This window comes from Lissotriton vulgaris, chromosome 3_1 (genome assembly GCF_964263255.1).
Source record: "Lissotriton vulgaris chromosome 3_1, aLisVul1.2, whole genome shotgun sequence".
Classification (NCBI taxonomy): domain Eukaryota; kingdom Metazoa; phylum Chordata; class Amphibia; order Caudata; family Salamandridae; genus Lissotriton; species Lissotriton vulgaris.
In genome coordinates, this window is record NC_141689.1 from 61964526 (window position 1) to 62108704 (window position 144179).

Below are 144179 nucleotides of genomic sequence, written 5' to 3' on the forward strand. Positions count from 1 at the left end.
CGGGCAGGAGAAGACGCCGTGGGATAGGACGAGTGAGAAGGAATAGAGCTGCTGACCGCTGGAGCATAACAAAGTATGGTGAAATGAGTGATTGCCAGGGGCAAAATTGAAATACAGCAATAAGGGAAGGATGGATAGTGGTGAAGGGAGAAGACTAACCATCGGACGCGGAGAGGGTGGGGCTGCGGCCTGTTTGAGACTGCAGATGCCAAACTCTCACGTTGGTCAGATCCAAAAGGCAAGAGGAATACCAACTGCACCTAAAAGCTGCCAGAACATGCATTATAGATGGGCTGAGGCTAATACACGGCAGCAAGGGAGACATTGGTGTAGACTGGGGGTGAGACAAGCAGGAGTCTCCATCATAGCAGCAGCAGCAGGGGAAATCAAAGAAACCTGGTGCCAGCGCAGGGCACTGAAAGTGCACACCTTATCCTCCCCTGGGGTGTAAAGGGGCATGGAGACTGCAGTCTGAGCACGTGTAAAGTAGCAAGACGCCAGGCAGGGCAACAGAGGACGCCTTTCCCGCAGTTTGGTGGGGCCAGAAACTACGGGTCCCAGCTTTCCCTGCAGCTGCTGCTGTCCATGTGTTACAGCAGTGCCTGGAGACACTTAAAAGCCCGCCAGCACTTCAGCGCTGCGCCCATCAGAGCCCTGACGAGGCCGAGCTGGGCCACCCCTCTAACATTTGACTGATGTAAAGGTCATCAAGATGGTGAAAAAGAATGCCTCAAGCATGGGGAGGAGGAAAGCTGCCCACACCTCGATGGAGGTAAATCTATAATTCCCCTGTATACTATTTTAGCAAAGGCTTCATCTGCTATAGCCCTAGAGATAGATTGGGCTGAGGGGAGATTATCTCTGCGTGCTGACCGTGGCATAAACCGTTGTTTAAGTAATGCAGAGACGACAAAAAGATCGCGCTCACTGCGCTGCCTGAGTGATGGCAACACAACAAAACGGAGGCTGAGCACGAACGAATTCGTATTTTACAGAACCTCAGGCCCTCCTTTTGCCATTACTCAGGCAAAAACAAACCAACTCATGTTAATCTGAGTCGGAATCAACAATAATGTTCATAAAATCCTCTAGCTGTTGCTGCACCATCATCCTAATATTCTCTGTCTTTGGAGTTATGGATTGTGGAAAACATAAAGTAGCCAGTAGGCCACAAACTGCAGGACCACATTGAATACAAATGACAACAAGAGAATATGATGGCCAAAATTGCTCCAAGGAACTTTAGGATCTTCCATCCCCAAGTTGACAATATTCCCCAAAACCATCCCATAAAAGACCAATCCCCTTCGTCCTGATGAATCGACTCGGAGACGGTATGCAATCTGGAAATGGCCTGGTATATTTTCGGAGCATCATCTGGAATATAAATGCAGCAACTAGATCCGATCAATCTACAGACGCCTCCTCGGTCTGCTAAGATCACATCTAGCGCAATCCGATTCTGCAACGTCATAAGACGGTCAGCCTGAAGCTCTGCCGTAATATTACTTAGCGCACCTGCAGTAACATTGATGGTGGTCTCAACCACGTGAACCAATTGTCTGATGTGTCTGCTGTTGGCCATTGGACCCCAAAAGGGAAGGAATCCCTTAAGGAAGTCTCCTCCCTCTTGTTCTGCCATGTCTTTGGCCTCGAATATACCTCGGCTATATCTAATTCTGTGATGGTCTGACTGAGCCGTATATGTAAGGGGAAGGAGGTAAGCTATGTAACAGGTTCCAGAAAAGTTAGAAGGGAGCCACGTATAAGCTCTGTCATTACAGGCGAAATATGTTACTTGAGACGGAACCAACGGAGGGAAGTCAGGAGACGAGAAAATATAAGTGTACCGACAACTCTGTTTGCTGTCAGTCTTCTTGCCATTAACTTGAAGCCAAAAATTACCTTGATGGGGTATGATCCATACTGGGGAAGACCCACCCTTTCTAGTTTTGGCGCCAAGGCTAGAAACATAGTGGGTAACATTCCATCCCTCATAAGCTCTCTTCTCGTCTAATGGAATTTTGTTCTTCTCTACGATCTTAGCCATCACCACTATACCCTTAATTAAAGAGCTGTGGCTAAAATCCAATCCATTCCCAAAAGTTTTAACAGAACTTCTAAGTCTGTTGTGGTATGCGGCCAAAAACATAGCCAGATAGGCCCAAGCTGAACCCTCATATGAGAAAGGAAAAACCAGATATGGCATTCCCTTATGTGTATTGTGTGGCATGAGTCCGCACACCCAGCAATCAGTCATATTAATAGCCAACTGATGATGGTGAACAAACGTATTATTCATATATTCGGCTCTCCTTATCTGTTCATGCGGAGGTAGAGTATGCATTTTATGTAAAAGGACAGAAATATGAGAAGGCAAAGAAGTCGTACAATTAACAAAATTTTTCTGCTGCAGAATGTGTACAATCCAACCTGTGCAGGCTGATAAAATACACAAAAACATAAAAACACACAAAGTTACGCCAAAACGACTACGTAATAATTTACAATACTTCAATCTCATTTCCTGCTTCCTATTTTCCCTACCTACAGTTATTGTACCATCCATCTTTATCTAAAAAAAATGTCGCTCACGGCAATCTTCCTCAATCACTCATCTACTCACTTCTGTATATCCTGAGGCACTAGCCACTTACTAAAAGAACAAAAAACAGGTTACAGTCTGAGTCTCCTACCGTGACCCTGCGACGGAGACAGATGGCACATCTAATACTAAATGTTACGCAAGAAACAAGGGGGCAAAAAGGATCAAAAGGAAATGTCTTTGGGTAGAAAAAGAACAGAAAATATCCAAGTGTTTAGTTCCTCTGGTCAACTTTCGACCTCAGTTTGTAGCGTGTTTTGCTCGGCACTGCCAGGTCCGTAAACAATGTCTCTGGATTGGTAGTGTCTATTCGAAGATGCGCAGGCACAGCGGCTTTAAGAATGTCGTCATCAACCTTCTCAGACTGGGTTCCGTAAATTTGAGCGTCACTGAAAGGCACAAAGCAAGGAATCACTGCAGATTCAGATTCTCTTATGCCACTGCGGATCCACTGATCAAAGGGTAACGGCAGAGGCACTTTCTTACAGTGCATGCCATGCACCCAATTCTTCTTCCCGACCACTTTCACAGCTGTGCGCGTGACAAGCAGAACTTGTCTAGGCGCTGACCAGAGAGGCTCCAAGTTCTTAGTCCGCTAAAAATTCTTGATGCAGACCCAGTCACCGGGCAAGATGGTGTGACCTGGGTCTGTGGAGGCCTCCGGCAAAGCACTTTGCACCAGTTGGCGAATAACACCCAATTTAGCAGTCAAGTCATGCAGGTAGTCAATTAACAAAGGATATGGTATGTCTGAATATTTCCTGGGACGAGGGACACCCCAAACATTAGCTGGACGTCCGAATACCACTTCATATGGGCTAAGTCCCATACGAGAGTGCACAGTAGATCTGGTTGACAAAAGAGCTAGGGGCAAGGCATCAGGCCAGGCAAGACCTGTGCTAGCTTGAATCTTAGCTAGTTTAAGCTTGAGTGTACCATTATAACACTCAACCAAACCCGCTGACTGTGGATGGTTTGCCTCATGGAACCAGAACACACTTTTTGCATAATTTGACCCACAAATTCACTTCCATTGTCACTCCAGACAATTTGCGGCAAACCAAACCTGGGAAAGAACTCTTTCAGTAACACTTTAGCAGTGGACAGAGCAGTGCTATCTTTCAAGGGGTAGGCCTCTATCCAACGGGAAAAGGCACATACCACCACCAGAACTTACTTGAGGTTGTTGCATCGATCCATGTGAATGTAGTCAATCTGCAACACCTCAAAAGGATATGACGGGGGAGCAAAATGACCTGTCGGAGTTGGGGTACCCTTTCCTGGGTTATGCATTAAGCAAACAATACAATGCGTAACCACATTCTCGGCACATTTTGGAATTCCTTCATTCTGCCACACAGGAGCCAAGAGCTCCTGTGCCTTTCGCACTAATGTGAGCTGGAACATGAGCCATAGTCACAACCGGTAACACATAAGCGTCCGGTAATAACCATCGCTGATGTTCCGACAACTCCGTCCAACAACCCATCGAATCTAACATTCCCATACTTTCTTTCCACGTGCTCAATTCCCTCTCAGTGGCCTCTCCCTGAATCGTTTTCACACTTTCAATTGTGTCTTCACACATTCCAATTTCCCTAACCCAGTTCGCAGGACCTGCCACACACATTCGACTAGTAGTGTCTCTGGCTGTAGTTTTTGCTACCTCATCTGCAAACGCATTTCCACGACCAACATCATCTATTACTTTCTAATGTGCACTGCACTTTATGATCGCTATCTGTGTAGGTAAAGTAAGTGACTCAAGAAGATCGGTCACCAACTGACCATGCTGAATCTTTGTCCCGTGAGAGGTAAAGAATCCTCTCTCCCTCCATAATCTACCGAAACTATGTGCAACACCAAAAGCATACTGGCTATCAGTGTACACATTCACTCTCTTTCCCTTTGACAACACACACGCTCTAGTCAAGGCTATTAATTCAGCTGCTTGGGCTGAATTATGTCCGATATGTGCCGTTTCGACAATTGTGCATAATGTGGTGATAGCATAGGCAGAAGTAGTTTCCCCATTTGGAAGCTTGAAACAAGAACCGTCCACCCATAGAATTCCATCCGCGTCCTTGAGCGGAGTATCCTTCAAATCAATCCTACCCTTCGTTTCTTCTTCCGTACGAAGAAAACAATCATGTTTTTCCTGAACGTCTTTCTCATCTGGGAGTGGCAACAGTGTAGCTGGATTGAATGTATTACATCTTTTGATATGCACATGACTCGCTAAAAGTGTCAGCTCGTATCCAGACAAACAAGCGCTTGTGATATGCTGTGTTCTTTTTCTATTCAGCAGGGTATCCACTGTATGTGGAACCATCACAATGAGTGTGTTATCTAACACTAATCCAGCAGACTGTCTGATAGAAATTGCCGCAGCTGCAGTAGCTCTGAGACAACTGGGCAAAGCTTTAGCTACTGGCTCTAGTGTAGCGGAGAAGTAGGCGCATGGCCTCTGCTTATCCCCAAATTGCTGTGTCAAAACTGACAACGCGCAACCCTCTCTCTCGTGAACGTACAGTGTAAAGGACTTACTATAATCTGGGGTACCCAACACTGGAGCAAAACACAGAGCAGTACGTAAATCAACAAAACTTTCCTGACATTCATCCGTCCAAGGGAGCGGATGGGGCGTATCATTCAACGTAAGTGCCAACAATGGTTTAGCCAAAAGTGAAAAATTGTCTACAGTAGGAAGTGATACACAAAAAGGCACGCACTTCTCTCTGCGTGGTAGGTACAGACATCTGAGAAATAGTCTGAATTTGTTCTGGGGTCAATCGCCTTCCCTCCTTCGACAAGAGATGACCTAAATAGGTAACCTCTTGGCCGGCATATTGCAACTTAGAGGGCGACACCTTATGATTTAGAGCAGACAAATGATGCAACAACGCAACAGTCACACTCCTACACACATTTTCCGTATCAGCAGCCACCAACAAATCATCCAAATCATCCACATACTGAATGAGCGTAGCGCCTGGAGGCAAGGAGAAAGCATCAATTTGTGACTTAAGAGCCTTGCTATAGATAGAGGGACTTTCACAATAGCCTTGAGGTGCTCTTTTAAATCGAAAACTTCGGCCACCTAGAGAGAAACCAAAAAGATCGCTACTTTCTTCAGCAATAGGGATACTAAAGAAAGCATTCTTGAGGTCTATTACTGAAAACCAAGCTGCTGAAGCAGGAATCATCGTCAATAAGGCTGTAATGTCTGGAACAACAGGAAACTGTGGCACGACAATTTTATTGACTTCTCTAAGGTCAATAACAAATCGATAAACAGGGGGCTGTGAAGGATCCGTTCTCTTAAGAATTGGGAGAACAGGACTATTACAAACATTGCCTCTTGTTTCTTCGACCACGCCCCTCTGAATAAAATCATCAACAATAGCCAAAAGCGCTCTCTCACCATCGCTAGGAATACGGTACTGAGGAATGCGTGGCATTCTAACCTTTTCTTTAACTGTGACAACATACGGTGGGATCGCAAGACGACCCACATCATTTGGACCCGTAGCCCAAAGACTTTCAGGAAGAGAGAGCAACTCAGGTGGAAACTGATCTCGGGATAAATACATAGAAGATGTCAATTTCTTCCCTAACGTAAGATGCACGCCAGAAGGAGAACAATACAATGTTGCATGTAGTCTTTTCAACAAATCTAGACCCAACAAATTCTCACCACAACCAGTTGTCAGAATAAGTGAAGCATCCAATTCATAGGGACCAATCAAAACAGGCAAGGGACAAGAAACTGGATTCTGAACTGGGGCGCCAGAAAATCCTACAGAAGTATTTATTAAGCCAGACAAAGGTGCCCCAGGGAGTTTAGAATGAATAATAGAACTTCTAATCGCACTAGTATCCAAAAGAAACGGCTCTGAAACACCCATAGCATTGACAGTGACATACGGTCCTTTTTGATCTACTGGAATCGACACAACTCCCTTGCTTCGTCCTTGGCTGTCCTGTTCGGTATGAAAAGCTTCAATCCTATCTTCGACACAATAATCATCATTATAATACTGCGCAGACTGGACTCTCTGCTGATCAAAGAAATTCGCAGCGGATGGAGGAAAAGGACGCTGTTCCTGAGAGGATACACCTCGTCCTCTACCCCTAGATCCTGACTGAAAATTACCACGACCTCGTGGAGCAGATGTCCCATTATTACGCGCAATAAAACCGGACAATTATTCTTAAAATGTCCTTCTTCCTTACCATACGCACATTGATTGGAACCTACCAAAGGTTGAGGTGCAAAAGACTCAGGCTTCTGGAACACCTTCTGAAACTGTGGATGTTGAGAAAACTGCGACTGCGCAGGACGTGGAGGATAAGCCTGTTGTAAAAGAACCTTCGTTTTCAGGTCTTTATTTCTCTTCTCTTGTTTCTCTTTCTCCTCCTTATCTCTATTCTCATAATAATGTGCAGTAGCCAATATTTTAGCAGGGGAAGAAACAGCCCATGCACTTTCAGAACTCTTTAATTTATTCGATAATTCGGGAAGCAAATTATTTACAAACTTATCCACAAACAATCGCTGACCACCCTCTACACTCAGTTCCTGACCACTATGGTCAATAAACGTCTCTTCAAAACAAGTGAAGAAATCCGAGACGCTTTCGTCTTTCTTCTGCTTGCATGCGGCCAGCTTATCCCAATTTACTCACACCGCAGGCATTATTGTCTTCATTAATTCAATTATTCTGCCAGGTAGGGCAGTAATCAGATCATCGGGCTTCGCACCACCCACTTGACCTCTATCAGCGGCTCTAAGGGCGTTCCAATCACCACCAAATTCAGCAAAATGATTTTCTCTACGAATCCGTGCCCATAATGCTTGCGGAACAACATTCCCATATAACATATCAATATCAGCCAAATTCATGATACAAGCCTCAACTGTTTGAGACAATTCTTTATAATACCCAGCAGGATTTTTACGGGGGTCCGGAAGAGTTTGTTTGAGCGCCAATACTTCAGACCTTTTCCAGGGTTCGTGGACCCATATACGCTGGAAATGGGCAGGGATCTGTGGTGGACCAGCTACCGCTTCTCTCCATACGGGAGGTACTTCACGCATCGGGTAATTCTTAATACCCTGCCTATTAACAGAATCAGCCTCAGGAAGAGTCAGGGACAGAAACATAGCCCTAAACGCAATGAGTTTATTCACCGCGTCTCCAACTTTAAGGTCCTACAATAAAACCTTTATCGAAATCAGCTTGTAACTTCAGTAGCTCTGAAGGGACTGAATCTAGCTCCATATCTTCCCATCCTTTAATAAGAGTCTGACACATAACATTAAAAACATATCTTTGAGTGGGCTCCACCCATTGATGAAAAGAACTCATAATGTCCTCTGTATTATATTCTAGTCCTCTCTCAATCCATTTACGAGCAAGAGATCCCAAGACTACTTTCTCGTCCGTAAGAGGAAGTTAGCAATGAGATTGTCGTCTAGAAAAAGCTGGAGACATATTCAAAGACCCAAGGAAAGGGGAAAGGAAGTTCGAGACAGCATCTGCTATTCTCCTATGTGAGGTAGGAGAATTCTTCAAAAGAACAGGAGACATGACAGATGTAGAAGGCAACAGAGACTGAGACATAGCTGATTGAGAACCACGAGCAGGGGATTGTAGAGAAGGTGGGGACTGAATTACAGGATGTGAAGGCGGAGCAGAGACAAGCAAAGGAGCATTAGTGGGCTGAGCCGGCTGCTGAACAACCGGAAATGGAGCAACCACTGGTTGAGCAACAGGAGGGGGTAATGGGGGTACATTAGGGGTTTGGGCATAGGGAGGAGGTGAATTCAATAAACAAGACATTAGGGAATCTTCTTCCAGTTCCCTACTTTTGTCTGCAGGAGAAGTAGGCAACACCGAATAGCATCTATCTATCGCCATGAGATGTTGTCTCTCCAGTATCTCATTCCCACCACCTACTTCATTATATTTAAACTGCTGAGCAGCCTGTATAATTGACATGTCTTGTGCTTTCTTATCTTTCCTTGCTTGCTTCATTTCTTTCTGTTTGGCTTCCTTACGCCAAAGGCGAAAAGAGTCAAACATTGCCGGCCGGACATTCCTTTTAAACAGAATCGCTTCCAAATTATCTAATATGGCGGGGTCAAAACTACCATTTTGGGGCCATCTTAGAACTCCACTATTTTTCGTGTATCTGACCCATGTCTCATTAAAGGTAATGGGACCAATACCATGTTTTGAATAGAGCTCATAAGTGGGAGTTCCAACTGGAGGAATCGGACATGAATCCTCTAACTGGGAATCCCTAGTACACCCTAAGCAACAAATTCTTTTAAACTTACTCAGTCCAGGCATCGTTACTTCTCTAGAATGCTCGCAAACAACAAGGGGTATGAATCAGTGAAACAGCACAAACGTACTTACCCCTTGGCTTCAGGTATTGCAATAACTGAATAAAAACCCAAAAACAAAACAAAGTTTGTGGGAGCGACCCACCAAATACTTAACTAAGAATCGTCCTACACCAGCGAAGGTCCGTCTATCGTCTCGATTTACCAAACATCATCAAAGGGCCAAGGCAGGGCGACAGTCAGGGCAGCAGTCGTCAGTAGCCGTCAGAAAGGAGTAGACGCGCTGTAAAAAAACATCCGGTCCACTTTCAACATACAGGGGTCGATCTTGTGGTGCGCTTCCTTCGGGATTTTACTGCGTGGCTCCTCACGATCCTTGAGCTCAACTGCTACCGCTGAAATCGCCCCACGTTTGGGCGTCAATTGGAGAACCGCAGCCTTAAGGCTCGGCGGCGCAGGGTACGCCTGAAATCCCCTGGGTTCACCTGCCTTGTCAAACACAGAGACACGGACTCTTCGTCTGGCGTAGGAGATGGTATTTATTAGCTGCAGCTAGTACAGTGGTCTTAGAAGTTGTTAATGTAACGAGGTTCAAAAGTGACTGCCACTTAACTCCGTGGCGCACAGGCTTATATATGGTACAATACAATGCAAAATACAAACATACAAGAGCATGAGGTATAAGCAAATGTTATAGACAATGCTTTAAGTTTAAAGTAACTTAAGTTCCCAGCTATGTTTGTCACTCGACCCCTTGAGTAATTTTACAAATGAATCCGCACAATTCACTTTACGAGCAGGAAAAAACACAGTTGTGTGCTCTAGAAAGACAGTCGTGAAACAGGAGAATGCATGAGACGCTTAGCGAAGGACAGCAGATAAGATAACCCACAGGAAAGAATGGTGCGAACCAACAAATAGTCCTGACCGAGATTAATCAGCTCAGACAGGAATTAGTGTACTCGGCCAGACCCTGACACTCGTTAGCAAACAAAGGCAAGAAGACACCTGACACGTAAATGCAGAGATGACAAAAACACCGCGCTCACCGCGCTGCCTGAGTGAGGGCAACACAAACAAAATGGAGGCTGAGCACGAACAAATTCGTATTTTACAGAACCTCAGTAAGGTCACGGATCCTCTTAAGAAAGACACTCAGGGCTGTGTCAGAAGGATATTGGAACAGCTCCTGCAACGCATTACCTTTGCAATGCTGCTCTAACTGGCAAATTCTTTATTTTAACCGTTTTTCTACCGGTAAACTGGAGAAACAGGTGAGATAGTCAGGAGACAGCTATTATTGTTGATATTTCATCATTTTTGCTCATTACTTCTTTACCAATTGACTATTGAAGCTGGTTATGCATTTTGTTTTTTTATTACTGTGAAGACACCTTAAAGACATAATTGAAGGAAATTAAATATATACATATTTACATCCAAGTACTAGTTTACTTAAGTTGTGCATGGAACAAGGTGATCAGGAAGTTCAAGAAGTTGTACAAGTTATGGCACAACAAAGTTTCACCATTAGTCCTCCTCATCCATTTTGGGCAACAGGATCCCAACCTAGTATGAAATTGTTAGAATGGAAGGATTATTTTGTGAATTATATCAACGCTGATCAAATGAAAAGACTTTTACTCCATTCTCTAGGGCCAGTTGGATTAAAGACTTATACTTGAATGCCTAAAATTTCATCTCGTGAAGATAGTAATGTATTTGAATCAGCCTTGAAAGACCTAGACAAATACTTTGCCCCTAAACTATGCATTGGTGTGGTACGTCATACATTTTTCAAAAGGAAACAGAACAAAAATAAGAGGAACTTGTAGATGAGTGGGTGGATGATCTTAGAAAATTGGCCATTGACTGTAAATTCGGAAACGGATACATGACGACCTTATACATGACCAATTATTCATGCATAATAACAATTCTCCTATCCGAGATCGTTTATGGGTCAATGGAGATGATGTTTTAGCCATTATGAGGAAAGCTGAAATGTCTGGGAGATGCGCCACCGTAATTAAAGAATCTGAAAAAGATCCCTGTGGAGTCTTCAAAGTACAAAACACGAGCAGAAATCAATACCAACAAACCGCGGGGCGTGGGCAAAGTCAACCACAGAAGAACATGTGAAAGAGAGGAAACCAGAGGAAAGGAGATGCTACCACTGTGATAGCAAGGAACACTAGGCTTATAGCAAATATTTCCCTGCAGGAAGGAAGAAATGCAGGGGCAGATTTACAAGCCCCTTGCACCAATTTTGCGTCACTTTACCCACGTTAAAAGTGATGCAAAAGTGGTGCAAGGGGCTTGTAAATCTGCCCCGCAATATTTGCGGGTTTTACTGGTCATTTTAGTAAAATGTGCAGGAGTAGAAAAAGCAATGTTAAATATGTGTGTGAGGAAGAGGATTGTACTGATGGGGAAACAGAAAATGAAAGTATGTATGGAATTGTGTTAAAAGTTTGCAGGGAAACTTTGTGTTGAATGTTTTAGATAACTCAGTAAAAAGGAAGCCTGTATGTGAAATATCTATTGGAGGTGTATCAGTCAACATGTTTGCAGATTCAGGATCAACCTATACAATTATAAATGAGGAAATATAGAAAGAAAAATGTGTAAAGAAAATAGGACACCAGTTGTGCCCCCGGACGCTAACCTGATAAGTTTCACCGGTGAAAAAATCAATATGTTAGGTTTCAGATGGCTGACATTCCAATTTAAAGGGAGGTCAGCAAGGGGTAAATTGTATGTGGCAAAACTTGGTCCATCGGTTCTTGGTTGGATGGACCAGAAGAATTGACATATCATTCTAGACCCCAATAGTAAAGAGAAAGTACTGGTGGTCGATGAAGCCAGTAAGTTGGAAGGTGTCTTGATTAAACGATTCCCAGGAGTTTTGGGGGAAAATTTAGGAGCACTTAAAGGGTTTGACCACACCATAGTACTTAAAAAGGATGCAGAACCCAAAGTCCACAAAGCAAGGGCAGTTCCTATGTTACTAAGGGATGACGTTAATAAGGAGTTAGAAAGGTTTGATGGCTAGAGGTGTGATTGAAGAGGTGGAGAGTTCAGAATGGGTTTCTCCGGTGGTGATAGATTGCAAAAGCAATGGAAAAATCCGCCTATGCATTGACTTGCGCCACCTAAATAATAATATTGATTCAGAAAAGGGGGTGGTGATGAACAGAGTGTCTGAATTAAGCAGACCACTCTTACCCAGTCCAAAGATCAGGGCTTGATCCATCACCGTTATTTATCTCACTGCACCATCCCAGCTCAGAACCTAAATAATAATATTGTCATTGAAAAGTTTCCCCTACCTAAAATCAACTAAATGGTTTGAGCATCTTGGTTTTCCACTATAGATTTATCGGCGGCTTACCACCAGGTCATACTTACACCCGAGTCAAGGAAACTCACCGCTTTCATAACGCCATCTGGCTGTTACCAATTCAGGCGCATGCCATTCGATCTTGCCTCAGCTGCTGCAGTTTTCCAGCGGTTGATGCATAAGCTGTATGGTAAAATGAAGGGTGTATGTTTCTTTCAAGACAATATTTTGGTCTCTGCTGGGTGCAAAGATGAACATGATCGCATTTTGAATGAAGTTTTGGAAGTGTTACAAAGTGTGGGTTTGACTGTAGAATATAGGAAGTTTAAATTCACGCAAAGGAATGTATCGTACTTAGGACATATTATAAGTGAAGAAGGCCTGAAACCCAAAACCTCTTTAGTCAATACCATTGTAGGTGCACCTGCCCCATCTACTAAAGATGAGGTGAGATCCGTTTTTGGGCATGGCAGAATATTGCACCGAGTTCGTACCTAACTTTGCCAGCAAACTATTCAACATATGCTGTCTTCTTAGAAATAATGTAAGTGGTCTGCAGATTGCCAAGCTGAGTTTTCCCAAGTCAAATCTGACCTAGAAAAAGTTAATGCTTTGAGCAGTTTTGTCCCAAACTCAGAATGTTACTTGACAACTGATGCAAATGATAAAGGACTGGGTGCAGTGTTATTGCAAAAAAGAATTGAGGGTGGTGAGAATATAATCTTATTTGCATCCAGATCATTATCCCCAATTGAGAGTAAATACCCTATTATAAAAAAGGGAGGCCCTAGCATGTGCTTGGGCCTTGGAACACTTTTGTGCTTTTGTTTGGGGCAAACCGGCCACTATTCGCACTGATCATCGACCTTGAGTAAGAATTTTAACTACAGATGGAAGTATAGGAGCATCTGCAAGATTAGCTAGGATTTCCATGAGAATGAAAGAATATGTATGCAAACTCATTTACGTGCCGGGGATGGAGAATGTTGTGGCTAACTGTTTGTCGAGGTTGCCATTTCCATTGGAAGAGTTGTGGATGATCCTTGAAGAAATGTTAGTATCGCTTTTATTCATGACTCTGGTGCACCACTAAGGCAGAATGGATGGAGGAACAATTTAAAGACAAGAACTTACAGGCGGTGTCTGAACATATTTGGAAAGGTTGGCCTAAGAAAACAGCATAAGTGAAAAGTTGAAACCTTTTTGAGAGGTGAGAATGGAACTTTCTGTAGACAAAGAATTTGTCATGAGAGGTGACAGTCATTCCACCTAAAAACATGAGGAATAAAAAGTTACAACTGTGTCATGAAGGTCATTTCGGAGTGGTGAGGACCAAATTAGTGGTCAAAAGTATTTTTTGGTGGCCAGGAGTAGACAAGGAGATTGAGAGATTTGTTAGAGAATGTCCAGTTTGTTCTGCAGCTAAAACATCTTTAAAGACCTTCAGACCTCCTATGAGTGAGGGTTTAATTCCTAGTCTACCTTGGAAGGTGGTGGCTGTGGATATTTTTGGACGTGTCGGTGACTTCAAAGAATATGGTTTGGTTGCCACTGATCTATTCTCGAAATGGCCTATTGTGAATATTGTGGAAAAAGTTGGCACGAACAGTGTTCTGGAATTTTTACACAAACTGTTTGTTATGGAAGGCTTACCTGTTAGTATTTTAAGTGACAATGGGGTACAATTTACTTCAAGAAATGCAAAAAATTATTTCGAGAGAATTGGTGTTAAGCACAAGATCACTGCTCTGTATAACCCAGGTGGTAATGGTACTGTAGAATGGTTCAACCGTGTTTTGAAGGGTGTGATCCAAGCAGCCATGAGTAAAGAAATGGATTGGAAACAGGAAATACAAAAAGCTGTTTGGGCATACAGGGTAACCATTCACAGTGCCACGGGTTTATCGTTTTGATGAGGGGCAGGAAACCTAGATGTAAGTTTAGTCCTAGTTGGCTTTTGGAAGGTAAGGTGGAGCAATGCTCTCCTACTGATGTAACAAACTGTTTAGAGTTGGTGCATGAGAAAAGTAAGGGGTATTACGATAAAATTCATAGCACTAAAGATGTCCCAGTTAAGGTTGGTGATTGGGTTCGCATTAGAAGACCTACTAAAAATCAATATGAAGTGCCGCAAGAAGTGGTGAAAGTTCTTCGCAATGCTGTGACACTGAAAGATGGTAGAGTCTGGAACCTTAAAAGCATTGCTTTTGACTTGAGATATCACCGAAGTATTTTGTTTGGTAAAGCCCCACCCACTGACTGTCTTGTCTAAGATTGAGTGGGTGGAAGACTACTTTGATCGCAGAGCCATACAATCTGGGGTTCATGACTATGAACCAAGGGAGGTTAGCCAGAGCAACCCAGAATTTCGGCAGGTAGTCCAGGACGACACTGTCGCCCCAGAAGAAGCTAGTCTTGGTAGAAGTGAGGAGGGGCATTTGGGTGGAATTGAACCTTTTGGGGGATGTGAGGGTGCTGGGTGCTGGGGGAAGTATTGATGCTGGCGACAGTGGAAGAAGGAAAAGATCACTTCTGGGGTGGCTGAAAGAATATGTTATGTAATCTCATGTCTCTATTCGTTTTGTTTTCTCTCTGTTTAATTTTTAATGATCTCATTGTTCATTGCATTGTAAGGGGAGATATGTTGTATTGTACTATGAAAATTGTTTGGTTACTATTGCTTTGGAGCATGGCATGGAATGCACTTGCTGTTTCAATGTGTATTCCAGTCCAGGGCATGAGTTACTGCCGGTGTCCTGGAGTGGAATCCATGCTGCCTGGCTTTCGCCTGTATCATCTACTAGACTTCAATAAATACTTGGATCTACCACTGCGTGACACTTCGTCATGACAGTCAGCTACATCAATACCAGGTGCGATGGGAGGGTGCGTAATGCATAGATAGGAAGGCGATGGGGCTGTCGTTCCTTTTAATAATGGGTTCCGCTTGTTAACTTTCCATTCAAGGTATGCAATAGGTCACATGACTAACAGCAAAGTACCATGTGACCACATTCACAGTCCTTTTCAATGCGAACTGTCCCGACGCCCGTTTCACACCAACGGGTTTCCGGCTTCTGACTCTATCAGTTGCCCAATCCACAGGAAATTATCGGTGAGAGTCCTTTTTTTCCTCTTGTACTCATTCTTTCAAACTTCTGAATTGTAGATTACAAAGTACTTTGTCATTGTTCTCTCATTACAGACAAAGTCTGCAACTAAGAGCGAGTTGACTGGTATTCCTGCTGCGGCGTGCCTATTCACGCAATAAACAGTACACGCTGATGTTTTAAGCGTAAAAGGCCATTTATTAGGACCAGGCTGCACAACATATTCAATAACCAAATAACGACAAATAACCAATAACAAACCCCAACATCAACCTCTTCATCCAATCACTCCCTTCACCCTCTCCAAACTCATCTCTCATTCCACTCCATGAACTATTCTGTTCTTCATCCATTTCTTCACTTCTCTACTAGCATCCTCCCCTGTATCACCTCGCATTACACTCATGCCTCCAGCCCCCTCATCATACACTCTTCCCCTCCCCCCCAGGGATGGGTGCGCACGTCAGTGACTCTCCCACCCCTCCCAAGTACCGCTAACCAGGGAACGCCTTTTAGGACAGTTACCTGCCCCCCGCCCCCTGGGCCTCGCTATGCATCTTTCGCCCCACCTACTCAAGCATCCCTCTTACACCAAATTGCCTCGTTCTATAACTTTCTGACAACATCTCTCATCTCCATCAAATAGTATGCAATCCCCAGCCTCAAAAGATGCACACCGTCATCCCTGAACAGTAGAAGTAACTCCAGTCGCAGTCCAGTATGAGCAATCACTTTAATGTCTTTCTCCCCACAAAAAAACCCTCATTGCTCTGTTTAGCTTCCTCTGGGCTTTCTCAACAGTCCCATGTTTAATTTCCCACCTCCAGACTCTCCGAGGAACACATTCTATCCATGCAATGCAGGTTCCTGACATTCTTTGTTTCATTATCTCCAAATCTCTTTGCATCAGCTGTAAGAGTGTCAAACCCGACAGCCGAATCAGATCATTTTCTCCCAAATGCAGTATTAACAGATCCGGGCATCCTTTCTGAGGAAAAATCTTCGCGAGCTAGGGCAATAGTGCCCCCCATCACATCCCCCCTTTTCCCCACCAATGCACCTCATGATGTCGTCCTTTGAGTCCCAGGTTACGGCCGTACACCTGTTGCTCCGCATACATGGAGGCCCAATTCACAAACGAATGCCCAACGATCCACGTGACCGTCTTGGCCCACGGACACCCCACGCAACCTACGGTGAGAAAAAGGCATTAGTATTATGTCCTGACCCCCCATCACCCCCGTCAGGCAGTGCCCCAGTCCAAGTCCCCTGATATGGAAAGAATACTCCCAAAACATGCGCAAAACTGTCAATAACTGTGCAGCCATCACCTTTGCCCCCGACTCATGACAAAAAATGTCCCAACTTGTCGCCCTCATCGCCTGTAGAAAACTTTGCCATTCAGCCACCGGACACATTCCCTCGCAACCGCTCTCACAAAACTAAACCCATTTCCCTCGACCCAACTGATCCATCTTGGACTGCCCCGAACAAATCCCCAGGCGACCTTCCTCCAACCTGAACTCCCCATATCTCCTTCCGCCTACCCTTTTTGTCCCCAACAATTCAGACACCCTGAAAGCCCCTAAAAACATCCACACCATACATAACGAGAAAACTGCAACCTCAAAACTGTCATAACAACACAGAGGCAAGGCCTCAACCAGTCTGATCAGTAAGTCAAACTGACTTACTGATCAGACTGTTTGCCTCCCTTAACGCCTCTCTCCCCCCTCTCTCTCTGCCGGCAGCTTGGTCTTTAACTGATCTGCTCCTGATGTCAATCACCAGAACCATTGCAACTGCGAACGAGACAAAGCATCTGCAATGTCATTATTCGCCCCAGGACATGCTTAGCTCAAAACACCATATTCAATCTCAGACATTTCAGCTTGAAACTTCTTAGAAAATGCAGCACTCTCAAATCCCTTGCTCTTTGTCGGTTGACCAACTCGACCACAGTCATGTTATCCACATGGAACACTACCGACCAATTCCAAAATTCAGAACCCCACACCTCCAGTGCTACCAACAGGGGAAAAAATTCAAGAAACGCAATGCTCCTCCGCTGCTTCACCCAATGTGCCAGCCAGTCCTCAGCGTACCACCTGCCATCCCAGAAAACCCCAAAGCCCCCTGCCCCAGCCGCATCAGAGTAAATTTGCACTTGTCAAACCATCTTTTATTCCACAAAATCCAGTGACACCCCATTGAAATCAGTCAAGAAAGTCAGCCACGTCCTCAAATCCGCCCGGACCCCTTTGGAGATTCGAATCCTGTCATGTGGTAAGATTGCGCCCGACATGACCATGCAGAGCCATCTGCAGAACGTCCGTTCGTCCCTCACCACCCTGCATGCGAAGTTCAGGAAACCCAACAGTTGTTGCACCGCCCTCAATGCAATTCTCTTCTCCCCAATCGCCCACAACAGGCACTCCTTCATTTCTTTCACCTTCGCGTCAGGGAGCCGGCCCATCAACTGAACAGAGTCCAGTTCGATCCCCAAGAATATCAGTCTACAGCTGGGCCCAACCATTTTCTCAGGCGCCAACAGGACTCCAAAGAGCTGTGTCATCTCCTGAAACTGTGACAGCGCCCTGCCACAGTCCCCTGAACGTGCCCTACCCACATAAAGAAAGTCATTGAGGTAGTGAGAAACTTCCTGATGCCCACTGATCTGTGTAAAATCCCATTGTAAGAATGTACTAAAAATCTCAAACAGCGCACAGGAAATCGAACACCATTCACTGATACCGACGCCATAACATTTACGTGACAGATGAAGATAGGAGGCTTTTATTTCCCCAATGTTGGACTTGGCCCTCTCTGCAGGGTCATCCCTGGACTTTTTGCCTTCCTCCAATATTCTCTCTGACCTGTTTTTGTTGGTTTAATGACTCTGGGCACTTTACCACTGCTGACCAGTGCTAAAGTGCATATGCTCTCCCTATGAAAAGTGTATACATTGATTGGTGTCCATGATTGACTTATTTGGTTTACTGTTAGTCCCCAGAAAAGTGCACCAAGAGTGCCAGGGCTTGTAAATACAAATGCTGCTGGTGGGCTTGCAGCACTGGTTGTGCCACCCACAGAAGCGGCCTAGTAACATGTGTCTAGGGTCTGCCATTGCAGAACCTGCGTGCAGTCTGGTACTGTCATGCTGACTGCGCAAGTGAACCTACTTGCCAGTCCCTAAACCAGTGCTTAATTTGTGCCGGTGCTTTCCGGTGCTTAGCACCGGCACTTAATTGACAGTGTCGGGTCTACGCATCTCGCCCGTGCATCATTGATGTTTACACTTTCTTAAAATTTTATTTACCGTAAAGACCAGAATATTGTACTCAGCGTCAGCGTGTCAATCATCATCATGCAGGTCACAGTCAGGAACGCTGGAACGGACGATTAACAATGACTGTGTGGTACTGTTGCGGGCGGCGCAGCTGTGTGTGAGATCATGACTACTACTACTAACACACAACTTTTCTTCTTAATAAGCTCCCTGCCGCGCACCACACACGGTGCCGTCTGTGTCCAAGAGATAAATTATTGGTGGCGCGAGCGCGCTGGTGATCATCATGGCGGCCGCAGCCCTTCTTCTTGGTTACTTCTTAAATTCTTAATTCACACAACCACAGTGAGTGGGCCGTGCGCGTGAACTGCAGTGCACAATCCACAGAGTTGTTGACTAGTTGCTGTGAGTGTGCGTGCGCGGCGCACCTTGGCATGCTCGTTGCTTGAAGCTGGTGGGCGCGTGCAGGCCTTAGGACCAGTTCACGGGCAGCAGCACAGTTCTGTCTGTCTGACAGTTGGAACAACACACACGGATTTATTGGGGCGACAGGGGCCGACTGGAGGTTCTGACTGTTCTGATAGGGGGTAGGGGCAGGGGCTTTAGGGGCCGCTGTACGCGCAGCGCGTGCAGATTTTGCCACATGACCACGCGCGCCGCCACGCCCCAGCATAACCACCGTCCGCAACCCACTGCTAACCAGCTCAGGGGACAGTGTCTGGTCACAGTGGTTCAGGTTCTGGTAGCATTGTTGGGTACTGGACCGGTAGCAAAAAAACTAAGCAAAGCAAACAGCAGCAGCAGCGCACCAGGCCGGCCGCCTAAAATCAGTTATTCACTAAGGCGCGTGCCCACCTACCACGAGTAACTGTAAGAGATTAAAATAACAGTCAGTTTAGGTAAATGAGGTGAGCTAGGCTAAGTGGCTAAGCCAACTGCAGTACTAACTACTTGTCATTCCAGTACTGAATCGTGCAAAAACCAAAGCTGTATTTTTGTAGTGTCATCCTACTTGACTGAGGCCAGGGCAGGTCCGGTTGTAAGATTACGGGAGGGGAGGGAGGAGGGAGTGGGGGTGAAGAGGCAGTTCCATCCATAGTCCATTCTAATTAGAATAGGACGCTGAATCTGATCCGATGCAAATGCTGCAAACGGGGTTCTCAGGTTGCAGATAATACCTACGCCGGCTGCCAGCCTACTATGTCCACTCCACAAAGCAGAACTAGTGAGTGTAAAACTGTTTGTGCACCGCGCAAAAGTTGCCCTGCCCAAAAAAACGGCCCTCTTTCACGGTGGCTTTTGTAATTAAATGGAACAGCAGCTGCAGATAATACCTAAGCCAGCCTGCTATGCCCAGGAAGCAGAACAAGAGTAAACCAGAACCGGGTTGCAGCCTGACACCTGCGAATAATCCAAACAGTGCCATGATGAAGTGTAGATGAATGGTGCAGCAGAGCATGATTACAGGATAGAGGCTGAGCCAGTACACAGCGGGTGTTGAAAATTGGGCACACCGGAGGTAGAAGTGGGCTGCAGCCTCCTTGGCAGCATTTTCAGCCCCGGCACTTCATTTTTTACAAATTAAGAACTGCCCTAAACCTTCCCTTAACTTCATATTAGTCCCCCCTATGGTAGGCCCAAGGGCAGGGTACATTGTAAGCATAAGGTAGGACAAGCCCTGATGTGTGTGGCATGTCCTAATAGTGAATTACAGCCAATTTCGTTTTTCACTATTGTAAGGCTACCTGTTCTCATAGGCCAGAATGGGCTGCTGGAATTATTACACTCTATAATCCTAGCCAACTCAGAGAGCATGGTAGAAAGTCAAGTTTAGTATGCCTGAACTCAGAATAATAAAATACTTCTTTTAGTAAAGTTTATTTTAATATCCTGTGTTTGCAAATACTACTTTTAGAAAGTTAGTATTTGCTTGCCTAACAATTTCAGCCCGCCTCTGCTCTGATGAGTATCTGCTGTCTGGTTTCTGTGTGTGACAGGGCTGGGGAATTCTAAGGGACAGGCTTGGACTGACAGGTGGTGAATAGAAGGATTACACCAGGATGGGTGGAGGGAGTGCCCCTTGACTCTGAATAGGGCTGTGCTCTGCCACCGCAATGCTGGCTCCGCCCCCTGGGGAGCGACTGATGACTCTGCCCTGCACCAGGTCAAGAAAGAGGGAAGACTGTCAACAGAGTGCTCCTGGACCGTACTTGTCACCACAATGCTGGCTCCACCTCCTGCGGCACGTCTGATGTCCCTGCCCTGCACCCTGAAAGGAGAGACCAGAGTCTGCAAAAGAAAGTGCTCAGGGCCTGAACCGGATTAGGCAAAGGCCCCCCTGGCCTGAAATAACAAAGGATTTCATGTATAAAAGAAGGAGCCCTGCTCCTAAGAAACTAGATCCTGCTTGAGACCCAAGAAGAACTCTCTGCCCGAGGAGGAGGAACCAGGAAATCTGAAGGAGGAAGACTGTCCCTAGCCTGGGGGACTGGCCTGAAGTGGTTGCCTCGCTGTCAAAGGAGAGGGGGAAAGTCTGCAAGAACTTGCAACTTTGAAAGGACTTGCTTTATTTGCTGCTAGAAAAGAACTTGGACTCAAAAGCGATCTCCAAGGGCCTGGAAGTGAGCTGGCCCCCTGACCTGAGTCCCAGGGACATTGGACTCTGCCTGCCTGCACCTGAGCTGTGACGAAATTGCCTAACTCTTCCCCTGCTGCTGGAGCCGACCAGTGCGTTCTGTATCCCTGGACTGCCGCAAAGCCGTCCTGTGATCGCCCGCCCCGTGTGATCCGCTCTGACTTCGAATCGTACTCACACCGTGTCGCTGGGCTGCCCACACCCGCTTCGCCCTCCTCGGAAGGACGCCCTGTACTGCCTGCCGCATCCCCACTGGGGGGAAAACCCTTGAGGAGAATCGCATCACCGGAGACGCCTGGTACGCCGAAGCACACCATCTCCCTGACATCGCGCCCGCAAGGAAAGAGCATTTCCCCGCTCACACGGGCACCTCCCGAAGTACCCTGCGTACGCTAGAAGCGTACCAACCGGCACCGCCTTCTGGAACCCTGCGCGTCGTACTGCCTTGTTGCTATCAGCCAAGTACGCCTCGCACCACATCTGCCCAAGTGCCTTGAAGTACGCGTTGTACGCTAGAAGCGTACCACTTCGCACCGCCTGTGGAGCCGTACTGCTTTGATCGTCTGCCAAGTACGCCTCGCACCCCGTGCCTACCCAAAGTGAACCGAAGTACGCGTCGTACGCCTGAAGTGTACCACTTCGCACTGCACCTTGCCCCAAGACCGCGCCCCACAAAGGAGAGCCGCGCTGTACGCTGTGTACAGGCCGCCTGCGTGCCGCATTGCTGCCTGGGGGGAGATCGGACAACTGCCAGGAATGCCTATGCTTGCATCATCACGTCCCCTCAGCCACATAACCAAAGGTACTGTACAAATTGAATTCTGCCCTGTGCGCACCGGACCCGAGAGTCCGCCTGTGGCGTCGTCCCTTCTTTTGCTGCAATTTAATCCCGCCACGTCCGGCACATTGGAGAAGCGTGGCTCAATGGTTAGAGCGGCAGACCCTGATGCAGAGGTCTGGCCCGGGACAAGGGTTCAATTCCCACCTCGGCGGCTCTTGGACTCAATTTCCCCGGACTTGATAATTCTCACCTCGGTGCCTAGTCTAATCATGGGTCCCACTCTGTGACTCTGGACACTAGCTTGCTTAATCTCCACAACGGCCCCAGCAGCGCTTGGATGCCTGGCTTCACCTTGGGGGTGCCCAGGAGTGGACATCTCACGGGAAGGGTTCCACAGCGGTATAAATACAGCGCTACGAGACCACTGGGTAGAAGGCGCTATATAAATACAAACACATTACATTTACATTTACATTCAATACGACACGCGCGTGAGTTCAAAAGAGACGCTTGGTTATTAAGAAGAATAAACGCTCTCCAGTCCTTTTTCACCAGCAGAGGGGCATCCCAGTACCTGGGAGTTACGTAAACCATGGGCCTCATTTATGAAAAGTGACGCATCGCTGCGTGAAAACAGCGATGCGTCACTTTTAACTGCGCACTCCTTGCGACACCAATGATGCGTCATATTTAATGTATGACGCATCATGTCGCAAGGACTTACAGATACGTCAGTATTTCTGACGTATCTGTAAGCGCAAAAGTGACGCATTGCTGGAGTGTGTCACAAAAGTGACGCAACTCCAGCAATGCGTCCCTTCACATGGGGAAAGCCCCATGTGAAAGGGCTTGCGTCAGTCTTACGCCTGCTGTGAGGCAGGCGCAAGATTTTGATGCAACAGCATCCTAAAAGTGACGCAGTGAAATCTCATAGATTTCACTGCGTCACTATTACGAGGCTTTTTGCGGGGGAACGCCCCCTCTGCATACATTATACCTGACGCAGGTATAATGTGGCGCAGGGGTTTAAAAAGTGACGCATCTACCTAGATGCGTCACTTTTTAAATATGGCGCAACAAAGCGCATATTTTACGCCGCTGGTGCGTCACAAAAAGTGACGCACCGGCGGCGCAAAACTGACGCAAGGCCTCATAAATGAGGCTCCATGAACTTAAGTGTACTTACAAGAAAACTCGTTTTAAGATAACAGTATTGTGTGCATCAGAGATAACACGTGATTCATGATCTAGAGGTACTTTTTAAAGCACATACCCTTGCATAAAAGAAGTATTGGGAGCATTTGAAATGTTATGATAATGGTCTTGTAATTAAGCCTGCATAAGAATTTATATTTTAAATAAAAGCCACGTATTTTTATAAAGCACAGCCTGGGGTCCATTTGTGGTGTTTCATTCTAATTACTGTATGTGTTTTGCAAATGCTTAGCCTATGACGCCCTGAGATTACCCTTGTCTGCTTGCGCCACACTACCTAAAGGGTGAGCAGGGGTTATTTCAAAGGGTGATCCCCTTATCCTGACTAGAGAGAGGGTCCCTGCTTGTCACAAGTTCTTACCTGTGCCAACCAGAGACCCCCAAATCTAACACCCAGATTGCACGCTTATTGAAGGAGCCAGTATATGCCCTTCCGCACGTGCATCCATTTACTTAGAGCCGCTTTCGAGACTGCGAAATTATCATACGCAGACCGCACGCTCCCTGTGTTTAGAAACTACTGTGCTTCGCAGACAGAGTTACTTTGAAACTGTATGAACATAGCTCCCTGCATTTAAAGCCTAGCCATCCTAAAGTGTTTTTACAGTTGAAGATAGGAGGCTTTCACTACCCCAGATTACACACTTATTGAAGGAGCCAGTACATGCCCTCCCGCACGTGTATCCATTTTCTTAGAGCCGCACTCGAAACTGTGAATTTAACTTACGCAGACCGCGTGCTATCTGCGTTTAGAAACTACAGTGCTTCGCAGTCACAATAAAGAGAGATATCACAACGTAATAAGCAGCTATCGATTTCAATAACGGTATCATTGCCGTTTAACCTATCTGTCCAGAACCGTGATGAGACCGTCTAATTGCATTTTCTATAAAGAAAGACATATAAATTGTTTGGTGGTATTTTCCCGACGAAGGCACTTCCAGTGCCGAAATGCGCGTCGAAGAAGCCATCTCCACCAATATTAAAATTGTTGGTTATATTTTTTATGAATCTTATGACATGTACCAATGAAAGTTATTGATTAATGTTTTTAAACAAAAAATGTAATTTTTTACATAATTAAAACTTACTGTTTTTATTTTTAAAAAATTATTTCTTGAATTGTTTGCATTGCACTTGATAAATATTGCCTGGAATTCTCTGTTTTGCACTATATGTTTTACCCTGTCCCAGGAATTGAAATAATTTACAGGGGGTCCTTGTTATTTGCAATTTTCTATCTCCTGAAACTGTGACAGCGCCCTGCCACAGTCCCCTGAACATGCCCTACCACAAAAAGAAAGTCATTGCGGTAGGGAGAAACTTCCCGATGCCCACTGATCTGTGTAAAAGCCCATCGTAAGAATGTACTAAACAACTCGAACAGCACGCAGGAAATCGCACACCCCATGGGCACGTACATGGCACCCGCAAATTGCATGCTGAGGAGGGTGAAATCCGCAGTGTGTATGGGCAGCAGGCGGAAGGCCAACTTCACATCACACTTTGCCAGTTCCGCTCCCCGCCCACACACCTGTACTAGGCGAATCGCATCGTCCACTGAGGCATAGAGCACTCTCAAGTCCTGTTCCTTCTTAGGCACCACTCCCAGTGGAGAGATGATCAAGTCGTCAACCGGCCAGTCGACAAACAGCCCCGCTATCCTGCCTTCGTCCACCTCTTTCTGCAGCTTGGCCGCCACCACCCCCGCCAATTCCTTGGCTGATTTCAGGTTGTCCGCCCATCTCCTCTCTCTAGTGCCCTGATAGCCCACCCATAAGCCCACCGTGAAACCCCACTGAATCTTCATAGCTGCCTCCCTGTCCGGGTAACGTGAGAGCCACAGGGCCATCGCTCTTCTGCCCAGTCTGCCCCCTTCCTTTTGTGGCTCGCCACTGCTCAGAAGGCATGGCCAAGGTAAAACATTGGGTAAGTGCATGCCGTCGTCCACAGTTGGAGCAATAGCCCCTGTTGTAACTCCAACACGCACCCGTGGTGCTGGTGCCCAGCATGGAAGGTGGACCTGCACTCCCTGCACCTGCATTAGTCCCTCCCGCTCCACTATGGGCGGGACACGGCGGAAAGGACCAGTAAGTGACCGGCAGGCTGTTGGCTGTGTGAGTAGATGCCGACGATTGCGTGGATGACATCCACTGCATCCATAAACTCCTGATCCACCTCTCCCCAAGGCTTATCCGGGTTCACGCTAATCCTGGCCCGGAATTCCTCAGCCAGGCAAAACCTCCACAATGCATCTTGACTTTCCTAATGATATCCATATACTTCAAGAGTGCTATGGCCTTGTCCAGTTGTTTCTCGCAATAAATACTTGCATAAATGAGAAACGCTGATGTCCAGTTTTCCATGTTCACCGGAACCCTGGGCCGTCTCGTTAGCTCCCATTATTCTTCTTTGGAGCCCTCCTTTGCTTGTATCTCCTTGTTTAACAGCTTTTATTTTTTTTTGGTCCTCATTTACCACCATAGCTTCGGGTGTAGCCGCAGTCGGGAATACAACAATCTGTCACAGTTTAAAGGACTGGCAGGGCATGGGTGAGCAAAACTACCAATATCCCTCAGACATATTGTTCCCTCAGAGACGAACACCAAAGAAACCAGAAAGAGGGTAAACCACGATTGAGTAAGATACAGGTGGAAGTACAACCTTTGATCCCACCCTTCCAGATAGTTCAGGGCTTTGCAGGTTGAATGAGACCAAAGGTGTATAATCATTGGACCGGGGGAGGACCAGGAAGAGGATAACAATATTACGCCTTAACTGAAAGAGTACTTTGTTAAATATAACCAGCATCATTCCATACCCAACAAAATTCAAATGAAAAATGAGGACATTTTTAGCTTTTTCCCACCACCCACTCCTCCTCCTACCCCTGTGCCCTCCCCTCCTCCCTCCGCCCACCCCAAGAAAAACCCTTGCTCTATCTAACCGGAACAAGCCCAGTAGTTAGCACCCCTCCCCGAGCTCCCGCAAAAACCTCTCCATCGCTAACTCTCCATATAACATGTAGTGACCAAGTGTGCTGAAAAAAAAGACCCCACCAAGTATCTTCAAGGAGATATAGCAAGAGCCTAGACTCCCACTAGTAAAAATCTAATGGGATGGGGTGAGTAAAGCAGGTTTGGAGTCTATTTTCCTTTCTGTTATACATGTGTATTTTTTTCCTTTCTTTTCCTTTTTCCCTTTCCTTTCCTTCCTCCCCTTTCCTTCTTCTCCCTTTTCTATTTATTTAAACCTTTAATTCATTTATTTTTAGATTCATCTTCATATATATTTTTGTTTCTTTCTTTTCCCTTTTCCTTCCTTCCCTTCCACTTTTTTTCCTTTCTTTTATTTGGTTAAAAAACCTCAGCTCTTATACACTAGAACCGGAAGCAAAGACGTAGAAACCGAGCCAATGTTACCCAAATACAAGCCTACTCAGAAACCTTACTGCCAAGCTCCAACAATAACTCATCAGCCGCCTGCACTGATCTTATATTAAACATCTTGTTATTGTGCATGATTTTTGGGCAGCTGGAAACATAAGTTGTGCTGTAGCACCTAGCTTCCTAAAGGCATCTTAACGCCTCCCAAGCTCCCACTGCTTCTCTAAGGTGACCCTCGAGAGGTCAGACCTCATTTGGAAAGTAAAACCCTTCCCCGCCAAAGACCTCTGTTTCAGGGCCAAATTGAGGATGTGTTCTTTCAATGAGTATGTATGAAAGTTTGCCAGAATTTTACGTGGTTTAGACCTTTGGGGGTTACGTCTGAATGGGTCCCTATGAACCCGCTGGATATCCACAGCCAGTTCTTCCGCAGATTGATCCAGACACAGTGACTCCTTCAATAGATGGGTAATAAACTGCTTAATATCCGACCCCTCTGATCCTTCAGGAACATTAAGGATACGGATATTACTCCGTCTTGCGTTGTTCTCTAAGGTTTCCATCCTGTCGAACAAGTCCACATCCGCCTTTCTGAGCTTGGTGATATCTTTTTTAGCCTGATCCAAGTGGATAGATAGTACTGCTACTGTCTCCTTCAATTTCCCTGTTCTTGAGGTAAGACCGTCTATTTTGCTATCCAGGGATTCACAATAATTCCTGATCTCAATCTGGTTGGCAGAAGATTCGTCAAAGCCCTTTTTTATGTCAAGCGACAAGGAGGAAAACATTGCTTCCAGTGAGGCAACAGAAATGCCAGCTTCAAGAGGCTTAGAAACAGAACTAGAGGGCATAGTAAGCACCCCCTGTTGGCGCTCCTGTAAATCATCCCGCGCATCGGCCCCTTCCGGACCCCCTAAATCGCCCTCCAGCCCAACAATTGAAGTACCAACTGTGAGAAGTTGGCCTGGTATATGATGCTCACTAGTTCTAGTGATCACCTTGTACCATGCCAAGCAACCCTTATGGTGTGGGTTGTAAGTCAACCTTATTGGCCAGCTATCCTAGTGGTAGTGTGGACAAAGCAGTCTTAGGCTAAACTCTGTAAAGGCATGTGAAGCAAGCTGTTTTACCATATACACTCTCCTTGAATACCAAATGAAAGGACACCACACAGATATATATTGAAAATATATATATATATATATATATTTATTTACTAAAAGTACCCCCTATACTCTTTATGAGCACAGAAGAAAATTCATTAAAACAAGACAGTGTTTAAATATACAAAAGTTGCACAAATATGGATAGGACCTGGTGGCCGCTCAAACCATATACTAAAATAGTGGTATAAGAACCACTATTCTGAAAAGGAAAAGGCCTAGGGCCTGGGGAATCTCTGGGACTACAAGGAGGTAACCACAGTTAGTGACCAGGAGGCCCACGGAATGCGTGCGCAGTGCTGAAAGTTACACGCGGGCGCCCATAGACTTTCAATGGGTGCGTAAAAAGTACAAAGTTACTGCAAAGGGAGTCTTCCGGATGGACTAGAACCTAGCAATGGGAAACCTAGACACTAGAGATGTTTCTCTACACAGGAGCACCGGAGTGCCAGCGTTACCTCACCCACAGGAAGCGGGTGCATAGGTGTGAAAGTGCGTCGGGTTTTGTCGTGCAGTTCAATGGAGCCTGAAGATGAAGATGCTGCAGGCGGCCAGCTCAGAAGAGTTCCGGTGGATCCAAGGGTGGATCGAAAGAGGTGAAGACCTGAAAGCAGAGGGGACAATGTTCAAAGTCACTAGCCAGTGACCGGCGTGGAACCAGGAAGGAACCAGGCGATGTCGGGTGTCAACAGGTGAAGAAGTGAAGCTTTTCTCTGCAGCCACGTGGACACGAAGAGGTCAGCGACGTCCAGGAGTCGATCATGAGCTGTCCCACAAAAGGCTCTAGTTGATGGCGGTGTCGGCTTCTTGATTGGAGCATACAGGCCTTGGCTAATGCAAGCCACGCAGGAATCGAAGTGGGCTTCTTTCTCTAACCAGCAAGGTCAGAGGGGCTGCTTCTTTTCAGGAAAGCAATGGCCAGTCTGGAGCAACCAGACCAGCGGTGTTATTTCAAGTTTTTGTCGCCAAGATGGCCACTAGCCAACGGACCAGTGACCGGGATGACGCGTCAAGTGGCAAAATGCAAAAGGACCCACCCAGATCTCGTGGATGCAAGAAAGCTCAACTTCGGTGCAGATGCTGCTCGGTGGTGGGGCTTCTCAAACCCCTGAGAACAGCATTGAGGATGCCGCAGGTTCTCCGCAGTCAGCTTCTCGTGGATCTTCCAAGATGGCCGGTCCCACGTCTCTCGGTGCCTCCACAGGTCTCTTCTTTTCAGGGACTGTAGATCGGGCTCTGAGATGTCTGGGAATCCAGGTCTTGTCGGGCTTTGGGCTCGGGCTCCGGCGGGAGGCGGCGGCAAAGCAGACGTTGAGTTGCTGGGTGGTGCCTGTGTTCACAGGGTGGTCACTCCTTGGCCACAAGGGAGATTCTCTTCAGTCTTCTGTGCAGCAGAATGTCGAAGTCCAGTTTTCTTCTTAGTTGCAAGTCGAGTTCAGGATGATCTGCAGTCTATGGACACAGCTCCTACTCTTAAACCAAATCTAGGGGCCGGATCACCTGCTAGGTCCCTCCTCTGGGTGGGACCAGGAAGGGGGGTGGTTACACCCCCCTTTCCTTTGTCCAGTTTCGCGCCAGGACTGGGGCTGGAAAGCCCCAGCTCCGGTTTGAACTGGCATATGCGCAGGGACACCTTGTGTGCCCCAGGCATGTCTCAATCTATTCAGCCCTCCCTAACCCACTACACAAAATCCTGTCTGGGGTGGTGTGAGCACCTCCCCTGACAGGAAACCCTTTGTCCAAGCCTCCCAAGCTGGAAGGACTCCCAGCAGCAGGAGGTAAGACTCGTGTCTGTGGTGGCAGCATCCATTTTGTGATGCTGAGGCTCATGTTTAACTTTACCAGGGTTTCAGGTTAGGTATATGTCGTGTCGCTCTAGAAGGGTGGAATGCTACTCCCGTAGCCAGGATTGGCGAGGGGGTAGTATTCCAATTTGTATGACACCTTACTCGACATGTTTTGATGAAGCCAAACCAAAGATAGCATTTAAGCGCGAGGTTCATAATGCACTTAAGAGTATATGGTATGGCAATATCATGAAACAGCTAAAGGACGTAGTTCCGAAAGCTGCAGACAGGCTCAGCTCATGCCAGAGCACCATCTCACATGAAACCAAGCACTCTGCCTCCAGGATTGTTAAGGTCTGCCATAGGAGTGACTTATAGGTTACCATGTGTCCATATATAAAGTAGATATAGATATACTATACCTAAGTAAGAGGTGATTACACCAACTTACCCCAGATGAGTGATCAGCCAGTTGTGTCAAATATGGAGGCCAGGGGTGGCATAATACATGCTTCAGCCCCTGGTAGGCCTTGGATACACCTATGCCCTGGGTACCTAGTGTACACTGGTACAGGGACTAATAAGGTGACCCAGTTCCAATTGGTAATGCACCTAGAGTGCATTGGAGTCCATTTTAAGGAGAAAGCAATTAGACTGGGGCCCTGATTAGCAGGATCCCAGGCCGACTAAGTCAAAAACCAGCTAAACACTAGGCAAAAAGTTGGGGGCAACCATAGTCAGATATCCACTTTCCTACACCAACCGGCTGAGCAACGGTAACAGGTGGATCTGGCAATAACACAGCCTTTTCTAAGATGGTTGTTAAGGCTGGACCTGGTAAATCCAACAATGGCTCGACATTAGTACCATTATAACCAGAAGGAACAGAAGTAGAATGGAGGGCGGGGGAAAGGCCACTTACTGGGATTGACATTGCCCGATTCTCTGAAAGATCAAGAACCTGTGGAATACCTTTGAAGTAAGAGTGGAGAGAAGGAGTTATTTTAGACCCCAAACTCAGCACCACTTTGAGGTTCTTAGTAGGTTTAGATGATCTCGCCGTTTTTGACTTCACCTCATTAAATAAATATGATGAGGGCTTCTTCCTTACAGGTTTAGGGCTCTTAAGGTCTACAGAAGATTCTTTGGTTACAGTATCAGCCTTAACTAACACCTCTTTCTTTTTCCTCCCACTTTTGTTCTTTGGTTTAATTTGGTGCAGGGAGGGCTGGAATGGCTGGGGTGGCTGGGACAGTTGGGGAAGGTGGATAGACTCCAACTGCACAAGTGAATCCTCAACCCCCTCCTTGCCGCTATTTGCTGAATCTGCCTCCCCACTTCCCTCCACAACTGCGGCAAAGACTGGCTGGGTTGCTCTCACCTCCACCTCGTCCACCTCGTACCGATGTTTCCCAAGGTAGTCGCTGCCACAGGGAGCACGCACGAGGCTTCGTGCCTTCCTCCCCCTTCTTAACTCCAGGGCGGCTGTTGACCAAAGCCGCAAACCCAACAGAGTCGGGAGCGTAGCGGGAGACGTTCCAGAGAAGCGGGATCGAAAAAGCGCAGAGCCGCGAAGTCCGCTAATCAGGTCAGGCATGTGGAGAGAAGACAGACTTCGTGTACAGGAGATAATCGAAGACGCCGCCCGTGCCTTACAAAACTCAAAAACGGCTTTACTGTTTCTATCGTTCTGGCACAAAATCAATACGAAGCACACCCAGTCGTACATTCAGGCCATATCATGCCATATCACCCTCATCAGGCGGACGGAGCTGTTCAAAATGGGAGCTCGGATGCGGAGCGCGGCTGCAGCTCAGCAGGCTGCCGCCATGTTTTCCTCCTTGTTTAACAGCTTAAACAGGTCCACATATTCGTGTTTCCAAATTCTGTTCCTAATCTTATCTGACAAATGTGATCCCAGTGGCATAGCCAGACCCAGACCCATGTACGGCAGTTCTTTATGGTGTTTGTCCTCGTCCTTGTCTCCTTTGTCCTTTGTCCCCTCTGTCTTGTCAGTCTGTACTCCCACCACTGACATCTTCTTGCCCACCCCTTCCGTTTTGTTACCCCCACTTGGTCCGCCCTGCGGTTGCACCACAGCTTCCCTCACAGACCCATCACCCACACCCACCGACCAGCAGGCTTTCTTCCTCACCCCTTTTGGCCCCCCGTCCCAAGCTGCCCACCAAGCCCCCTCACCTGTCAAGGCCGTCTGTGCCTCTTCTGTCCATCCTTTGGCGCTGATGGCTTTGATGGTATCAGCTTTCGCCTTGCCCTTCGTCTGCTTTGCTCCCTGCAAAACACCAACTCCGCTGTTGCTCTTTACCCCCTCCGTCCTGTCATCGTCATCCCTCACCTCCCCTTCTTCCAGCTCCTCACTCTCTGTGTCATTATCCAACTCCACTTCAGGCACACCTCTCGCACTGCTCTCTTCACACCCTTACTCGTCTTTGTACTCAACGCGCTACCACTCACCACACACAACGCCCTCGCCCGCGCTGGAGGGAAGGCCGCCATGGACCCCCCTGCTGCTTCAAGCCGGCGTCCTGATGTCGTCTTGCGCCCTGCCATGCCACCCAGCATTGGATGCCCCCTTGTCCCCAGGTCACTCCAACCTGGGTGGGCCCCAACACCATCGGGCCTCAGAGTCGTCCTGGCTGTCCCTGTGTTTGGCTGCGGACCCCCCTTGTTACATGCCCACTCCCACCTACCCCTGGCCTCCCTGCCCCTCTCCTCCAGTTCTGCCCACCTTTTCTCCTCAGAGGTAGGCATGTGGGGCCCCACTGCCTCCTCCTCCACGGCCTTCGCGCGCCGTCTCCTTCTTCATCCCACCCCACCCCCTCCCAGGCGCACTTCTTCCAGGCGGTGGTGGCTCCTACATGCAAGCTACCACCGTCGTCGCAACACCAGCTGAGGCCACGCGCGGGGCATGAGACAGCCCCACCCACGCCTCATCCAGCACGCCAGGCCGGAGGAGATCGTCACGGCCAGCGCGGCCCAGTATCCTCAGGGCTTCCCTCACCTGGTGGGCAGACATGTCTGCCATTGCGCTCCGCCCGCGTCGATCAACGCACGCTTCTCGCAGCCAAAACACCACTGACCAGTGGGTCCGCCTCAACCGTCGCCCGCCTGAAACCTAGACCCTAACTAGGCCCCACAACGTTCCCCTTTCCTAAACTCGACCCTCCCAATTGTGCCAGAAAGCAGGAAGAGAAAGTCACCTTATTCCCCTGCATTCGTATACCCACCGCCCAAACCCCACCCCCTGACCCCAGCCTGGCCTTCCTGCGAAAAAGACCCTGTGGGAGACTAGTCTGAGACTCTCCTTCCCCCGGGGCCCACCATTATCATGTAAGTTCAGGCAGCAAGTAGTGCCTTGTCGACAATTCTTGGCATGGTAGAAGTCTTACGCCTGCCCTTTATACTGCCCTAGAAGCTTTGCCATGATCACAGAAGGCAGCTATAAATATGGGGACAGGTTCATGATGGTTAAATAATGGACGATGAGTACTGAAATTCTCGCCTCTGGGCGCCTATCATGTAGGCTCGTGTAGCAAACAGTGCCTTATCCAGCATTCTGTAACAGGGGGGTTTTAAGGCATGTCCTTTACATTGTCCTAGACCCGTTCACAAGATCACAGACAGAGTTTACAAGTATCTGGGCCAGACTTGTATACATGTTTAATTAACCGGTGATCACAGCGCTGCGATTTATCATGAATGTTTATGCAGCAAGCTGTGCTTTGTCCAGCATTCCTACAAAGATAGGAGTTTTAACACATGTCCTTTACATTGTTTTAGAAGCTTTTCTATCGTCACGGACGGCGCTTACAAGTATGCGGGTCAGACTTGTGCACATGTTCAAATAATGGGCGAACCTTAGACCTTTGGGTACAGGTGGGCAGCATTGCTTGTAATTTGTAACTGGGTTTTGTATCGCGCCAACTCACCGACAGGTCTCAAAGCGCTTCTGACCAGGTACAGCAACAAGAAACAAGATGAAAGTATAAAAATGTCTAGATGTGGCAACTTAACTACGGGGATGTAAACGCGTCTTTGAAGAGTAAGGTCTTCAGGGATTTCCTAAAGCGGAGAAGGTTGGATTCTCTACGGAGCGCCTCCAGTAGCTTGTTCCAGATGATAGGAGCCTGAACTGAGAAGGATCTGCCACCTTTTGTTGCCAGTTTAAAGCGAGGGCAGGATAGCAAAAAGGAGCCGGAAGATCGCAAGGCGCGCTTAGGTTCGTATATTTCAAGCCTATCTTTTATATAGGCTGGCGCCTGTCCATGGATTGCTTTGTGGCAGATGCACATACTCTTGAATTCGACTCTTTGTATTATAGGAAGCCAATGTAGCCTATAAAGCAAGGGGGAGGCGTGGGTCCGCCTCGGAACTCCAAATATCACACGAGCTGCGTCATTCAAGATGACCTGAAGACGGTTAGTGGAGTTTTTTGGGAGGCCTAGGTATAACGCGTTACCGTAGTCGATTCTAGACACTATTGTGGCTGAAACAATGGTTCGAAGCATATTCCTTAAGAGTAGAGGGACGAGCTTACGTAGTTGCCTGATCAGGTTAGTACAGGAGCCAACCACAGCGGACACTTGGTTGGCCATCGAAAGTTCCTGATCGATTTTCATGCCGAGGCTCTTTACACTAGGGCACGGTTTTGGGGTAGGTCCAAGTTCTTGTAGCCAAAACAAATCATTCCAGGGGGAAGTGGAGGTTGAAACTACGAGGACTTTCGTTTTGTCTGGATTGATTTTCAATAGATTGGACGACATCCAATTTACTGTGAACCGTAGTATATCTTGGGCCATGGACTGAGCCGATGTTGTGTTGTCGATACTCAGCAGCAGCTGAGTATCATCGGCATAGTTAAAAACTTTACAGCCCATGTTTGCCAGGGATTCTATCAGCGGCTGTAAGTATAGATTAAATAAAAGTGGAGAGAGCGCGGACCCCTGCAGGACTCCACAAACTAAGGTGCCCACATCGGAGACCTGATCTGCTAACTGGATCCTCTGCGTCCTCCCTGATAGGAAGGCTGTTAGCCATTGGAGAGCTTGTTCTCTTATCCCGGACCAGGCTAGTCTGTCCAGGAGCAGTGCATGGCTGACAGTATCAAACGCCGCTGAAAGATCTAGTAATATCAGGGCGCTTGGCTTTTTACTGTCAGCCATGCTTCTGAGCTCATCTAGTACAGACAGCATTACTAGTTCCATGCTATGGAGGGCACGAAAACCAGCTTGCCGCTCCTGGAGAAGGTGGTGAAGTTCCAGAAGGGGTGACAAAGATTTAAACACGTGCTGTTCTAGTACTTTTGATAAAAATGGCAGCTGGGAAATTGGCCTGTAATTCTTCAGGCTAGTTGGATCTGCCTCAGGCTTTTTTATCAGGGGTCTGACGCGTGCCTCTTTAAAGGTGGTTGGTAGTGATCCAGTAGCTAGTGAAATGTTTAGGAGGTCTAAGATCTGATCCTCTAGAATCGGAATTGCTAATCGAAAAATATCGGGCGGGCAGGGATCGGCGGGGGAGCCTGACTTGGTGGATGCTACTAGTTGTCTAAGGGTGGTAGAGTCGATTTCGGGAAATCTAGTGATAATAGGGGTTGAGGAGTTTAAAGGAGGCAGTGGTTCGGTGTGTATGACTGGATTATCCTTCTTGATATCTGACAAGATGGTCGCTACTTTTTCAAGGAAGTATCCTTGAAAGGTATCACAATCAGAGTTGGCTATTTGTGACATTCCTCAAGTCTGGAGAAAATAAACCAACATCTTGCGAGTAGAGAGGTGTGGCTCACTGGTTAGAGGCGGCAGACCCGGAGGCTGAGAACGGCCCGGGACCAGGGTTCGATTCCCGACGCGGCAGGGTCGAGGACCAGGGTCAGCGGACTGATAATTCTCGCCTCGGTGCCCACTTTGGGCAGTGATCACACTCGGTAACTCTGGGCATTAAGCTTGCCTCATCTCTACAACGGCCCCCCACAGACGCCGGGGATGCCTGGCTTCACCTTGGAGATACCCAGCTTGGGACCATCTCACAGGGAAAGCCAGGACGGGTTCCCCAGCGGTCATTCGCGCCAGGATACTCCGGTAGTAATTGAGCGCGCTACAAAACACCTTACATTTACATTTACATTTGCTGTGACAAGAAACACACAAAAGAATCTGCTTCCGTTCATTAATTCTCATCAGTCGTTGTACTTTTTCTGTGATAACTTATTGTAGTTGCGAGAGCATTGCTTTGTAATTTTGCTTAGTCTTTTGACTTTTTTAGATGGTTAAGGGTGTTTTCCGCCTGCTCTTCACGCACTACACATCAACCATCTACATCACACTCTGTAACGTAAAAACTGAGGCAGTGCGCCCTTGAGTTCTGAATCTCCTAAAAACCCCCTTTCAGTTGATTTCAAATTGTGTCAGATTGGGTGCCTCCACGTTACTACCTTTACTATCAGATCCAACCCATTTCTCATACGTGTCCATCACACCATGGACAGAGACAAAGCAGCAGCAGATCTCTTTGACAACCTGGCCAAAGGCATGCCCACACACCAGGCATCGGCCACAGCAGGTCCTGCACGCATAGAGGGTTTAAGAGACAAGTTCATCAAATTAGAAAAACTCAAGAAACAAGAGAACTCCCGTTGGTGGGATGGAGCAACCCTAAAACACTATCTGAGACTCAAACTAGTTCCCAGAGGACTACGGTCCCACATCTTCCCGACATATGATGATCTAGACCGTGATCTCATGATCAAATGGGAAGACTCACTGAATCAGAATTCCATTACACTCATGGATATTCTCATTGAGAGTGCTGACCGAAAAACCGCCAAATTACAGACAGAAATCTCCACTGTAGAACAAGAGATTAAAGATCTTAATAAACCTGAGGCCACTGTGAAGAATTACACCCTACTGGATGAAATTCTTATTAAACATCAAGCAGAAATCAAAAACAGAAAGGCACGTCAAATCAAAAGGGATGAGGCAGACTATAAAAATGGTAGAATCTACACCTTTGATCGCAAATATGATTCCCTGATTCCCAAGCCCAAGGCTGGCTCAAAGGCGGGTAGACCCACTACCACCAATTCCGCAAATTCCAGCACCACTTCACTGAGTTCTACTGGACTCAGCGATATTGAGAACGATATTCTAGCTAACACAGAGCCCAACAGTTCAACCTTTTTTTTAGAAATGGAACGTGTGAGGAAGGGCAACAGGACCCAGCCACCAAAGGTCGCTGTAGACCTAAACCCCACAGGGGCAAACGCAGGAACAAGCGAGGGATATCGCAGGAAACTGAGATCAGGAACACAGAGGAACTAACCACACTAGTTGACACGGTACAAGTCATCAATCTTTCCTCATTTCCACTGACACCGGAGATGGTCTCCTTACTCAGCAAAGGCCTGAACTTTAATCCCTATGCCACCGGCGACATATGCCAAACCAAAATTGACATTTTTAAGTTTATACGTAATCTTAAACTTAAGAAACATTTTGCTGGATCACAAGTAATGCAGAGGCAGCCTAGACACATTCCGAATGTTTTTGACGATGTACCTTTGACCATTAAAGATGTGCAAACCACACACTTGCTTCTTTCTTTAACAGACAGGGAAGACAGTCCACTTGAAATCGAGAGGCTACTTGAGGAGCTTGATGTTGAAACTGATTACAGCATGGCGAGTGGCTTGAAAAGCAAATCCAAATGGACACCCACGTTATCAGGGGGTAACATGATTGACAATTTCCACAGACACGTTCTTGAGGATCTTAACAGAACCAATACCAAGAACCTAAACACCAAATTTAAGTACAGAGACAACCTGACCAAAGGGGAACGGCTAGCACTTTCCACTTTAAGCGAGAACCCCAATATCATCATCAGGGAGGCTGACAAAGGGGGTAATGTGGTGGTCATGGATCTTATTGACTACAACAGTGAGATCCTTGGCCAACTTAGTGATGACTCATGTTACGAGTTACTTAACCATAACCCTATGGGTCCACTAACACTACTACTTAATGGACTCCTACTAAACTGGAAACAATCTGGTCTTCTGGATGACAATGAGTACCTGTACCTCAAAGTCTTCAGACCCACGTATCCCTGGCTGTACACTTTACCCAAAGTCCATAAAGATCTACCATTTCCACCGGGTAGACCGATAGTATCGGGGATTGGAGGTCCCACTGAAAGAATCGCGGAATATGTGGATCTCTTCTTGGGACCTCTAGTCAAGAACCTTCCATCTTATATACAAGACTCCAAACATATACTGAATATCATGTCAGACATGGAATGGCAAAAAGACACCATATTAGTAACTATGGATGTGGTGTCTCTTTATACCAGCATCAATCCCGAATTAGGCATCTCAGCCATTACCAAACTTCTATCTAATAGACCGGCTTCACTATGGGCACATACCAACATGCTATTACACATGATGAAGATTATTCTTGAGAATAATTTCTTTATTTTCGATCGGAAATGGTATCGACAAAAAAAGGGAGTAGCCATGGGCTCCAAATTCTCACCCTCCTTCGCTAATCTCTTCATGGGGGCCTTGGAGGCTGATCTTATCTGGGGCACCAAAGGAACACAGTATATCGACTCCATAGTCTTTTGGGGTCGATACATCGACGATTGTTTTCTCTTATGGTCAGGATCTGAGGAACTTCTTCTCTCTTTTTTTGAATATCTTAACACCAACACGTGGGAAATTAGCTTCACTATGCGACACAGCCTTACCAATATGGAATTCTTAGATCTAGAATTTTATGTGAAGGACAACCATCTACACTCTAAATTGTTCAGGAAACCCACTTCCTGTAACTCTATACTCCATGCTTCTAGCTTTCACCCTGAGCACCAGTTACGTTCCATCCCATATGGAGAATTCCTAAGAGCTAAACGTAACTGTAGTGAAGCCAGCGAGTTCGACAACTTCATTGCCAACATGAGAGACAGATTTCGTAAGAGAGGGTACTCTAAGACATCCCTCAAGAAAGCAGAATCAAAGACCAGAATCATCCCGAGACCTGATTGTTTGAAGACACGTACAGAGGTAGAGTCCTCTGGTCAACAAATCAGACTTATTACCGAATTCAATGCACTTAACCACATCACCAAAAAGAGTTTCAACAGACATTGGAAACTCTTAACAGAAGATCCTGTACTCAAGGAATTTCTTCCAGACAGACCGCCCATCACATATAGAAAGGGCTTTACTCTGAGAAATAAATTGAGCCCCACAGTTCCCCCTAACACCACAGCACGTGACTGGCTGTCCACACGAGGCCTTGGATTCCACAAGTGTGGTTTCTGCTCCATGTGCATCTGGGGGAAACATGGCACCACAGCTTTCAAAGGTCCGGAAGGGACTGTTTACAAAATCAAACATAATATTACTTGCCTGAGCAAGTTCGTGGTGTACATAATTGAATGCCAATGTGGCAAGATCTATGTAGGCAGCACAATCAGGGCTCTCAAAGAAAGAATCTCAGAACACATGAGAGCCATACAGAAAAGAGACCCCAGATACCCGGTAGCCCTACACATAGCAGAATGCCAACCTCTGGAGGATGACATCAAAGTACGTGTCTTCGGGATTGACATGATTCCTCTCAATATCAGAGGGGGTAACCGTGAATTGACACTCAGACGTAGAGAAGCCACATGGATCATGCGCTTACAAAGCGTGGAACATGGGCTGAACTACGATCCTGAGCTTCAATACTTTCTGGGTGACTAAATAGTCACCGTGGGGACCCATCATCTGTATACACTAACTGAATTATCTCTGTAGTAATAGTCAGAGATTCACAGCAACAAACTGAGACACCGCTAGAGAGGTTCATAACCTTTTGGAGTTGAATGATGCTACCGACTGTATGTACTGTGTGATATAAAACTTAAGATGTACTGTTTAATATAATGCTTGAATCACACTGTAATCTGGCACATGTAATTATCCATAACATTTGAGAACTTGTATTGAAATGAATTTATGTCAAAAACATTATAAATGAACTCACAAATATGTGGTGATAATAGTGCACTCACACCCTTGTGGTAACTACATCATCTAAATCACTCTCTTTACACCACACCACGTTTATGGGCACTGGCTCAAAATTAGCTGCTGGCATGTATCCCTTCTATATCACCTAAGCTACAAGACACTACTAAATCAGTTGTCACTAGCCACTGAACAGATATAGATAAAATAGCCTGACAGCCGCCAGATTCCATTAATAATTTGTTCTTGACCAAACAGCCGAAAATACGAAACGAAAAATCCTTTGTAATAACTATGGGAATGACCATGCCCATACATTTCGTGTCGATATGCATCGCCTCCTTTGCTAAATACTGTAAGACAACTGCACATTTTATCCGGTTAAAACACGAGAATACCTCGTTATAGAACAATTTTACAAACCTCTCCCCTCTTAATAATGGCGCCCATGTTTTTACAGCGAACATTTCGACATCATCGATGTCTACTACCTCTATATAACAACACCTCCCCCCGGGTCACGTGTTCGTACACGAGAGACAACCACCGGGAACTACCAGAGGAGGGATACCATACCACGGGTAAGTCGTTAGGCTTCCCCCATCAACCATCTAATCATCTTTCCCCTTCAACATTTAACTTTTGAAGCCCATAAAACCGGGCTCTCACGTATCTAATGCGTGCGCTTATAATCTTTTCCATCTATAGCACACCGCCACAGAGGAGACGCACCCGTTCCCCTTTAAGCAGCACAACGGATGGATCCCCTCCCGGCTTCCGCCTGATACGCACCCGTATTCAGGTATTCCCTTACTCTCAACCTATTGATTTTTACCGCAAACAAGATTACTAATGCTAAAAGGAACGCCGTGTTATACAAACAATTCAAATCGTATCAACTTTTGCATGTTATGATTTTCTGTCTTAACAGAGTGCTAACACTCGAAGACTATTATCTAACCAATAAGGCGGAATTCAACGAGATAAAGTGCTTCTTGCACGTGACCCACTGGATATACACTTCCATACCAGTTACAAATCTGATTCTGACTAACATAGTGGTAAGGACAATTTCCACCCTGTCCTCAGTCATTTTGACTATTTTAACGGATGTCCAAGGACATTCCCCTTTTCAATGCCTCCTTTATGAGTTTTTTCCTTTCTCTCTCCCCCATTTACCTACATAGAACGCAACCACGAGGTCCAGACTAATTTCAACCCATACATTTGGAGTTGAACTTTAAGGTAATAGAATTCACTATGTAGAGAGAGTCTGTCTACGTATGGAGATAGTTTGTTTGCCCTTAACTTGTAACAAATACCGCCGTTTTTTCACGCTAAACTATACGTAGACACTCCCGTTAGATTCTATCACCAATAATTTCACGAATCACTTCACGTTAGAACACTTCCTCTTGGATGCCCAACCACCTCACAAACCTTCAGATTGCAGGAGCACTGTGTGCGTGCGAACAATGACCATACACACAGACGTTATATCACCGTACCTCACCACCTGTGCACCACCACTCAAGGCCAACCACCCACTTCCTTGTAGTGGCACACTTCCTATGTCTTGAACGTCATCACCAAACACAACTACTATGTGCGAATGAACACGCACGTCACAACTGCATGTTGGATGCACTTCTGTCACCATATGCAGTATGTCACAATGATATGACGCAAAAATGAATATGCATACGTTATTTTTGTACCACAAGCCCTGAAGAGTCGTGTTGACTCAACTGTACACGACGAAACACGTGTCGGCTATTTGTGACATTCCTCAAGTCTGGAGAAAATAAACCAACATCTTGCTGTGACAAGAAACACACAAAAGAATCTGCTTCTGTTCATTAATTCTCATCAGTCATTGTACTTTTTCTGAGATAACTTATTGTAGTTGCGAGAGCATTGCTTTGTAACAATCGATCAGTATGTCTGCCTTTTCCTCCTTCTTGCTTAGCTCTTTCAGAATTTGGAAGGTTTCTCTCTGGATGTTTGTAGCGTTGTTCATGCGTGTCTCGTAATAATCCTTCTTAGCGAGTACAATAAGCTTTTTATATATTTGGAACGATGTTCTGTATGATTCCCTATCAGTGTCCTTTTTGGATTTCCTCCAGCATCTTTCAAGATAGCGGAGCTTTCTTTTTTGGTCTCGTAGACTTTGGGTAAACCAAGGGGCTCCTTTCTCTGCACCCTTTACTTTTTGTGTCTTTTCGGGGGCTATCTCATCGATTGATTGCCTAAGGGTAGTTATTATCGTATCATAATTTAAGTCTAGGTCCGTACCATCTGATGGAATTATGGATTGCTAATACCTTGCCCCTTCTTTCTCCATGAAATTCCATGATTTCTTCATTAATAAGGGCCCTTTTTAATTTCATTCCAGACACTGTGCTGTCCAAGTGATCATCATTGAATAGTCTTTTTTGAAATAGTGTTTAGAGCACCACCACAAAAGGAGGAATCAAGGGCCGTGCTTTTAGTGGGTCCTTTTAGTTGTATTCAACAGCACATCGTAATGAGTACACAAAGGCCAAAAGATGCTTCCATACTCTTTATTCCAAGACTTCAACTTGGGCAACAGCTGAAACGCATTCGTCGTGAAACGACTTTTTCAAGGCTTTTGGAAACAGTTCTAAGAAATTGTCACAGCGTAGTAAAACGGTATATTTTTCCTCTGTTGGTAAAAATCAGTCCACTGCGCCCTAGCTGCGCACAAATCTTAGTGCAAGAATCAGGGTCTTCAATCCATGAAGGAGTATCAGATTTTGGAGCCAAGACCTTGATAAGTCTCTAGCACTCTCGATATTGTCAGCTTCCTTGTGTTTGTTGATCAGTGAATAGTATTCTTTTCTGTATTCGCTGCATTTCAAGGCACAGATTACTGCAATATTCAGGGTATTCTATTTAATTTAGCGTATCAGAGTTTTAAATACACTGGGTGTCTTTCGGATGTTACTCTTATGCATGTAGGGGATTCTCCTCTTTTTTCTCTTCTTTGGACACACTTTATTTTAATCTGAAGCCTGGTATCCACTTAGATTTAAGTACACAAGCAAATTTTTGGATTGCGCACTTTCAGTGAAGCTGTTGGTAGCATGAACTACCTAATCAAACGGGACTTGAATTTCTTCTGCACACATATGCTACAGAATTATTAAGTTAATTTATCAAATTAGTCAACTATTAATGCTTCCAAGAAGGAACCACATGTTCGGTCTTTTTACATCCACAGGCTCCAAATCCTTTTACCTGGTGGCTTTTCCTGATGAAGGCACCACCCGTTGCCGAAACGCGCGTAGATTCCATCGGACTTTGAGCCACGTTCTTGACAATCGGTGTCTTGCCCTAGATACAGCGTGTTTTCAGTCATATACTACCCATCGTTTTAGTGCTGAATGTACCAACTTGAACTTTGATGAAGAATATTCATGAAGCAGTCTGATCAGCAACTGTGGAAATTATCATTTGAATTTGCCATTTTTTTGTTACCATCAATTTGACTGTATGTCAAGTATGAAAGCGAATGAGTGAATCCAGACATGTTTGGTGCGAGCTTCGTAATCAATGCAATTATTGAACACGGCAATTGATATAATTATCAAGGGCTATTGTAGTGTTTTTAAGATAATAATAAAATATTTTTTGTATAGTTGTATACCTTGGTTCCTTCGATGTATCTATTATTACAGTTGGTGTAAGTGATTGGAGTTTCCTTAGGACTTTACATTTACTTGATGTAATCAGTGATATCATTTGAGATGTCTTCAGTGACGTCATCAGTGATTTCACTGACCATGTCATGAGTGATGAAATTTGTGATGTCATAAGCAGTACATTGTGGGTGTGTAAGTTATAGTTAGCTCAGGTAACTATAAAGGTTCTTTTAAATGTATTTCCTAACTAATATGCACATGTAACCTTTGTTTTTTTCTTTGAATATATATTAATAAATATTTTTGTGTGTGTGTGTGCATGTAACCCTATCAGCTATTAATAATGTATTAATTATTTCAGTTTTGGTTTACTATTTTGATTCTTGAAAACGTCTTCATTGAACTTATGATTCTCCTCCACCCAGGGCTCCAGAGGGGAGGCAATGCTACCCCTGTCTTGTCTGGGGAACTCAGAGTCACATCTTTCACACTTACAAGCAGCATGATAAGTTTCTGTTTGAAATCCCGAATACGGTGTGGAATGTGTTGAGATAACCTGGCAGAGGTGAGCAGGTGCGCAGCCCTGCTGATAACTCAGAATTGAGTGATGACGGACTGTGGCGTCATTTGTCTCGTTGAATGTTCATGGCCTTAGAGCTCCCCCTGGTGATGGAAAAGTGGATGTCTGTTATACTCAAACCTCCTTGCTTGAACGTTCTTACCCACACTATCTCCGCCAACCTCTAACAGTATCTCTCTTCAGGGCAAATCACCCACTCATTTAGAAGCCGCGGATATTGTTTGGAAACCTTAAAGTGGTTGTTAATTGGGTTACTGGTCGATCTTTCCTCTCCGCGTCATTATGAAACAATATTAGCAAGAGACGTTTGTGAGCAGGAGCCACAAGGAGGTACAGGACGAGAGTTGAGGTTCACAAGGGAATTCGATAAAAAAAGTTGGGAATTCGATAAAAAAAGTTTTAAAGTACATATGTCTTCATATAATGTCTAGCTGACCGAAATCACACTTTGCAGGTGGAACTCTACTTTTAATGTCGCTGCATTGTTTATTTTTGTATCTTTATTAACAGCATGTTAAATAAGAATGTATAGTACGGTTTAGTCCCTTTCCCACCCCCTGCAAACTCGGCTGTTCTGAAAATAATGCAGACATGTTAGCGTGGACTCGTGTGCTAGGAGAAGAGAAAAGTCATGCGGCTGGATCCTATCACAGCAGCTAAACTGATCGTCAAACTGACACGTGAGGCACAAAAACCATCAGTATCGGGATGCCTCGAGGCTGCACTTCCTTCAAGTAGCATTCCATAGAATAGTAACATTCCAGAGAATAGTGCAACAGCAATGCCTCTAAAGTCGTCGTGCTGGGGCAGTCTGCGCTCTGTTACTGTGCTGGGTCATGATAAATTACCACGCCGCCGATCTAGCGCCTTCCAGTGGCGGCTCCACAGATTGCCACACCCATTAATATATGCACCATATAATAGCCCTACATCGGTTCCTATGCCACAAACAGCTGTATATTGGATCCTATGCAGTGAATGCCTGCCTATGAGTTCCTATGCCACAAACAGCTGTATATTGGTTCCTATGCAGCGAATACCGGTCAGTCAGTTCATACCACGCAAATACCTGTCCATATGTTTTTGTGGCAGAATGTACCTCCCCTTGTGCCCCTCTCTTTCTAACCAAGCAAAACCAAAGGGGATGATGGACGGAGTGTTGAACAATGCAGGCACTCACCCCCAGTCAGCTGATCTGGGTTTCATCCATCATCATTCTTTAGCTCACTCCGCCACCCCAGTTCAGACATGGCCATATGCAAATCTGTCTGACCCTGTGCCTCATGGGAACGGTCCAGCCCGAACTAACAAGCCATGTCTTCCCTGGACCGGAAACAAGCATCCTAGGACCGGTTTCTGGCTAATCAGCCGTCATCAGCCAGGCTAGCTTGAATCCAGTGGCAAAGTGAGCAAGGGACCCACGTCTGGGCATACCCTGGCAACTTAGGGCGAACAAAGCAAAGCAAAAGGGGATGAAGGACGGAGTGTTGAACAATGCAGGCACTCACCCCCAGTCAACTGATCTGGGTTTAATCCATCATCATTCTTTAGCTCACTCCGCCACCCCAGTTCAGACATGGCCATATGCAAATTAGTCTGACCCCGTGCCTCATGGGAACAGTCCAGCCTGAACTACCAAGCCATGTCTTCCCTGGACCGGAAACACGCATCCTGGGACTGGTTTCTGGCTAATCCGCCATCATCAGCCAGGCTAGCTTGAATACAGTGGCAAAGTGTGCAAGGGACTGACGTCTGGGCATACCCTGCCAACTTAGGGCGAACAAAGCAAAACCAAAGGGGATGATGGACGGAGTGTTGAACAATGCAGGCACTCACCCCCAGTCAACTGATCTGGGTTTAATCCATCATCATTCTTTAGCTCACTCCGCCACCCAAGTTCAGACATGGTCATATGCAAATCAGTCTGACCCTGTGCCTCATGAGAACAGTCCAGCCCGAACTACCAAGCCATGTCTTCCCTGGACCGGAAACAAGCATCCTGGGACCGGTTTCTGGATAATCAGCCATCATCAGCCAGGCTAGCTTGAATCCAGTGGCAAATTGAGCAAGGGACCCACGTCTGGGCATACCCTGCCAACTTAGGGCGAACAAAGCAAAACCAAAGGGGATGATGGACGGAGTGTTGAACAATGCAGGCACTCACCCCCAGTCAACTGATCTGGGTTTAATCCATCATCCTTCTTTAGCTCACTCCGCCACCCAGTTCAGCCATGACCATATGCAAATCAGTCTGACCCAGTGCCTCATGGGAACAGTCCAGCCCAAACTACCAAGCCATGTCTTCCCTAGACCAGAAACAAGCATTCTGAGACCGGTTTCTGGCTAATGAGCTGTTATCAGCCAGGCTAGCTTCAATCCAGTGGCAAAGTGAGCAAGGGACCCACGTCTGGGCATACCCTGCCAACTTAGGGCGAACAAAGCAAAAACAAAGGGGATGATGGACGGCGTGTTGAACAGTGCAGTCACTCGCCCCCAGTCAACTGATTTGGGTTTAATCCATCATCATTCTTTAGCTCACTCTGCCACCCCAGTTCAGCCATGGCCATATGCAAATTAGTCTGACCCTGTGCCTCATGGGAACAGTCCAGCCCAAACTACCAAGCCATGTCTTCCCTGGACCGGAGACACAATGGATTTAGGCCCAGATACCTGTACTGGGGTGAATGTATGACATTGTTCTACATTCTGTCCATCAACTGTTGTTTTTGCCTCTCTTTCTAACGCCATCTCCGCGTCTCCAAACTTCCCAGACCTGTGCTCAGACTCACTCTTCGGCCCTTATTACAAGTGACCTGTAAATTCTGATGGGCCAAGTAACAGGGATGACCAGGCGCTTCGTAATTATACATTTCATGTGTTTTTACAGCGATTTGAGGTGCTTAAGGCAGAAGAAATCTGCTTCAACAGAACTCTCTTTTACACTATCTTTCCCTCTAGCGGTCACACTAGCTCACTCTGCCTGTCTGTCTCACATTCCCTGTTTGGTCATCACTCCCTGAGTCAGTCTCCCTGACGCTACCGCGCCCTCTCAGGCTGGCTCTCTAGTTCCTTCACTCTCACGCTCCCGCCATTTCTCTGACCAGGGTCACTGCAATGACGTCATGTTACGCCTGCATCCCACAACGTGCTGATTTCACTTCATATTTTGCCTGTTTTTTTTGCCTCATAACTTTGTCACATTGTGCTGCATAATTTGATCCTCCTCTGCCACATAATTCCAAAGGCCATGGCGTACACAAACACTCACCTCCTCACACCTTCACAAGTTCTCTCTCTCTCTCTCACTTACAGGCAATCAGAAATACATGCTGCAGTCACAAAACACACCATAACATGTGTATTTGTAAAGCACACGTTTACTCCAATGTGGTCTCTTGGCGCTGAATAACAGATGTCTATTGTTACCCAACTCAATGGTACTCATTTTATCGACCTCAGATGGATGAAAGGCTGAGTGGACCCGCCAGGATTTGAACCTGTAACCGTGAGGTCGAACACAGGCCCCTGAAGTTGATGCAATAGTCCACTGAGCCACCAGACCCGGCTAGCACAGACACCGAAACTTGAGAGGCCAGTACTATGAAGGCAAATCATTTGTTGAAAGCTGGTCTGGCACACTTCAGAATAACGCAGTGGGGCAGAACCATCCCTGCAGATTGAAATACCACATGCTGTGTGCGCGGAGAGCTCCATAATAATTGAGGGTCCGATTCACAGTTGCTTGGCCGTGAATGGAATTTAGGTGAATACAAAACTGATGTGAGGCGAGATAGTTCACTTGTGGACAATATCCACCCGGTAAACACACTAATTTATTCTAGAACAGAACCTGAGAAATCTGGCCTTGCACAGTTGCACGTGGGCAAGGAATAGGTACAGAGCTCTCACATTTGCTAGAATGTAAACTGCAAGAACAGTGCAGGTTTATTTCTAGGTCTGGTGTTCAGCAAGACCTTTTGATTTTACTAAGATGACATATATATATATATCTTTTTTTTTTTTTTTTTTTTACAGAGTTTTATATAGCGCTCACTTGACCCGGTATCGGGTATGAGAGGGCTGTATATAGCACCAGTTGCATTATATGAGGACACATTCAGTTTTGTTAGGCACAGGGAGACTGAGTGATTTGCTCAGAATCACAGGATGTTCAGCGTCATTGCCGAGACTGGAACCCAGTCCCCCAGATTCGAGGTCGACTGACCTAGCCGTTAGGCCAACTCCTATTATATATATATTTTTATATATATTTTTATATATATATATATATATATATATATATATATATATATATATATATATATATATATATATATATATATATATATATATATATATATATATATATATATATATATATATATATATAAAGGTAAATTCTGTCTGTAAAGGAAGAAGCAGGAACCCAGGGGGACAGGTAGAAGAGACTTTAATGATGAGGAAACTGCTCCAGTGGCGGCAAATGCATTTCGGACATTTCCTTCTTCCGCGCCCTGCCCCGGACCCAAGAATCACCGTGAGTATCCTGCTGCAGTTAAGAATAGTTCCAACAGGTCCGCTCCTCCCCCTTGATGATCGCATTCACCTGTTGCAGTTTTTTCACATCTTGGAACTGCAACTCCCACAATGCCGTGTGGCAGCAAGGTTGGTCGGTGAAAATAACGGGGATGGAAGGTAAGTTATTTGTAGCGGTTCCCAGTAGCTGGCAGGCACAATGACACCATCTGCTGAATCCTCCCACGTCCGGTCTCCCCTCGATTCCCCTTTACTACCACAGCCCCCAGTGTCAAGAGTCAATAAGGCAGGGACTAGAATGCGCAATGCAAATTGTCCAAGAGAGGAAAATTACCTCAACTGCTTGCTTACTCTTTCAACCAGGGCGGGTGCCAGGAAACTCCGTATCTGGACAAGTAGAAAAGCCGTGAGGCGTGCCAGTAGAAGCCTGAACCCAAAACGTGGCAGGGGTGTCCTGAACTGCGCTGCTGGCAAACCTAGGAAATATATGAAGGTAAATTCTGCCTGTAAAGGAAGAAGCAGGAACCAAGAGGGACAGGTAGAAGAGACTTTAATGATGAGGAAACTGCTCCAGTGGCGGCGAATGCATTTCGGACATTTCCTTCTTCAGCGCCCTGCACCGGACCCAAGAATCCCTGTGAGTATCCTGCTGCAGTTAAGAATAGTTCCAACAGGTCCGCTCCTCCCCCTTGATGATCGCATTCACCTGTTGCAGTTTTTTCACATCTTGGAACTGCAACTCCCACAATTCCGTGTGGCAGCAAGGTTGGTCGGTGAAAATAACGGGGATGGAAGGTAAGTTGTTTGTAGCGGTTCCCAGTAACTGGCAGGCACAATGACACCATCTGCTGAATCCTCCCACGTCCGGTCTCCCCTCGAGTGCCCTTTACTACCACAGCCCCCAGTGTCAAGAGTCAATAAGGCAGGGACTAGAATGCGCAATGCAAATTGTCCAAGAGAGGTAAATTACCTCAACTGCTTGCTTACTCCTTCAACCAGGGCGGGTGCCAGGAAACTCCGTATCCGGACAAGTAGAAAAGCCGTGAGGCGTGCCAGTAGAAGCCTGAACCCAAAACGTGGCAGGGGTGTCCTGAACTGCGCTGCTGGCAAACGCAGGAAATATATGATGGTAAATTCTGCCTGTAAAGGAAGAAGCAGGAACCCAGAGGGACAGGTAGAAGAGACTTTAATGATGAGGAAACTGCTCCAGTGGCGGCGAATGCATTTCGGACATTTCCTTCTTCAGCGCCCTGCACCGGACCCAAGAATCCCCGTGAGTATCCTGCTGCAGTTAAGAATAGTTCCAAAAGGTCCGCTCCTCCCCCTTGATGATCGCATTCACTTGTTGCAGTTTTTTCACATCTTGGAACTGCAACTCCCACAATGCCGTGTGGCAGCAAGGTTGGTCGGTGAAAATAACAGGGATGGAAGGCAAGTTGTTTGTAGCGGTTCCCAGTAGCTGGCAGGCACAATGACACCATCTGCTGAATCCTCCCACGTCCGGTCTCCCCTCGAGTCCCCTTTATTACCACAGCCCCCAGTGTCAAGAGTCAATAAGGCAGGGACTAGAATGCGCAATGCAAATTGTCCAAGAGAGGTAAATTACCTCAACTGCTTGCTTACTCCTTCAACCAGGGTGGGTGCCAGGAAACTCCGTATCCGGACAAGTAGAAAAGCTGTGAGGCGTGCCAGTAGAAGCCTGAACCCAAAACGTGTCAGGGGTGTCCTGAACTGCGCTGCTGGCAAACGCAGGAAATATATGAAGGTAAATTCTGCCTGTAAAGGAAGAATCAGGAACCCAGGGGGACAGGTAGAAGAGACTTTAATGATGAGGAAACTGCTCCAGTGGCGGCGAATGCATTTCGGACATTTCCTTCTTCAGCGCCCTGCACTGGACCCAAGAATCACCGTGAGTATCCAAACTGCAGTTAAGAATAGTTCCAACAGGTCCGATCCTCCCCCTTGATGATCGCAATCACCTATTGCAGTTTTTTCACATCTTGGAACTGCAACTCCCACAATGCTGTGTGGCAGCAAGGTTGGTCGGTGAAAATAACGGGGATGGAAGGTAAGTTGTTTGTAGCGGTTCCCAGTAGCTGGCAGGCACAATGACACCATCTGCTGAATCCTCCCACGTCCGGTCTCCCCTCGAGTCCCCTTTACTACCACAGCCCCCAGTGTCAAGAGTCAATAAGGCAGGGACTGGAATGCGCAATGCAAATTGTCCAAGAGAGGTAAATTACCTCAACTGCTTGCTTATGATCGCATTCACCTGTTGCAGTTTTTTCACATCTTGGAACTGCAACTCCCACAATGCCGTGTGGCAGCAAGGTTGGTCGGTGAAAATAACGGGGATGGAAGGTAAGTTGTTTGTAGCGGTTACCTAACTCGATTTAAAACCAAGACCCCGTTCGGCCTGAATGGGGACGAAGAAAAGTACATTCACCTATGAACACATGACAGCAACCATGAATTGGGTACTAAACCCTTTATGATCTCAAAGGACTGTCCTCATGCATTACATGATGGGTCTCAAAATGACAACTGAGGTACTATACCTCAAAAATTCCGACCGGAAGTGCAGTCTCATATATACCAACATATCACTGAGATTTAAATAGTCTTTCGGTCAAACACATCACCCAAAGGAAAGCATAGACCCTTAGTAAAGAGCATTAATGTGAACTGCCGCTTGATAAAGTTTTAATTGAAATGTGCAAGAAAGTTGAAAACTGTGAAGCCACAATTACCAGAAGACATCGCGCTGGTTTAAACACTGCACTACAAAAGGGTGACACAAAAAACGGACTCACTGCACCGTGAGAAAGAACATTTCTTGTTCCAAACGTTGGTGGGTTGTGGGTGGTGGATGGTGGCAGGGTTCATCATGCTTGAAAAAAAACAAGCATCACAAGAGTTCCTGTTTTCTGGAATGCGGTCTTTTCAAAAATGTGTTGCTGAATTTAATACGAGGCTTTGTCTGGCCTCGAGACCGGCACCCGCTGAAAGAGCGCACCAGCCTCAGACTGTTTGTTTTTCATATATATATATAATGTTTTTATCATTTCCGCTTCCGTCAGTATTTATCCATATTTAATATGGGTTTTGTGAAAAAAGTAAAGATGAAACTAGTATATTTCCACATTTATTTAACCAATAAATATGAAGTCATACATGAATGCCTGGCAGACTTCAATGATAGGAACAACTGCAGAAGATAAATCATGGGACTTATATGAAAATATGCACATTTCAGTGTCAGCCTTGTGCATATCTACGGCTGTTTAAGCTTCTTTACTAAAATGTATTTATTGTGTAACCCCCTTACCTATCAATCCACACAGTTATTGGCCTGGCAGTCTTGACAAAGTGTATTTAGAATCATTCAAAAAGCACCAAATTTCCTTTTTTTATCTAAATTTAAAAGTAAATACAGACAAGAAATTAAATGGTTTTCAGTCTGTCTTTATCTGTAAAAATCAGTAAAAACGGGAAACAGGGAGCCTTAATTATAGGTAAATATAGGGGCTTATTGCCTGCCCTCTTCACCTGTTGTTCCTTCTGCCCGCTCCAGCATGGGGCACAGGCAGGGGCGGATTGGCAATGCGGGCATTCGGGCATCGGCCGAAGGGCCAGTATCTCCGTGCCCTCTGTGGGCCGTTTTTTTTCTCCCCTTTCCCAGCCGCACAGTGAAGCTGCATTAATTTCTCTGTCTCTGTCTCCGTGATCTCTGTGGACTAGGAAAGGGGAGAAAAAAAACCAGCCCACAGAGGGCACGGAGACAGAGACAGAGAAATGAATGCATCTTCACTGTGCAGTGATTATCCGCTGTGGCCTCTCCTTCAACCCCTGCCCAGCAAAGCAATCAGGCTGCCCAGCAAAGCAATCAGGCTGAGGGTGGCTGGGGAGGGGGTGACAGTTTGCAAAAATCGGCCTCCCTGAGAGCCAGGTGTTGCTCAGGCCTTTGAGCCATTTTCACCTCGGCCCCCCTGGGGCCCACGCAGCACATAAACAGTGTTATTTTTTTTGTTTTTAATTTAATGCGATTTTATATAGCGCAAACTTTACCAGAAGGTGTCAGAGCGCTTTACATAAGAATCAGTTGCGAAACATAAGGACTTAGGATTACATGCGTTACATAAAAGATGCAAGCAGAAAAAATTGCAAATGTACAAGATGTTAAGTCACACAAGGAAGAGATACAAACAGATTGAAAAATTGCACATGTACAAGTAGTAAAGTCACTCAAGGAAGAGAAACAAATGGATATACTCTAAGAGTCACATAGGAATGGTAGAGAGTACAAAGGTCTACTGCATATACTAGTGATTAGAGTTATCTCTAAATACCTAAGGAAGGGATACGAATGGATATACTCTAAGAGTAACATAGGAATGGTAGATAGTAGAACGGTCTACTTCATATACTAGTGATTAGAGTTCTCTATATACATATATATACACACATAGTAGATTTTCTCAGGCAGAGTTCCATTAAGTGGGGTTGGAGGGGGGATGCAGTCACAGCACCGAGGGTGGGAGGGATACAAGGGTATGGAAAAAAGGCAAAACAGAAAAGGGAAGAAACATTTGAGGATCGTCAAGGGGGAAACGAGGGAGAAGGGTACAAGACGAGGGAATGGACAAGATGGCGGGTCGGGGTCCAGAGAAAAACGGCTGAGGGAATAGTGGGCGAGGAAGAATGGGTCTCGCTGTGGGGGCCAGTTGATCTTTGCAACTTGCACCATCTTCACCTCAGCCTCCCCCTGGCTACCATGGATGACCCAGCAGCTGTGTTTTGTGCTCCCCTGCCAGGACATTGCCCTGAGGCCTGGAGGGCTGGAGAGGGCTGATTAATTTACTAATTGCAGGGCCTTACTGCTGTTCATGTGCTCCTGAGCTGAAGGTCTGGGGAAGGCTGAGTAGGTTAGTAATAGCAGGTGCTTCGCTGCTTATTAGGTGCTCCTTCCCTGAAGGGCTCGAATAATTTTGTGACAGAAAGGGGCCTTGCTGTTTTCTTAGTTGCTCAGCATGGCCCAATTGTCACCTTTCCCCTGTGTCTCCTGTGCAAGAACAGTATCCTCTCACTTTAATTCATTTCTGTGCCAAACATCTTAAGGATTTTGGGGGCCCTGGGCCAAAACTATTTTTGGGCCCCTGTTCGGAACAGATTTGAATTTATAATCCAATTTCTGATCTTTGATGCCCTCTTTCAGCTGGTCACTGGACAGTGCACTACCATACTTGTCCAAATTCCTAATGTAAATGTAAATGTACAGGAATTTATATAGCGCAAATCACCGAGCGGTTTCTAAGCGCTTGCATAGGGAACCCATCCTGGTATTCCCCTGTGAGATAACCCCGGCAGGGTATCCGCAAGGTGAAAGCCAGGCATCCCGACGCGAGGGGCCGTTGTGGAGATTAAGCAAGCTATTGCCCAGAGTCACAGAGTGTGAACCCGTGAATCGAGTAGGCACCGGAGCGAGAATTGTCGAGTCCATGGACATTTTAGGACTCAAGACCCCACCGAGCTGGGAATTGAACCCTGGTCCCGGGCTGACCTCTGCTTCCAGGTCTGCATCCTCTAACCAGTGAGCCACACTTCTCCACTAACAACATGTATTTACATCTAATATTCAAGGACATTGACTTGTGTAACCAAATGGTGTTTCATGAAAGGGCACGTCCCTTGAATGTGGGCCACGCCCCTTGAATGTGGGCCACGCCCCTTAATTGTGGGCCCCACCCCTTGAATGTGGGTCACTTTTTTCGTCAGTGCCCGGGCCAAATTGTGATCCCAATCCGACCCTGGGCACAGGGTCGACCAGCTTCGGCCATTGGCTGACTTTAGTGTGAGTGGTCAGGCTGCTCTTTACAAGGTGCACAGCCACTTACAAAGTAGTTTGCCTCAGTGCCGAGGGCCACTAGCGCTATGTATAATTTTGTAGACCAGAAAATATATTTGATTTTAGCCAAAAAAAAAAATTCTTTAAATTGTCGAAGGCCTGGGAACTCTCCTAAAAATAAAGTTTTACAAAAACTATGACAAAACAAGCATTGTTGAAATTAAAATGGTAGCAGCTAATGTCACTCTTGTTAACGTTGCCATGTTTTTTTTATCTTTGCCACATTTTGTTACCATGGCCCTGATTTACTAATTTTCAGGCCCATTCAGAGGCGCACTGGAAAGGGCTGCGAGCGACACCCAGTGGCGGAAGCTTACAGTCCGCAGTGACTTGGCTCATGTTAGCATCTAACCACATGCGTCTGCCCCTGGGCTGTGGGCTGTTCAGCTCATGTTATTGACATTTTTAATAAGTGGATTATTTGCACAGGCTCAGATAATTCTTCTTAAATGCAGCCTCCCCGGTCTAATCGGCACCTTTCCTCCTCTAGTGCCTCCCCTCGGTGACTGCCCTGCGCCTGCCTGGAAAGAAAGGTCTGAGAAAGAAGCCTGCCAGCTCCACACGCAACATGGCAAGACAAGGTAAACCTATACATTCACCATCTCTTTTCTGATGTTTACTTCTTTTTCATGAAGCCTTGGAAATTAAAGTTCACTTTGTGTTGCATACTGCTTCATTATCCACTCGGTGAACGAAAGCTAACCAAAACATTGCCTATTAAATATCGGTTTTCCTAGGAAGTTGCAGGTTTTACTGATCGATTCCCCCTTCCTAACCCTAATAGAAAAAGCTACCAAGATTGATCGAAATCTGGCATTTTTACTATGGCTGATCTGCAGGGACGTTTGTGCAAAAGGCAGTGGGGCAGATTTACAAGAAGGTGCTGCAGCGTGGAACTGCAAGCCCTTTGGTTGCGCCACGCTGCGGCACTTTCGGAGCACAGGAATGCGGCATATTTACAATGATATGTCGCATTCCTGTGCTCTCCCCTGCGCTGGTGCACAAACAGCTGCCATGCGCCGGTGCGGGCACCCTTGCACCATGGTGCAAGGGTGTCTGCGCCGTGGGGAGATGTTCCTTCTGCAGGAAGGGGGACCTTCTTGCAAGAAAACAATCACTACAGGCATTGTCCTCTTTCAATGTGTGCTGGATAATGCAGCACGCTTTCAAAGAGGAAAAAAACAAAGGAGAAATGAAAACATTTCTCCTTGTTGCGCCTCCCTATGCCTCCCCTGGGTAGACGTAGCATACTGACGCATTTCCAAGTTTATGATTCCTCGTAAATCTGGAAATGTGTCTGGTTCCATGGATGCTGAGTGGGAACACCCCCAGCAACAACCATGGAACTTCCCTTCAATGCAAAGTGCTGCGTGTGAAGGGGACGCATTTACAAGGACAGGAAAAGCCACGCATGGTGGATTTTCCTGTGCTTGTAAATATGGGGCAGGGCAATTTGCTACCTGTACGCCACAAAAAGTGACATACTGGCAGCGCAAGGGGCTTGCAAATCTGCCCCTTTTTTTGTAGTGAAACATATTTAGTGCACTCACAACGTGCAAGTTGCCGACACCTACGACTACAACCCGGATGTCCACTCCCCATATTCAGGAGCAACCACGAGCGAGAGTCTGACTCCCGTGGTGTGGTCAAACCACGACGGAGCCCTTTCATCCAATGAAAGATCAAAGCAGGGCAGTTACATGCACAAGGGAAATGGAGGCACAAAACCGCACAGCAAGTGGTCATTTCAAAATGCTGCAACATAGATAAATACAGCAGTGATTCAAGATCCAAATTCTCCATTACACATGCTCATAGCTGCCAAGTTTTGTGTTTATATATGTGTGACATTTTCATATTTTTAGTGCTGGCACTTATGAGTGACACTTCAGGACCTTATGCGTGACACTGAGTGACACATTTTAGCCTGTAGAACAAACAAGTAATTTAATTATCTGACATGACCCTGTCTGCGGAATGTAATGACACACCATCGCATTTCTGCAGGTAACACTAAAACCAGGGGAGAATCCGTCAGTGGTATTTCCTTCACCGCTCTGCCTGCTCATATTTTAGAAGCAGCTCATTTTTCTCTGTTTAGAAAACATCTTAAAACGTGGCTCTTCTCTCTGTAGACTTCGCCTAAAGTGCTTCTCTTGTCTCTGTTGGGATTGTTGTCTTCTGGCAAGCGTTTTATTTATTTATAATAAAAAAAAAAAAAAAATGTTGTCCTCATCTCACCAAAGACTCTGGCAGTTTTGACAAGTCGACGTACACTTAACTGGGTGCCACTCGACTCACTGCGTTTGTCTAGCCTACCACGGCCTTCCTCTTGATCCCGATGACTGGTGTAATCATTGGACGGATCCACAAAGCCAGGATTTGTTAACAGTTTATCAAGCGCAGGCGGCGACCCCAGATTAACAGGGGAGACCAGATGTTATCAAGCGGTTCCTCTTGGTCTAAACTAGCCATGAGCAGTGCAGCTTTCAACCAGCTTTCTCTAGTGGGGGGAGCCGGATCCTTCCATCTGATACATATCTCCCTTCTAGCCAGGATCACAAGGTAGAGAAGCAAACCAATATGTGACTGTGGAAGCGACCTTTTTACATGATTATTTATACCAAAAATCGCCAGGTGGAGATCCATCTCTAAATGCGTTTGAAAAATGGCTGTCAAGGAGTCCCCCACATTTTTCCAAAATATGGCTAATTCTGCACATTCAAAAAACATATGGATGTCCTCCACCTTACTAATAGAACACCTCGGGCATACTGGAGCAGGAACAGGTGCAAATTTGGCTATTTTGGCAGGGTGTAGTAAAGCCTGTTTAATACGAAAAAGTGATTTTTCTTTAGCCTAGCAGGCTTAATATATTTATACAGTAGCTTAAGGGAGATTTAAAAAAGCTTTCTATATCCTGAACAAGGGGGGACCTCGTGATCTTCTGCTTCAAGAAGGCTTAAATACCACAATGATATTTCTTTTTTTCCTTGGGCGTGCATCTTGGAATAATGTATATATACACTTACCTTCTGCTCTCGCGCTGCGCCTCTACTCCCGGCACTGCAGTTCCATGAGCACAGACTCCCAGCTCACCACCCAGTCCCAGATCTTCTCTCATGCTATTACTCCCAGCATGAGAGAAGCACAAAGATTGGGTGAAGCGGGCGGTTTCACGTTCCCCCAAGGACTGGGAGACGGGGCTCCTGAGCCCTGCAGATATCTCCAATGAATAGCCCGGAGATATCCAAGTGCGCATGTCGGTTTGGCCAGCCGAATACGGCCAGCCAGTTTCAGTGCCCACTACTCCTCCTCCCCCTGCTGGTGTCTCTGCAACCTGGCCCCGCACACGCCCCAGAGTCGTGAACTCGGCAAATTCGGCCAAGTCAATGAAAAATAAAATGATAATAAAAGTGTTTTAATATTGTTTTATTTGTCATGTTCTGCCTTTAACAGTGGGGGGACGCTCCTCCACCTTATCGGAGTAGCCGCCACTGCATTTCATACTATCCCAATGGTGATGGAAACTCCACTGGTGGATTTTCTCCAGGAGTTAGCACTTCATCCAGAAATCAGACGAGTCTCCAATGCCACTCGCCTCTGAATCAGGCTGGGCTGCAGGGCAGCCGAGATACTGCTTCGTACAGAAGATCTGCACTCATTTGCTGTTAAAGACCAGGAAACCAGTGACGCACTCCACTGCTCACAACGCCTTCTTTCTGACAGATATTCTTCTTGATTTGTTGCCTTCCTCTTCTCCATTTTGCTTTCCACCATTTTTCCTTTTATCCTTTTATCTCTCTCTTATGTCTCTCTCGTCTCTCATCCTACCTTTCCTCTCTTTATGACCCCTCTCTTGAGACTTCCCCTTCAACCTACAATCTTACTCCATCTTTGCGACTCTAATTTTACTTTCCTTTGTCTCCTTTGTCTTCTTTTCACTCTACGTTCTCACCCCTCCTCTTCTCATCTTTTCTATTCAGCCTCCTTCTCTACTATCCCTCCATCTCCTTCCTTTGTCTCTCTTCACTCCCCTCTTTTAGTTCCTAAAAAGACTAATAACTCAGGCTCCCTGAGGTTAAACTTTAATCCACCAGGAATGATAAGTATATTGATAATTAAACCTGTGATTAGTGGAAAACCTGAAAATAGAAGTTGGACAAGGTAAAGTGCCAATGTGACCCTGGACTGGCTTCAAGTGTCAGGACAAGAACATTCACATTTCAGAGGTAAGTACCCATTGAGTGTTCTCGCAGCACCTTAATTTGCACAATATAATACTCATCATTCAAACAACAATGCTTTTATGTTTTCAGGTACCCGGATAAACAATATTTAAACATTCCCAATAAAGGTTGATTTTAAAAAAAGGCCACGTCACACTGACAATCCAAAAAACTGTGTTATAAAGTGCATTATGAAGGGACCCCTCCTTCACAAAAACAACCCTCGCACCATCCCTGGGGTGACACAACCCTTGCACCATCCCTGGGTGACACAACCCTCGCACCATCCCTGGATGACACAACCCTCGCACCATCCCTGGATGACACAACCCTCGCACCATCCCTGGATGACACAACCCTCGCACCATCCCTGGATGACACAACCCTCACACCATCCCTGGGTGGCACAACCCTCGCACCATCCCTGGATGACACAACCCTCGCACCATCCCTGGATGACACAACCCTCGCACCATACCTGGATGACACAACCCTCACACCATCCCTGGGTGGCACAACCCTCGCACCATCCCTGGATGACACAACCCTCGCACCATCCCTGGATGACACAACCCTCGCACCATCCCTGGATGACACAACCCTCGCACCATCCCTGGATGACACAACCCTCACACCATCCCTGGGTGGCACAACCCTCGCACCATCCCTGGATGACACAACCCTCGCACCATCCCTGGATGACACAACCCTCGCACCATCCCTGGATGACACAACCCTCACACCATCTCTGGGTGGCACAACCCTCGCACCATCCCTGGATGACACAACCCTCGCACCATCCCTGGATGACACAACCCTCGCACCATCCCTGGATGACACAACCCTCACACCATCCCTGGGTGGCACAACCCTCGCACCATCCCTGGATGACACAACCCTCGCACCATCCCTGGATGACACAACCCTCGCACCATCCCTGGATGACACAACCCTCGCACCATCCCTGGATGACACAGCCCTCGCACCATCCCTGGATGACACAACCCTCACACCATCCCTGGGTGGCACAACCCTCGCACCATCCCTGGATGACACAGCCCTCGCACCATCCCTGGGTGGCACAGGGTTTTGACGCGTTCCCAGATTTACCTTTCTTGTAAATCTGAGAATGTGCCAAAAACGGTGGGTGTTGAGTGGGAAAACCCACAGCAACGCCCATGGCATGCCTCCCGGGGGCAGTGTGAGGCAACGCAGCGACTTGCACTGCTTTGCCTTGCACCATATCTACAACGCCTTGAAAAGCCACGCAGTGTGGCCTTCCTTGGCCTCGTAGATATGGGTCTGCACTGGGCGCAGCAGGAACTGCAAAAAATGTGTTGTTCCAGCAGCTCACTGGGCTTGTAAATAAACCCCTAATGGCCTCATGTACTATATTGTGGTGTAGGGCAGCACCACCACCCTTCCTGCTGCGCCATCTTACATCAAAAGAAAAGGGCAGAACGCTCAATAGAACGCTCCGTATCTATGAGATGCCGAGCGTTCCTGTCCTCTTCCACAGCGCTGGTAACAAAATGACTGCCATGTGCCAACGCAGGTACCCTTGCACCATGGTACAAGCGTGTGTGCTATGAAATCAGATTCTTTTTGTGGGGAGGGGGCACCTTCCCTCACACCCTTACTCCACCCCTGGGGAGAAGTAAGCTTTTGACGCATTCCCAGGCGTGCTGCTTGTTGTAAATCTGAGAATGCGTCAAAACCCATGGGGGTTACATGGAACACTCACCGTAACGCCTCCCCATTACAAAATATATCTATGCAGCCATGCAAAGACACTCAGGGTGGCTTTACTTGGCCTCGTAGATATGGGTAAGCCCCGTGCCCCGCTAGAACGTCATAAAAAGTGACGTTCCATCGGCGCACTGGGCTTGTAAATAAGCCCCTCAGTGTTCTTGGGTGCTACAACGATACAACACGTGCCTCTCGCTTGTATTGCAACCAGGCAGCTTTTTTTTTCAAACGTCCTGTGATTCTGGGCCAATTTTAATCTCCTGTGCCTAAAAATGAAGGTTTCCACCTGTAACGCAACTGGTGCTCGTGTAAAGCGCTCTGATACCTTTGGGTGGAGATTGCGCTATATAAAACTGCAACAACAACAAAATCGCTCTGAAGAAAAGATTGCAAAAAAAAAGCGCTCTGGAGAAAGGATTGCGGATCAGAAACCCATCCTGAATTCGGCATGACATACATTTCTCTGTCTCTGATCCCAAGTAAATGATAAAAGAAAGGCTGTTAGCATTAGTCCCGGCAAGGCTAAGATCAGCAAGGCACTTTACTGTGGGCTCCAGGGAGTGCAGAATTCGAAGCACCCACCAACCGAGCACGAAGGATCCCCCTTTACAAAACACATTGGGCTGATCCCATTCAACACAGAATTCATCGTATTCTGAAACTGACTGCATTGCACAACTGCCCGCCCTCCACCCAGGGTCGGACTGGGAACCAAAACCGCCCTGGCAACCTGCTCGGTCGGGCCCCCTTGGAGGGAGGGGGATGCAGCCGAGCTGTTTGCTTGGGCCGGTTTCGGCTGATTTTGTTACAGTGGGCCGATATTGCCGACCCCTGGAAACAAAAACGGCCCCCAGGGGCCTAAAACTGGCCCTCCCACTGGGAAAACGCCCGGTGCCCGCACGGCCAGTCCAGCCGTGCCTCCACCCCCAACTAGGAGGCCCATTAGGTGGGAAAGAGGCTGCCCAGGGCTTCCCCTTCGGAGCACAGCGCAAAAAAAGGCACTGCCCAGGTTTGCCAACTAGCGATCCTTCGCTGCAAATTATCTTTGCGCATTCCACATCCTCCAGCCCCCTCTGCTGGCTCTGTGTGGTACTGTAGCATGTGGTACAATGTGGTGTTACTAATAAAAGTTACATTTCGTGCAAGTACTACAACTATCCACTCAGGGGAAACGCCCATTGGGCTAAAAGTGCTACAGCCCCTCCGTCGTGTGTCTTGGCCCTAGCTGCTGTAGCTTCCATGACACACTCAAATCTTTATCTGATCTATACTGGACTGGACTGCAATGGAGATATGGGCCTAAATGACAGCCCCATAATATGTGGAAAGTATTTGAAGTGCATTTAAAAAATTGTGGGAACTATGATCCCCAGTGTAATGTCCCTGTGGACAGTGACACAAAATATTCTGCAACTGTTTTGCGGCTCTTTCGTCTTCAGGCAAAAGATACAGCATACCTTAATTTAAAAAGAAATGTCAAAATAATCTGTGAATAAATGCATTCTTTTAGGCTATGAAAGCTGGCTTTGGTAATAGAGTCACTGCAGATGTCTGTGTGTGTAACCAGACAGCCACATAACTGAATCCTGGTTTGGGCATGCTAGTATAGTGATCTGCAGTCAGGGCACGAGTCGAGGGTACACACAGGTACACAGCATCCACCCGCTATTTTCACAGGGTGGACACCGTCCCCCCTCCCAAGAAGTTGGGCCCCACACAAATATGTTGGTGTCCCTGGGTAATTTTCAGACACCGGGACAGGTTCAGCAGCGCCTGCACGTTGCCTGCTTTCCATTCCCAACAGCGATGTGCAGGCAGCGAGGGGTCTTTTTTTCCACCTCCAGCTGGGCCAAAGTTAAGGGGCCATCAGGCCTCCTTTAGTTTGTATATCCTGACTGGAGGTGCCCTGGAACCTCACACTTAAATGTAAATGCGACACAGGGGAAACAAAGGCACACAGCTTGTTATCTCTTCACAGATACTTAAGAGAGGCAGTTTTGCCTTTCTTCAGTCCCTGGATATAAGAGATGCATGCACCGTAAAAATGTCAGGTGTGTTTGTCTGTCCCAGTATTTACACAAATAACAATTCCAATAGCACAATTTAATTTCTTTTATATCGCTACATAGCACAATGCAGGGTGTCAGAGCTCTTTACATGAGATACACATTATAGATTGACAATAAATCATGTGATGTGTTAATCAATGTACAAGATGAGTTACACGAGACAGTGAGGGTTACAAGGTGTAGGAGTCACATGTCCTTCATACCTCACTGTAGTCTATTAGAAGGATTACAATTTATGAACTGCAGGTAACAAAAGTATCTCTGTCTTAAAAGCAGTAACCCACTTTACTACCTACATAAAATTAAAATCTGTCATCTGTATGTTACTGATGTGCTTTGCAGAAGACAAATTAACCAGCTATGCTACTTTGATTTAAGCCTGGGACTTCACAAAACACACATATCTCTAACAAACGCGTTCACCCCCAGAGTTATCTCAACATTATTACTATTCCCTGAAATTTACTGGGCACCTTTAAAGCAAATGCCTTAACCCAATCACATGTTTCAAAATGCAGACATTGCAACCAATAAAGGAGACTAGATCTACTGCCATGCTTCTCCTTGTTACCAATTTCTTTGTGCTAGGGTTAAAAAATATATAAATATATTAGTTGAGGCCCAGATTTTGCCTCTGTGTTGCGCCACTTTATTTGCACAACCCCAACACCAGAGCTCGTAATGTGCTGAAATGTATTAATTATATACCTGATAAACATGTATGAGGTCTTAATATCTGATGCCACTTCTTGTGATGTCAGATCCAGTGAGGTACAATATCACGCGTTGTGACATCATGCGCTGTGATGCCACGCGCCATGATTTCACTTTCATACTGCCTAACCTGGTTAGTTCCCACCCTCTTCTTTTTTTAGGACTTGTGCCCTGTCTGTATTTATAGCGCTACGCTGTCCCAGCCTGCGACTGAAAGCGCTGGCAATATGCAAGATTCTGTATTATATATATATCACACACAGTAAGAAAGGCTGCTGTAAAATGTGCAGAGATTATGAGGCAAATTTACTCACTGTTCATGTAATGTAGCGAGCAACCAAAGTTGTGCTGTGTTGCGTGAAAAGTAGAGATAAGAACAGCACAACATCTAATAAATTATGGCGAATATCGCCATATCTACATAGATTTGGCGCATTTTTCTTCTCTCATTGTGTTTCCACACTTTACGCTAACATGAGCCAACACACACACTGGCCCTTGAACAAGGGTGTGTGTGTTCTGGCAAGCATAGGCTTTGCACAAGGAAGGTACTCTTCCACTGAAAGATATTCAGCTTAGACATAGTTTAACACTTTTCACACTTTATATATGTGTTGTACAGTGCAGCATGTTTGTAAAGTGGGAAGAACTTGGAGAAAAAAAATCCTTTCACCAAGTCAAAGCCAGCCTCAAAATTGTGTAATTCTCCTGTGCAAAGCCCTGTCCACAAATGTTAATATAGGCCTTTGTGTTACAAACAATGGGTGAGTGCATGAGAACGCCCATGTATCACCCATGCTAGGCCGCCTTGACGCAAAGCAGCACTGCGCTACTGGTGTTACTTTAGGCCTACTTTCCAGTGCAAATAAAGTTCTGCACTAGAAAGTAAATCCAAAGTCAATTGTTTTTATTGGCTTTCAGCACTTTTATGACGCCAACCCAGAGCAAATTGTTAGTAAATCTGCCTAATGTGTTTAAAATAAAAAGCAAGTGTGTTAAAAAGTATATATTTTTAATAATACACAGACTGTGCCCTGCACAAACCTTTTTTAATTCGTTTCCATTAGAAGGATGCACTCAGAACGCAGCTGATAATACCCTCCATTAGATCTCAGAAACAATACACCTTTGTCACCATGAAGCCTCAAATGACTCCATCAATTAAAGCCATATACTGCCTCCTAAGGCCCCTTTAGAATGGATGATTACCCATCTGTACAAGTTTACATTTCTTTCAGGTTGCTAGCACCAGGCAAGTAGATTTGATTCTTATGTTGCTGCATGGCTCTCACGTTGCTTCACAGAACAGGAGACCGATGCCCCCACACCTTTGCTTTCAGTCGGGGGCACCTGAAGGTGGTATTCGTTCTGCAATAGTGGTGGGGTTTTCTTTTACAAAAAAAAGTATGGAAACTGATTGCAAACATCATATAAGATTGGGAAAGAGGTCCCCAATAGATTCCGCCCACTTCAACCAATGAGTTCACCCAAAATCCTGCTGGTAGAGGAGGAGTTGTTTGATTTCATGCCTCTCATGGCTCATGGTGTTGCATTCTCTCTGTCTACTCAGCCTACCTACAAGATGCCCATAAAAGGCATGGACCCTAACTGGAATCTGAAGAGCAGAATTCCCATGTGGAAACCCTTTCCACACAATTATTTAAGGTCCAGTGTTCCAGCTCCCAGATTTACTGGGTGGAGGAACAACAAATCCAGGTTTACTAACAGGACAATGCAGCAGCTACAAGCACTGTCAGAAAAGGATGCATTGTAGTGAGGGTCCAATTTATGTCTCCTTCCCAAACCTCAGACGAGGCACAAGGTGCTCTCCTGCCAGCCAACATTCTCCAATCCTTCCTGCACCCTGCACGCTTTTACCACTAGCTGGAGGCAGTTGGTAAATGTGTGCATTAAACCCAACTGAAAAGGAGATACAATGTGCAATACTTATAGATAAGTTTGGGTCCTAATAGTAGTTTCCTATTCTGTGGGGTTTAACTTGCATGATATGGTTGGGTTGTTACCGCCCAGAACTGATAATTACTGACGCAGAGTTTGCAGACCATAGTGCATTCCAACTTGTAATTGGGACTATGTTGGTACTTAAATTGCCTGGGATGGATCATCAGTGTTAAAAGGCCTAGTTATCACATCCCACCACATCTACAAATACATAGTAGGATAATCCATCACATGTTAACTTCAACAAAAAGACAGAGAATGTCAATCATATCTTGCGTGTAGTGTTTCAGAATTTTTAGTGGGTGCCGTCAGGCACTATACACATGGCAGGTGGTACATTTGAGAAGAAATTGATCAAAAATGAGGAGTTGTGGCTATTTTCCTTGGAGATAGCGCTTTCTCATCTGAGGAAATCCTCAGGTGACGGGTGCCTGACCTATAGGTAAACTGGGAGATAGCTCAGCTATGGGAATCCTCAACATATCATGTATGTCTAATGAGAGGCATACCACTACCCCCTAAAGAACACACCTCCATGAGCAGTTTCTCAGGCTACATGGTAAGACAGATGTAGAATTTGCTTTAAAGTATGGTTTGTGCATTTTTTTACCAGGATGAGTTGAGTTGATAACAAAGTTTATTTAGACAATATTCTATAAACCATACATAGAGCAATGGATTACACATAGTGATAAAAGATATTTAAAAGCACAATTCATTTTACACATTTACAACACTTGTAAAACCATAGCATAAAATTGGGAAACACTGTACTTTTTAATCTCTCCCGCCCTCCTTTGTTACCTCCGTTATATATTCTCTTGTTGCTTTCAGAAATTTCCCCAATGCAATTGTAATATCCAAAAAAGTCAGTTCTGTAAGGAGGTCAATGGCATCTGCACGGGAGGTCACCTCATATTTTATAAAAATTGGACGTAAAAAGGCTTTCCGAATTGCTAAAATCCATGTACAATCAAACAGTATATGTAAAATATCATTTCTTACTCCTAGGCCACATTTACAGGTTCCGTCCGGGTGGATCAGACCATTCTTATTTTTCTTTCAATCTTCCATGGATTTAGGCCCACCCGAACCTTCAAGATTTCCTGTCTTAGCCATCTATTGGGCAGTAAATCCAAATATGGGAATCGGACCTCCTTTTCCCATTCATTCTTTACCCAATTCCCTGATTTTTTTAACCTCAGATAGTCCATGTCTTGTGATCTGGAAAATTCAAGCCCTTTGTCTCTAAGCATTTTTTTAGTGCAGGCTATATTCCACATGGTGGAGAGATGCTCAATTTCAAGCGCGCGGCTACAGTCTGGAGAGTTTTCTTCACATCTCGCGCCCAGTGTAAGCTGCTCGCTTGAATTTCCTCTCTACACCAAATCGATACCTTCTCTTCACCATCAGACTCCTGTCGGTTCCAAAATCTTATTAAGGACGTTTGAGTCTTTACATCCCATGATGTCAATCCCACCTCCATTCTGATAGCTTGTATCATGGAGCTATTTGGTAAGGCCAACAACATTTTCAAAATGTTACCTTCTTCCCGGTCCCACCCTCTTTTACCACTCAGGTAAAGCACCTCTGCACCATAAAGTACTTGTGGGGGGATCATCACTTCAAATGCCTTTAAAAGCGGTCTGTGTGACATGTCACCGTAATCTTTATTAAATTTTTTCAGACCACAGACCGAGGAATAAGCCTTAGCCGTTTGTGCCTCCACTTGGGTATTCCACTTTAGTGTGCTATTAAACCAGAGGCCTAAATATTTGTATTCACCTACTACGTCTAGTTTATCCTGTCCTAAAAACCAATTAAAATTATTTACCCTCTTTCCAAAGCATAGGATCTTAGTTTTTTCCATATTTACAGTTAAAAACTTTTTATCACAATATTCTTTAAAAACATTTAATTTCCTTTGGAGGCCCATTTCGGTTTGATCCAAGATCACAAGGTCATCGGCATATAAAAGGCATGACACTTTATTGCAATTCATACGTGGACTCGCACTTCTTTCAACTTCCAAGGCAGCGGGGAGATCTGCCAAGAAAATTGAAAAAAGCAAGGGTGCCAGAACGCACCCTTGTCTCAAACCGTTCCTTACTGGGATTTTTTGTGTTAGTGAGCCCTTTGTGTCTGTAATGACCTGGGCCCAATTGCCACTATGTAAGTCTTTTAAGATGTTTAATATACCCTGTGGCATTCCATAATTTTCTAATACTTCACAGAGACTACTTCGGTCCACTGTGTCGAACGCCGCCCGGAAATCGACGAAACAGCAAAATAATTTGCCATTTTGTTCCATCGATTTCCTAGCCAATGCCCACAGTGCAAAACAATGATCTATCGTCGAGTGGCCTTCTTTGAAGCCACCTTGTTCGACGGGGACGATAGACCTATGTTCCACCTAAACTTTTAGCTTTCCTAGGATTATTTTAGAATTTTTTTTTTCACCTATATCCAATACGTTTATTAGCCTATAATTCTTCGGGGCATATACATCCCCTTTTCACATGTAGTGGTCTTATTATGGCTCCCTTCCAGTTTGGAGGCATAATCCCTTGGTCTAAAATTAAGGCAAACATTTTCGCAAAGAATTCCGTCCACCAGGTCTGGTTTGAGTTTAGTAATAGGGCTGGTAAATTATCTGGGCCTGCAGCTCTAGTTAGATTTAATGTCCTTATTATCTTATGGACATTTATTATTGAGCATTCTTGTTTTAGGTCCTCTACTAGGCCTTTCCAATCCCCTGGTACCTCATTTCCAGTCCCCCTCCCAGGGGCGTATAATTGCTCTATGTATTCTGCCCATGCCTCTTCTTCCACTACGCAAGATATAGGAGCAACCGAAAGTCCCGTTGCTGACTGGATTAGCTTCCAGAACTGCTGTGTGTTCTTGGTTTCGATTGCTTCTAATAGCTTGCTCCAACACATTTCGTTATAGGATCTTTTAGCATTGCGAATTAGGGCAATATAATCTCTTTTTATTTTTACTAGGTTATCTGCCCTCGATTTCTCAAATTTTTTCCGTAGGCTACGTTCTTCTCTCCTAACTTCTTTTTTCTTTAGTAAGCAGTCCTGGTTAATCCAAGATCCTTGCTTTGCTTGTGCCCTTCCATTGTTCTTATTGGGGCATTCACCATGCCTTAATTCTACACTTATGCTTTTCACTACTTGAGTTATTTTCTCCACGTACCAACATAAATTTTGGCCGCACAAGTGACCTAGTTGCACCTTATGTTGCAGACTAGTTAGCCTCTCGATATATTTTTCTGTTAACCGAGTGGCTATCCGCTTAGGATAATCCATCTCTTGGGGCATAACTCTATCGCATACAATATGTTGGGCACTTACAAGCTCTAATTTTAAAATTTTGTGATCGCTGCAATCCGCGGGGTCAATCCTAAAATCTTTTACCAACTCAAAATTCCAAGCCAACATAAAAAAATAATCTATCGGGCAATTTTGTGACCCATATTTAAAAGTTTTCTTCGCCGGGCAGTCCTGAGTTGTCCTTCCATTTAGACAAAATAAACTTTTTGTTGCCAAAAAATTGCCCAAGTTGGCCGCGTTAGGTGGTATTTTATTTTCCAGAAATACGGCTTTTTTTACTTCACATGCCTCTAGGATTTCTGTATACAACTGATCTGACAATTTTGGGTTTAGTTTATGGTTAAAATCTCCCAATAACAACATCAAGTCATTTCCATACTTATCACATAGTGTATCCATATCATTCTTAAAATATGACAATTCGACTCCATATTCTTTCCGTGAACTCCACTGTATATACACATTTAGAATCAACATATTTTCATATTTTTTATCAATAATTGATGTTTGAATTCTACAAGCCAAGAGTCACTTGGATGTCACGGGTATCTGAAGGGCCGTACGTAATAAACAAGTTGAGATCAAAGTCAGCAAGCCACCGGCTGGGCGGCCCGAAGTAGATTTTTCTGCTGGGCGATAAATTTGTTTAAACCCTTCCACAACCGGGGGTTCACCACAGAGCCAGGTCTCTTGTATACAAATAATTTCACACTTTTTTGCGAGATCATTCAAAGCTTCCCGTTTTATTTGGGTACCCATCCCATTTATGTTCCAAGAGACCATGCATGTGCTCCGTGGCTGCCCCTTAACCTATTCTACATCACTTAGGTGGTCATAGATTATAGATTTCTCCCTATAACTTTGTGAGGGGCCTGCCCGACTTTCAATATTGCTCCAATTTTTCCAAGACTCCACTAGGTCTGTTTACCAGGATGGTGCCAGAGCACCAGCACTCCTCATGTGCAGTCTTGGCATAGCTGGGTACTGCCTCTTTAAACTAATGTAGCTTGCCAGCAAAATGCTTGTGAAACCATATTCTGCTGCCAAACTAAGCCTAGGTACTTTTAAAGCAGCATAACTTTGATATTCGGTGTAATATGTTACCAGAACAAAACCGCTGCACAATTAAAACACTACTTTGCGCACTGCTTGTTCCTGTGTTACCATAAAAAACTGGTAGCCATGTGGTCTACTTGATTTACCTATTGTGGGCCATTCAAGGTTGTCTTTTCTTCCAAACAAACACAAGGAGATGATGGACGGAGCGCTGAAACTTTTCAGACATTCATCCCCAGTCACAGATCTGGGTTGAATCCATCATCGTTCCTTAGCTCACTTCGCCACCTCAGTTCAGACCCAGCTATATGCAAATCAGTCTTGACCCTGTGCCTCATGGGAACAGTCCAGCCTGAACAGCCAAGCCAGTTCTTCCCTGAACCGGAAACAAGCTTCCTGGGACTGGTTTCTGGATAAAACCCTTAATCAGCCAGGCTAGCTGGAATCTAGTGGTAAAGTGAGCAAGGGACCCACATCTGGGCATACCCTACCAACTTAGAGCGAACAAAGCAAACGCAAGGAGATGATGGACAGAGCGCTGAAACTTTTCAGACACTCACTTCGCCACCCAATTGCAGACCCAGCCATATGCAAATCAGTCTTGACCCTGTGCCTCATGGGAACAGTCCAGCCCAAACTGTCAAGCCAGGTCTTCCCTGAACCGGAAACAAGCATCCTGGGATCGGTTTCGGGGTAAGGCAGGGCTGATTGCTATAATGAATATATACTTTATGGACAACCATTATAGAGAATATGAATATGGTCAATCTTTTCAAAATAATTTTGAAGAACTTTGTAATAAATGTTACATTTTATGATGCTCATTGCCTCTGAACAATATTGATGGTTAGTGGGTTTCACACTTTGCACTAGGGCTTTAGAACAAAATTAGAACATTAGTTTAAGTGGCACGATTTCTGTTTCTGTTGGAATTACCTCTGTTGGACGTTACCCATCTGCCAAACTTTCTATATGTTCTGGAGCTTGAAGGAAGACATTGAAAATTGGCATAAAGGGTTGAAATATCTTTGCAAAAATTGGCTCTAAAGTGTTTTGGATTGAAATTTATGAAAGATGCTTTTAGGTTGTTTTACTCAGGCCCCTTTTTTTATAGACCTCTTTCTGTAGCCTATAATCATTGCCAAATCCACTAAAACAAGTTTGTTATAATCCGACCACATTTGATCAATATATTTAAAATGCACAATTTACCTTTCTATTTTCTTGCATTGGCTCCAAGGATAGCTCCGCCCCATTGCTTCAAATGTTTGCCCAGCCTCCATTGGTTGACTTGTTGGTCCCTCCAAAGTTCAGGTCTAGTTGCGACCCTGTATCTACTAGTACAGTATATTAATGTAAGGCAGAAACAATCCGCCGCAAATATGGTCTGCAGGGATTCACCGGGCACAGGCATTGAGGATAAAAAACAACGCTTCCTACCCAGGCTTTCTAGAGATGCCGGGAATTGCCACCCAGGAATTCGTACACATACAAAATTGCACCAACCAGGGTACCACCTTCATTATGTCTGCACTCCCCTAATCCTCTCAGACTCACCCTGTGATATTTGCCACATGGGGCCACCTGACCAAACAGAACAAAATAGGAAGCTTCGTGTCCCATCATGCTTTAAAGCCTCCAAGGTGTCTGTGGATGATGTAACCATCTGAATGCGGGGCGCTTGAATTTGAGATGCCTCCTGACAACTGGCTGAAGCGGGCAAGTAACTACCCTTCCCTCCCTGCCTTCACGAATACTTGTGCATGTTGGCAAATGGGAGTTTGGTCCAGAAACCCCCGAGTTCTCCAGGGCCCATGTATTGATAGGTAGCATTATGTGGTGTTTAGAGGAATTCTGACATATTTTGGCCTAGTTGCTGCTAGATAACTGCACTTGTGGTTACCTGTTTATAAATAAAATATAGCAATATTGGGTATTTAGTGGGGTGCCTGAAGCTTTTGGTCTACTGGAAAAAATCAAAGGTTACAGGGATGTTATAGTTAGGTAATAGAATCTTTAAAAAAAAAACCTTCTAACTATAATGTCCCTGAAAACTTAATTTTTATATGAATTTAGAAGTTTAAAAACAATATATATTTCCTAACTGTAACCCGTAATCTTTAAAAGTGTGAGTGGCTGTGTAGGTTGGTGAGTGGGTGTGTGAGTGGCTGTATAGGTCTGTGACTAGGTATGTGAGGGGTTTTGTGGGTGTGAGTGGCTGAATGGGTCTGTGAGTGGCTGTGTAAGTGGCTGTATGTGGATGTGTGGGTATCTGAGAGGGTCTATGATTTGGTGCATGAGTGTCTAAGTTGGAGTCTGAGTGAGTACACAAGTGTCTGTGTGGGTGTCTGAGTGGATGCCTGAGTGAGTGTCTAAGTTGGTCTGTGAGTGGGTGTGAGAGTGTCAGAGTCGGTTTGTGAGTGCCTCCATGAATGTGTGAGTCATCTGTGAGTGAGTGCATGGGTGTTTGATTGAGTCTGCGAGTGGGTGCGTGAGTGAGTCTCTCAGTGGGGGTGGGTGTGTGAGTCTCAGAGTGGGTTCAGGAGTTGATGCATGAGTCTCTTATTAGGTCTGTGAGTGGGTGTGAGAGAGGTTGAGTGGGTATGTTAGTGAGTGCATAAGTGCCTGAGTGGGGTTTTGAGTAGGTGTGAGAGTGTCAGAGTGGATCTATGAGTGGGGGTATGAGTGTCTGAGTGGGTCTTTCAGTGTGTGTGAGAGTGTCTGAGTAGGTCTGTGAGTGGGTGTGTGAGTGTCTGAGTGTGTCTATGAGTGGGTGTATCAGTGTCTGAGTGGGCCTATCAGTGGGTGTGTGAGTGCCTGAGTGTATGAGTGGGTGTCTGTGTGGGTGTATCAGTAGCTGTGTGAGCGACTAGGCCACAGGGAATCACACCTGCCCCTTTATCAAACAAGAATCCACAATTTAGCACAAGAAATGTACTCAAGTGGAGTGATTTGTTCTGGTTAATTTTTAACAGCCACCTCATTGAGTAAATGTCCAGTGCGTAATATATCTATTTAATTGGCCACAAGGAAATCTCTCTAGTGACATTGTGTGCATTTCAGCAATTCAATTTCGGCACCAGGGACCCCATCCCCGTGGCCTCACCACATCTTTCTGGGTGCCCTGGCCCCATCCAGGACACTCGGTTTGCATATTAGGGACCGCAGGGGAAGCTTACAGGCCCCGTGGTCCTAGCAGGCTCCCCACCTCCTGAGGGACCTGGCACTGCTCTTGCACACAGAGAGCTTCTCTAAATGCAGCTCTCTGCATGTAGAAGCAATGCTTTAATCTCTTTCCCTGCCCTCATGTCGGTGGGCAAGGAAAGAATTGAAAACTCCACTTCCAGGGAGCTGGAGCATTTTTACAGCTCCCATTTTCTGGAAGTGGAGTGCTTGCTTCTGCCTGGTGGGAGCTGTCAGTTCTTCCGCCAAACAAAAGCAACCTGCTATCTCCCATGGCTGGGCACCTTGTGAAATAGCAGGAGCCGGCCCTGAGGGGGCGGTCCCAAGAGCTATTACTGGCACAAGGAGGCTGGCAGCACGCCCCCTCCTTTAATTGGCACAGGCCGGCCCCGGTGAGGTGATGGCCCCCCAGTTTCTGAAGTTATTTGGGCCGGGGAGTCTTTGCGGCCCGCACTAGATTTATTTGAGCCCCGGGTAGGGGGTGGTCCTGGGGGCTTCAAACAGTCTCAGGAGGGGATTCCATGCAGCCACCCTCCATCAATTAAATAAAGCCCTGAGGAGGTGTGTAAGACTGATTGCAATCTTGACTTCACTATCTCTTTATGATTCCACTGCTGTTTTGCCCTGATTGAGAATGATGGGGTACCCCGTGTGCACCAACTCTGAAAGGATGCTATGTCTGACCGGCAAATTCAAGAATGGAACCTGTGGTGTTGGATTTACCAGCCAGAAACTCTGCATGTTGTCTGTTTGCACAGAGTTCTTTTTTATGTGGCAATATCTGGTAGTATACATTGTGTGCAAGTACAGAACATGGAAATGACATTCAAAAACAGGATAAGTACAATATTCAGTTGCCACTGCCATCTAGATCCATAATACAAAATATAAGTGTTCCTTGCGTAGCCTTCTGGACACATTATTCACTGCAGAAAGCTTGCTTCTACTTCTTTGGCATCTATGTCTGAAGTTATAATTAATTCCTATCTTTTGTCAATAATAGTTGTCCTTACTAGGAAACAAGGCTTTCTTCAAACATGGCCGCTTCGCGAATCAGAAAGGTTACATTTAGTGCTAGTTGTTGCACAAGAAGATGTCATGAAAGAAAAGATGAGCGGAGGTGCATAGGGTATTTGGTGCACAAACTAGTAATCATGTGGGAGCTAGGATATGTCAGCCCGTTACCCAAAATATCAAGGCAGTATCTTCACCCCCTGGGCAGCGGACAACAGTAATAACAATAATCAATCAATCAGGATTTATAAAGCACAGCAAATCACCCATGAGGGTCTCAAGGCGCTTGAGTTGCTAGTGAAAAATTAGACAAAAGCATGAGAAAGCACTCAGAAAAACAGGTAAGAGGAAGGAAAAAGCAGTACAATATGAAACAAAAGCAAGAGAAAGTGCTCAGAAAAACAGGGACAAAGGAAGGGGAAACAGTAAAAATAAAAAGAGGAAAAAGCATCAGAAAAGTTGGGAAGTATTAGAGTGGTGCAGCAGCACAGGAGATCTTGGCCTGGGGCAGATTACAAAACATTAAACGTCATGTCCAGTAACTTCTGTTAAAAACACAGATGTGACAATCTAGTCACTAGATGTGGCCGAGCACCACATTTCAGCCTGAGTCCATGGGAAGAGCAGATCAGGAGTTTCATCACCGCATAAGCGTAGGGGTGGAGCAGGTGATCCAGTGCCACTTATGCATAAGGCAAAGACAAAATGATGTGACGTGGCTATTCTTGAGGAATGCATGTCACATCAATGACCATTGGACATATGTAATAAAATGATTGAGGGACATTACATGTAGATTACCCTCATTTTAATACACATCAAGCTATTGGCCCAATTACAAGTTGTGCAGAGCAAAATTCCTTTGTGCCACTCTGCTCTGCCCAATTATAATACAATTAGTGCTCCATATCTGGGCTTAACAGGTGCTGCAACATTGGGCACCATTTTAACAGCTAGAAATTTCTGCCCCTAAAATGGGCTTAGGGATTGGACTGCAGCCCATTCCCTAAGCTCCATTCCCTCCACACCCTGACTCAAAGCAAAGGGGAGCATTTAATGCACCTCCAGTTATGCAACGATTTCCCCTAGTACACCCTTATCGTTCTGTCTCTCTCGCTCCACCCCACATAGGGTAATATATGCAAGGGAATGTCGGAGTGCGGAGCTGCGCCAAATTTGGCAGCACTGTGCTATGACATTTCCAAAATGCAGGGATTTGCCTTATTTACAACAATACAGCGCACCCCTGTGTTTTCCCTAGCGCTGGCTCTAAAATTAGATGCCTAGCGCCAACAATAGTGCAAGAGCGCCTGCATTGCAGGGCATGATTGTTTATTTGCAGGTAGGTGTCCCTTCCTGCACATAAACAATCCATAATGGCGTTTTGCTCTTTCTATGTTTGCTACAGAATGCAGCTCACATAGAAAAAGCAATAAATAGGAGAACTAAAAGTATTTCTCCTCGTGTCACTATTCTAACACCTGCTCTTTAAGGGCGTTAGTGTTTAGCACTGCCTCAGATTTAAAGATCTCTGTAAATCTGGGGCGGAGTCAAAAACCAGTGGGTGTTGCAGCGGAACGCCCACAGCATCACCCATTGCATGCCCTTTTCATGCAGATATCTACGTGAAAGGGTACCATATTTACAACGTGGCTTTAAGCCACAAAAAGGGGCTTAAAGTCATTTTGTAAATATGGAGCAGGGCATTTTGTTAAAAGTGACCCTTGTAAAAATGCCCTATAGGATCCCAGCAGACATTTACCATCTGCCCAGAATAGGTTGTATATTTCTGTGGTGAATTCCAAGGAATATGGAAGTTCCCCGAAATTTCACTAGATTGCCTGGGGTATGTGCAGCCAGTGAAGACGCGAACCATAGCATAATAGAAAGCAGATCCCTTTCCTATTAGTCCCCAAAAGACTTCATCTTCCATTCGAAGGTGCACATTTTAATACACGTCCTTGGATATAGCACCTATGTGAGTGGTTCCCACCTGTGGTCCGGGGACTTCTGGGGGTCCGCAAAGCATCCTAAGGGGTCCACGACTACTTAGAAAACTGAATATTAACTGATTAATAAAGTGCATATAAACAAAGAAGCTAAATGCACAATTACATTTTTTTAAACTTACTGCAAATGTAAAGTTATTCAAAATTGGAGGCTAAAAATGTAATTAGTTTCCTCAGATTGATTTGTAGGAGCAGTGCAGCTGCATCAAACAGAATATGCTATGGACGATGAGTGGCCTCAGTTGAATTTAGAAAACCTCCAACCTTTGTATTAAATTTAGATTTAGATAATTTTTTATTTATATGTGTTTGCAAATTAAACAAAATGTGTCATCATTTGTGTATTTGTTTGATGAATGTTTTGTCTCTATTTTTTTGTACTGTTTTGGGGTTCACATCATCAACAATACTTAAGCTGGGGTCCCGGGCTTCCAGTAATGATTCAGTCAGTGTCCCTGAGTTCCAGTGGTTGATAAGCGGGGGTCCCTAGAAATCACGTCATGCATCTCTAAAGTTGCTACTGTGGCATCACTAAAGAATGCACTACAACTTGCAAGTGACACAGCTCAGAAGGATGCAGAACAGCCCTTTCCAAACCGTAGACCACCACCTGCAAGAAAATCTAAGAGAAGGAAATCCATACAAATCACTGCTGACATTTGTTTGTCAGACACAACAAGAACTCACACAACAGGAATCCCTCCCCATGTCAAGACCACCACAGGGCCATGATTTAACCAACATGGCAGGTCACACCAGAACTTGCAGCCTGCCTACCTCGGTTCCTGTGGCAATTGTAGCTCCCACACATGCAAGTACAACAACAGAATAGGGCATAACTGCTACAGCAATAGCTGCAGCTGCTGTGACCCAACCAGCCCTTGCAGCACAACGCAGAATTCTATTGACAGGCACTAGAGCCCTTACATTTTCAATTATCTCAGCTTTTCTTCCACTACCATCTGCGCATAAAACCACAGAGCAATGAGGTGATTAGGAAGAAGAGGCTATATCAATGTCAGACCATAACCTGATCCATCTGTCTGGATCCCACAAGCAGAGGAAGAGGCTTAACCCCCACAGCACAACACACAGACCCTAGAACACTTTTCTATTCCTACAGGATCACTGCATTGGAACCTGGTCATGTGCACCTATTGTTCAGCTCCTGAGAGGGCATGGAGATCATTCTGGAGATGGGAAATTATCTGCATACTCTGTCCTACAACATTGGACAGTTGGTTACAGCCAGCAAAGAGAATTTAGGTCTGCTATGTGCCACTGGATCCAAATGTGCTGCTTCATGCACTCTTCCCAAAGGCAATATGATGGACTTGGTGGAACACAGACCATTTCGATGGGCCCGATGCGGTGTGATTTATGTTAATTGTTTATGTGGACTGAGATTTTTAAAGTGCTCACATGAAGCTCTCATGGTCCTGGGCTAGTTAGGAGGGAAGAGTCAGGACGTAATAAGTTAATCAAATATAAACAGTTCAACTTCTTCCTAAATTCAATATAGGAAGCATTAGTTTTAGATTCATTAGGTGATGCCATGGTTGAGACTCTAGGACAAAAATAAACCACCGCCTGAAGGTGTTTATCAAAAATAAAGATCATGAGGAAGAGAAAGATGAGAGGAGAGTAAAGAGTGATCTCGAACATGTCTAGAGATGCTGTGGCTATAAAGTCAAATAGTGACTTAAAAAATACATGAAATACTCTATAACAGATGAGGAGACCGTGGAGCTAAGCCAGAAGTTGCTAATCTCTTGCAAATGATGCACTATCAAATTTAGTTATGCATTTATTTGGTTAAAGTCTCCTTGGTGGGGGAACCCTTAGGGTTTTTAGAAGAACCCTCACCCACCAACCTATTGGTGGCATGCTTCATCATTGGGTTCCCATCCGGAAGGCCGAATGCCTACCAGGTGTTCTTCGACACCTGATTACAGCGGCACTGTTGTTTTCCCTTTTTTGTGTGTGGGGTGAATTTTGTAATTGTGGAAAGTTAAAACTACCTACAGGATACCTAGTCCTTCAATATATGGTCCCTGGGGTAGGATAAAAAAACTAAGGGTTTCCCCACCAAGGAGACTATAGCCAAATAAATGCAGAACAAAATTTGATAGTGCATCATTTCACTGAAACCAAAAAAAGGTTTTCTAGAAGCATAGCTCTATGCTCGTTCTACTTGTTTATGTACATTTCCAAGGGGCCTTCTAGCTTCCTCCTTCGACAACATTGTTTCAGTCACACCGGAAATGACCTTAGCAATGTCCTGGTGGGCGATTGGGGATGATCTATCTCAAGGTCTGTCCTTCGTCTCAGCGAAGCTGTGTATGGTATTGCAGTCAGACTCTTCTATGGAGGGATGGGGAGTTCACCTTCAGAAATTACAGGTCCAAACGTTAGTCAATCAGAGCATAGACCCAGAGTATCCATTCCCTGCAGGGCCACCATACCTCAGATTTCTTACCGCATGTTGTGTGTTAGGGAGTCTCCCTGAGCTCTGCTCAGTCACAGTGTTTCTACTCTTACCCTTTTGAACTGCAGTTAATTTCTACGTCTATCTCTTCAGCCGGGTCTGGTGCCTCAGTGGAATAATTCCTCCACTGCGGGGGCCTGTGTTTTTCCTCATGGTCACATGTTCAAATCCCGGCGGGTCCACTCAGTCTTTCATACATCTGAGGTTGATAAAATGAGTACCATTGAGTTGGGTAACACGCTTTACAAATACACATGTTATGTTATGTACAGTTCGCGAGTGAGTGTACCTTTTTGGTTTTCTTCAAAATGTCTGAGTCTTAAAAAGGGTTGTTTAGGCCCTGTAAGACTTGTGGAAGGTCCAGACTTTATTCTGAGGACCCACATAAGGCATGTCTGCAGTGTCTGTATCCAGAACATGAGCCCAGAAACTGCAAGTACTGTCATACTTTCTCCCCAAAAACCCTCAAAGACCATGAGGGAAGGCTGCTTCTCTTGCTACAAAATAGGAAGTCTGCTACGGAATCAGACTCTGAGAGTGAGGAGAAGACACATACTTCCTCCAAGAAGAGAAAGGAAGAAAGATCTTCTTTTTCCCAAAGAGATCCTAAAAAATTCAGATCTCAGAGTAAGGAAAGTAAAGAGGGCTAAAAAAGAGCAGCCTGCTCCCTCTCATGCACTTCAAAGAGTTGGCTCTGCTCCTCCACCTGTGCCGCATACTCCATTCAAAGAGGCTTCTTCAGGTAAAATCTGCCCGTCGACGAGACACTCTCTGTCTGCGACCTCGGTCTCCACCAGAGGTCCAACATGCTGGTGAAGACATTTATGAAGGGCTTCTTCAGGGTCTACCCACCGATAAGACCTCCTCCAGTTCTCTGGCAGCTGAACATTGTCTTTGTCTGGAAACATGGCGGAAGGCAGATATAACGGTTGGATACGCGGCCCTGTGATGACTATTTGCATATGGTATGCATGTTTTCGCTAAGGTCTATTCTTTTTCCTATAGTACTGTTTTGTGGTTGTCTCTTTTTCTACATTTACATTGTCTGCCTTTGATTTTTATTCTCGGTTTCGGGTAGCATGGTAGGATGGTTCTCCTTTTCCCGCTTTCTTTGTTACTTGCAAACTGCTTACTATTCTGATTCAAGCATATGAATCTATAAAAAATACAATACTGGAGAAAAAATAAGTTACTAACATGTAAACTGTGGTTCTCCAGTATTGATATCTTTTATAGATTCACATGTGGCCTGCCGTCCTCCCCTGTCAGGTTCACCAATACATACCTCTATTATTCTTCTAATTGCACTTGTGCTAGAAATCTGAGGTATGGTGGCCCTGCAGGAGATGGATACTCTGGGCCTATGCTCTAATTGGCTGAAGTTTGGATGTTCTAAAATGATGATAACTGGTTACTGAACACTATTGAATTTCAGAGGGAATTACGTTTAAAGCATAGTACTGCTGTTTTACTGTTACTAAGGGACTCCCACCATGATGACGGGGAAGATTTAAGCATGTGAATCTATAAAAGATGTCACTGTAGAACCACAATGTACAGATAAGTAACTTGTTTTTACAGTAATCAAGATGTATCTCTATTAATGCAGAGATGGTGGATCTCCTGCCTTCAGGCGTGAGGAGAGTTAGAACAGGCCTGAGTTTGCCATGTCAACACACAGGGTTAGGAAACAATTGGCAACCATCTGTAATTTGGCACCCCCTCCACCCAGGGCACAATAACCTTTGCAGATAATTGGAGCTTGCTCTCAGTATTTCCTCCCTCCCTGGGGAGGAGCAGAAAGCTGAGGCCTATCCAGGAATCGGACCATGCTCCCACCCTATCATGAACCCAACATCAGATTGGGATGTTTACACCGAACATGTCCCTGGGTGTAAATGTAAATGTAAATGTAAATGTACATGTATTTATATAGCGCAAATCGCCCACATCGCAGGCATCTATGCGCTTGCTTAGGGAACCCGTCCTGGTATTCACCTGTGAGATACCCCGGCAGGGTATCCACAAGGTGAAAGCCAGGCATCCCGCCGCGAGGGGCCGTTGTGGAGATTAAGCAAGCTACTGCCCAGAGTCGCAGAGTGTGAACCCGTGAGTCGAGTAGGCACCGTGAGTTGAGTAGGCACCGGAGCGAGAATTATCGAGTCCGTGGAATTATTGAGCCCAACCCCCGTCGGGGCGGGGAATTGAACCCTGGTCCAGAGCCGATCTCAGCTTCCGGGTCTGCCGCCTCTAACCCCTGAGCCACACTTCTCCACAGGGTGTGAAAGAAGGTGCACTAAACAATAGAGGAAGAAGTAAATAAAGAATGAGTAGGTCTGCCCACCCAGCATTGGCTTATGCCCCCACCCCAATATGGGGCCTGAAGTATTTCTCGCCCCAGTAGAGGGAAGAATGGGAGGTTCATTTTCCATTTACACCTCCCTGGGAGATCAAAACACCCGATGGAAACCAGGGTAGAAGGTAAAATTAAGGGTAGAGGAGGGAGTTCCACCCAGGCACTGGCAGTGTCCCACCCCAAAAAGGGTCCAACAGTTTTTTGCCTTCCCAGGCTTTACTTCTAATCTGAACCCTGGAGAGGGGCCAGAAGGCAAACTAGATACAAGGCAAAAAAGATCAGAAAAAGGTAGGGCTAGGAGTGGCACTCAGAGACATAGGGCCATGACCCCAGAATGGGCCCGGAAAGTCTTTTAGCTCACCCTAGAGAAGATTGCCGGATTTGCCCTCTAGTCTCCCCCTGGTGGGGGCAGATATCCAAATGGATGCTGAGGACATTAGTTAATAAAAAAGAATGGGATGATGGGATGATGTATGGCCACTTCTGGCATCAGGTCGCATCATCACCCTAAAGGCCCAACATCATTCTGTCACTCTAGTTTCTAGAGTACCCCCATCTCTTTACAAGCAAGAGAAAATTTGGATTATTTCAGGTAAAATCAGATGGAGGCCCGGCCGCGCAGCGGGCGCGCCGCCGGCGCATCGAAGGCGCGCCAAAGGCAAGCCCGTCTGCGCCCGTCTGCGACCCGAACGCGGCCAACGCCAGTTATGCTGCCGGTGGAGGTGGGGAGGTGAAGACGATACGCTGGAACCGAGAGGAACTGTAGTCCTATAGTAATGCAAGTTGTCCTGAGCTTCACCAGATAGATCCTGCTGCAACTCGAATGTCAGATAGCTGCCACTCGTGTGGGCAAGGGCTAAACGGTGTGGCAAGACTGCATAAAATGATCTATTCAGGGACATCTAGCCCACAGGGCATCTTGCCAAAGCACACTGACACTTTTCAGGCATGTCTAGCCAACTGTAGATCTCTCCCTAAACATGCTGAAGATATTTGGCTGGCCCTAATGGAGTCCTCTTGGGACACCATGTTTTTAACAGAAACCTGGCTCAATGCGGATACAGTGGCAGCTATTACCCTAGCCATCCCGTCAGGTTTCAAAATGTGTTTCACTAATAGGGAGGGCAACAAAAGACGGGGTGGGATTGCTATTATTTTCAGGGATTCATGGGAATTGGTCTCTTCTAGCCCACTCGATCTACAAGGCATCGAAGTCCTTAATTTTGGCTTTCAGATAAATCCTATGGTATCCCTAGCAGGCACCCTAATTTATAGACCACCTGTTTGTGCCGCAAAGATCTGCCACGATCTTTGTAACTATAATGTCCAAAAATCGCTAACCTATGCCAACTATATGGCCCTCTGCAATTTTAATTTTCATGTAAATGATCCCAATTGTTCTCAAGCAGCCCAGCTGATCTCTTCTCTAGCGGCTGCCAATTTATTGCAAATGGTTTCTGCTCCTACGCACAAGGCAGGCCACACTTTAGATTTAGTTTTCTCTAACAACCCCTCAATGGTTATGAAAGTTCCCCGCCCCCTGGTCTGGCCGAATCATAATCTGATTCCTTTCTCAGTGATGCCGTCTAATACCGACCAGGCCAGGGGTAAGCGGTCCATCATGAAGAGAAAGTGGAAAAGTCTGACTGCTGAAGCCTTGGGTCCTATTTTAGAGAACAATCTCCCCTCTCTTTCTTCAGACCCTAATATAGATGCCTTGGCATTAATCAATGGATCTCCTCGGCGGTGGAGATCGTCACCCCTGCAAAAATGATGTTATCTTGCAGACTTTCCCCATCGGCCCCTTCGTTCAGAAAAAATGAGCTGTAAGAGATTAGAATGCCCGTGGAGAATAAATTACTGCGACCTGGCTAAAGGAATTTACAAAAATGCCTTGAAAAAGTTACATAAGTCATTAAAAATGGTCAGGAGAAACTATATTGCTGCCTGTATTCAAAAGCGGTACAAAAGGGGGTGGTGATGGACGGAGCATCTGAATCAATCAAACACTCACACCCAGTCAAAAGATCTGGGTTTAATCCATCACCGTTCTTTAGCCCACTCTGCCACCCCAGTTCAGCCATGGCCATATGCAAATCAGTCTGACCCTGTGCCTCATGGGAACAGTCCAGCCCGAACTGCCAAGCCATGTCTTCCCTGGACCGGAAACAAGCTTCCGAGGACCGGTTTCTGGCATTCCAGCCGTCTTCAGCCCGGCTTGCTTGAATCCAGTGGCAAAGTGAGCAAGGGACTCACGTCTGAGCATACCCTGCCACACTTATGGCGGCCAAAAGCGGTACAAAAGGGGGTGGTGATGGACGGAGCATCTGAATCAATCAAACACTCACACCCAGTCAAAAGATCTGGGTTTAATCCATCACCGTTCTTTAGCCCACTCAGCCACCCCAGTTCAGCCATGGCCATATGCAAATCAGTCTGACCCTGTGCCTCATGGGAACAGTCCAGCCCGAACTGCCAAGCCATGTCTTCCCTGGACCGGAACAAGCTTCCGAGGACCGGTTTCTGGCATTCCAGCCGTCTTCAGCCGCCGTTCTTTAGCCCACCAAACTAAGCTTGTTTCCGGTCCAGGGAAGGCATGGCTTGGCAGTTCGGGCTGGACTGGAGGCACAGGGTCAGACTGATTTGCATATGGCCATGTCTGAACTGGGGTGGTGTGGAGTGCAAAAAAACGATGGATTTAGGGCCAGATCTCTGTACTGGGGTGAATGTATGACATTGTTCTGCATTCTGTCCATCAACTGTGGTTTTTGCCTGTATTCAAAAGGCAGATCATTTCAGTAAAGATGTGTTTAAGATAGTTCAGACCTTCTTCAAGCCTAAAGCAATAGAGACTGAAGTGAAACCTTCACCAACTCTGTGCGCAGACATTTCTAGTTTTCTTTTAAATAAGATTCTAAAGGTCTATGACTCATTTTCAGTACCTAAGGCAACAGAGAAACCGGACTCTCCTTTGAGAGGGGTGGAGGTTCCTCTGTTTTCTAACTTTCTACCAATCTGGATGCATCGTTAGAAATTCAATAATGTAGATCAGGGGTCCCAGATGATCCTTTCTCCCTAAACTTTGGAAAATAATATCCCATTCCCTTACCAATACACTCACCCATCTCTGGAACACATCCCTTGATACTGGTGTCTTTCCTGACAATTGGAGGACTGCTACCCTCCTCCCCTTGAGAAAGAAAGCTACCAGAGATCCAGGAGACCTTAACAATCTCAGGCCAATCTCTCTACTGCTCGCACCAGGTGAAATGCTGGAGAAGTTGGTCCAGAGACAACTGATCAACTTCATTGAGTGTAATGCCATTCTGCATGAAACACAATCTGGTTTCCGGTCAGGCTCTAGCACGAGACTGCCCTCCTTGAGGTGGCAGAGTCTGTGAGATGGGCATTAGATTCAGGGGCATCAGCATTGCTGATGCTCCTGGATCTGTGCGCAGCATTTGACACTGTCGCTCACGCTAGGCTGGTTCAGAGATTAAAAGATATAGGCCTAGAGGGGAAGGTGCTGACCTGGTTGCAATCTTACCTTAGCGGCCGCTGGCAAAGAGTCGCTCTACGCCCATTTTCATCGAAACCTAAACATCTCTGGTGTGGCGTCCATCAGGGCTCTGCGCTGAGCCCTCTACTTTTTAATGTGTACCTAGCGCCTCTCTTCTCCTTGATTGCCAACTGAGGTGTTAAGGCAATCTCTTACGCTGATGACACCCAGGTGGTTTTCTCGTACCAGGAGCAGATGGTAGAGACTTTCAAGAATTTTAAAGGATGTCTGCGTGATATCGCCCTCTGGATGAACACAAATAAATTAAAACTTAATGCGGGAAAAACCTAGGTGATCTTTTTTTGGAAAGTGCCCAATGCCTGCGCCAGACTTGTGGTGGCCTTTAGAAATTGGTCCTCCACCTTCCCCCTATTCTAGCATCAAAAATCTGAGAGTGAGATGGGAAGCCGACCTCTCTTTCTCGGCCCAAATTCAACATGTCTACGCCAGTTGTTTTAGCAAACTAAAAACCCTTTGTAAAGTCTTGCACTTGCTACCAGAAGATTGCCGTAAATCTGTAGTCCATGCCACAGTGACATCCAGGCTGGACTACGCAAGCAGCTTATATCTTGGCCTACCTAATTATGCGATTAGACGATTGCAGATGGTGCAGAATTCAGCTGCGAGGCTGATCAGACTCATCCCCTTTAGGCATCATGTCTCTCCGCACCTGCAAGATCTGCACTGGCTTCCAATAGCAAAAAGAATACAATTAAAAGCTCTTACTTTGGCCTACTGCGCACTGAAGAGAAAGTGCCCCAGCTATCTCAAACTAAGACTTTGCTGCTACAAGCAGGTTCGGTCTTTGCGTTCAAACACTCAGAACCTGCTTTATGTCCCCCGCTTCGTGAAAGCCCGGCTGGGCGGTAGAGCATACTCTGCTAGAACAGCAAAAATGTGGAAGGCCTTGCCGATGTTCCTCCGTCACGTAAATACAGAGTCCTGCTTTAGAAAATCACTAAAGACATGGCTTTTTAAAAACAATTAGGTATGCCCCTGTTTTTTTCTGATACCATTCTGCATGTGCTGCTTGCTGTTTGAACGCCGGGACACCTTTGTTGTTGAGGTAGCGGTTCGCGCTTTATAAAACTTCAGTATTATTATTATTATTATTATAGTTTTGACAAATAGGTGGCAGAGAGCAGGTAAATCCCAATTTCTCTCACTTGCCATGGTAAATGGCTTCACTATTTGAGCTCTGCATCAGCCAGCAACCAGGGAGCCACACTAAACCCATTTTCAGAAAACAATTCAGGGGTTCAGAGTGGGGTGATATGCATGGAGCCCACTACATTTTCTTACCTAGAATGACCAGCATACCTCATTCTTTGTCTAAAATTACTAATTTCCTCACATTTCTGTGAGAGAACATTACGGAATCTGCCTTGATCCACAAAATTCCTACATCCAGCACGTCCACATATATACTATGCAAACGTGTGCGGTTGGGTGGCTGGGCAATTTTTTATGTGAGAAAACAGAATAATGAATCAATTGTTAATATCAGTTGAATTGTTCTCCAGTTTTGGCTTCAAAATTAAGGCAGTGCGCAAGAAAGAGCACTTTTTATAAAATGCTCTCTGAATCTCAAAATAGTGTCTTGACCTCAGTATCCACTGCATAGGTTTTCTTCTTACCCACTGCATGCATGGCCAGTAAACAATAACAAATCATTCTAAGCTGCAGTTCAGTGATTGTCCCATATGTTTCTCAGCAACAAACAACCTATATATCCCTGTGCACAGAACAGTCTGACAGAAGTGACAGTGTATTGCTTTTATAAATCAGACATCAGGGCAAAGAAATACAGCTATTTCAACTCTTTCCTACTTTTAATTCAACAATTAGTCGCTTTGGAAAAACTGTTAGCGACCTACACAAATGACCATTGTGAAATTCTGAATTTTGTCTAGTTTTCAAACATGTATAGCTTTCTGTGTTCATCCATGAGCTTCACTCCTGTGTACATCATAAACTGCATGTAGGTTGAAACCACAATAAATAGGAAAAAAATGATTATCACTAAAAAAAAGGAAAAACTGTGGTTCAAATCATTTGTTTTACAACTTTGCTTGTTCCTGAAAGCTGGGAGGATGGTGATGTTAATGGAAAATATAGGTTCTTGCACAGCACTTCAAAAAATAAAACCACAAAATGTTGTTACATTTAGACTATTTTCTCAGTTCCCTCTAGGAGACAAACCCTGGGTACCTTTAGGTTCTGCAAAATGTGTGAAACTAAGGATGTAAATTTGGCCTGGATCCTTTTGTGGAAAACAGTTATGGGGCCAGATGTAGGAAGCCTAATTCCGGTCGGTAACGGCCAAAATTACAGAATTTCGGCCATTACCGACCGGAATTAGGCTTTTCAGATGTAGGTGGCCAAATAGTAGGATTCGGTAATTTACCAAATCGGTAATTAAGGAATCTGTAAATTAGCATACCGATTCGGTAAATTACCGAATGCTTAATGTAGAGAGCACTCAAGTGAGTGCTTTTTACATTTAGGGATTCGTTATTTACCACCAACTATTAGTTGGTGGTAAATAACGAATACCTTTGAAAATGCAAATCTGTGCATTTCCAGCAGTGCCATGTGGCAGACATTCATGCTCTTAGGGCATGTATGTGTGCCACATGTGCACACAAACACTTTTCAGGGGTGCAACAGGGTGTCAATGTGACACCCTGCCACCATTGAATGTTTCTCTATTTTACCGAATCAGTATTTACCGATTCGGTAATTCACATTCATTCCTATGGGCCTCCAGTGACCTCATCCAGCAGCCTCTCCAGCCAAAAACAAATGCACCATAGCCGCCCTGATAATCACTGTGGCGTGGTTAGAAAATGTAGCTCCATATGAAGCGTAAGTTTTGTTTACACATTTAGTGGGGTTGTTTTAGGGGGTCCAACGCTGATGCCAGGGATTAGGTTAAATTAAAGATTGTGTGAAAGTCAGGTATTGTAGTTTTAACAAAGTTAGAATTCGTGTTTGTATGGCATGAGCACGGGAATGGTGGTGTGTGATTGGGGGTGGGCTCTGGGTATTTTTTTTGTGGGTTAGTCTTCGTTGTATTATGTGGGGTATTTGGTAAGTGCTTTGTTGTTCGTAGAGGATGTGAGAAGAAAACACTGCTCAATAACATTGTGAAATGGTGCTTATTACATGACACGTGTTGTTCAATCTGTTTTTTTCGTGCATGGATGCTTTGTCAATCACATTTGTTGGTTTTTGGGGTGTTATATTGGGCAAGACAGTTGGTGCCAACTCCTTCTTGTGGGCTTGGCTACAATGCACTGTTTGCCACTGCTCCAGACAATGTTTCTGCGTGCCATCTGCACTCACACACATTTACCACTCAAAATATCTTCTTGGGAAAACCACATAGGGAAAAGGTGTTACTACACAGAGCGAAAATAACCTACTGAAGCTTGCAAAAACTCTCTGAAAAACGTGTCATTGTGGAGGCCTCCTGGTCTTGTCGATAAATCAAATGGATCTGAATGTCCTCATGAGCTTTGGGTGTAAATGTGGCTGCTTTGGACCTAACCATAAAGCCATGGTTTATGGAATGATGATACTCCTAATGCAAATTCCTGCTTCCTCCTAAAACTAATGAAGTATCTGTCATTCCTATAAGAATTTATCTTTTAAAGATCATAGAGGGACCAGGAATTAAGATGTGTCTTTTCTCTTGCACCCTAGAAACCCTCCTGTTCACTATTGACAAAGCCAACAACTGCAGGATTGGCTTGCCTCCAGCAAATGTTCAAGACAACTACACAGCAAGATCCATGTCCTTGGGCCGGCTGGACAATGCCAGCCACGTCTTTTTCAACCCAAAAGGAGACATGTTTGTTGTACGGGGGACGGATCTGTACAAAGGACCCACCCCTTCGTCCCCCTGGAAGGACTGGTTCGCGAGTGCGACATGTGTAGGGAGGGTGAACTGGGACCAGTTCAAGTTCCTTTATTTCAGTCGCTCCGGGAAGTTGTTTGCTGTGACCAAGGCGGGTGCATGGTACAGAGGCCCAGAACCATACAATGAGCATGTGCCCTGGCTCTACAAGCAAGCTACTAAGATAGGCGGCAGCGACTGGCAGCACTTTCTGGCACTGTTTTTTGACCCTGAAAATATAATGCACGGGGTTATAGAAGATAAGCTGGTGAAAGGCCACCCTTTCTCGACAACAGATGGAGCTTGGTACGCCAAGAGCATTGTAATTGGACAAGGGCTGTGGAATTCACTGACCTACTTCATCAATTTCAGTCATAACGGCGACCTGTGGTGTGTCCAGCATGGGGACGGAGTCGTCTTAACAGCACCACCGCCCACCAGCAAGTCGGATGCTTGGTTGTCGAGAGCCAGGACCATGGGCCGCAACTACACTATCTATAAGTGCCTGGCATTCACCCATGATAAGACCATCAAGAAGATAAAGAGCGTTGAATTCCTGGTTGACATTGGCAAGATTCTCGCCATGGAGCCCTACTTTGTGAGCGAGAAAGTCTACGACAACAAGGGCAGCTCCACTCCACTGAAATCCACCTTTGAGTAAGTAGCTCACTTCACCTGTCAGTATCATTGGCCATCAAAGTGGCATCCATCTGCAAAAGATTGCTGCTTTCTTCTGCAGATGGTCCAATGTTGTCACACAGCAGCTCTTCTAGCTCTCCCCACAAGCAGCCCTAAGATCACTCCCACTGTACCTTATGGCCGACTCACCACCTTCTATTGTCCTACACACTCGCAAGTCTCAGGTCTAAAGCCTGAGCTCCATAGGGCTGATCCTTTGCACCCACATACTTCACCTTCCAATTCCTTCATTTTGCAGCACAGCCATGGCGCTCTGTAGTGAGGGATTTGAACATCATATATGTTAAACATCACATAATCTTCCTTTAATCCTCTCCTTTACCCTTAAAGTTCTTAGCTGTTTGAATTATTAATTTGCATATGAATAGCTAGTTTTCTGCACCTGCTGGGTAGATTCATACACAAATTTCACATTGCTTATACTGTTTCAGAATTGTAGGCATCCTACAGCAATTAAGTTAGAAGCATTACCATGTTCAACCCCCTTTACCCTACACCACTCTATTGGGGTTGTTTTTGCTTTAAATTTCTTGACCCACCCCCTGTGCTTATTTCTCTTCAGAAGGTGCATGGTACCTCATACATATATAGATCTTGACCAAGGTTGATCAACAATATATCTGGAGATCTACAGGGCGGTAATGGAGTAGGGAGAAGATATGTCAGTGTCTCTGATTAAGGGCACCCAAGACATTTTTAAAGAGGGGCATCTGTTTGAATGGAGATATTCCAGGCCTCTGGGTACACTACCTGCAGATATTGTGCATGAAATGATATGTGCTGAACTGATGAAGTGTGATCCTATTTCCAGCATCTCAAGAATGTCTTTGGAAACAACAGGTAAACTTTCGCAGTGGGTAAAGGTCCAAGCCTACCCCACTGAGGTAGTCCAGTGGGACAAGGTTTGACTACCCACTCACCCCTGAATCCCTATATTGCACATTGAGCCTAGATGCCTCTGCTCCAACTCAAGGTCCCCCCGCCCCCACTCCCACTGCACAGACGACTTGCAGGAGGACAGATACCACTGTAGCCAGGTCCATTCCCTCCAAGTGCTCTCTTGCCATCGCGTCCTCTGGTCCAATCACTTCAACCTGGCAAACGCGCGAACATCGTGGTTAGGTCCAGCCCCAGTTGCAAATACCCTTACAGTTGTATTGACTTAGATAGACACTGCAACAAACTCATCTATGTCCCCCCTTCATTGAAAGTCCTTTTGAAGGCTTAGAGCCTGAATCAGAGTTTGGCTAGTAGGTTACTCTGTCACAAAAATAGGGACTATTCTGCCCACCTTATTACAAGTGACGTCCAAGAGCTGGGTTTGGTCGGGGGAAAGATGGCGGCCGGCTGTTGAGACCGGTCGGGAGCTCCGTGCCTGAGCTCCGCGTGCAGTTATACCTGATGAGGATGCTCGTGAATATGCTGAATTAGGAGCGATTCTATTTCTTTCATCATGGCATACTAAATATGAGTGCCAGACCTACTCTTTAGCTCTTTAAAAGTTCAGTTTAGTGGAGGTGCTGGTAGACGCTGTTAGACGCGGAAGACGCCGTTTTCCTACCTGCCGGGTGATTCTTTTTTGCCCATGTTGATTCCGCTCAGCGCTAGCGTTCAAGATCCTCCCCCAGCCCCCGCTGGTGTGTCAGAGAATACCGGGAAACGGAAACTGCCCATCGGTGACTCGGAGCTCGATTCAGAACCCTTCACGAACTCAGACGCTGGAAAGTGGGAGGCTGCCCTGCGTGCACGGCGGAGCAGCAGGAAAGTAATAAGCCGATTTTCATTCAGTGTCAGAGGTAAGGCGGGGGCAGTAGAAGCGTTTAGAACCCGGACACACTTCTCAGGGGAGTCCTTTAGTTCTGAGGTCCAGGTAAATAATAGGAGAATCACGAAGATATACCAGTCTCAGCCTCAATCCAGTAGCACTCTCCCAGTAACTGACACACCAATTTCGGGGAATTTATTTAAACTAAGCAGCCCTGACTACCTGCCTCAGCTGATTTATCTGGTAGGAGCTTGTGAGAGCAGTACATTGTCACAATATTTACAGATACAGGTACAATTACAACATACCACTTTAAGGAGATTGGGTGGTGTAAAAGTGGAGGGGCAGAAAGAAAGCACAGTTTGCTCCACCTCACCCCCAGTAATCCCTGATCTATTAAAGCAAACAAGAGTTTTAGCTAGCTCCAGTGCTACAGGTATAGATACAATTGATAAATTTGATAAATTTGATACCATAGTAGATAAATTAGATCTGGCTGCTAATCCCGAGACTGATCTTGATTTGAATCGACAGGCAAAGTCCACTTACTGCTTAAGGAACAGGCTATTTCTTAAATAAATCAGCTCCTCTGGCTCTTAAGCAAACTGTTATTCCGCGAATCACAAAGAGAATTTCCCGTAAAGCCCCTAAAACAGATAAAGGAATACCAGTAAATAAGAAAGGAGTGTCAGAAGGGAGGCTGGAACTAGATGAAAAGAGAAGAAAATCTGCATTAAAAATCACACCCTCTTTGAGGTCTTACTTTAAAGTGCAGGACAAAAACCAAGACAAAACCCTCTCTATATCTGTAATGGATAAGCCCGCCTCACCAATGTTACCTCAGCCACTAATGGGGGATATAAGCAATCCGGGCAACTTTTTGACAGAATTCTCATTGAGGGAGTTAGAGAATCAGGATCTTGAGGAACCACAGACGATAGTCCATTCCCAGGACCTACCCATCAGCCAGACTCTGAGTCAGACAATAACTACACCTCAAGTCTCCTCTGGAAATGAACTTACCCCTAATTGTTCTACTATGCCTTCTGCTCCAGAATTGGAGAATGCTATAAACATCGTATCCCCAGACATCAACACCTTAGATATATTTAACATTAATTCTAAATCTGGTAAATCCGATAAAATGCACTGTGAGTCTAGTAGCAATATGGAGGTCCTTATGGAAAAGATGTTTGCAGAGATGACATCCAGATTTAAGATATCAGAGGATAACCAAATCAAACTCCATGATAGATTTGAATCTCTGGACTCAAAGTTTTTGGCGTTGAATGAGAGAATCTCTACAGTGGAAGCTGTAGCTGTGGGTCTGACTAAGAGGGTGGAAGCATCAGAAAAAAATATAAGAGATTTAAAAGCAAAAGACAAAAGTATGGAGGAAAAACTGGAAGCCTTGGAAAACCAGTCTAGGAGATCAAACTTGAGAATTCTTAATGTGCCGGAATGGCGAGAAGGGTCAGACATAAAGAAATTTATAATATCGCTAATAGAGGAATATTTTCCGTGGTGTAAAACCTTAGACCTGGAAAATGATATTCAGTGGGCTCACCGTGATCCTTTTGGAAAACCTAAGGAGAGAAAGAATCCAAGGAAGATCCTGGTGAATTTTAAATCTTACAACATCAAAGAGAGGATCCTGAGTGAAGCACTAAAAACTGGAACATACAACAGGGACGACTGTTCTTTTAGGATTCGATCTGACATTGCGAAAGTGACACAAGACAGGCAATGGGAGTTGGGCCAAAAAATGCCCGAACTAAAATCACTCGGGCTACAGTCCAAATGAAGTTCCTGGCTTCACTCAGGATTATGTGGAGGAATAAGATGTATACTATTAAAGATCCTCTAGAAGTTGATAACGTATTAGCACTGATGCGGGATCAAATTCAAATTCAATCCCAAGCCCACTCCTAGACTAAACATATTTGTTCTCAGCGGTATATACTTATAATGAGCAATGAAATCTAGTATTAAGACTTACTTTTAACACTAGCGTCCTTATCTATCCCTTTTTTTTTTTTTTTACAGGCACGGGGCTCAAAGAGGGCCATAATTAAGGCCCAAAGGAAAGGGAGGCTTTCCCAGGGAGGACATGTGTCTCCCCGTCCCTCCTTTTCTCTTTTCTTTTTTTTTTGAGTTTTCTTTGAATAACCACAAACACAAATGGCTTTCAGCCATTTTAAGAGGGAAAGAGGGGGAGGGAGGGAGCACATGGGGGTTGGGAGCAAAATAGGGAAAAAAAAAAAAACGTCCTCATTTCAATCCAGGGGAGAGAATCAGGAACCAATTGATTAACAATGAGCGCCAAACACTTTACAGAGGGAGATAGAAAAAAAACCTGAAGAATATTAAAATAATTACCTGGAATGTTAATGGGTTAAGAATCAAGAGCAGAAGAAGGAAAATCTTTGAATATTTAAAAGCTGCCGATAGCGAAATTTTAATCTTGCAAGAAACACACCTTATGAAAACAGAATGGGAAGAGATCATTAAAACTCTTCATTGGGTTGAGGATTATGTTTGTACTGACCAACAGTGCGTCACAAAAGGGGTTGTAATTCTCATAAAAAAATCTCTGAAAGCAAGAATATTATTATCCGAGACAGATCCTAAGGGTAGATGGGCGCTAGCCAAGATTACTTTTCTCAATAACATCTTTTTTTTAGCTGGGTATTATGGCCCTAATATAGATGATCCTACCCCATTACAATCATTATACTCCCATTTGATATCGGTAGATTTTCCTGTGATCCTAGGCGGAGACTTTAACATAATTTTAAATCCAAACACAGATCGGATTCCAAAAGGAAAACAGAACAGCCTGCCTAAAATGAGAGAATGGTGGGAATATATAAAAGAGATCTAAATCTTCTTGATGTATGGGATGAAAAGGGCTCCAAACATGATAGGTTTACCTTTAACAATAAAAAGCTTGGAATTCAATCAAGAATCGACTATCTCTTAATAGATCAGGGACTAGTAGAAAATATTCATAAATTGACCCACCTTCCCGCTCATCTTTCAGACCACTCGGCTGTCCAAATGACATTAAAAATAAAGGACGATTCAACAATACAGAGATGGACTCTAGACCGTTCTGTCCTCCTAGATCCCAAAATAATTGACCAACTTACTCAGGAGACAGAACTATATTTTCAAGACAATGATGGGAGTGCCTCACCCCAAGTGGTCTGGGATGCATACAAGGCAGTATCAAGGGGCAAGATCAGTGGCTTGGCCATTCATAAATCAAGAGACGAATAGAAGAGAACATAAAAACACTGGACCGACAGATCTTGATAGACACTTCTCTTCTGAGATGTCAAGATTTAATTAGGGAAAGGCTCAAATTGAAGGAAGATTTATCGACTTTATTAGAAGGCAAAATTAGGGAAAGATGGGAATGTAGTAAACTTGCCCATTATGAGTATGGAGAGGGCTGCGGGAAGATGCTCGCATGGAAGCTCAAAACAGACCGAGCTAGAAATAAAATAAATTATATAGACCCAACAGACAGCTCTAAAAATGGGTTTGAAGAGAAAGTAATAAAAGAAGAATTCTTGGCCTTTTTTACTAACCTCTACTCAGAGGATTGTAATCCGAAAATTGAAGAAATAACTAATTTCTTGCAAGCACAAAATATTCCAGCCTTAACCCCAGAGGAAAAAGTAACTTTGAATAGTGATATAAAAGCAGAGGAGGTTGCCGAAGCAATAAAAGAGCTAAAGAGAGGAAAAGCTGCAGGGCCTGATGCCCTTCCAAATGAATTCTATATAAAGCTAAAAGATTCGCTGGTTCCCCATTTAACAATCAGACCCCCCAGGATATAGCGGCATGGATTAGCAAATTTAGCGGCACAAAAATGGAAATTTAGCGGCATAAATATGGAAATTTAGCGGCAATTTTGCGGCATTTTATTTGCCCATTTTTCCTACAACAAACACAGATATCTTAGTTTTTTTAGTTATTTAACAACATGAAGCTATGTATATTTGGTTTATTCAGTGTGTAAGAGTCAGAGTGAGATTGTAGCAATTGTTCTTCGGAAACTCAGGGCCTATCGGCTCATTAGTTCCATACCATCTCCAGTCACAAAACACAAGGAGAGGTCTTTCTTTTGTGTATTTTCTTCTTTCTTCCTTTTAAAAATCCATTATAGCATAGGAAACATTGCTTTTACATTAGTTCTCTGTTTGTGCCCCAGAGATTTAGTTTGCACATTACTGGCAAGCACACTTAGTTAACTGAAAACAATAATGGTGAAACACCAGGTCAAAATAAGGATTAACCAGGGGTCTCTGCCCAACAAATTTCAGAGTAGGGTAACATTTGTGTTACTACCTGCTACAGAAACTTGGTTGGAGTGAACACAAGCACTGGCAGTAAACAGTAGGGCACTGGGCAATCTACTGGCACTGAGTAGTGCACTCTCTGCTTTACCTGATGTCACTCCCTTCCCCACCCTGTTTACCCACCCCACTCTTTCTCCTGCCCTGTGCTTCCTTCCTGATTCGCACGAGCTCTTTCTTTGCCAGTCCCTCGCCACCTCACAGGGTGGTCTCCACATGGCTGGCTTATCCTGTGGCTCCCTAGCCCCCACTCTGACTCACCACCCTTTTGCTTTTTCCCTGGCCCGCTCACACTTCCCAACATACACTCTGCAGTTGCTGTGTTATTTACTCATTGCCTACTGATTGAATTTGTTTAAATTGTAAAGAATGTTTAAAAAGTAAAATGCAAACCGAATGCTCACAGTTCTGGTGACCGAATGTGTGCCTCTTTTATTCTGGGCATCCGAGCCATGTTCAAATCTTGTCTTCTAGAGCGGCTCATTTGAAGGTTTATTTAGTTTTCATGAGGTTTCTGGGAACCTCTTTCCAAAGTGCAACATTCCCCCCGCAGAACAATATTGTGCATTTGCACCGTTATCGATAGGAGGCATTTTAAGGTTGAAAACACCAGCAGACCTTAAAACATGCCTGGGAATCTTGATGTAACTGCAGCTTTGAGAAGCCTGCGGTAGAAACGTGAAATTGCACCAACAGTGAAGCCAAATCATTTGACGACAAAGAAGGCATTCTTTGAAGCGTGTGTTGTAGATTTCATATTTGCACTTTTCTGCCATCTAGTGCTGGATTCAGGGTATTGTTTTTCTTCGAAGAATGCTTTGTTTCAAGCAGGCAGTAAATGACTCGTGATTACATCCACGAAAGTAACTCACTACAGAATGCGATTTGTGTCGGAAAAGAACTAACAGACCCCCAAGGATATAGCGGATTTTGTCAAAATGCCACAATTTCTACAAAAGTGCCGATTTCGCGGGCACTTTCGTAAAAATCGCGGCTTTTTGACAAAAGTGCCGATTTCGCGGCAAATCGCGAAATCGCGATATCCTGGAGGGTCTGAACAATACTATTTAACAAGATTTTTATAAACAATGTTAAAATTCCGGAGTCATGGAATGATGCCACAATCTCTATTATACTTAAACCAGGTAAAAATCCAAAGAAATGCGAATCCTATCGCCCAATATCCATCCTAAATTGCGACTATAAGATTTTTACTCAAATCCTGACAAAGAGATTAGGGAAAATAGCGGGAACATTAATAAACTCTAATCAAAAGGGCTTCATGGCAGGAAGGCATCTTCAGGACCTCACACATGAGTTAATTGCAGTAATTGATATCGCTATTGTAGAGAAAATCCCACTATCAATAATTACGATTGACGCTGCTAAAGCATTTGATAGGGTAAATTGGTCCTACCTAAGTGAAGTATTAAAAAAGTTTAATCTGGGGGACAACATCATAAAAGCTGTGGAAAATATTTACAACTCGCCCAGAGCCAAAATACTAATTAACGGTCACTTAACTAACAACATCCAGATAGGTAGAGGTACACGCCAGGGATGCCCTCTCTCCCCCCTACTTTTTAACTTCTATATTGAGCCTATTGCAGAACATCTTAGGAATCTCCCTTCAATCTCCGCATTTTCCTATCAAGGGTGGCACAAGAAAGTTGCTTTATACGCGGACGATCTCATGATCTTTACTTCAGACCTAGAAGAGGCTCTTAAAACAACAGAAGAGACCTCGATAATCTTTGGGAGGATATCTGGTTATCAGATAAACCAGACAAAAACTGAAACTGTAAGCTGGAATGAAAATTTCGTATCCCCCTTTAGTAAAGAAAAAATAAGATACCTGGATATTGATCTGGTAAAGGAGATTGATAAAATTACCCAAATAAACTTTCATAGGGTAGAGATTGAAGTTAAAAAATTACTGAAAGTCTGGAGAGCGCTGCCCTTAACATTCCTGGGTAAATCGAACATCATAAAAATGGCAATCTTACCAGAATTCACCTTTATTTTTAACGCGATCCCGTTAGAGTTCAACAGAGAAAAGATAAAAAAGATGCAGGGAGACCTATCTAGTTTCATATGGTCTTCTAAAAAACCAAGAATTGCATGGCGTAAATTAAGAAGATCTAAAGAGCAAGGGGGAATAGCAAGCCCAGACCTATTAGAATACTGCAGGGCCTTCCAATTTAAAAGTAGTAGAGTGTTGTTGGGTCCTTATGAAAATTATCCACTATTACGCATTTTAACAAACAATACCAGTCACTTTCTCTACAAATTTGGTCATCCGAAGTTCTTTAAAAAAATTAAACTAAAGGTCCTCAAATCAGCCGCTAGAATATGGTACTGTATTAGATCTACAATGGATATTCCCTTTTATAGTGATAAGGCCCCGATCAGGGATTCTCAGACCACACCAGACTGCCTTAAGGACAGATTAGCAACACAGCTAAGATCAGCAGGAATAACGGAATGGGGTCAGCTTCTGTTTCAAAACAAACTGCTCGATTGGGATATATTATCTCAATGCACGAACTCCACTCTTTCGAAATTTAAATATTATCAACTACTGAGTTGGAGTAAATCCCTCAAAGAAACTAGAAAAGGAAACACCGCCCTGGAGATAAAGATGCAGACGCCTAAACCATTCCGGAAAGAAACTTCCTTCTGGTACTGGGCCTTAATCTCGGCTGGGGAGGACGACTTCCGAATTCCAGAAAGTACCTGGGGAAAAGACCTGCCGACGCTGGATACAAGCAATGCATGGCAAGTATCTATGAGCATATGCTGGTCAATTGTAACTTCTGCTGCTCTTAAAAGAAATCATTTGCTCACTGTACACAGAGCCTACTGGACACCGAAAAGATTATCCAAATTTAACGGGGCCACAGTGAAGAGCTGCCCAAAGTGTCAATTACAGATGGCTGATGACCTACATATGTTCTGGCGTTGTCCCAGCCTGGACGCCTTTTGGAAAGAAGTGGGTACTACTTTAGAAGGGGTATTTGGAAGACAACTTTCTGTAAGTATGGACCTAGTTATTTTTGGGGTCTCAATTTCAAGAACTAATGTAGGAAGACCTTTTTCTGAAGCTCAAGAGAACTTACTTTTCATTCTGATCCTTCTGGCAAGGAGGGAGATTTGTGTAAAATGGATAACTCCTGTTCCCCCTACTCATAACGAATGGTTGGCCTCAGTCTTGAGAGTGTTTAATCTAGATAAAAATAAGAAATACGCCTCTAAAAAATATAAATTCTGGGACTTGTGGGAAGAACACCATAAGAGGTGAATTAAGTGAAGTGGTATAGATAAAAAGTGCATGTAACATGATGGTAACATTCCTGGTTTTCCCTTTACTTCCTCTTTGAACTGTCCAATGATTACGCTATCGCAACAACGTCGAGGAAGGCTTGCAAGAGTAGCAATGATGGCTAGCTCAACCTACCATACTTAATCAAGCCTCCCCCTTATAAGTACATGGATGTAAGGGGTCTCTTTCTCTAGGGGCGCCACGAAGTTGAGAATGGTCCCTGAAAACTCCTGACTTTAACTGTTGCGTAATGAGGACGTGAGAAGAAAAAGAAAAAAAGAGCTGGGTTTGGTCGCCTAGTGGAATAATGCGTTCTCTGTAGGGACCTGTGTTCAGGCTCATGGCCAAAGGTCCACTCAGCCTTTCATCCCTCTGAGGTCGATAAAATGAGAGGATGTAGCCTAATGGCTAGAGCGGTCGACCTCAATGCTGGGGAACCAGGTTTGAGTGTCGGCAAGGGACGATCAACATCCTGTGATTCTGAGCAAATCACTTAACCTCCCCGTGCCTAAAAAAATGAATGTGTCTATCTGTAATGCAACTGGTGCCAATGTAAAGCGCTCTGATACCTTTGGGTCATGTTCGCGCCATATAAAATCCCGAAGGGAAACAAATGAGTACAATTGAGTTTTGTAACAATAAACATCTGTGATTCAGCGGCAGGATACTCTTGGGTGAATGTGCACCTTACAAATACACATTATGTTATATACTCCAAGGCGGAGAGGATCTCCTCCTTGTCTGTGATGCAGTCTCCTCCTTGTCTGTGATGCAGTAACCCGTCCCACAAACTCTAAATCGACGCCTCAGTTACAGGTCCTTTTGGCAAGGTTCTTACACATGAACCTTGCATCTTAAAATGTTAGTTCAGTTCTGAAAGATGGAGTCTAAGCCATCATCCAGTGCTTGGGATGCTGTCATGAAGGTTCTGCAACTTAACAGGACAAGCATTGGCAAAGCCAATAGATCTGGCATAGGGTCTCCACTTTCCTAACGTTACCAATGCTCATTTTCTTTTGGAATGGTTGCTGTATAAACACTGGTGGGACACATATGTCCTGATAGTAATGTTGGGGGTCTTAAACCTCTCTATTGGCTTAGGTGTGTCCTTTTGTTTGTTGTGGAAGGCATAAGGAGCTATTTTATACCTAAAAAAGCAGATTCTGCCATCACATCTTTGTTTATCTTATTCATTGATTGCATATACAAGGGGTGTTTGTTGTACTCTGTGGCCTGAAGGAACTGCAAGGTCCATAATCCCGCTTTGTGTTCTCTGGAGATCATACCACATCACACTTCAAAAGCGCTTCACCTGTCCCGCAGCATGGGGGTGCTAAAAGCGCTTTGCCTGTCCCGCAGCACACAGGTGCTCAAAGCGCTTTGTCTGTCCCACAGCATGGGGTGTTTGCTGGGCTCTGGGGGCTTATGTCAATCTTAAATCTGCATATTACTTGTCTCGTACAGTGTTCTGATGCCTTCAGGTCCAGCGAGTACTATATGAAACTCTCCAATGAAAACAAATTAATAATAATGATGGAATTGGGACTTGACTTTTCCCCTAACCTCTGCTGGAAAGGCATTCTAGTCTAACACCCGCCCGCCCCAAAAAGGGATTTCAGCCAACGCTTAATTGAATTTATAGCCCCCAATGTACTTTAAACTGAACATTTTCTCTTGTTGGGTGATTTCACCTACCAAGGGGAAGACCACCTGAAGGTAGAAACTTACCACCTACTATCCGATTTAGAAACATTGGGATTACGTCAACTAGTTTCAGGACCAACCCATACTGCAGGCCATGCCCTGAACTTAATTTTTACGAACACTCCAAAACTCAGTTGTGACCCACCTAAACCTGTACTTTGGACCGATCATTCACTTATTGGTTTTCGTATCCCCTTCTACAAGTCGAAATGCCAAGCACTTACCTACCAAAATAATCCCTCCTGACAATGGCAGAAAATTAACACACTCACCTGGTCCAAGGAAAAACTGCCTCCCTTTAACTTTGAACATGCAGATGTAGACCTAGCACTTTGTAATTTTAATAGGGCTCTGAACTCTGTATTTGATAAAATAGCCCCTCTTAACACTTTAAAAAGAGTCCACACAGACCTCACGCACCCTGGTACTCTTTAGATTTAAAGTCCGAGAAAGCTTCCTGCAAAAGACTTGAAAGGAGATGGCATCTGACCTATCTTCTTGGGGACACAAATACCTATAAATTGGCTCTAACAACGTACCATCATAACATCAAGAATGCTCGTAAAGCTTACCTAGGGAAGCAAATAGATGAGGAGAGGAACTATTCCAAAACTCTTTTTAAAATACTCAAATCCTTCTCAAATCCAGCGGCTTGCTCCCTGGTACTAAACCCATCGCAATCTCTGTGGAATGCTTTGGCCAACCACTTTGAAGGAAAAATCAAAGCGATTTACCAAAAGTTCCCCACCATCGCTGTCCAGTCGGAGGAGAGCCTAGAAGCCCCTGCTCCTTTCCCTAATGTCACTATCAACATATACAAATTTGAAGTATATCTCTCCAGAAATCACTCACAATCTTCTGATGTCTGTAAAATCGGGCTCTCCAATAGATGTCTCCCCACCCAGAGTACTGTTACACCTTGCTCCTAATTTGGCCTACTTATTTTAAGAACTGCCTGCTTTGCCCGTTGTCCATCATCCCGCCCCGTACCGAGATACCCCTCTGGGGGTAATTCGAGCGTGTAGTAAATTAAAATAACATAACATGACTAGGACCAGTGATGCTAGCCATGTCTTTCATATGCCCCCCAGAGCCTCTGGTTCTCACATCTGGCAGAGGGATGGGTCCTCTATGGCCAGGCTGGCTGGATGGCTTCAAAGACTTTTTTAAGGGGTCCCGAATCACCGACCCGACCAGTAACTCTTCGCCCTGCGCAATCTGATTGGCAAAGACATTGGTCCACTCATCAAAGAACTGCCAGTCGCCATGTCTACCTCATATCAGGACATGAGAGCTATACTAAACAGAAAATGTCTCCACAAATGCAACCTACTATGAAAACTATACCTTCAATCTGGCATCCCAAGAAAAGGACGAATTGATGGGCGACTTTATCACAAGTCTCAAATGCCTAGCCCGATACTGCAAATTTGACAACTTCACCAGGGAAGATGCCCTTAGTCTAAGAATCATAGAGGGATGGCAGTCAGAATCACCACGCCGTAATTTACTGAATTAACATTACTCACTAGACAACATAGAAGAACTGGCAAGGCTCAATGATAAGGCCAAAGAACATGCCAAGAAGATAGAAGCAGGAAAAACAGAAAAAAGCAAACAAGCATTCTGACTTCAGTCTCAGATGAAAACAAGACATCAGTCAGTTCAAAGACGAACTTCCAAGCCCACAAGCCAGACACACAGTAGGACCAGGAATGGAAGCAGCCAAAAACTAGAATGCTACTGCTGTGGTCAAAAATACCCTCCTGCGGGCCCCTGCCCTGCCATGGGGCAGCAATGTTACTGCTGTAGAAAAGAAAATCACTTTGAACTGGTGCGCAGAGCATCTCGCAAGGAATTAGCACAACACCAAAAGAACTTTGTATCTCACCACAATGTGAAAGCAGAATGTGACAGGCGAGAACACTCAACCAGCTCATCAAGATCCAGCGTACAATCCCATCTCATGCACCAATCTTGACGCTCGTCATCGAGGGAGTCATCATCCCTCACTCCCATCTCTCAGGACAGTGATAAATATGTGTGCATGGTGGCTGACCCCGACAGACTAAAGAAATATCAAAGGCTGCACATTAAAATGGGAAACCACCCGGAACAATTTGTACTTGACACTGGAGCATCCCTCAACTACATATATGCCACTGAATACAAATAAATTAACCCAAAACCCAAACTGCAGAAGGCTGCTGTGCGCATCTTCACCCAGATACCCTAAGAACCCCTACCAAGCGTAGGATAATTTTGCACATCTTTGACATACAAAGACTTAGCGGTCTATTCCCAAATCCATGTCATAGAAGGACCTGAAGCAGCTGATTGCCTTCTAAGCTTGCCCACCGCAGAATGCCTAAACCTTGTAGAGATACTATACAAATTAGATGACTCACCAGACATAATCAGAAAATTTCCAAAACTATTTACCGTACTAGAAAATGTACCCCTCTTTAAAGTCGAGTTAGACATCAATGGACAGGTAACACCCGTGGCCCAACATCACCGCAAAGTGCCATTTCACCTTCAACAAGCTGTAGATGAAATGTTACAAGATCTATTACGAGCTGCCATCATTGAGAGGTCAACTGGACCAACTCCTTGGGAATCACCAGTGGTGGTCGTACCCAAACGGGGGTCAAACAACAAAGTGCACATCTGCGTGGATATGAGAGCCCCAAACAGGGCAATAGAAGGAGAACGGCATCCAGGCACCCACATTAGCGACATGATTACCCGGCTTAATGGGGCGATAGTCTTTTCTAAATTGTATTGAAACAAAGGACATCATCAGCTCGAGCTTCATGAGAGATCCCGCTACATGACCACATTCTCAACTCAAGGCCTCTTCTGATACCAACGCCTCAACTTTGGGATATCATCAGCCGCAGAAATATTCCAAGAAGCAGTGAGGCGAGTCATTCATCACATTCCCCACTCATTCAATTACAGTGATGACATCCTGGTGTTCGGTGACACCCTCAAGGAACATGAAAAATCCCTGAATTTAGTGTGTCATGCTCTCCTAGAAGCCAGCCTCACACTCAATTGAGATAAATGTGAGTTTCACAAATCCACATCCTTCTTGGTTTTTTGATCGCAGCTTTCATGCATTTCCAAGGTATTGTTTGATTGGTCCTTTTTGGTTTTTCTGCTTTCTTTTTGTGATTGGTCATTTAGGTGGCGATATATAACTTGCACAAGGCCTACTTGATTCTGCGCCTCCAGAGATACATTTACTTTGTTCTAATTATTGACGCCTACTACTAGGGTCTGCCTATATTTAAAGGGGAGGTACGGAGAAGCAGAAAGCTGCCAGCTCCAAGGGTGGGACGGGACCGTACACACTAATCTTGCACACATTCTTAGCCCATGCAGTTGGAGTTATTAGTGAAGATATTGACCTGGCAGAGAGATGCCTCTCACTAGATATAGGCAATCTGCCTCTCCCCGTTTTCTACCTTGGCCGAAATCTGTTCTAATAGATTCCACCTGTGTGAATAGGAATTCTGCCCAAGAGCCTGCGGGACTTATAAGGGCACACCCTGGCAAGCCGTCAGCCACAGGCAAAAGGAGGACTAAGTGTGCTTCCTATTACCCAGAGCTTCTTCCCTCATTAATCTTGTTTCCTCATCAACATTGGCCCTGAAACCCTTAGGCAGGTTAAGTGATGACTCCTAGGATATTTTAAGTGATATGTTAAAATTATAATGCAAGTATCACCCCTTGCGTTATAAATATTGAGTTTCTAGAAACTGACATTTTTTTACTTTCAAAGTGTATCCAACCATCAGCCACTCCAACTTGCTCTGTGCTCTTACCATTAGCAGCACAGCCACTTTTAGGTACACCAGTCACTGTGCCCAGCAAACCTCCAGTCGTTATTGCCTTGTCATCTGGCACTACCCATACAACTCCTACAAGGTCATTATCCTACTGCAATCCAACCTGTGTTCCAGCTGTACCATCTCACAAACCAGGGCAATCCAATCCAGTATCTCCTTGTGCTGGTGGGTCTAATAATATTCACTTTCACTTTGGTCCACCTGAATGAAAGCTGCCTATTCATTTTGATTATGGCCAACCTGCTGGAGCTAGCTGGTACGCCACTTGAGACAACTTCGCTACTTAAACACAAGGTTAGCCGGGATTATGACAGTATTCTCTTTGTGTGGAGAGTTGATTGGATTGGTCTCTTATCAAACGGGTTCAGGGCAACTCTGTTAATCTTAATTTCAGATATCCAGGAATAGCTAGGCGTGTACTTCCTCAGCAACCTCTGTAAGTGAATGAGAAGGAGAGCATCATACTCATGCCCCTTGGTTTCTTCTGTAGACATCTATACCCCAGGCAAACCAGTGGCGTAACATAAGCCCCTGCACCACCTGAGGGTGTGGGTGGCCCGAACTCCAGGTGGCCCCCACAGCACGGTACACTGACTGGGTCTAGGACCGACGTGGTAGGTGGTGGGCTGGGGGAGCCCCCAAGTTTTGTTACACCACTGAGGCAAGCTCCAGTTAATCATGGCCCATTACCAGCCCCTTTTCTGAACCATTACCAGTCTGAGCACTCCAGGGCGGGGGGCTGCATTTTGGTAACAATTGTTTGAACCTTTAACAGGGATATATGTCGTTACAACGCGTGCGTTACAACGACCTACCATTACAACGCGGTTGTAACAACGCAAGTTGTTACAACGACTTGCGTTGAGGGGGCGCTAATTTAAAACATTTAAATTACTATTCCAACACCAGTCCCCGTGGATAGCAGGGAAGGTGTTGGGATAGTAAATTAAATGATTTACTATCCTCGAGCGCCCCCCAGCGCAATGCGTTGTAACAACTTTCGTTGTTACAACCGCGTGGTAATAGTAGGTCGTGGTAACGCGCGCGTTGTAAGCGTTGTATACCTTTAACAGATCTGTATGAATTGGATTTACACGAATGGTCCCAGGGATCTATAGTGGGTGTCTTTTTGCAGGTTGTGCAGGACAACCTCTTAGAGAAAATCCCTCTTCTGGGGAGTACCAATATGGGCACCACCATCACCTCAGTCTCTCCAGCCAAACTGTCACAAGAAACCTGGCTACTGGAAATATTAGCTTGGGATTGATTTCAGAGCTTCTGCATCTCTGCTCACAGGTTGGAATTGGCAGGGCTAGGGTGGTATGCTAACCATTTGGCTGTGTATCTAGTGATTATGATATTGCTCCTGTACCCATCACCCTTCCTGGCATTCTGATTTAATAACATTTCTTTTCAGTCAAATGTAATTTTTTTTATTATTAATTTCTACAGTGCTGTTTTTCAACAGACATTGGTCCCAATGTAGATGCTTTATTTACTGTTGTACAGTGTTGAAGGGGTAGGTCCTTCCTTTTGTTAGGTGGATTAAATATTCTAATGGGAGGGTTAATGCCCATGCCATAGAGTTATTTGGTGATACCGGTTTCCAGCCTATTACCTTTATTGGATGACAGAGAAGCATGATAATTAACTATGTTTTTGTCTTCCCCTAATAGGTGAATATGTGCAATCACTTTCTGTCGTACACACTGCCTATAGTTATCATAATGCTACTGAACTGGTTTTCTTTTTCCCCATTCCTGCTAATCCTATCCCAGCAAGGGGTTCAACCAACCTAACAATGGCTGATGGGAGGGTTTAGGATTAGATGGCGTAGTGTGGACATCCGTTCCTTGCTGACCAACATGGTGCATTCCAAGTTTGCTATGATTTACCTTTTATATGTACGTCAGCCAAGTGATTTGATCATTGAAACTGTTGTAACACTGAACGATAAAATGAAAAACTGTATTCTGAGTCCAGTATAAGCTCATAAGAAATGTAAACATGGGTGGTTCACTAAGGACTGCAGTGTGGCTAAGATCAGGTTGTGGAAGGCGTTCAATAGCAATCCCAGGGATATTGCATTAATTGTGTAAGATGATTAGAACAATGTCTTAATCTAAATCTGTTTATCAACAAATACACAACTGTAAAGGGAGGCATGGTTTCTCCTTGTAGGACATTTTGTCCAAAATCTGGTGGGCAATTTTCTTCAGCCTAGAGAATGTCATAACCAAATGTTTGGTTCTCCCAAAAGAGAACGTTAATGGTGCAAGTTATATAACCTGCTATTTGGAGTTGTAAATTCATATACTCTGCCTGAAAAACAAACTCTCTAATCTAGTGTTTCCACCTGAACAAACTCATTAGTTGCTCTTACCAACAGAAACTCTTGAAGATTCAGGTGAACTATTGTGACATCTGCCATGCTGTCTGGCAGAGTTAGAGCCCACTCCTTGTTCAGAAGCAGAGTCCTCAATATGTGTGGCATGTTTATGTAAGATTCCAGCCTCTTTCTTCTTTTTAAATTGAGGCTTTTGTTATGGAAGCTTTTCTTCCTTGTTTACTTTGAAGTCAGAGGAGTGTTGTAAAGTATAGTAGATCTGCTGCTGTGTGGGTTGCTAATTAAGGATATTGTGTGTAGCCGGCTAAGACTGGCCATGTTGCCCTGTCATTGCGCACAGGACCCAGTCCAACAATAGCTAATGAATATGGAAGAGTACCTTGAAACCAGTTTATGTGTTCCTGATACATTAGTGCTTTTTCAAAAATTGTATATGGTCTGTAATTGCTCGGCACTACTGCTATAGTGTATGCGTGAAAGTTTCCTGTGTTGGCATCAGCTACCGGAAATGTTACCCATGAATAGAATACCTCTGTTTTATACTCTTCAGATGGCTCTACCATGAAGGTAACATCCCCTCCTGCTAGTGGGAGCCCATGTTTTGCAACATCTGTGTTACTACATGTCTGCAGTTTAGTAGTATGTCTACTAGAACTGGATTAGTCTTTGAATATGTGGAATTCAGAGAGGGTGACTATAGAGAGGTGATCCTTTGAAAGGTTTAAGCTTGAACAACGTACAGGCAGAAATAAGGGTGCCCTATTTTGCTGAGGAGGATTTTTCCCTTACACAACAAACGTCTCTGGTTAAGTGACCTAAAACTTTGGTGATACCTTGTCATCCGGTTCCTAGTATTTCAGTAAGGCTGTGCATTTGGGCAACTTAATTGTCAAAACTATGTGGGACTGAGTCTGAGCACACCATCAGAACATGATGACCTAATTCCGGGCTTGCTCACAGTGCAGCATTTGGACCTCTAAGCCTTACAAGGTACCGGATGGTGTCTGCAGCTTTAGAACATGACAACCCTGAGTCCTCAGGGAAATAGGGGAAACCGACCCACCCTTTCGTTGTTAACTCAGGCATGCCCAAATGGAGACACAAGAAATGCACACATTGGCACTTCAAATGTTTATTGAAGCAACTGGACTTTTGTGTAAAATATGTGTGCTGCAATGATTAATAGAATGAAGCAAAACAATATTACCAGTGTTACAAGAATGATGAACAGGATTAATCATTCAACCTTTGTGCATTTTCATTTAATTATATTAATACTTATAATTGTACTCCTACCTAGCGCTGCCTATCCAATGAAGCCTAGGGTGTGCAGGTCTCCCAGAATACCTTAGAGTGGTCTAACTCCTCATTTGTCTGTGGGTGTATGTCATCTGATGGCCAGTCTTGGTGTACGGCACAATGTCATTCTCAGGATAGTGATAGACTCAGCTGGGCCAGAATTTCTACATGGGGTGACCTTGACAACCCATCAACATGCTCCTCTCTCTAAACAAGGGCTTGGTGCAGTTTATATAATGAACGGGCCCATTTGTTCTGTGCCTGGGCTCTGCTCCGGCTACCATTGTTGATTCTACCCACCCAGAGCTGTCGCCAAACAGACAACAACAAATAACATTTTGTGCGGTGTACCTAGCTCTTGTACAGATGTTCAAAGGCCTTCTTAATATACCTACGAAGAAGTTTAAGTGTACACAAACTATTTGTGTTAGAATTAGGTCAAACCAAAATCTAGTTGACGTCACTGCGGGGTCAGTGCCTCAGTAAGGTTTGGTCCAGCCGGAGATTGCCCTTGACCTTTTGTGTTACAGTGGGGTGCTCAACATGGCTGTGTCCTTGATCCAATTTTGTTTCTATTGTATAAAAGGTTAAATACTTGATTGCAAAGCTCTAGAAAAGACCTGTCAAAGTTTAATTCTGTCCTTGTGCCTGCCTTGCTTAATGCAGACAATTACGTCTTGCTTTCTAATACATCTAACGGACTGAGAACTTTAGTTGAAAGTTTTATGTCACTAATGGAAAATGTATATCTTGAGATTAACACTTCAAAAATTAAGCTCATGGTTTATGGACCCAAACAGTAAAACAGGAATTTTCAGAATCAAGGGGAAATGTATTGAGACGGTTAATCATTTCTCATAATTCTGAATTATTTTTGACTCACTTACTATTTGGTCGGCTTGCTCTGCAAATAGATTTAATTAAAGCTGCTCCTCTGTTGCTATGGGTTTATGTCTGGGCAAACAAATGTATTTGCTTTAACGAGCCATTCTCTGACATTGTTTGGCCTAGGATAAGATATATCTGAATCCTTGGTTCAAGCACATCAAAGCTTCCACCAAAGCCATCAGCAGCCATGACTTGTTTACCTTGCCTCACAGGCTAACTAAGACATATATTGTTCAGGTAAAAAAGCTATTTCTGTCCTGTTTTGAATTATCCCGGTAACAGCAGGGATTGGGGAACTATGCTACTGTTGAAACATCATTAACCCTGGAACTGTATTTGGCCTGGACTAAAAATCCCTGGGGAAGGCAGTTCTTGTTAACATTTCAGCGGGGGCATATAACATATTAATCTTTGCTTGGGAAATATGATACTGCTTCCTTCTTAATTTGTCCCTGCGATGAGACTTTAGTGCAAATGCTAAAGCATTTGTGTCTTTTTCTGCTCTTTTTATAAACCTTTCACAAGGGCATTTTTAAAACCGATTCTTAAACTTTATGGTTTAAAACCGTACAAACCGGCTCTGTAAATTAATTTTGTTGTAATAGTGTTGAAAGTTTTCTAAAAAAAAGAAAAAGCTGTGCAAAATCGAATTTTTATATTTCTTTTAAAGTTTGTCAACTTGTACAATGTTATTATTTGTTGCATCTGATGCTTTTATGATTGTTTTTAACCCTTTCGATGCTGATGACGAGCTCAGCTCGTCATCACCCACGGGTGTCGTGTGCTGATGACGAGCTGAGCTCGTCATGGTGCCACTAAAATGGCATTTTCCAGCACACAGCGGGAAAACGCCTAGCAGCCAAGAGGTTAATAATCGAATAAGACTATTTTGAAGATTGTGCAAAGCAATATTTTTGCTTTGCACTTCAGAAGAAATCTCTTAGGTGCTTTTGTCATCGGTGGACTAGGAGATGGGTCTCCATTTAATCTAAAGATGTAAAAGGCAAGCCGTACTTTTTCCCGATGAAGATTAGAGATTCTAAGAGAAGACTACAATGGCGAAGGAAAGCTTTTGCACTATACTGCCAATAGAAGTCCTCCTAGAAAGCATAATGGCTTCATAGCCCTTCCTTGCTTTCAAATTACACTTTGGAAGCACAAGTTACGCAAAGGGCACACAACAGTGATATCTTGAGAAAATACGTCCAGAACAGCTTTACAACTAGGTTCAAGTTTTCCTATCAGAAGTGCAATAAACAAACATGTTAACTTTTGCACGTTCACTTTTCTGATTTCCCATGAACAGACTTCCTCCATTAAACTTGTCCTTTCTTTTTAGGAATTGAGATGTGCACCCCTATGGAAAATGGCAACTGCACAACTTTTCTAGGAGGACTGTAACATCCTGTAATGTTTGCACACAATGAGTATACATAACAGCAACACCAGTGTATTGGCATATGCGCAAAGGATTCAAATCCACTGTAGTTGCTCAAGTTGTTACTTGAGATCTTTCTCACATGAGATATAGTTGCTTAAAAGTATTAATCACAAAGCTGAAGTGGTGTGGATTGAATAAAACAAATGGTATATGCACTCATACTACTCCAATGGCTTGTGCTAATTGTTCTCAAGGATTAAAATGATACCAAAGTTGGTTGGTAGTGATGTGTCAATATTGCAACTTACCAGTAAATGCCTTAAATGTTATGGCAATAGTTGATGGCACCTTACTATACATAGTGACTAGCAATCCCTGAGGAGTACAATTGTCCTAAAGTATAGTTTGTGAGGAACTATTCGTCAGTCGCTGAGGTGTGTGGCTTCAAACTAGAAATGTGCCAATCCACTTTTGCTACTTTCGTTATTTTAAAAAGAAGAAAATATACCAAAATGTATTGATTTGTGACAAGTCAACACTGCAACTTTTATTAAATGTAAATGTTTGTTATGAAAATCATTTATGAAAAGCTACTATACTTAGGAATTAGCAGTCAGTGAGGACAAAAGTGTCTCAAAGTTTTATTGTTGGCAAGTATTTTTAGGTGTATTTATACTACACTGCCAACTGAAGTCTTCACGGAACTGCTGGAAAATGTAGATGGAAAACGTGTTGCACTCTACTACCAAGAGAGGTCCTCACAGAAGAGTAAAATAGAGATGGAGATGGAGACTGAAACGGAGATGGTCATGAAGAAGTGGAAGGAGACAGAGATGGAGACAGATTAAGATGGAAAGCAGCAGTTTCTCGATACTACCAAGAGAGGTCCTCACAGAAGAATGCAATGGAGATGGAGAAGCTGCTGCATTAGCTGCATACTATGAATAGAGGTCCTCACAGAAGAATGCATTAGAGATGGAGAGGGAGATGGACATGAACATGGAAAGCAGCAGTAGTGATATACTACCAACAGAAGAGCTCAAAGACTAGCACAATAGAAATAGAAAGCTGCAATTGTGCTATACCATCAATAGAGGTCCCACAGAAGAGCACAATAAAGATTGAAAGCTGCAGTTGTACTATACCACCAATAGAGGTCCCACAGAAGAGCACAATAAAGATCGAAAGCTGCAGTTGTGTTATACTACTAATAGAGGTCCCACAGAAGAGCACAATAAAGATTGAAAGCTGCAGTTATGCTATACTAACAATTGAGGTCTTCAGAAAAGACTGCAATGAAAGCTTGTTGCACAATTCCGCCAGCAGATGTCCTCACTCAAGAGTACAAAGTAAATAGAAAAGTTGTTATACTCTACTACCAACAGAAGCCCTCACTGAAAATGGAAAGCTGTAGTTGTTCTATTGTGCCAAAAAAGATCGTCACAGAAGAGTGCAATAGTGATGGAAAGGGGTGTGGCTGCAACCGAGAAATTTGCATATAGAATCTTGCCACTCTAATGTCTTGTGTTTGTTTCTGAAAAGGATCAATAGATAGTACAAAGCTGGTTGACACTGATGAATCAACATTGCAGCTTACAATAAATGTGTTGAGTGCTATGGAAATAGTTGATGACACCGTCCTTCACAATAGGACTAGCAGTCACTGAGGTAAACAAGTGTTTAAAAAGTTGAATTTGTGGTCAACCATTTGTCAATCAGAAAGTGAGGGGCATGGCTTCAAATCAGACTAGCATTTACTGGGGAGTGTGTGTCTAAAATGTTTTATTCATGGGTAACTCTTTTTTAGGTTTACCCTAAGGTTTAGGTTTAGGTAGACAATTCAGCCCCTCAAGGTGAGGATATTCAATGACTAGAGTAAGCTGGTCCATTGACCTTTATTTGAGCCTCTGTTGGAAAGGAACCTTTTTTGTGTAAGAATGAAAAGACCAATGGTGTAAGACTATTGACTGAGAGCCCCATATATGTATGTGTTTTTGTATGATATTTTTGGGAAACACGACAGCTAACTGTGTCTTTAGGCCATACCTAAAAAGAGGCTTGTGCATTGAAAAGGGTTTCAAATTGAGGGAGTATCCCAACCAAAATACATAAACTGCCGCTTTGAATGGACCCGAAACATCCAAAAAAACAAAATTCCTTCAGGACCCACCAATTTGAAGTTTAAAATAAGCTAACCAAAAGGTGAGTTCTATAACGTCTATTGTTCAAAAACAATCAAGATGGATAATAGGTAAAGCAAGTGTGTCCTGAATATGCAAATACATAAGCCTACTGCATGGACGATTCACCAATACGCCCTGGGTAGTGAAAGTGAAAGAGTGCCCTTTAAATCCTGAAGATTTCTCCTCACCGTCTCGTATTTGTTACTAGAAATTCGTCAGAGTCTAGTCAGAGTCTAGTTTGCCTGATTTCTTCTCTAAACCCAAGTGGTAAGTAAACTACTTGGCCAGTAATTATGTCCTTGTGAACTTTTGGAAACTCTGCAGGCCTGCAGATGTGAAGAGCAAACGATCAGTGACCTGTGCCAGCCTCTTCTGCTTGTGATATCAATGCATTTAATCTGTCCATGAATAGAAACTAAGGCTAAGGGATGTACCATGTTACAACGCATACCGTTACAACTACCTACTATTACAACGCGACCATTACAACGCATACCATTACAACGCATAGCGCTTTGAGGTGCTGGATAGTGGTAAGTATAATTTACTATTCTAACTCCAGTCCCCGTGGACACTAGGGAAGGTGTTGGATAGTAAATTATACTTATTCCCTATCCTAGAGCGCCCCCCAGCGCAATGCGTTGTAATGGTATGCGTTGTAAAAGTTGCGTTGTAACAGTATGTAGTTGTAAAAGATGCGTTGTAACAGGTGTATACCAAGGCTAAGAATCACTAAGGGCTTGCATAGCCCTTGCATCACGCAAGGTAATGCAAGGGCAGCGCAAGCCCTTAACACCTTGCGTGCGGCGCCGATTCCCCCCCGGTGCTGAACATTCCATTCCATTCGTGGGTGTGGTCGTGACAGAACCATTCCGTCATCCGCACAGCTGAACCGTGAGGCATGACGGAATGGTTCCGTCACAAGCATTGAAGGGGTTAAGTGAAATTAGCTTTACCATGCAGAGTCGGCTGTCATGGCTCTGCGCGACACTGTAAATCTGGAGTAACCCACGGCAGAGCAAGTTGCTGCTTGGCATTACTCTGCAGTGGGATGGCATTCCAAGGGTGGAGTGTGAATTTTCTCCCGCATCCACACTTGGTTTTTGGCGCATGCCCAGATTTACTACCAGTAGTAACCCTGGGAATTCTTCAAAATGCTGCACCTTTCCAGAGGAGCCGTTACAAGGAGAAAAAAGCCTCAGAGGATACATTTTGTGCAGGAAGGTGTCCCTGCAACATGGTGCAAGGGTCCCAGCACTTGTGCTTGACAGGCACTAGTGCACCAGTGCAGAGGGATGGTAGGAATATCTTATAGGGCAGGAATTCTTAGTAGAGATGCATGGGGCATATCTTAGTAGAACTAGTTATGAGTCAATGTCTTGTGGAGACAAGCATCTCGGATCACTTCCGAAAGGCTCTTGTATATTTTGACCTCAGGTGTGTGGAAATGTGCTGCTTTTTCAAGCCCTGATTGTGCCCCCTGATGCCAGCACAAATCCAATCCTCAGCCTTATATTTTTGCTACTGAGCGGCTTGGGGATAGGAGTGAGAACTACAGGAGTGTGAAAAGCCATGGTGATTGCAAAGGTGCATGCTGCACCGGGCCCCTTGCCTGGCCTTGCCTTACTTTGCTAGCCTAGCCCTAATGAAGCTCTTGTGTAGATCAGGTATTCACATATTGTGTGAGCTTTCACAGAGTCTGAGACCACCTTGATAAACCAGCGTGTGTCAATTGCAGGACTCTGGTTATGAGGGTCAACTGGCTGCTGTTGTTGGCTGATGGAAAGAATTCGTGAGTAGAATTTGATTGAAAAGTTATAGAGATGTCACTGAAGGATAATGTTATCCCGCCATCAGGTTCGTCAGTCTCAATCCCACAGTATACAATAATGTGTGTAAGACTTTTAGGAATGTTATCAGTTATCTACTTGTTTTTGCATTGTATATTTTCTAAAGTTCTCTACTACCCAATTGACATCAAATTAAATGTAAAATGTATATCTTGCCCTATGCCTTCCAATACGTACATCTGAAGTTCTGAATCGCCCTCTGTACATGAACTAAAAGTCCATGCTTCCCTTTGACTTTTTAGGGTTAATAAGGTAGAATGTGTGGAGAGCTCATTTACCCATGAACATGGTTTTGACTTCAGTGTTGAAGCTGAAACAACTTTTGAATCTGGTCTCCCCATTGTGGGCAGAGGAAGCATCCGTATGGCTGCAACCGCCACCACAACTAATCGTTGGAGTTTTACTGGGGTTAATACAACTGAGGTAAGATATTTGTCTCTTTGTGTATTTCTTTTGCGGTTTTGCCACTTACCGATATACTTTGTTGCAGTCAACTCATGCCATAATCTATTTGTTTCTCCATTCTGCCTCCTACTAAGTACTTGCATTGCAATGCGTGAGTGACAATTTCATATCTCAAAATTACACTGTATCAATACACATTGTTATGCTAGGTCGATTTGTATGGCATGACTTATCACCCGTGAGGATATCCAGGTGCTGGAACGTAGGCAAGGCGGAACTCCTAGTTCCTAGGTCCTTCTGCAGATGCGAGGACCCATGGAAAGGTGATCGAGGTTTAGCGTAGCTTTCTAGATGGATGGAACATTTGAATTTGGCCGCTGAGGTATTGCGGTTCTGCAATATGGAGTTCTTTGTAGGTGTTGGCGATCAGTTTGAATTGGCAACGTTTCTGGATGGGTGGCCAGTGTAGCTCAGTGAGGTAGGGAGGGGAGTGCTCCTAGGCACATCTAAGAAGAGTCTAGCAGCTGTGTTTTGGATGGTCTAGAGTCATTGCTTGAGCTGGTTGGAGATGCTAACATAGAGTGTGTTGCTGTAGTCAGGACTGCAAGTTATAAGGGCCTGGGTGAATGTGTGTCTCATGTGCATGGCGAGTCCGTTGAAAATCTGGCAAAGCATTCTAAGAATGAGGCAGAAGGATGCGTCACAGTTTGTCGTCTAGGATGATGCTGAAGTTTCAGGTGTGGTCTGTGGGGTGGATGTGGGTCCTAGTTTGGATGGCCACCTGGAGAAGTCCCATGAGCACCTAGTCCTATCTGACATTTTCTGCCCCTACTAGTTCTGCCACCTTCAGTTTAGCCTCAGCGCAGGAACACCCCCGCAGGGGTTTGCTGTGCGCTTTTCATATCCCACAAATAAAAATAATAAATGGGGAGCTCTTGTTTCTGAAGATCAGGAGCTCAATTTTGTTCTTTTTGAGATTCAGGCAGTTTTTCGTCACTAATTTGGCCATGTTGGTCATGCAGGAGGGGAAGTTAGTTCTGGTGGTGTTCTCATCATTGGGGAAGGTGATGAGCAGAGTGTCATTAGCGTCCCATACCTTGGCCAGTGTACAGAGGCCTATTCTGTCCCTCCCTGAGAAGCCCTGAAGACTAGACATCCATCTCAGTCTAATTCCCTCCCAGTGGGGCATATCTGGCTTGAGTCTCTTGTACCACTTCATCTCTCTACAGAGGCTGTTCCATGTGTCCAGCATCGTAATTGTAGCCAGACATGCTCGCTCATGTAGACGGCCGTCATACAACACATGCATATGGCTATGATCTCCCATTCTCCATCTGTCTATCTGCACTGCTGGATCTTCTCTTTACAAATACACCCAGTCATTTATCACTGCAACCTGCGCTGCCTCATAATTTCTGCAGGTTTGGTAATGCAATACCTCGGTCACATTTTGCTCATTGCAGGGTCTGTAGTGCAATACAGGGTTGTCCCCCACCAAGAGCTGCATTCTCTGTAAGTTTATCTATGTGCAGCACAAATGTCTTCAGTAATTTATAAGTGCAATTCTGCAGACCGTACTGCAACAGCACTGCCCATCAGCAACAGGGCAGAGTGCCCCAGTGTCTGACGTCCCTTTCTAGACTTTGAAGCAGCAGTTTAAGATTAGCTCGAATCCGAGACTCTGCGATTTTAGTTATCGATGTGCCCAGGAACTTACAAGTATGGTGTTCCACCCATACTGGTAGGAACATCGGGCCCATTCGTCTCCATCCCCCCATGGGAAACAGGAGTGACTGTTCCCAATTAATGGAAAAGTCTGAGATCTCTACAAATATTTGGAATATTTCACTAACTTGGGCGAGCTATTGATCCGTGCAGGTCAGGTAAAGTAGGATGTCATCTGCATATAGGGATATACGTTCTTCCTATCCCGTGGTTCACGTCCAGCCCCATATTCGGGCATCTATCCTCATGAGGTGCACCAATGGCTCTATTGCAAGGGCGAAGAGCATCGAGAAGAGAATGAATGCCTGTCTGGTTCTCCTCCCAATAGGGAAACTCCCGGACATGCCGACATTATTCTTTATTCTGGTACAAGGGTTCTGCAATAGCAGTCTAATCCAATTAATGCAAGAGGGGCCAAATCCCATTCTTGGGAGAAGCTGAAACAGATAAGGCCATTTAACCAAATCAAATGCCTTATTGATTTCCAGGGATAACAATTCCCAGAGTTCACCCCCAGTATCTGCTTGCACTATAACATCATGAAGGCACCCTAAGTTAAGCCTGGTCTGATTTTTGGTGAAGTGACTTATGTGCAAGAGAAGTGAGACCCTGTGGGTTCCTTGCTGGACTCCTCCAGAAGGGGAGGTTGGATAGCTCTCTGTTCGACCGAATGAAAACTATCTGAACTAAAGCGCAGTCTCCATGATAAAGCAAGACGCCTAATGTCTACCTCCCCGAGTCTGAAAAAAAGAAAGAAAGAATAAATGAAAGAAAATAACTGCAACGAAGAAAATATGGAACGCAGCAAGGAAGGCAGCAAGTAAGAAAGAACTGGAAAGGCAAGGAAGGATATTTCAATTTTTAATTTACCAAAGTACCTTTGCTAAGAACTTTATATCACATATCCTATGATTTGTAAAAGGCAATAGGAGTTTTTACAATAACGTAACTATAGAAAGATAAAATGCTGTTTTTCCACAAGTGCAAAAACAGCATTATGTTCCAACAATAATAATAATATTAAAAAATATATATTGAACAATAGCTTTGTAAAATGATTGAAATACTCGATTTCACTTTGGTCACATCAACAAATTGACTGTGTAACAATGTTCTTCGGGTACCTAGGAAAGGGGATCATGGAGTAGTTTCTACTTGCACTGCAGAGGCCATGATGTGAAATGTGCTGTGTTTAGGTCTTTCCACTGACGGTCACTTTTGCTCCATCACTTTGTTTTGCAGACACATTTCGTTCTCAAATCTGAGTTTGAAGTAGAGCCGGGAAAGGCTGTCCGTCAAATCGCCAAGGCCACGAAAGCCACGGTTGATGTTCCATACAGCGCCAACATCATCACCATCTTCGGTTGTGAGACCACAATATCGGGCACTTGGAAGGGGGCCTGTTTGTTTGACATCCAAATTAGGCAAGAAGATGCCTAGATACACCTACAACATCCATGTGTATGCAGCATGCCTTGTACCCATGCATACAGGTGGCCACACGTCACCTTGAAGTGAAGCAACTGCAATGGAAACCAGATTGTCAAAAGGAGATGGTTGGAAGTGAAATTAACTGCTTACAACACGTGTACCCAGATTAACTGATGCAAAATAAAAATTATCTTAAATTCTCACAGGTATTCTATTCTTTACTGTTTTAACATGTATTTGAGATAAGCATCTATGTAAGATAATGTCAGTTTATTTATTTCATTGTTTTATTGCATTAACTTTCGGAAGGTTGAACCTTCAAGAGCTTGTGAATAATAATCAATCAATCAATCAATCACTGAACTTGTTAAGCGCAATACCTACCCGTGAGGGTCCCAAGGCGCTGGGAGGGGGGTTGGGAGGGGTGCTGCTACTGCTCGAAAAGCCAGGTCTTGAGGAGCCTTCTGAAGGTGAGCAGGTCTTGGGTCTGCCGCAGATGGGTAGGGAGGGTGTTCCAGGTCTTGGGGGCGAGGAAGGAGAAGGATCTGCCGCCGGAAGATGTTCGTTGGATACGTGGGACGGCGGCAAGGGCGAGGCTGGCGGAGCGGAGCTGGCGGGGGGGTATAGAGGTTGAGTATGTTATTCAGCTAGGCTGGTCCGGTATTGTGGAGTGCTTTGTGTGCGTGGGTGAGGAATTTGAAGGTGATCCTCTTGTTGACGGGGAGCCAGTGAAGGTCTCTCAGGTGGGAGGTGATGTGGCTGTGGCGGGGAACGTTGAGGATCAGTCGGGCGGAGAAGTTTTGGATGCGTTGTAGTCATTGCAGGTGTTTGGCCGGGATTCCTGAGTAGAGAGCGTTGCCATAGTCCAGCCTGCTGCTGACGAGGGCTTGGGTCACCGTTCTTCTGGTTTCGGTCGGGATCCACTTGTAGATCCTGCGGAGCATGCGGAGGGTGTTGTAGCAGGAGGAGGAGAAGGCGTTGACCTGTTTTGACATGGAGAGGGAGGAGTCGAGGATGAATCCTAGGTTGCGTGCATGGTTCGTGGATGTTGGAGCTGCTCCCAGTGTGGTCGGCCACCAGGAGTCGTCCCACGCAAAGGGGTTGGGGCCGAGGATTAGGACCTCCGTCTTGTCCGAGTTCAGCTTCTGGCGGCTGTTCCTCATCCAGCAGGCGGCGGCCTTCATTCCCTCGTGAAGGTTGGTTTTGGCGGTGTGAGGACAAATACTAGAAAGAAGGGGGAACCCCAATTGTTTAACAGGCAGGTAAGCAGGGAAAATATATAGTACTAAATCAGAAAAGATACCTGCCTATAGACATTTAATCATATTGCTCACTCAGAGGTCAATTAATAAACAAAACAACAGCCCCCAAGACAGACAAGGAATCTTTCATTTAACAATATATAAACATTTTATTAAGTCATATTGATCTCTTTTTTTTTTTAAATACATAAATATCCATCACATGCTGAGTTATAAAGATCGAAATATCAGAGAGATAGTCAAAAACAGTCCCACACATGAAATGTCAACTATCATACTATCATTCATACAAAGGAGTAAGATACACACCATATCAAATACACACTACATGTCAAAAAATATACATAACAGCCTTGGACTGATCACAAGATGACAAATGAAAACAAATCATTGGGGAGGTGGAAAGAAGATCAGTCGCAATATCCTCAGTGAAAAAACAGAGATGTACAAATCATGTGGGACACAGAATCTGCGAACAAAGACATATTTTAAAATTTAGCAATGGATTTGGGATACAAAGCTGTCAGGGGGACAAGGAAGACATGAATCAAATGATCACAGACAAACAAAACAACCTGGAATATACAGTATAGGGGAAAATAGTGAGAAAACAGAACGAGACTTAAGACAAAAAAAGTGTGCCTATAAAGTTACTTTAGTAAGAAAAAGTGCACTATAGAAAGCCCGTGAAAACAGAACCAAGTGTGGAACTCATAAGATAAGACCAAAATAATTTTTAACACCAATGAAACCAATAACAACTGGCAAGAGACTAGAGTGATTACATGCCACAGGGAACAAAAACATACATGAGTGAGCATTAATAAACGTTACAAGGAATTTTTTAACCATGTGACCACAGCCCATAACAAAAGTTATCACTAGGTCAGGGAAGGGGTTTCTTACCACTTCAGAAAAGTGATGGATCACTTATCAGGAAGGAATGAGCCCCCAAGGTGTCACCTAACTAGTGGCCCTTCAGGTGGTACTTCAGGGTAATTCTATAAGAAACTGGGGAGAAATTAAAATAGGCCAAGCTCCCTACGAGCATAGGGGACTATAGATGTCCGTTTCATAGAATCCATGGTCAGGATTATTAATACCTACCAAGGTTTCAAATCCAATGGCCGTGTTAGGAGGATATATCACGCACTTGGTTATCTGGTAATAGAGCTTGAAAGCGGAGAGCGAGGGGCTAGGGGCACTTGCCCGTAATCTGTTGGGCCCGCATCACAATGTAGAGTCTCTAGAAGAAAATAACATGTACACTCACACACAATTCAAACAAAGATAATAATAATAATACAGAGTTTTGTAAAGCGCCTGCGGTTACCTCAACCGGAAGTGTCCCGGCGCTAAGCGTACAGTACGAGAGATGGAAGTAGTGAGGGGAAGTCCATGGCTCTGATCTAATGGGTAAAAAGCCAGGTTTTCAGGCCCTTTCTGAAACCAGCCTCTGAGGGGACTAACTGTAAGACAGGTGGCAGAGTGGCAGATGATGACAAAACATCCACTTCATCCCATCTAAGAATATTAGCGAGATAGAGGCAGCCCAGTCTACCCATTCAGATAGTTAAAAAACAACAACCTGCTCAAGAAGAAATACGGGGTATGGAGGGCCAAAGTAACAGGATGTCATCTGCCAATTACATCAAGATGACCTTAGTGGATGCTTAGATGGGTTCAAAGAAGATATAGACCCCGAAGATGATGAAGGAGTGGTCGAGATGGATGAGCCACAAGGGACAGGCACATATCAGAGCTCGATCCCCGCAAACATGATAACATTAAATGTGAACAATCTCGGTATAAGCGATCGTTTGTTGAAGGCTTACGTTATAAAACCGAGAGAATCACATGCCCGCAGGCCCACCATTACTTCCCGGAGGATATGCTGTTAAAGAGCCCCCTCTGCGCGCTTCCTCTTATGACCGGTTCTTATCCCTTTCCCCTTTGTCCAGAGATCGATACCTAGGAAAACGGAATTCCCGCCGTTCCTCGGCGGAACTCGCACTCCATTGGCAGGACCTGCCACGGGCATTGGTAAGCCCTCTGATTTGTAGCCCCCCACGCCCACCTTGTCTCTCACCTCCGCAATGCCTTAACTACCGGTTCTCTCCACAGACCCGGTCCATCCACCGCTGAACACCGGCTCATTCACTTAACCGCCGGTTACCTGGGACTCCAGGACCTTCCCCACCCTGATCTCGTGGCCACAGCCACTGTGACTCACCATGGGTCCCAGCCCTGCCTACTCGCAAGGTATGCCACCTTGTTTAGGCGCCCATCCCCTATATTAGTTCAATGGAAGGCACTGTTGCCCGATCCACCCCTGCTCCTAGGCAGGTTCACCCTACCTCCCTGGCCTTTATACCACCGATCACAACTGTCACTTACCCGTTTTGACTGAGTGACACCACACACAGTTTCACTCACGTATGGAAGGTTTTCACCTTAAGCATGGTTTGCCATCAGGACGACAAAACTATGCTGGTATGCACATTCCTTACTTTTTAACCCTTATTCCTCTCCTTTTGCCTTCCTTTTTACTTTTCCACAGGCTTGCATAACCAAGACTCAAGCAATGTAACGTTAGTCCTGATGATGATCCTTCATTTTTACAGGATCGAAACGCCGTCAACTGTTTATGTAGTTGTACACTAGTCTTTCCATTGTGTCACTAACGTGTGTTTACTACATGGGGATAGCTAGACTATTCTCAATTTCTTTAAGTAAGCGTCCCCCCGCTTAAAATTGCCTGGAATTATTAGGGCTCGGCCTACGTCACCACGAAGTGGGGCGGAGCTCCGAGCTCCTATTGTTAACAAAAAAAAAAAAAGTTTCTTTAGGGCTCGGGCCAGAAACATTCCTTAGTGCGCGAGCTTTTTTTATGGCATCTGCATAGGGATTCGTCTTCGCTGTGCTGTCTTTTTAGTAGCCTTGACGTAATAGGCTATATGTAATTTTCGCCCGCCATTTTTGGCATTTTCTGTGCGGTTTCGCGCACTGCAGTCCATTAATTTTAATTAGGAGCTGTCAGGGTGCCCTTGTAATGCACTCCAGATGGTGGGAGCGCGTTCACCATTCTGCATTGCATGTATAGGGCGCGCGTTCGTCTGCAGCGTGTTTGGGGCTGAAAAAGAGGCAGTATTTAAATACAGATTACCGAATGAGTTACACAATGATTGTGCTCGGCTGTAACTGCAGGGAATCACTTTGTATTAGCATGAGTAGTCTGCGCGCGGTATCCAGAGAGGGGGACGTTTTCACTCAGGCGTGTCACAGACTTGACATGAGCATGTTGACAGGAATCAGATGCCCTATTGATTGTCTATATTTGTAACCCGTCCTTTCCTTATTTAGTGTGCCTCACGTTACACAGTGGCTTGGTAGCATGATGTCGTCTAAATGCACTCCGATTTCACTGCAATATGTGGGCTGCACAGTTAATTTAAATATGTTGATTCTCGCACCTTTCTTGTAATTGGGCGGTGAATTTATTATTCTCAGTTGAGTATTATTAATTGTTTTTTTATACATGATTATGAACCGGATTTGTGATATGTGGCATTTGTTTTCGGTTTGTAGCCATGAGGAAGTCCGTGGAGAATATGACGACAAAACATGTTGGCTACTTGTGTGTAAGTGCAGAGTGCAGAGTGGTAGTGCAGAGTGGTAGTGCAGATTGAGAGTGCAGAGTGCAGATTGGTAGTGCAGAGTGGTAGTGCAGAGTGGTAGTGCAGAGTGGTAGTGCAGAGTGCAGAGTGGTAGTGCAGAGTGCAGAGTGGTAGTGCAGAGTGCTAGTGCAGAGTGCAGAGTGGTAGTGCAGAGTGCAGAGTGGTAATGCAGATTGGTAGTGCAGAGTGCAGAGTGGTAGTGCAGAGTGCAGATTGAGAGTGCAGAGTGCAGATTGAGAGTGCAGAGTGGTAGTGCAGATTGAGAGTGCAGAGTGCAGAGTGGTAGTGCAGAGTGGTAGTGCAGAGTGGTAGTGCAGAGTGCAGAGTGGTAGTGCAGAGTGCAGAGTGGTAGTGCAGAGTGGTAGTGCAGAGTGCAGAGTGGTAGTGCAGAGTGGTAGTGCAGAGTGCAGAGTGAGAGTGGAGAGTGCAGATTGAGAGTGTGAGTGGTAGTGCAGAGTGCAGATTGGTAGTGCAGAGTGCAGATTGGTAGTGCAGAGTGGTAGTGCAGAGTGCAGAGTAATAGTGCAGAGTGCAGAGTGGTAGTGCAGAGTGCAGAGTGGTAGTGCAGAGTGGTAGTGCAGAGTGCAGAGTGGTAGTGCAGAGTGAAGAGTGGTAGTGCAGAGTTGTAGTGCAGAGTGCAGAGTGGTAGTGCAGAGTGGTAGTGCAGAGTGGTAGTGCAGAGTGCAGAGTGGTAGTGCAGAGTGGTAGTGCAGAGTGCAGAGTGGTAATGCAGAGTGGTAGTGGAGAGTGCAGAGTGGTAGTGCAGAGTGCAGAGTGGTAGTGCAGAGTGGTAGTGCAGAGTGCAGATTGGTAGTGCAGAGTGCAGAGTGGTAGTGCAGAGTGGTAATGCAGAGTGCAGAGTGGTAGTGCAGAGTGCAGAGTTGTAGTGCAGAGTGCAGAGTGGTAGTGCAGAGTGGTAGTGCAGAGTGGTAGTGCAGAGTGCAGAGTGGTAGTGCAGAGTGCAGAGTGGTAGTGCAGAGTGCAGAGTGGTAGTGCAGAGTGCAGAGTGGTAGTGCAGAGTGCAGAGTGGCAGTGCAGAGTGGTAGTGCAGAGTGCAGAGTGGTAGTGCAGAGTGAGAGTGCTAGTGGTAGTGCAGAGTGCAGAGTGGTAGTGCAGAGTGAGAGTGCGAGTGGTAGTGCAGAGTGCAGAGTGCGAGTGGTAGTGCAGAGTGCAGAGTGCGAGTGCAGAGTGCAGTTTGGTAGTGCAGAGTGCAGATTGGTAGTGCAGAGTGGTAGTGCAGAGTGCAGAGTGGTAGTGCAGAGTGCAGAGTGGTAGTGCAGAGTGGTAGTGCAGAGTGCAGATTGGTAGTGCAGAGTGGTAGTGCAGAGTGGTAGTGCAGAGTGCAGAGTGGTAGTGCAGAGTGCAGAGTGGTAGTGCAGAGTGCAGAGTGGTAGTGCAGAGTGCAGAGTGGTAGTGCAGAGTGGTAGTGCAGAGTGCAGAGTGGTAGTGCAGAGTGCAGAGTGGTAGTGCAGAGTGCAGAGTGGTAGTGCAGAGTGGTAGTGCAGAGTGCAGAGTGGTAGTGCAGAGTGGTAGTGCAGAGTGCAGAGTGGTAGTGCAGAGTGCATAGTGGTAGTGCAGAGTGCAGAGTGGTAGTGCAGAGTGGTAGTGCAGAGTGGTATTGCAGAGTGCAGAGTGGTAGTGCAGAGTTCAGAGTGGTAGTGCAGAGTGCAGAGTGGTAGTGGAGAGTGCAGAGTGGTAGTGCAGAGTGATAGTGCAGAGTGCAGAGTGGTAGTGCAGAGTGGTAGTGCAGAGTGGTAGTGCAGAGTGCAAAGTGGTAGTGCAGAGTGCAGAGTGGTAGTGCAGAGTGCAGAGTGGTAGTGCAGAGTGCAGAGTGGTAGTGCAGAGTGGTAGTGCAGAGTGGTAGTGCAGAGTGCAGATTGAGAGTGCAGATTGGTAGTGCAGAGTGCAGAGTGGTAGTGCAGAGTGGTAGTGCAGAGTGGTAGTGCAGGATGCAGAGTGGTAGTGCAGAGTTCAGAGTGGTAGTGGAGAGTGCAGAGTGGTAGTGCAGAGTGGTAGTGCAGAGTGCAGAGTGGTAGTGCAGAGTGCAGATTGGTAGTGCAGAGTGCAGAGTGGTAGTGCAGAGTGGTAGTGCAGAGTGCAGAGTGCAGAGTGCTAGTGCAGAGTGCAGAGTGGTACGGCAGAGTGCAGAGTGGTAGTGCAGAGCGGTAGTGCAGAGTGGTAGTGCAGAGTGCAGATTGAGATTGCAGAGTGCAGATTGGTAGTGCAGAGTGCAGAGTGGTAGTGCAGAGTGCAGAGTGGTAGTGCAGAGTGCAGAGTGGTAGTGCAGAGTGAGAGTGCTAGTGGTAGTGCAGAGTGCAGAGTGGTAGTGCAGAGTGCAGAGTGGTAGTGCAGAGTGAGAGTGTGAGTGGTAGTGCAGAGTGCGAGTGGTAGTGCAGAGTGCAGAGTGGTAGTGCAGAGTGGTAGTGCAGAGTGGTAGTGCAGAGTGCAGAGTGGTAGTGCAGAGTGGTAGTGTAGAGTGGTAGTGCAGAGTGCAGAGTGGTAGTGCAGAGTTCAGAGTGGTAGTGCAGAGTGCAGAGTGGTAGTGGAGAGTGCAGAGTGGTAGTGCAGAGTGCAGAGTGGTAGTGCAGAGTGCAGATTGGTAGTGCAGAGTGCGGAGTGGTAGTGCAGAGTGCAGATTGGTAGTGCAGAGTGGTAGTGCAGAGTGCAGAGTGGTAGTTCAGAGTGCAGAGTGGTAGTGCAGAGTGCAGAGTGGTAGTGCAGAGTGCAGAGTGGTAGTGCAGATTGCAGAGTGGTAGTGCAGAGTGAGAGTGCAGAGTGCAGATTGAGAGTGTGAGGGGTAGTGCAGAGTGCAGATTGGTAGTGCAGCGTGCAGATTGGTAGTGCAGAGTGGTAGTGCAGAGTGCAGAGTGGTAGTGCAGATTGCAGAGTGGTAGTGCAGAGTGAGAGTGCAGAGTGGTAGTGCAGAGTCCAGAGTGCAGAGTGGTAGTGCAGAGTGCAGATTGTGGTAGTGCAGAGTGGTAGAGCAGAGTGCAGAGTGGTAGTGCAGAGTGCAGAGTTGTAGTGCAGAGTGGTAGTGCAGAGTGCAGAGTGGTAGTGCAGAGGCTAGTGCAGAGTGCAGAGTGGTAGTGCAGAGTGGTAGTGCAGAGTGCAGAGTGGTAGTGCAGAGTTGTAGTGCAGAGTGCAGAGTGGTAGTGCAGAGTGCAGAGTGAGAGTGCAGAGTGCAGTTTGGTAGTGCAGAGTGCAGATTGGTAGTGCAGAGTGCAGAGTGGTAGTGCAGAGTGGTAGTGCAGAGTGGTAGTGCAGAGTGGTAGTGCAGAGTGGTAGTGCAGAGTGGTAGTGCAGAGTGGTAGTGCGGAGTGCAGATTGGTAGTGCAGAGTGCAGATTGGTAGTGCAGAGTGCAGAGTGGTAGTGCAGAGTGGTAGTGCAGAGTGAGAGTGCAGAGTGGTAGTGCAGAGTGCAGAGTGGTAGTGCAGAGTGCAGAGTGGTAGTGCAGAGTGCAGAGTGGTAGTGCAGCGTGGTAGTGCAGAGTGCAGATTGGTAGTGCAGAGTGGTAGTGCAGAGTGGTAGTGCAGAGTGAGAGTGAGAGTGCAGAGTGGTAGTGCAGAGTGGTAGTGCAGAGTGCAGAGTGGTAGTGCAGAGTGCAGAGTGGTAGTGCAGAGTGCAGAGTGGTAGTGCAGAGTGCAGAGTGGTAATGCAGAGAGCAGAGTGAGAGTGCAGAGTGCAGTTTGGTAGTGCAGAGTGCAGATTGGTAGTGCAGAGTGCAGAGTGGTAGTGCAGAGTGCAGAGTGGTAGTGCAGAGTGGTAGTGCAGAGTGGTAGTGCAGAGTGCAGAGTGGTAGTGCAGAGTGCAGAGTGGTAGTGCAGAGTGCAGATTGAGAGTGCAGAGGGCAGATTGTGGTAGTGCAGAGTGCAGAGTGGTAGAGCAGAGTGCAGAGTGGTAGTGCAGAGTGCAGAGTGGTAGTGCAGAGTGCAGATTGGTAGTGCAGAGTGGTAGTGCAGAGTGGTAGTGCGGAGTGGTAGTGCAGAGTGAGAGTGAGAGTGCAGAGTGGTAGTGCAGAGTGAGAGTGCAGAGTGCAGATTGAGAGTGCGAGTGGTAGTGCAGAGTGCAGATTGGTAGTGCAGTGTGCAGATTGGTAGTGCAGAGTGGTAGTGCAGAGTGGTAGTGCAGAGTGCAGAGTGGTAGTGCAGAGTGGTAGTGCAGAGTGGTAGTGCAGAGTGCAGAGTGGTAGTGCAGAGTGGTAGTGCAGTGTGCAGAGTGGTAGTGCAGAGTGGAGTGCAGAGTGGTAGTGCAGAGTGCAGAGTGGTAGTGCAGAGTGAGAGTGCAGAGTGCAGATTGAGAGTGCGAGTGGTAGTGCGGAGTGCAGATTGAGAGTGCAGAGTGCAGATTGGTAGTGCAGAGTGCAGATTGGTAGTGCAGAGTGCAGAGTGGTAGTGCAGAGTGCAGAGTGGTAGTGCAGAGTCGTAGTGCAGAGTGGTAGTGAAGAGTGCAGAGTGGTAGTGCAGAGTGGTAGTGCAGAGTGGTAGTGCAGAGTGGTAGTGCAGAGTGGTAGTGCAGAGTGCAGAGTGGTAGTGCAGAGTGGTAGTGCAGAGTGCAGAGTGGTAGTGCAGAGTGGTAGTGCAGTGTGCAGAGTGGTAGTGCAGAGTGGTAGTGCAGAGTGCAGAGTGGTAGTGCAGAGTGCAGAGTGGTAGTGCAGAGTGAGAGTGCAGATTGCAGATTGAGAGTGCGAGTGGTAGTGCGGAGTGCAGATTGAGAGTGCAGAGTGCAGATTGGTAGTGCAGAGTGCAGATTGGTAGTGCAGAGTGCAGAGTGGTAGTGCAGAGTGCAGAGTCGTAGTGCAGAGTGGTAGTGAAGAGTGCAGAGTGGTAGTGCAGAGTGGTAGTGCAGAGTGGTAGTGCAGAGTGGTAGTGCAGAGTGGTAGTGCAGAGTGCAGATTGGTAGTGCAGAGTGCAGAGTGGTAGTGCAGAGTGGTAGTGCAGAGTGCAGAGTGGTAGTGCAGAGTGGTAGTGCAGAGTGCAGAGTGGTAGTGCAGAGTGCAGAGTGGTAGTGCAGAGTGCAGAGTGGTAGTGCAGAGTGCGGTGTGGTAGTGCAGAGTGGTAGTGCAGAGTGCAGAGTGGTAGTGCAGAGTGGTAGTGCAGAGTGCAGAGTGCAGAGTGGTAGTGCAGAGTGCAGATTGAGAGTGCAGAGTGCAGAGTGGTAGTGCAAAGTGCAGAGTGGTAGTGCAGAGTGGTAATGCAGAGTGCAGAGTTGTAGTGCAGAGTGCAGAGTGGTAGTGCAGAGTGGTAGTGCAGAGTGCAGAGTGAGAGTGCAGAGTGCAGATTGAGAGTGTGAGGGGTAGTGCAGAGTGCAGATTGGTAGTGCAGCGTGCAGATTGGTAGTGCAGAGTGGTAGTGCAGAGTGCAAAGTGGTAGTGCAGAGTGCAGAGTGGTAGTGCAGAGTGCGAGTGGTAGTGCAGAGTGCAGAGTGCGAGTGGTAGTGCAGAGTGCAGAGTGCGAGTGCAGAGTGCAGTTTGGTAGTGCAGAGTGCAGATTGGTAGTGCAGAGTGGTAGTGCAGAGTGCAGAGTGGTAGTGCAGAGTGCAGAGTGGTAGTGCAGAGTGGTAGTGCAGAGTGCAGATTGGTAGTGCAGAGTGGTAGTGCAGAGTGGTAGTGCAGAGTGCAGAGTGGTAGTGCAGAGTGCAGAGTGGTAGTGCAGAGTGCAGAGTGGTAGTGCAGAGTGCAGAGTGGTAGTGCAGAGTGGTAGTGCAGAGTGCAGAGTGGTAGTGCAGAGTGCAGAGTGGTAGTGCAGAGTGCAGAGTGGTAGTGCAGAGTGGTAGTGCAGAGTGCAGAGTGGTAGTGCAGAGTGGTAGTGCAGAGTGCAGAGTGGTAGTGCAGAGTGCATAGTGGTAGTGCAGAGTGCAGAGTGGTAGTGCAGAGTGGTAGTGCAGAGTGGTATTGCAGAGTGCAGAGTGGTAGTGCAGAGTGGTAGTGCAGAGTGCAAAGTGGTAGTGCAGAGTGGTAGTGCAGAGTGCAAAGTGGTAGTGCAGAGTGCAGAGTGGTAGTGCAGAGTGCAGAGTGGTAGTGCAGAGTGCAGAGTGGTAGTGCAGAGTGGTAGTGCAGAGTGGTAGTGCAGAGTGCAGATTGAGAGTGCAGATTGGTAGTGCAGAGTGCAGAGTGGTAGTGCAGAGTGGTAGTGCAGAGTGGTAGTGCAGGATGCAGAGTGGTAGTGCAGAGTTCAGAGTGGTAGTGGAGAGTGCAGAGTGGTAGTGCAGAGTGGTAGTGCAGAGTGCAGAGTGGTAGTGCAGAGTGCAGATTGGTAGTGCAGAGTGCAGAGTGGTAGTGCAGAGTGGTAGTGCAGAGTGCAGAGTGCAGAGTGCTAGTGCAGAGTGCAGAGTGGTACGGCAGAGTGCAGAGTGGTAGTGCAGAGCGGTAGTGCAGAGTGGTAGTGCAGAGTGCAGATTGAGATTGCAGAGTGCAGATTGGTAGTGCAGAGTGCAGAGTGGTAGTGCAGAGTGCAGAGTGGTAGTGCAGAGTGCAGAGTGGTAGTGCAGAGTGAGAGTGCTAGTGGTAGTGCAGAGTGCAGAGTGGTAGTGCAGAGTGCAGAGTGGTAGTGCAGAGTGAGAGTGTGAGTGGTAGTGCAGAGTGCGAGTGGTAGTGCAGAGTGCAGAGTGGTAGTGCAGAGTGGTAGTGCAGAGTGGTAGTGCAGAGTGCAGAGTGGTAGTGCAGAGTGGTAGTGTAGAGTGGTAGTGCAGAGTGCAGAGTGGTAGTGCAGAGTTCAGAGTGGTAGTGCAGAGTGCAGAGTGGTAGTGGAGAGTGCAGAGTGGTAGTGCAGAGTGCAGAGTGGTAGTGCAGAGTGCAGATTGGTAGTGCAGAGTGCGGAGTGGTAGTGCAGAGTGCAGATTGGTAGTGCAGAGTGGTAGTGCAGAGTGCAGAGTGGTAGTTCAGAGTGCAGAGTGGTAGTGCAGAGTGCAGAGTGGTAGTGCAGAGTGCAGAGTGGTAGTGCAGATTGCAGAGTGGTAGTGCAGAGTGAGAGTGCAGAGTGCAGATTGAGAGTGTGAGGGGTAGTGCAGAGTGCAGATTGGTAGTGCAGCGTGCAGATTGGTAGTGCAGAGTGGTAGTGCAGAGTGCAGAGTGGTAGTGCAGATTGCAGAGTGGTAGTGCAGAGTGAGAGTGCAGAGTGGTAGTGCAGAGTCCAGAGTGCAGAGTGGTAGTGCAGAGTGCAGATTGTGGTAGTGCAGAGTGGTAGAGCAGAGTGCAGAGTGGTAGTGCAGAGTGCAGAGTTGTAGTGCAGAGTGGTAGTGCAGAGTGCAGAGTGGTAGTGCAGAGGCTAGTGCAGAGTGCAGAGTGGTAGTGCAGAGTGGTAGTGCAGAGTGCAGAGTGGTAGTGCAGAGTTGTAGTGCAGAGTGCAGAGTGGTAGTGCAGAGTGCAGAGTGAGAGTGCAGAGTGCAGTTTGGTAGTGCAGAGTGCAGATTGGTAGTGCAGAGTGCAGAGTGGTAGTGCAGAGTGGTAGTGCAGAGTGGTAGTGCAGAGTGGTAGTGCAGAGTGGTAGTGCAGAGTGGTAGTGCAGAGTGGTAGTGCGGAGTGCAGATTGGTAGTGCAGAGTGCAGATTGGTAGTGCAGAGTGCAGAGTGGTAGTGCAGAGTGGTAGTGCAGAGTGAGAGTGCAGAGTGGTAGTGCAGAGTGCAGAGTGGTAGTGCAGAGTGCAGAGTGGTAGTGCAGAGTGCAGAGTGGTAGTGCAGCGTGGTAGTGCAGAGTGCAGATTGGTAGTGCAGAGTGGTAGTGCAGAGTGGTAGTGCAGAGTGAGAGTGAGAGTGCAGAGTGGTAGTGCAGAGTGGTAGTGCAGAGTGCAGAGTGGTAGTGCAGAGTGCAGAGTGGTAGTGCAGAGTGCAGAGTGGTAGTGCAGAGTGCAGAGTGGTAATGCAGAGAGCAGAGTGAGAGTGCAGAGTGCAGTTTGGTAGTGCAGAGTGCAGATTGGTAGTGCAGAGTGCAGAGTGGTAGTGCAGAGTGCAGAGTGGTAGTGCAGAGTGGTAGTGCAGAGTGGTAGTGCAGAGTGCAGAGTGGTAGTGCAGAGTGCAGAGTGGTAGTGCAGAGTGCAGATTGAGAGTGCAGAGGGCAGATTGTGGTAGTGCAGAGTGCAGAGTGGTAGAGCAGAGTGCAGAGTGGTAGTGCAGAGTGCAGAGTGGTAGTGCAGAGTGCAGATTGGTAGTGCAGAGTGGTAGTGCAGAGTGGTAGTGCGGAGTGGTAGTGCAGAGTGAGAGTGAGAGTGCAGAGTGGTAGTGCAGAGTGAGAGTGCAGAGTGCAGATTGAGAGTGCGAGTGGTAGTGCAGAGTGCAGATTGGTAGTGCAGTGTGCAGATTGGTAGTGCAGAGTGGTAGTGCAGAGTGGTAGTGCAGAGTGCAGAGTGGTAGTGCAGAGTGGTAGTGCAGAGTGGTAGTGCAGAGTGCAGAGTGGTAGTGCAGAGTGGTAGTGCAGTGTGCAGAGTGGTAGTGCAGAGTGGAGTGCAGAGTGGTAGTGCAGAGTGCAGAGTGGTAGTGCAGAGTGAGAGTGCAGAGTGCAGATTGAGAGTGCGAGTGGTAGTGCGGAGTGCAGATTGAGAGTGCAGAGTGCAGATTGGTAGTGCAGAGTGCAGATTGGTAGTGCAGAGTGCAGAGTGGTAGTGCAGAGTGCAGAGTGGTAGTGCAGAGTCGTAGTGCAGAGTGGTAGTGAAGAGTGCAGAGTGGTAGTGCAGAGTGGTAGTGCAGAGTGGTAGTGCAGAGTGGTAGTGCAGAGTGGTAGTGCAGAGTGCAGAGTGGTAGTGCAGAGTGGTAGTGCAGAGTGCAGAGTGGTAGTGCAGAGTGGTAGTGCAGTGTGCAGAGTGGTAGTGCAGAGTGGTAGTGCAGAGTGCAGAGTGGTAGTGCAGAGTGCAGAGTGGTAGTGCAGAGTGAGAGTGCAGATTGCAGATTGAGAGTGCGAGTGGTAGTGCGGAGTGCAGATTGAGAGTGCAGAGTGCAGATTGGTAGTGCAGAGTGCAGATTGGTAGTGCAGAGTGCAGAGTGGTAGTGCAGAGTGCAGAGTCGTAGTGCAGAGTGGTAGTGAAGAGTGCAGAGTGGTAGTGCAGAGTGGTAGTGCAGAGTGGTAGTGCAGAGTGGTAGTGCAGAGTGGTAGTGCAGAGTGCAGATTGGTAGTGCAGAGTGCAGAGTGGTAGTGCAGAGTGGTAGTGCAGAGTGCAGAGTGGTAGTGCAGAGTGGTAGTGCAGAGTGCAGAGTGGTAGTGCAGAGTGCAGAGTGGTAGTGCAGAGTGCAGAGTGGTAGTGCAGAGTGCGGTGTGGTAGTGCAGAGTGGTAGTGCAGAGTGCAGAGTGGTAGTGCAGAGTGGTAGTGCAGAGTGCAGAGTGCAGAGTGGTAGTGCAGAGTGCAGATTGAGAGTGCAGAGTGCAGAGTGGTAGTGCAAAGTGCAGAGTGGTAGTGCAGAGTGGTAATGCAGAGTGCAGAGTTGTAGTGCAGAGTGCAGAGTGGTAGTGCAGAGTGGTAGTGCAGAGTGCAGAGTGAGAGTGCAGAGTGCAGATTGAGAGTGTGAGGGGTAGTGCAGAGTGCAGATTGGTAGTGCAGCGTGCAGATTGGTAGTGCAGAGTGGTAGTGCAGAGTGCAAAGTGGTAGTGCAGAGTGCAGAGTGGTAGTGCAGAGTGCGAGTGGTAGTGCAGAGTGCAGAGTGCGAGTGGTAGTGCAGAGTGCAGAGTGCGAGTGCAGAGTGCAGTTTGGTAGTGCAGAGTGCAGATTGGTAGTGCAGAGTGGTAGTGCAGAGTGCAGAGTGGTAGTGCAGAGTGCAGAGTGGTAGTGCAGAGTGGTAGTGCAGAGTGCAGATTGGTAGTGCAGAGTGGTAGTGCAGAGTGGTAGTGCAGAGTGCAGAGTGGTAGTGCAGAGTGCAGAGTGGTAGTGCAGAGTGCAGAGTGGTAGTGCAGAGTGCAGAGTGGTAGTGCAGAGTGGTAGTGCAGAGTGCAGAGTGGTAGTGCAGAGTGCAGAGTGGTAGTGCAGAGTGCAGAGTGGTAGTGCAGAGTGGTAGTGCAGAGTGCAGAGTGGTAGTGCAGAGTGGTAGTGCAGAGTGCAGAGTGGTAGTGCAGAGTGCATAGTGGTAGTGCAGAGTGCAGAGTGGTAGTGCAGAGTGGTAGTGCAGAGTGGTATTGCAGAGTGCAGAGTGGTAGTGCAGAGTTCAGAGTGGTAGTGCAGAGTGCAGAGTGGTAGTGGAGAGTGCAGAGTGGTAGTGCAGAGTGATAGTGCAGAGTGCAGAGTGGTAGTGCAGAGTGGTAGTGCAGAGTGGTAGTGCAGAGTGCAAAGTGGTAGTGCAGAGTGCAGAGTGGTAGTGCAGAGTGCAGAGTGGTAGTGCAGAGTGCAGAGTGGTAGTGCAGAGTGGTAGTGCAGAGTGGTAGTGCAGAGTGCAGATTGAGAGTGCAGATTGGTAGTGCAGAGTGCAGAGTGGTAGTGCAGAGTGGTAGTGCAGAGTGGTAGTGCAGGATGCAGAGTGGTAGTGCAGAGTTCAGAGTGGTAGTGGAGAGTGCAGAGTGGTAGTGCAGAGTGGTAGTGCAGAGTGCAGAGTGGTAGTGCAGAGTGCAGATTGGTAGTGCAGAGTGCAGAGTGGTAGTGCAGAGTGGTAGTGCAGAGTGCAGAGTGCAGAGTGCTAGTGCAGAGTGCAGAGTGGTACGGCAGAGTGCAGAGTGGTAGTGCAGAGCGGTAGTGCAGAGTGGTAGTGCAGAGTGCAGATTGAGATTGCAGAGTGCAGATTGGTAGTGCAGAGTGCAGAGTGGTAGTGCAGAGTGCAGAGTGGTAGTGCAGAGTGCAGAGTGGTAGTGCAGAGTGAGAGTGCTAGTGGTAGTGCAGAGTGCAGAGTGGTAGTGCAGAGTGCAGAGTGGTAGTGCAGAGTGAGAGTGTGAGTGGTAGTGCAGAGTGCGAGTGGTAGTGCAGAGTGCAGAGTGGTAGTGCAGAGTGGTAGTGCAGAGTGGTAGTGCAGAGTGCAGAGTGGTAGTGCAGAGTGGTAGTGTAGAGTGGTAGTGCAGAGTGCAGAGTGGTAGTGCAGAGTTCAGAGTGGTAGTGCAGAGTGCAGAGTGGTAGTGGAGAGTGCAGAGTGGTAGTGCAGAGTGCAGAGTGGTAGTGCAGAGTGCAGATTGGTAGTGCAGAGTGCGGAGTGGTAGTGCAGAGTGCAGATTGGTAGTGCAGAGTGGTAGTGCAGAGTGCAGAGTGGTAGTTCAGAGTGCAGAGTGGTAGTGCAGAGTGCAGAGTGGTAGTGCAGAGTGCAGAGTGGTAGTGCAGATTGCAGAGTGGTAGTGCAGAGTGAGAGTGCAGAGTGCAGATTGAGAGTGTGAGGGGTAGTGCAGAGTGCAGATTGGTAGTGCAGCGTGCAGATTGGTAGTGCAGAGTGGTAGTGCAGAGTGCAGAGTGGTAGTGCAGATTGCAGAGTGGTAGTGCAGAGTGAGAGTGCAGAGTGGTAGTGCAGAGTCCAGAGTGCAGAGTGGTAGTGCAGAGTGCAGATTGTGGTAGTGCAGAGTGGTAGAGCAGAGTGCAGAGTGGTAGTGCAGAGTGCAGAGTTGTAGTGCAGAGTGGTAGTGCAGAGTGCAGAGTGGTAGTGCAGAGGCTAGTGCAGAGTGCAGAGTGGTAGTGCAGAGTGGTAGTGCAGAGTGCAGAGTGGTAGTGCAGAGTTGTAGTGCAGAGTGCAGAGTGGTAGTGCAGAGTGCAGAGTGAGAGTGCAGAGTGCAGTTTGGTAGTGCAGAGTGCAGATTGGTAGTGCAGAGTGCAGAGTGGTAGTGCAGAGTGGTAGTGCAGAGTGGTAGTGCAGAGTGGTAGTGCAGAGTGGTAGTGCAGAGTGGTAGTGCAGAGTGGTAGTGCGGAGTGCAGATTGGTAGTGCAGAGTGCAGATTGGTAGTGCAGAGTGCAGAGTGGTAGTGCAGAGTGGTAGTGCAGAGTGAGAGTGCAGAGTGGTAGTGCAGAGTGCAGAGTGGTAGTGCAGAGTGCAGAGTGGTAGTGCAGAGTGCAGAGTGGTAGTGCAGCGTGGTAGTGCAGAGTGCAGATTGGTAGTGCAGAGTGGTAGTGCAGAGTGGTAGTGCAGAGTGAGAGTGAGAGTGCAGAGTGGTAGTGCAGAGTGGTAGTGCAGAGTGCAGAGTGGTAGTGCAGAGTGCAGAGTGGTAGTGCAGAGTGCAGAGTGGTAGTGCAGAGTGCAGAGTGGTAATGCAGAGAGCAGAGTGAGAGTGCAGAGTGCAGTTTGGTAGTGCAGAGTGCAGATTGGTAGTGCAGAGTGCAGAGTGGTAGTGCAGAGTGCAGAGTGGTAGTGCAGAGTGGTAGTGCAGAGTGGTAGTGCAGAGTGCAGAGTGGTAGTGCAGAGTGCAGAGTGGTAGTGCAGAGTGCAGATTGAGAGTGCAGAGGGCAGATTGTGGTAGTGCAGAGTGCAGAGTGGTAGAGCAGAGTGCAGAGTGGTAGTGCAGAGTGCAGAGTGGTAGTGCAGAGTGCAGATTGGTAGTGCAGAGTGGTAGTGCAGAGTGGTAGTGCGGAGTGGTAGTGCAGAGTGAGAGTGAGAGTGCAGAGTGGTAGTGCAGAGTGAGAGTGCAGAGTGCAGATTGAGAGTGCGAGTGGTAGTGCAGAGTGCAGATTGGTAGTGCAGTGTGCAGATTGGTAGTGCAGAGTGGTAGTGCAGAGTGGTAGTGCAGAGTGGTAGTGCAGAGTGGTAGTGCAGAGTGCAGAGTGGTAGTGCAGAGTGGTAGTGCAGTGTGCAGAGTGGTAGTGCAGAGTGGAGTGCAGAGTGGTAGTGCAGAGTGCAGAGTGGTAGTGCAGAGTGAGAGTGCAGAGTGCAGATTGAGAGTGCGAGTGGTAGTGCGGAGTGCAGATTGAGAGTGCAGAGTGCAGATTGGTAGTGCAGAGTGCAGATTGGTAGTGCAGAGTGCAGAGTGGTAGTGCAGAGTGCAGAGTGGTAGTGCAGAGTCGTAGTGCAGAGTGGTAGTGAAGAGTGCAGAGTGGTAGTGCAGAGTGGTAGTGCAGAGTGGTAGTGCAGAGTGGTAGTGCAGAGTGGTAGTGCAGAGTGCAGAGTGGTAGTGCAGAGTGGTAGTGCAGAGTGCAGAGTGGTAGTGCAGAGTGGTAGTGCAGTGTGCAGAGTGGTAGTGCAGAGTGGTAGTGCAGAGTGCAGAGTGGTAGTGCAGAGTGCAGAGTGGTAGTGCAGAGTGAGAGTGCAGATTGCAGATTGAGAGTGCGAGTGGTAGTGCGGAGTGCAGATTGAGAGTGCAGAGTGCAGATTGGTAGTGCAGAGTGCAGATTGGTAGTGCAGAGTGCAGAGTGGTAGTGCAGAGTGCAGAGTCGTAGTGCAGAGTGGTAGTGAAGAGTGCAGAGTGGTAGTGCAGAGTGGTAGTGCAGAGTGGTAGTGCAGAGTGGTAGTGCAGAGTGGTAGTGCAGAGTGCAGATTGGTAGTGCAGAGTGCAGAGTGGTAGTGCAGAGTGGTAGTGCAGAGTGCAGAGTGGTAGTGCAGAGTGGTAGTGCAGAGTGCAGAGTGGTAGTGCAGAGTGCAGAGTGGTAGTGCAGAGTGCAGAGTGGTAGTGCAGAGTGCGGTGTGGTAGTGCAGAGTGGTAGTGCAGAGTGCAGAGTGGTAGTGCAGAGTGGTAGTGCAGAGTGCAGAGTGCAGAGTGGTAGTGCAGAGTGCAGATTGAGAGTGCAGAGTGCAGAGTGGTAGTGCAAAGTGCAGAGTGGTAGTGCAGAGTGGTAATGCAGAGTGCAGAGTTGTAGTGCAGAGTGCAGAGTGGTAGTGCAGAGTGGTAGTGCAGAGTGCAGAGTGAGAGTGCAGAGTGCAGATTGAGAGTGTGAGGGGTAGTGCAGAGTGCAGATTGGTAGTGCAGCGTGCAGATTGGTAGTGCAGAGTGGTAGTGCAGAGTGCAAAGTGGTAGTGCAGAGTGCAGAGTGGTAGTGCAGAGTGCAGAGTGGTAGTGCAGAGTGCAGAGTGGTAGTGCAGAGTGGTAGTGCAGAGTGGTAGTGCAGAGTGCAGATTGAGAGTGCAGATTGGTAGTGCAGAGTGCAGAGTGGTAGTGCAGAGTGGTAGTGCAGAGTGGTAGTGCAGGATGCAGAGTGGTAGTGCAGAGTTCAGAGTGGTAGTGGAGAGTGCAGAGTGGTAGTGCAGAGTGGTAGTGCAGAGTGCAGAGTGGTAGTGCAGAGTGCAGATTGGTAGTGCAGAGTGCAGAGTGGTAGTGCAGAGTGCAGAGTGCTAGTGCAGAGTGCAGAGTGGTACGGCAGAGTGCAGAGTGGTAGTGCAGAGCGGTAGTGCAGAGTGGTAGTGCAGAGTGCAGATTGAGATTGCAGAGTGCAGATTGGTAGTGCAGAGTGCAGAGTGGTAGTGCAGAGTGCAGAGTGGTAGTGCAGAGTGCAGAGTGGTAGTGCAGAGTGAGAGTGCTAGTGGTAGTGCAGAGTGCAGAGTGGTAGTGCAGAGTGCAGAGTGGTAGTGCAGAGTGAGAGTGTGAGTGGTAGTGCAGAGTGCGAGTGGTAGTGCAGAGTGCAGAGTGGTAGTGCAGAGTGGTAGTGCAGAGTGGTAGTGCAGAGTGCAGAGTGGTAGTGCAGAGTGGTAGTGTAGAGTGGTAGTGCAGAGTGCAGAGTGGTAGTGCAGAGTTCAGAGTGGTAGTGCAGAGTGCAGAGTGGTAGTGGAGAGTGCAGAGTGGTAGTGCAGAGTGCAGAGTGGTAGTGCAGAGTGCAGATTGGTAGTGCAGAGTGCGGAGTGGTAGTGCAGAGTGCAGATTGGTAGTGCAGAGTGGTAGTGCAGAGTGCAGAGTGGTAGTTCAGAGTGCAGAGTGGTAGTGCAGAGTGCAGAGTGGTAGTGCAGAGTGCAGAGTGGTAGTGCAGATTGCAGAGTGGTAGTGCAGAGTGAGAGTGCAGAGTGCAGATTGAGAGTGTGAGGGGTAGTGCAGAGTGCAGATTGGTAGTGCAGCGTGCAGATTGGTAGTGCAGAGTGGTAGTGCAGAGTGCAGAGTGGTAGTTCAGAGTGCAGAGTGGTAGTGCAGAGTGCAGAGTGGTAGTGCAGAGTGCAGAGTGGTAGTGCAGATTGCAGAGTGGTAGTGCAGAGTGAGAGTGCAGAGTGGTAGTGCAGAGTCCAGAGTGCAGAGTGGTAGTGCAGAGTGCAGATTGTGGTAGTGCAGAGTGGTAGAGCAGAGTGCAGAGTGGTAGTGCAGAGTGCAGAGTTGTAGTGCAGAGTGGTAGTGCAGAGTGCAGAGTGGTAGTGCAGAGGCTAGTGCAGAGTGCAGAGTGGTAGTGCAGAGTGGTAGTGCAGAGTGCAGAGTGGTAGTGCAGAGTTGTAGTGCAGAGTGCAGAGTGGTAGTGCAGAGTGCAGAGTGAGAGTGCAGAGTGCAGTTTGGTAGTGCAGAGTGCAGATTGGTAGTGCAGAGTGCAGAGTGGTAGTGCAGAGTGGTAGTGCAGAGTGCAGAGTGGTAGTGCGGAGTGGTAGTGCAGAGTGGTAGTGCAGAGTGGTAGTGCAGAGTGGTAGTGCGGAGTGCAGATTGGTAGTGCAGAGTGCAGATTGGTAGTGCAGAGTGCAGAGTGGTAGTGCAGAGTGGTAGTGCAGAGTGGTAGTGCAGAGTGAGAGTGCAGAGTGGTAGTGCAGAGTGCAGAGTGGTAGTGCAGAGTGCAGAGTGGTAGTGCAGAGTGCAGAGTGGTAGTGCAGAGTGCAGAGTGGTAGTGCAGAGTGCAGATTGGTAGTGCAGAGTGGTAGTGCAGAGTGGTAGTGCAGAGTGAGAGTGAGAGTGCAGAGTGGTAGTGCAGAGTGGTAGTGCAGAGTGCAGAGTGGTAGTGCAGAGTGCAGAGTGGTAGTGCAGAGTGCAGAGTGGTAGTGCAAAGTGCAGAGTGGTAATGCAGAGAGCAGAGTGAGAGTGCAGAGTGCAGTTTGGTAGTGCAGAGTGCAGATTGGTAGTGCAGAGTGCAGAGTGGTAGTGCAGAGTGCAGAGTGGTAGTGCAGAGTGGTAGTGCAGAGTGCAGAGTGGTAGTGCAGAGTGCAGAGTGGTAGTGCAGAGTGCAGATTGAGAGTGCAGAGGGCAGATTGTGGTAGTGCAGAGTGCAGAGTGGTAGAGCAGAGTGCAGAGTGGTAGTGCAGAGTGCAGAGTGGTAGTGCAGAGTGCAGATTGGTAGTGCAGAGTGGTAGTGCAGAGTGGTAGTGCGGAGTGAGAGTGAGAGTGCAGAGTGGTAGTGCAGAGTGAGAGTGCAGAGTGCAGATTGAGAGTGCGAGTGGTAGTGCAGAGTGCAGATTGGTAGTGCAGTGTGCAGATTGGTAGTGCAGAGTGGTAGTGCAGAGTGGTAGTGCAGAGTGCAGAGTGGTAGTGCAGAGTGGTAGTGCAGAGTGGTAGTGCAGAGTGCAGAGTGGTAGTGCAGAGTGGTAGTGCAGTGTGCAGAGTGGTAGTGCAGAGTGGAGTGCAGAGTGGTAGTGCAGAGTGCAGAGTGGTAGTGCAGAGTGAGAGTGCAGAGTGCAGATTGAGAGTGCGAGTGGTAGTGCGGAGTGCAGATTGAGAGTGCAGAGTGCAGATTGGTAGTGCAGAGTGCAGATTGGTAGTGCAGAGTGCAGAGTGGTAGTGCAGAGTGCAGAGTGGTAGTGCAGAGTCGTAGTGCAGAGTGGTAGTGAAGAGTGCAGAGTGGTAGTGCAGAGTGGTAGTGCAGAGTGGTAGTGCAGAGTGGTAGTGCAGAGTGCAGAGTGGTAGTGCAGAGTGGTAGTGCAGAGTGGTAGTGCAGAGTGCAGAGTGGTAGTGCAGAGTGGTAGTGCAGTGTGCAGAGTGGTAGTGCAGAGTGGTAGTGCAGAGTGCAGAGTGGTAGTGCAGAGTGCAGAGTGGTAGTGCAGAGTGAGAGTGCAGATTGCAGATTGAGAGTGCGAGTGGTAGTGCGGAGTGCAGATTGAGAGTGCAGAGTGCAGATTGGTAGTGCAGAGTGCAGATTGGTAGTGCAGAGTGCAGAGTGGTAGTGCAGAGTGCAGAGTCGTAGTGCAGAGTGGTAGTGAAGAGTGCAGAGTGGTAGTGCAGAGTGGTAGTGCAGAGTGGTAGTGCAGAGTGGTAGTGCAGAGTGGTAGTGCAGAGTGCAGATTGGTAGTGCAGAGTGCAGAGTGGTAGTGCAGAGTGGTAGTGCAGAGTGCAGAGTGGTAGTGCAGAGTGGTAGTGCAGAGTGCAGAGTGGTAGTGCAGAGTGCAGAGTGGTAGTGCAGAGTGCAGAGTGGTAGTGCAGAGTGCGGTGTGGTAGTGCAGAGTGGTAGTGCAGAGTGCAGAGTGGTAGTGCAGAGTGGTAGTGCAGAGTGCAGAGTGGTAGTGCAGAGTGCAGATTGAGAGTGCAGAGTGCAGAGTGGTAGTGCAAAGTGCAGAGTGGTAGTGCAGAGTGCAGAGTGGTAATGCAGAGTGCAGAGTTGTAGTGCAGAGTGCAGAGTGGTAGTGCAGAGTGGTAGTGCAGAGTGCAGAGTGAGAGTGCAGAGTGCAGATTGAGAGTGTGAGGGGTAGTGCAGAGTGCAGATTGGTAGTGCAGCGTGCAGATTGGTAGTGCAGAGTGGTAGTGCAGAGTGGTAGTGCAGAGTGCAGAGTGGTAGTGCAGAGTGGTAGTGCAGAGTGCAGAGTGGTAGTGCAGAGTGCAGAGTGGTAGTGCAGAGTGGTAGTGCAGTGTGCAGAGTGCAGAGTGGTAGTGCAGAGTGCAGAGTGGTAGTGCAGAGTGCAGAGTGGTAGTGCAGAGTGAGAGTGCAGAGTGCAGATTGAGAGTGCGAGTGGTAGTGCGGAGTGCAGATTGAGAGTGCAGAGTGCAGATTGGTAGTGCAGAGTGCAGATTGGTAGTGCAGAGTGCAGAGTGGTAGTGCAGAGTGCAGAGTGGTAGTGCAGAGTCGTAGTGCAGAGTGGTGGTGAAGAGTGCAGAGTGGTAGTGCAGAGTGGTAGTGCAGAGTGCAGAGTGGTAGTGCAGAGTGGTAGTGCAGAGTGGTATTGCAGAGTGCAGAGTGGTAGTGCAGAGTGCAGATTGAGAGTGCAGATTGAGAGTGCAGAGTGCAGATTGGTTGTGCAGAGTGCAGATTGGTAGTGCAGAGTGGTAGTGCAGAGTGCAGAGTGCAGATTGAGAGTGCGAGTGGTAGTGCAGAGTGTGTGTTTGCAAGGAAGTGTTCCCGATTAGAAGGACATGGTGTTTACCTTATTTCCTTTGAAGCGCTGATCTGATCTCACAGTTTCTCTTGCTGTCACCGATGAGTCCAAGGAACTCGAGTCGGGGCGTCTCTATTCCTCCTTGGCAGTCCCTGTCTCTTCCTAGCTCGCTGCCATGCCTGCACGTATTCCCACTGCCAGTGCTTCCACTGTTAAATTTCTACCGTTAGTCTTTAGAGTGTTCGTATTATCCTGTCAATCACTTTTCAATTATTACGCTTGCCCGTACTGCTCCTTTAACCTCTGCCACTCTTTTCTAGTCTACCTTCTCTTCCCCCTCCCTCCCCAGCACTTCCACGCCCTTCTCCTGTGTCTTTCATCTAATTCTATCCCCCTTGCCCTCTCTTCTCTCAGCCCTTCCTCTCGCTGTCAGTCTCTCCCTCGACTCACTCTCCTCTAGGTTACTGCCTCTCAATGCCCTGTCTATCTCTAACCCTCCTTCCTTAGTTCCTCTTAGGGATTATAGTTAGGAAGCTATTTACATAAACAGGTCTATTTCAAAGACCGCCTCTTACTTCCGCATTCACCGGCGCAACGCCGCACTCCATTCTGGGTATTGATGTTCGGTTGCGCAGTCTGCAAGGCTTCATAACGGTAGGAATGATTTAACACTGGGACGCATTCAGCAGTGCCTGCACGTTGTCTGCTTTCCAGTCCAAGCAGCAACCAAAGGCTTTAGAATCGCATCGTAAATGGGAGCTATTTCGAGTTTATCACCAAGCTGCCAGATTAATAGATGGAGAACGAGGAGACACCGCTTGTTACATGTGCAGCTATGAAATCTGCCGGACCAAATGGGGCATTCTACCCACATAGGTGTGGTTCTCTTAACTAGAGGGCAGGGTGGGGCACTTTGAGAAGCTGACACTCGAGTCAAAAATGACTCTGCATCACCCAAACTGTCCATTGGGCTGGCCGTTGGTAATCTAGATGGGAAGCAAATTCCGCAATGGTGAAAACGTCTTGTACCCGTTGTTGCAGTGGACAGCCACACAGTCAGCAAGCATTGGAGTGTTAAGGGGGCGTTTAGGTGGGCGCAGCAGCAGGAAATACAGTTTGCTGCCAGACAGTGCTAATCAACAATACAGGCCCTGAAAACAATAGAAGGCACCACGTCCATGAGAGTCAGAGTTTGCAGCCTGCCTGTTGTGTTATTTTGTTTTGTGGTGCTCCAATATCCTCGTGGCCTGCTGAGCTGGCCTGGTTTCAGCTTTGTTAATGAATGCCCGTGAAAACAACCACCACTAGGAGTTGCCCACACCGAGAGCTCATTATTGCATATAGCAGGCCAAGGCTTGGTGGCTACGTGCTCTTGTGAGCCCCAAGGGTCCATCCGGAAGTTTCATCATAATCTTATGACCTCATGTTTCAGCAGCCTGATGGAGATGGGCTTGTGCTGGAACGTAAGACTGCTTCGGAGCCTCTCTTGTCTGCTGCACCATTACTGATACCCTGCCGCTCTTTGCTGTGCTCCAGTGAAAGTAATGCGATCTTCACTTTCACCCTTTTGCTGCTCAACCATGCCCATTGCAGTTCCTTTTCTCTTGCCCAAGCTGCTTTACTCCAGTTTTGCCTTTGCTTAATTGCCCCTTCACAAACCTTCCTGTCCTATATTCTGCTTACTCTTTCTTAATTCCTTCCCTTAGTTAGCATTGCCTTTTTAGCCCCAACGTAGCTCCTTCCGTGATTTATCCCATGGCAATCCAATACAGTGCCTTGAGCCAGTCAGCATCTACCTATCTATCGCCATCTATCTATCTATCTATCTATCTATCTATCGCCCTCACTCCTATCTATCTATCTATCGCCCTCTATCTATCTATCTATCGCCCTCTATCTATCTATCTATCGCCCTCTATCTATCTATCGCCCTCTATCTATCTATCGCCCTCTATCTATCTATTGCCCTCTATCTATCTATCACCATCTATCTATCTATCGCCATGTATCTATCTATCGCTATCTATCTATCACTATCTATCTATCGCTATCTATCTATCGCTATCTATCTATCGCTATCTAGCTATCTATCTATCTATTGCTATCTAGCTATCTATCGCTATCTATCTATCTATCGCTATCTAGCTATCTATCTCGCTATCTATCTACCGCCCTCACTCTATTTATCTATCTATCTATCGCCCTCACTCTATCTACCTTTTGTCCTCCCTCTAGCTATCTATCGCCCTCACTCTACCTATCGCACCACCACCGCACTCAGGGGCACAACAACATCTCTATGCGCTACCACAGCATCACTGAACGCCACAGCCTCACTCGTCGCCACCACAACATCATCAGCGCCACCACAGCATCAATCTGTGGAACCATTCAACAACAACTTGTTCAAATATGTTCTCTCAATGTTTCAAGCTTTATCACAAATGTCACAAAAAAGGTTAATATTTCACTTCTGTTCTTGGATTTTCGTCACAATAAAATACACTGAACATAATCTTCACAAAAGTTATTTCCAAAAGTTTAAGCTATTGCCATTATAAATTACAATAACTTTTATTTAAGTATTAATTATTTAAAAAAATTAAAAGCCATTGTTATTTGTAATATCAATACATCTAAGTCACGTAAATACAAAACAGGTTGTATTACAAATGCTATAGGTGTCACATTTGCAAAAGTTAAAAGTATTGGCATTGGAAATGACAAAGCTACTACTTTCGCTATTTTCAAAACCAACACATAAATAAAAAAAATGTCATTTACAAGACAGCTCAAACTTTCCTAATGCGAGACCTATTGCATTGCAAATGCTTGTTCTTTATGTTATACTAGCAGCCCGTCCCGAACGTTGTCCGGGTATGAATTGCTGCCGGCCAGTAGTATATTGTTTTGTAGGATTTCGTTTTGATAGCATTTCTTATCTGTGACAGGCCTGTGAAATGCTCCGATTCACAGTGCACTGCTGATGCACTTTAGAGTGCGCGTTCAGTAGTGTGTGAACTCGAGTTTCCCTACTTTATTTTTCCTTGCATTATTATATAGCGCGAACTCGACAATATGGCATGAGCACAATTTACATTACAGAAGAACACATTCATTTGTGGTAGGCACGGGGAGACAAAGCGATTTGCCTGGAATCACAGGATGTTGAGCTGATGTCGAGATTCAAACGTAGCTCCCCAGCTCTAAAGTTCGCAACTCTAGAACTTGTGGCGGGTGGTGTGTCTAAAAGTGTATGTCGGTGCTGGCCATCAATGAGAGAGACCTGTGCATTTTTCAAATGGGTGGTGAAAAAATATGAGTATGTTGCTGGAGATGTGGGCCGCCGTGCCACCAATGTACTTACCGGGTGAGGGTAAACACCCATTATTCCGCAACTTTCTTTCTGCATACCATCACTCCTCATACTTTCATTATGAAAGTACCATGACTCCGCAATGCCATTATAACGCATGGCATTACATTTTATATGCTTTTACCGCGCATACATTTACAACGAAATTCGTTGTAAATGCATGAATGGTAAAAGCATGTTTTCTCTTTAATGTTTGGATAAGGTAAGTATGGGTATAGGGGTATATGTTTTGGGGTACTGAGGTATATGTGTTGGGGTGTTTGGGTATTTTAAGGGTTCAGATATAGTTTTGGGTTATGGGGTACAGGGGTAGTTTTAGGGTTTAGGGATATGTATGGGTTTTGGGGTACAGGGGTATTTTTAGGGTTCAGGGCTAGGTTTGGGTTTTGGGGAATAGGGGTATTTTTAGGGTTCAGTGGTAGGTTTGGGTTTTGGGGTACAGTGGTATTTTTAGGGTTCAGGGCTAGGTTTGGGTTTTGGGGTACATGGGTATCTTTAGGGTTCAGGGGTATGTGTGGGTTTTGAGGTACAGGGGTATTTATAGGGTTCAGGGCTAGGTTTGGGTTTTGGGGTATTTTTAGGGTTTAGGGATAGGTTTGGGTTTTGGGGTACAGGG

General features: G+C 46.0%; 1 protein-coding gene across 1 annotated transcript; it reads left to right on the forward strand.

Annotated features, from left to right (window-relative positions):
* Positions 1-54861: 54861 nt before the first annotated feature.
* LOC147725954 (uncharacterized) lies at positions 54862-117447 on the forward strand. The gene is made up of 4 exons (XM_086960079.1): positions 54862-54975; positions 87829-88678; positions 113926-114106; positions 117056-117447. The coding sequence occupies exons 1-4, from the start codon at positions 54963-54965 to the stop codon at positions 117251-117253; spliced, it is 1242 nt and encodes a 413-aa protein (XP_086816205.1). The 5' UTR covers positions 54862-54962; the 3' UTR covers positions 117254-117447.
* The last annotated feature ends 26732 nt before the right edge of the window (positions 117448-144179 follow it).

Excerpts from the sequence above, each read along its gene's own strand:
- LOC147725954 (XM_086960079.1), top strand. Across the intron at positions 88,679-113,925 it reads CCACTGAAATCCACCTTTGA|GGTTAATAAGGTAGAATGTG; the intron begins GTAAGTAGCTCA and ends TTGACTTTTTAG. Across the intron at positions 114,107-117,055 it reads CTGGGGTTAATACAACTGAG|ACACATTTCGTTCTCAAATC; the intron begins GTAAGATATTTG and ends TTTGTTTTGCAG.